The sequence below is a fragment of the Sparus aurata genome, chromosome 24 (genome assembly GCF_900880675.1).
Source record: "Sparus aurata chromosome 24, fSpaAur1.1, whole genome shotgun sequence".
Lineage (NCBI taxonomy): Eukaryota > Metazoa > Chordata > Actinopteri > Spariformes > Sparidae > Sparus > Sparus aurata.
The window spans coordinates 1,324,458-1,429,531 of NC_044210.1; the positions used below are offsets into that span (position 1 = coordinate 1,324,458).

Consider the following 105,074-nt stretch of genomic DNA (forward strand, 5'->3'; position numbering starts at 1 on the left):
GCTGCCTCAGGAGTCCCCCGGGCCAGCCAGGCCCAGTAGGACTCCTTCTTCAGCTTGACAGCAACCCTTACTTCCGGGGTCCACCACCGGGTTCGGGGATTGCTTCCGCGACAGGCACCGGAGACCTTACGGCCACAGCTCCGGACAGCCGCATCAACAATGGAGGTGGAGAACATGGTCCATTCGGACTCAATGTCCCCAGCCTCCCTCGGGATCTGGTCAAAGCTCTCCCGGAGGTGGGAGTTAAAGATCTCCCTGGCAGAGGGTTCTGCCAGACGTTCCCAGCAGACCCTCACGATACGTTTGGGTCTGCCAGGTCTGTCGAGCTTCCTCCCCCGCCAGCGGATCCAACTCACCACCAGGTGGTGATCAGTTGACAGCTCAGCCCCTCTCTTCACCCGAGTGTCCAAGACATACGGCCGGAGGTCAGATGACACGACCACAAAGTCGATCATTGATCTCCTGCCTAGGGTGTCCTGGTGCCACGTGCACATATGGACACCCTTATGCTTGAACATGGTGTTCGTTGTGGACAAACTGTGACTAGCACAGAAGTCCAGTAACAAAACACCACTCGGGTTCAGATCGGGGAGGCCGTTCCTCCCAATCACACCCCTCCAGGTAACACTGCTGAGCTGGGGGGCTATAAGCAAGCCCACACCAGCTCGCCGCCTCTCGCCGCAGGCAACTCCAGAGTAGAAGAGAGTCCAGTCTCTCTCAAGGAGTTGGGTTCCAGAGCCCAGGCTGTGCGTGGAGGTGAGCCCGACTATTTCTAGCCGGTACCGCTCAACCTCCCGCACCAGCTCAGGCTCTTTCCCCCCCAGTGAGGTGACATTCCATGTTCCCATGGCTAGAGTCACCATCCGGGGATTGGGCCGCCGGGGCCCCCGCCCACGACCACCACCCATATCCCTCTGCACCGGCCCCTTCTGAACCCTCCCGCGAGTGGTGAGCCTACGGGAGGGCGGGCCCACGTTGCTCGTTCGGGTTGTGCCCGGCCGGGTCCCATGGGCAGAGACCCGGCCACCAGGCGCTCGCCTGCGAGCCCCAACCCCAGGCCTGGCTCCAGGGTGGGGCCCGGTGACGCCGATCCGGGCGACGTGCACGTCCTTGGTATTCTTGCTTTCATCAGGGGCGAGTGAACCGATCTTAGTCTGACCCGTCACCTAGGACCTGTTTGCCTTGGGAGACCCTACCAGGGGCATTAAGCCCCGGACAACATAGCTCCTAGGATCATTCGGGTGCTCAAACCCCTCCACCACGATAAGGTGCCGGTTCAAGGAGGACCGGCACCTTATCGTGATAGCTCATGACAATAAATATTTAATAGGTTGACATCAAGTTGAAAGTATCCTTGAGCAAGATACTGAACTCCAAAATTGCTCCTGATGTGCAGTTGGCACCTTGTGTGGCGGCTTTTGCCATCAGTAAGGGCCCTGCGATGAGCTGGCGACTCATCCAGGGTGTACCCTGCCTTCGCCTGGGAAGAAACTGGGATTGGCTCCAAAAAACCCCGCGACCCCTTGAAAAAGGGAGATAAAATACAGTAACATCCCCCCGGGACCCTCACAGATAAGCGAAAGAAACTGAGATGAGAGATCATCAAGTGCTATTTGTTTTGTCCTCTTGCTATTTGTAGTGCATCTGTACTGTGTAGTGTAGTTTTTAGTCTGTCTTTATGTTTCTGTGTGGACTATTTTCATTGTTGCCACATTAAGTAATATCTTTTGTTTTATGTGAAATCTACATGAAAATATAATGCAGGTTTGTCTTGTTTAAGTCAAGTCAAGTTGGTTTCCATGACTCCAAATCACAACAAGAGTTACCTCAGACAGTTTTAATATCAAGCAGGTCAGGACTGTATGCTTTATGAAATTATTCACAGAGACCAAACATCCTCCCATGGTCAAGTACTTGGTGACAGTGGTGAGGGAAGACTGCCTTTAGTTTTCAGTCCTTTATAACTCTATATGCTTTTTATTTTTTGCTGCACAGAGAGTCTAGGGTCAGGGTGAGTATGTTGCATAATGTTCTGTATGGAAGCTCTAGCCTATTCCCCTATATATCATTACTGCTCTCAATATTTAAAAACGATTGCAGTGACTCTTTTACTTGTAATCTAATATTCCGGTAATAAAGGGTGTCACATCTAACCATATATTGAGGACTAAAACTGCATACAAACTAAAATTAATAAATAAAAAAATAAATAATGGCTCAATAAATAAATTGATATGCCCCCCAAACTACATATAAAAATAAATGTAGGCATTCTTTAATTTATAAAATGTGGTATGAAAATATATTTTTGTTTTAATTTGACTGTGTATTTATTTACCTTTAAATGGTTTAAAGGTATTTAATTCTGTTTCCTCTCCTTTTCCATTTTTTCGCTATTTATTTCTACAAACGTATTTATTTCTGGCTTTCCCTTCAACATTTCTGTAGCCATGTCTGCTTCATTATTCAAATGAGGAGTCTGTCAATCAAAGGGTGTCATGGGGTCAACTTTTTGCCTTTTGGTTGATCAACAGGGTGCATAGATCGGCTACACATGCCCTGCTCCTATACCGGTAGCCACCGGCCAACTCATTCACTGTCCTCAGCCAAGAAGAAGCCAGATTGGTGGTCTCAATATGGTATGTGTCGATTATTACTTTTTTTTTTTTTTACCCTTACCCCAAAGTATGACAGTTTCAGCAGCTTAGATAATAGGGATACTATATGTAGCATTGAATTTACTGTTATCAAACCACAAATGAGACATGAATTAGGTTGCAAAAACACAGACACTGCAAGACTTTAGTGTCCCGGGGGAAGCGTGTGTTGCGAGACTCAACTCATGTCTGTGCATGAGACCAGAGAGAAAGGAATTTTTGAAAGACTGTGTTTAGCTCTCAGTATATTTTTGTTTAGCTTTTTACTGAACCTTTGTAGTTTTTAGTTAAGTTTCTCTCCAGTGTCCCTGTTATTACTTTCAGATACCTGCTGTATCTTACTGTTTCACTGTGTTTGCTGTCAGCTGTTTTATTGACTGCAGGTGAAAATGCAACATTCCCTGAGTTACTGCTCCATGACAAAAGCTTGAAAACAACTAAATAACACTGATTCTTTTATTGTAAAGAATTCATAGGAAATTAAATGTGTTTGTCACCAAATTAGTAGAGCTCAGTTAATGCCTTTTCTTCGATAATACTCAGAAGAGTAAGACTATATACAGATGCTGACCACAACACAAGACAAGAGCATTATCATTTAAAGACACATCAAAAAGACAAAATAACAAAAAAATGGTTCTGAAATTGTTCTATCCAAATCTATTAGATATAACCTGTAAGCCTACATACAGGACCAATATCAGTTGAAGTTTTACACATGTAGTGTGGCTGGTTACATATGGGGAGGCCTTTTCCACTCAAGGGACTAACTGATCAGCTGTGCATGACTCCCTTGTCTGGCATTTGCAGTACATGAAGATGAGGAAGGCAGCTGGATCATGAAAAAGCTGGAGGGGAATAACGATGTGCAAGCTAGAGTTTCATGGGAAAGCAGAGGATGTTTGGTGACCACCTGTTTTTGAACAGGATACTGCATACTGTCATGTTTAGTTGTGTCATTGCTGAAAGATCTCATCCCAGTTTGTCTTGATAACTTGACAACAAGGTTTGACAGTCAGATTTTTCCTTTATGTTATAGAGAAGTTGTCCCTGTGACCTCATATCCCTTCTCCTGATCGTCCCTGTGGAGCTATCAGTATTAGAGGCCATAATTTAAAATCTAAGGCATGTCTGCTCATTCGGCAAATCTCCTCCATGTTGAGTATCTCCCTCTCGGGCAGTGTCCACTCCCATGGGCATGAGCCAGCAGCTCTGCAGTGTGTGTTATTTTGCAAACTTTGAGCTGTATGAGCGGTTCTGGATCCCTTCGCATTATTCTGTAGAGACAAATCTTTCTACTGATGGAAACAAATGGGCCTGGCTGAATTCGCCGTCCCCAACTTAGGAAACAGAGCTGCACTTTTAACAGGGCTGTAGAGTGCACTGAAACCCAGTTCTTGGTTCAGTGATAGCAGGAGTAAAGGATTGAAGATTTGCTGAAAGGCAGCACTTTTATGGGCAAGAAGCGGTGCTGTTATATTGATGTGTCATTATGCCAATATTGTCCTTTAAATAAAAATTGGACATCCAGTAAGATGTTGTTACATAAGCAATGATTTTCAGATGCAGCACAAACACAGCCAAAGTCCTGGTGTCAGTAAACTCACAGTAGCAGCAGGACAGTATAACCATCGATCCAGTTTGTCAAGGAGACAGATTCAGTCAGTTCCAGTTCTTTCAGTAGAATGATCTAAAGCCTGGACTGTTTGACACCAAGTGTGTTATGTGAAAAAGCAATTCTATTCCAGGAATGTGTCCGAGGATTCGCTAGGCCTCAATGAGCTGCTGACTCACTTGCAGTATCATTAGCCTAAATGATTAAAATGTGGTTGGTGATACTTTTCTACAATGGCAAAATAAATAAATAAATAAATAACCTGGAAGATACACAAAAGTTTGTGATTTTGGGGACAGTTTACACACAATTATATTAAAAAAACTTTAAAACATGAGTTTGTATTCTGTGAGCATCCAATGCCTGATTTTTCTTATTTGTCTTTGCCATAGAGGTCCTTCATTTTCCAGAAACTATTAAAAATACATCAGTGAGCCACACTGTTATGCTGGGTGACATGTTCATTCATTACCATGAACACACACACTGTTGTTTCTTTGAACTTTGTTGAGCTGTATGGTGCAAGGCAGGACCCAAAAGTGGACAGCGAGGCAGCAGTAGACTTCAGACAGGTTTATTGAGTTCAAAACAGTGGAAGCGCCAGGCAGTGTGTGGCGGCTCGGGTCGAGCTCGGGGTGAGGGTGCCGGTTGTAGAGGTGCTGGTAGCCGGCAACGCAGGTAATCGCTGGAGGGAGAACCAAACGATAATTAGACCCAGCATAGAACACAAGAAGATACTGACTAAGAGCTTTGTGAATCGTCTTTGACAGGAGCCATATACCACTATGAGGTAGCGAAATCATCTGGCAGCAAGTAGCATGAAGATCAGGGCTTTTAAGCGGTCGCTGATTGCCATTCTGCCGCCCGTGTGTGTGTGCCACTCCGGTGAAGTGAAACTCCACCCAGCCTCGCACTGCACCTCTGCAAACACCGTAAACAGAACAGAAACCAAAAAACACAAAAGTCCACCCCAGACCTTGACAGGCCGTAACAAACTCAATCCCACATGTACTGTCCCGCTGTTAGAAATACTTACTAGTACACCAAATGTGGATTAATACGCTGCTGAAATAGCAACAAATGCAATTTTTCTCCTGTTTCAACTAGCATTTGTTAAAAACTAGGAATGACCTAAAGCTCTGCAGCGTGTGCTTAGAGCTGCCCAGAACCTCATTGGTACCCATCCACAGAGCATCAGTGATATCAGTGAAGTAGATTCTTTGAGTCCTGTGGGTTGGGAGGTGGGGACCACATGGATTGTACGTGAATGAAGAGCAAACCTACTTAAGCATTGTTGCAGACCAAGTACACCCCATTATGGAAACGGTATTCCCTAATGACAGTGCCCTCTTTCAGCAGGATAGCATGCCCTGCCACACTACAAAAATGGTTCAGCAACACAACAAGGGTTCCAGGGTGGTGTCTTGGCCTCAACATTCCCCAGATCTCAATCCAATTGAGCATTTGTGGGATGTGCTGGACAAACAGGTCCAATTCATAGAGGCCTCTTAAAGGATGTGTGGCTAACATCTTGGTGCCAGATACCACAGCACACCTTTAGAAGTGTTAACCTTAAGAAGTCCATGCCCTGAAGGGTCAAAGCTGTTTTGGTGGCAAAAGTGGGACCTATACAATATTAGGCAGGTAGTGCCTTATATTAATTATGATAATGTTATGGCTTATCAGTGTATATGCCACCATTTTCTCATAGTCTTGTCTGTAATGTAGCAACGCCATTTTGCACTGCCGTGGTGCTGGAGATGAACTAAAAAAATATGAGGAATCTTTGCCTGGTGACTGTGAATATTCCCTGCATGATTCATAGAAGTCTGGGCTGTTGACCTCATGCTCTGGACCACAGTGCTGGGAAACAAGCTTATTCACTGTCCTGGGGCCAAGACCTTAGAGAGACAAGAGCACTGATTTCATTGTTAGCCTTCAAATCCTCTCTTTCTCTACTGAAGGCTCTATTGTTAAGGTTTGATTATACATTGAAACATTGCATTTATCACTTAACTAGGGGGCCAAGCCCGAGGGGCTGAGGAAACGCGTATGCAAGCATACAAGCATCCTATGCAAGCATACATATATCCGCCTGCAGGGGGCGCTATAATGTAGGCCAACACGTTTTTGCCCATAACTCCCAAACCGTATGTCGTACATTCAAAAACCTTGTATCCCCAGATTCCCTAAATGGAGCTGAATCACGATTGGCCACGCCCACTTCCGGTTGAAAGTTTTTTTCGCGAAATCGCAAAAACGGCAAAACCTACTTTTTCGAACTCCTCCTTGGGATTTTGTCCGATCTGCGTGAAACTTGGCACGTACACTCTTCAGCTGGATCTGATCTAAAGTTATCAAAAGTATTTTGCTCGGTCAAAAAATTTGCAAATTATTAACAAACAAATTTTGGTAGCTAGCTATAAAAACGTAAACTCTTTGATATCTCGGTCAAACTAAATGTTATTAACACCAAATTTTAGATCCTTGGTTGCCATAACACTGGGAAGGGATGAGCCGAATTTGGTGAATTTTGGCCACTAAGGGGCGCTAAAAATATGGGAACTTTATATCTCTTGAATGGCTACACCGATTTTTACGAAATTTGGTCGTATGATGTAGGGCCAATCCTGAGGCCATATCTTGAAGGTGGTCATGACTGGTCAATGTTGGCGTGGCTTATTACAACAAATCCAAATCGGCACACATTCAGCCTTTTGCACTTCCAGTGCACTTTCCATTACAGCGAATACCACGGCTCAGATGTTGGCCTCTGTCCTCACTTTTGCCCCGAGCCCGTCACCCTTTAGGGGCCAACTTCCGTGGGCTCTGCGGTGCGCAAGGTCCGAGTCGCGCGGGGGGGCTTGGCCCCCGTTTATAACCGCTTGCAGTTCTAGTGTTACAACTGTTTCTGTGATTTTCATAAAAACCTGGTAAAAAGAATTATGGGTACTTTCTGGCTTAATTGAAACACAGTATAGTACAATGAGAAAACTGCACTGACTTACTGTAATGCCTGGAAAACAATCAGGTTTTTCTTGTCTCTTACATGTTGAAATTATCCTAACGCCATGCAGAGGTGCATTAAGATCCAGTACCACATGAGGGCTACATATTGTCGCCTGCCCCAAATAAAAGAGCCTTTTTCAAAAATCAAAATCAGTGTCCTATTTCCCACAAGACGCTACAGTTTTATCAGCTCATTTTTTTCCTCTTTTCTTGTGGAAATTTGAGATAAGTGGTCAGCCTGAACACAGAACTATGACAGCTTTAGATTCCTTGTCTTACCTAATCTCCACCCAGGCTTCCTGCTCTTTATACCTTTTTGTTGGTAACAGAAATCAAGCTTCAAACAACCTTTAAAGGATGTAGGGTTGACATCGTGCCTTATCCATGTCTTTACAAGACATATCTGTAGTCCCATAGCCCGAAACTTGCATATTTTCACTTTACCCCATGTATCTCAAAACACCTACTTTTCATAAGCAATGAAAAAAGGCTTGTTTGCAGCTTCATTGAAATAATCTAATGGGTATGAATACATTTAATTAGCTCAACAGTTTTTCTCAAACAATAAATAAACAGTTTATTCTTGAGTTTAGTTAAGTTTAGTTAGTTTAGATAATGTGACATAACATAATTGTGGTAAAATAACTCACTGTTGACTTTTGGTTTCAAACTGGAGCAGTGGTCCCCTGGATGAAAGTCCTGTGTTTGTTTAACCCATCAGTCAACCCCAGCACCCTCCTTATGTGGACTTCGTTGCTCTTTATCCTACAACACTTGACTTCCTTCCTTGCTGCCTTAATGACAACAGCCAGAGGTCTCTGCATTAGAGAGAACATAAACCGGTCATAATAATTTCTGTGCATGGTCAACCCATATGGTCGTTTTCTGGTGAGGACGGGCCGGCATCACTTCAGAATAGCACCTCGTCCTCTGTCGCTGCTCCTCTGTTGTCTCTCTCTAGTAATGGTTCAACTAGACTGAGGTGAGGGAGTTACACCTGAGCAGGAAAACTAGGAAACCATGTGTTCACAAAGCATGCTGATGAAAAATTCTGATTGCCAGGTTCCTCATCTGACAAGGGTGTGAGCGGCTGGAACTCGTTCGCAACAGAGCAAGGTCTTTAGGGGGCAAAAGATAAAAGATCGACTATACAGGCTACAGGAGCACAGCCAAAGAGATCCCAAAGTGTGGGAAAAGAAAGGAAAGAGATTCTCTTGTGAATGAAGGCTGTGAAGCTTAAATCAACCTGACCTCTCTGAAGAGACTACACCATGAAAGCAAAGAGAGGTTAAAATTATACTAAACTGGTGACAGCTGCTGAAAAAATAAGGAAATCCATTTATATAAGAGACATGAAGCTGATGATCAAAGACAGGATGTATATACATTCACAATGGACTTAGATCAAAAATCTGAAGCAGCACACCAGACCTGACGCATTCAACCAACTGATCTCAGTCTTCAGAAAGTTGATTGGTCAAACTGTGTGCTCTGGACTGGTTGGAACAAAAACCTGAAGCCACACCGGCTCTTTGTGGAATAGTTTTGACATGCCTGGTTTATAGAATAAAAAGAGACAGAGAAGGGAATCCAGTCCACTTAACCTCCAGTGAACTGATTCACACCTCTAACTCTCCAGCAAGGCCAACTGTGAGACTGTCACCGACATTCCAAGTGACAATTGCAGCCTGCCTTTATCATGCTCCCCTGGGATCAGGAAATGATGAAGTTATGTTCATGCTGGGCTCAGTTTGCCTGGCTCAGTAGAAGCAAAGCAGTCAGGTAAAAATAGGAAAATATTGACTATATAGTGCTCGAAGACACTTTGGCCCTATTTAGACGGTCTGTAGCACATGGTCTACATGCGCATTGTGCCAGTGCATACAGGGCATGTCCAAGTCCATTTAGTTTGTTAAACATTTGATAATCTGGGTGCACAGTGTGGTGCACGGTGAAAAGAGTTGGTATTTAAAAGTTTAATAGCCACGTGTGCCATGGCCTGGCACATATTAAACAGTGGCATTCATCTTCACAGAGGGACAGGGATGTGATCCTTGGCTGCTGGACCCTCTGCCCCGCCATTTCAAAATCATCCGTCCCATCAACAACTCTGTTTGACTGCATATGAAAAAATAAACTGAAATTTAACTGTGGAGGAGGAGAAGGAGCGCTGCCACGTTCCTCTGTGTATGCACGATTCTCCAGTCTCTGGAAAACATCTTGTTTGGGTTTTATTAAGTCCGTTAATCATGTATCTAAAGTGCGGGGCACAAGTAATAGCTGAATTCCAGTATTTATACCTGGGCCCAATATCTACATGCTCTGTTTGTGTGTAAATGATTTATAATAACCAGAATCAGTCCAGTCGATCGCCTCAGCTGGCAGTACAACAACATGGCTGCAATTTGAATTGATGTGATTTAGATTGTTACTTTCAGAAAGTAGTCCCATTGAAAGAGACCTTTGTTAAATTATAACATCAATTTTGTAACCAGAAACACAAGTCTCATTCAAGGAGAAGTCTTGCTGTGACATCTCGCAAGATGTGAGTTGCTGCATGGAGACGACAGTGGAAACGAAACAGACTTGGAGAGTTTGAATGTTCACTTAGAGGAACTACCAGCAAGGTTTGTTTCTCAAAGACATGGCTGAATATTTAGCTGATTGTAACTGTCTACATGAGACAGCAACTGTAACATCTTGCCTCATGAGATTTCAGAGTTGGACCCTGACATCCCCTCAGTGCAGACTCTTTGTCACCCTGAGTCACCCATCCTCCTCCTTTGCTTCTGTAATAATTAGTATGTCCAACAGAGGTCACCACTACAATAAATGTAGATATGCTCAGTGGGAGGCAGATGGGACAGCAGGCCTCCGAGTGTTGGGAGCTGAGCAAATGCGTCTCTGAAACAGAAACACATGGACGTCTTGTGAGCAATGCTACAGAGAAGGCTGGGTGAGCATATGGAGAGGGGATCACAGGGAGCGAAGCCAGACAGACACACAGAGACAGAGAGGAAGAAGGAGATGAGAAACACGCTCCAACACCCCAGCAACACCAGCCTCAGGTAGGAAATTCGACACATACAAAATCATAAATGCATAGGTTCAGAATATAATTCACTAAATGTCGTAATTCATACAAACCAGGACCAGGAGCCAGACATAGAACAAATACATACATACATACATACATACAAAAAAATCTGTGGACCATCCATGAAGACATCATAACCGATAAATCACTGACGAAAATTTTTACTACGTATTTCTGGAAAAATCTGAATAAATACTTAATATACAATTTATCCTCTTTTCCAGGGTGTTCAGTTCTACTCATCTGGATAAAAATGTAATATTTCAGGATTCATTTTCCACTTTGCTTGAATCAAACTGCTCAAACGTTGGTTCCCCTCCTGAATATTTTGAATTAACCAGCCTCAGAGAGGAAGAATACCAGCTCTCAACTGTGCAATGATGTAAATCAGATTCAGTGCAAAACTTTGTTGTATTTGCACATATGTCCTTTATTCTGGCTTTGACTGAATGTTTTCAAACCATTGATCTTTGAATTTAAGTTAATGTTACAACACAGATGATTCCTGTGGATATTCAGCATGTGCTTCTCTTCAAAGATCAATTCAATGTATGTGGTTATCTCCACATAATCAACTCTCTTATCTCTTCTGTCCTCTGTCATGTTGATCAGACATTGGATCATTTGACATTTTGGTTGCACTGATCCTGGTGTCAAGCCCATGTCTCTCTGAATTGTTTGAATAGGAGCAAAACCATCAGAAAATGTTGTAACTATTTTGCACGGTGTCTAAACTTTTAGATTACTTTCCCATTATCTGAAATCCCCTCTGTCTAGTTTAACACACTGTGCCAGCCACATAACTGATGCTCCCAGTCGTTGCCGCTCTGGCTGCCAGTCAGCTGGGATCCACTTTCTAAAGCATGTCCCTTTCCCACACTCACAGTAGCTCCTCAAACCCACACAACGATTCCTGCTCATTTTGTCAGCAGTTATTTTTCACAAATTTCTCATAGCGTAAACCCAGATTTTACCCTCTAATTTGACCTTAATGACTATGAAGTTTCAATGCATTGTATTTGATGCAACAGCATTCAGCATCATTATTATTAACAGGACTACAAGTAAAAACAAATGTCATTGTTGATTAACCTATTGATTACTTTTTTGTTTAACCTATAGTTGTTTGGTCTTTAAAATGTCAGAAAATTGGGAAAAATATCGAGCAGTGTTTTCCAAAGCCCAATATGATATCCCGTCTAATAGAATGAAATTATTCACAGTTAAGAAGCTGGAATCACAGACTTTTAAAAAGCAAATTTAAATCACTAAAAAAGGGATTCACCCATTGTTAGATAAGATAAATAGCAATTGATTTAAAAGCTAACAGCTAATTGATTAATCAATTAATAGTTGCAGCTCTGATTATTCTACTTTTTTTTTATTTTAGCAAGAATCAAATTGCATTGTTACTTTTTTCTCAATTATATTGTAGAATATAGTGTAGTAGGATTTGATGCTACAATCACAAAACACAAATTTCAACATTTTGGGAAATACACTGTATTCAGTTCAGGGGTGGAGAGTTCAAGAGGAGATAAATATCACTCTCATGTCTGTATGGTAAATATGAAGCCACCCGCACAGTTGTCGCATAAAACTTGGTGTAAATAGTCATTGCCAGTTTACAGATTGGGATGCACTGGACTAATTTTATGTATTTTCTTTTATCATCTGAATAGTTGCCATGGCAACAGCACATACTTAGAGAAAAGTGTTATTTTGGTTGCTGATTAAATAATTTAAGACATAACTCAGTCTAGAACTATGAAATTATTAAACATATTTTTTAAACGTAAAAAGTAAAAATGCTTTCCACAGTAACACAGCTACGCTTAATCAGCCTGGACTTGATGGAGTCTGTATGTAGCTGTTCAAAATAAATCAACACTGATACAACATCTCCAGACATGCTTCAAATATTGCACAGAAAGAGACACAAAAGTTATCCTTTATGAGCAAGAACACACACTCACTGGCCACGTCTGGTTATCATCAGTGTATATCAGCATAAATAACTGCCTCCTGCCAGAGGAGCCTGTGCGCCAAAAACAGGAACACGAAGTGACCTGATTTCAGTGATAACACGTTAACAATGTGTTTCAGTTTTAGAAATTCAGTTTTGTAAAGAAGACTCATTAACTGTCATTAACTGATTTATAACGATTCATTGACTTGTGGTGGGCCAACTAAGCTAGAGAAGCAGGGCTTGGTTGTGTTCCTGGCCAGCAGGATGATGAATCTCTCAATCTGTCTGTCTCTCTCTCTATCTCTCTTCTTGCAGCCATCAGTCTGTGTGTAATGTTTGCTTCCTCTGCTGCCAAAGAGATGTCTCCAACAGCGGCGGATCTCACATTGTGCTCGACAGCCATGCGATCACTGAATGTCAGGGCACCAGCGGAACACTTACTGTGTGTCAGGGGGTCACGATGCTAAGTGGGCTTAATGTGCAAACAAGCATGGCTAAGTAGTATCGGGGGGTAGGAGGGGGGAGCTAATATGAAAATCTTTCAATGAAATGAAATCATTCTATAAATAAGAGAGCAGGGAGAGAAATGTCAGGCATACTTTAAAACACATGGGAGGTATTTGGATGATTGAGCTCCTACTGGTGCCTTGAAAATGGGCTTCCTCCAGAGAATTGGTTTTGATGTGAGAGAGCGAGTCGAGAAAAGAGAGACAGCAAGACGAGACTGTGTGAAACAGAGTGTGTGCGTCCTCGTCTCCAGAGGACTCAGGGATGGAGCAGAGAAACGCTCAATCACATCCAGCTGTTGAGCTGTTGTGCTGATGGATGGGAAGCACCAGGCATGTGTGTCGGTTTACTGAGAGAGGAGTTCCAGTGTGACGTGCACACACAGAGACGAGCAGCGCACAAATAAGAGCCGGCTCTCAGCTCTTTTTTAGAATTTGGTAAAGCCCGACCTTGTCAGTGGATATGTCTTCAAAAAAGTTGCTGTGCTCACTCACACACACTCAGTTTTCCTCAGTGCTGATGTTATGTCAAATGTATCTGGTGGTGTTAAGTGATGCTTGCCACGATTTAATGGGAACTAATGGGTCACAGACATTTTAGTTACAGTTCCATCAAGCATTATTGTTGTCATTGTTGTCAAAAAAATGTTTTGCAACTAAGCGGTTTCTATAATGCAGACAGTTTTGGTTGTAAGATGTACACTATGTCTTAAATAGCTTATATCCTAAAACCAGCTGTTACTATACAAAGTATTTTTTTTAAAGAAACCTGAGTGGTATTATGACAAAGGACAGGGCATATACTGTAGAAGCTTTTGTGGTAATTCTTACATATCGAACCTTGGAATGTATATTAACTGCACTAACCTTATATTCCCAGTTATTGATTTATGTTTTGCACGAAAGTCAATTATAATTAGACCTTTAGAATAGGTGCAAGAAGATCTCCGATATCCAAAGTATAACTGATAACATTTTGCCATATGTAGCGAAAAAGTACCAGTGGCTGTAGTGAGGTGCTGATTACTGGATTTGGACTTGAAAGTAATACAAAGTAATAAATAATAATGTCACTGATATGTTGTATAGGCCACACCCTAGGAACACATGTGATAGTGATCAAACAGTCATGCTCCATTGTTAGGCTGGGAACAAATGATCAAAAAGCCTTGAGTGACTTTGAAAGGATTTAGAAACAAATACATACATTTAGTAGTGCAGGGTAACGCTGTTTCATGCCACGTGTAAAGATTCAAATTTCACAAACATTTTGATTAAATATCTTCCAAAATGTAAAAAAAAAACAAAAAACATGATTTCTGGTAGAAGGAAAAATTAAGCATCAGAAAAAAAACAAAAAACTTTTGTCTACATATCCAATAAGAGGAATCCATAACAGAAAACACTTCATAGTCATAATCATAATCTTTGGTGAATCCATGAAATGCCAGTGTTCCTAGATGGTAGATCCAACAGTATTCCCTCTGCTGTCATGTGACTCAAAGCAAGGCAAACATTGGATATATTGTAACATCCATATTTCTGAAATATATTTCATGGCTTACATGTTATGTTTCCATTGCTCATCCATGTCACTTAAATGCCAGAAACAGCTAGCGATGTGATGCTCCAAGCGATAAAATGCAAACCGTTGTCCATGCTCTCCCACATTCTGACTTAATGCACAAGAGTACACTGAAGTCGGAAGAACAGCTTCCGCACTCGGTAGCAGGGTCATATGAATGCAGTATTACAATTCTTTGAGTGAAATGTTTCCAGTAATAGGTAGTAAGAAATATTTCAGTTCACTTCAGTTATGGCTGATGTCTATACTTTTATCTATATCTATTAGAAATCAGAATAATGTTGTTTTTTTACATTTTGAAAGGCATTTAACCAAAACCAAGTGCAAATACTAATCTTTACCTGTAGCAGCAGACATTCTTTGCACTTTCAAGGCCCTCTGATCATTTGTTCCTACCCTCCTGATGGATTGTCTGATGTGTGGCCTATATCAGTGTCATCAAATCAAAAACAAAAATGCATGGGGCCAGAGGGGCCTTTCTATGGAGTAAGATCGCTGTCAAAAGACGTGTGCATGATTCTAACATCTGTTTTTCGTAATGTTAAACTTTTGTGTGCAAATAAAAATGTTGTACACAAAATTCTACTGTCACATACGCAAGTCTGAGAAATTGTTTGGGTTAGGATTGTTTTTATGTAAGTATGAATCTAAAAGCTGTGAGTGCAAAGTCTTGTGAGCACGACTCTAATTTCTACGACTACGAAGTCTTCACTGTGAACACGAATTCAAGTTTTTGGGTACGAGTAGAAAAGTGTTGAAATTACGTCACGTAGGTCACAGGCAGTTCACAGGAAAAGTAATCGAACCTCGATCACTCCAGATGTTGCACTGTAGCTGTCCTCTGTGAGGGGGCCGGGTCAAGAGGCGAGCTGCCGGAATCTGACCGGACCGAGACCCCAAGACCAAGAGAGAGATTTACTGAAAGTGTAGCGGAACCACAAGGTCCAAAAGACTGAAACCATCTGGCACCCAGTGAAGGAAAAGAAGAAAAGAAGAGGAAGACGTGAAGAAGATAGAGGTACAGTAACGTCAATGTGATGAAGAGAAAGGAAATTAATTGTTTAATGATCGTAGTTACCGTTGTTGTTAGCTTGCTAGCTTACTTCGGACGATAGCAGCATTGTTTAATAATCATTAAATAGTTCGAGTCGACGTGTGTTAATGTTACTCCACCTTAAATTCATCAGGGACGTTTGGAAAGTTAACGTTAGGCCTGTTCAGGTGTTATTTTACAGGTGTCTTTCCTGCTTGTATGTCAAGTAAAATGCTAGTAGTTTTCCATCCACTTTGTAATAGTGTAGTTGTAAGCCTATGGTTTATTGTGTCACAGTTTATGTTTACATCAGTGTTAAAGTGTATTACTGTTAATACTCCACATCTTAGCTTTCCCATATCATTCATAGGCGAATTAATCTATATATAGATATGTAGATATAGATGTTTTTTATTAAAATGTAACATGCAGTGGTCACATATACTTCTCTTCTCTTTTCAGATGCAGTTTTAAAATATTTCACCAGCCCAGTGACACAGCATCAGGACTAAAGGCTGACTGGACATCTCTTCTGACTAGTTCACAGAGGACCAGTTCAAATAAAAAACAGTTACACATTTTCCAAAAACAAAGATGGGAGAGTGTCAACATGACTTTTGTAACAGAGTCTTAGTCAATGCTGAAAAAATGAAAAGAGGCTGGCTGATGTAATCAAACAGAAATGATAGCTTGCACTGCTTCTGCTGCTAAATGTTTTCTCCAAAAGAATACAGACTTAATAAGGAAGGACTAAAGGACTGGAACAATGCAAGCCACTTGCTGAAGGTTCATGAGAATAGCCAGGAGTACAATACCCACATGGCAACATGAAAGGAGTCGGAGGTCGTTTTGCAAAGCAGCTGACAATAGATAAGAGAGATGGCACTCTGAGGCTGAGAGATAATATGTTTGTACATATTTATATTGTATTCTTATCACTTGTTTCTTTCTTCGGTTTTTATTTGGTGTGATATTTTTGACTTAAAATAAATAAAATCTTCAATACATACATGCAGTTTCTGTGTGAGTGTATGAACATTGATTGTGAAATTGACGGCTAAGATCTTGCCTAGGGCACCAAATTACTCACGGCTGGCACTGTGGGTGGAGCTGCCAGCTCAGGTGAAGCATCACAGGTAAAGTCAATAACGTACATATTCAATATTTATTTCATAAAATGGTACCATTTCAAATAATATACAGTTCATGGACTTACAGACTTCCTGCTTTAGCTTGCAAGCTAAATTGACATAAATCTGTCCATCATATAAGTCCGGTTTCTGTTCCTCTTTGCTAACCCTCCTCTCGGTCATGTGCATTTGTCTACAAGGAAGCCAGCGGGAAATTAATCAGTGGATCAGTGATTATCATACACACATTATGACGTGTATATTGTGTAGTCATATCTGTCATAAACAAGAGATTACGGGTTACGGGGCGCGTTTGTGTTGCGGTGCTGCAGAGCGAGAGCTGGGACACCGGGTCGGAGGCTCCATTCTCCATGTAACAAGTTACAAGTCGTTAATTTAATCAGCACTATTACTCTGATGCTGTTTAATTAACGCAAAAATGAACCATAATGCAAATGTCCCGCATAGTTCATTTTTAGCCTCTTTCCATCTGTGCTCCTCTGATCAGAGCAGCGTCTATAGCAACTGTCTGTTTTACAGAAATTGACACAATTTATCGATAAAGTCGTATTTTGATCAACATTATGTCTCAAATTAATTTCATATTTTGCAGGTCAGTGCTAATTAACTAGCACAAGCCAACTTCTCATGCTAGTAATAGTAGCACTAATTTCGTGTCACCCACATGTCGTTAGCTTGCAAGCTAAAGCAGTAAGTCTGTACGTCCATGAACTGCATATTATTTTAAATAGTACAATTTTATGAATAAATACCGGACATACACGTTATTGACTTTACCTGTGATGCTTCACCTATGCTGGCATCTCCACTCCACCCGGTCCACTGCTGTTAGCTAAGGCTTTGGCGCATGCACGTTTGGAGTACTCGGAGTTCGATTACTTTTCCTGTGACCTGCCTGTGACCTACGTGACGTAATTTCAACACTTTTCTACTCGTACCCAAAAACTTGAATTCGTGTTCACGGTGAAGACTTCGTAGTCGTAGAAATTAGAGTCGTGCTCATAAGACTTTGCACTCACAGCTTTTAGATTCATACTCACATAAAAACAACCCTAACCCAAACAATTTCTCAGACTTGTGTACATGACAGTAGAATTTTGTGTACAACAATTTTATTTGCACACAAATGTTTAACATTACGAATACGAATGTTAGAATCATGGACACGTCTTTTTGACAGCGATCTTACTCCATACTTTTCTGCTACTACCCCTGAAAAGTTTTCCAGCCAAAAATACATATACTGAGTGCAACTTTTAATATATTAATTATAAAAGATGCTTTCAGGAAACGTTCTGCCAACACTCCACAGAGAGGTCTCCACATTAAGCAGTCTAACAAAGACATAATTGAAAGACACATTGCTGTTGACTTTTTAACTTAGCATCAAAAACTGCTACTAACTCCATTGTATTGAGGTGGAGACAGTCTATATGTAACTTAGAGACATGAAACACTGGCCTGAACTATCTGTATGGAGACATAATGCTAATGATAAGTGACAAAAACTAACATTTAATGAGACATATTTCAGCTTGTGGCCCAAAGTCTTTAGTGGCAGAAGTCCGGGATGTGTTTTCATGCACTGGTAAACTTTGACATTTTCTTTGAGATCTTCTTTCAGCCTGTTGGAGAGAAAACATAGAAAAAACACATTTAGGTGTTTGTGTTAGTTCAGATTGTTATGTAAATTGGTGTATATTCAATAAGAATGACTCATTTGCATATTGAGACAAAAAAATAACGTATGTAAAAGACTGGACAAGTTTCACGGTGAAATGTATTGGCTAAATATGTGACACTATTCACTTGCAGTGTCTCTTCTTCGGTCCCCTGTGGATGGTTGATGGGGAACTTTCAGGTAAGCATCTGTTCGTGGAGATTAAGAGCAAGCATTCATACTTTAAAATAATTCAAGCTTTTAAGATTATTTTGCACAAAATACTGGACTTGCTGAGTTTTAGTTTGTTTGTTATATTCCAGTACTCTGACCCCTGGCTGTGACCACAGCAGGTAGGTACAGTTAACTGCCTCTCAAATCAAAGTGAGCCACACTTAGTTCCAACACCTAATCGCCTCTAATTAATGTACATTCAAGCGGATTCATAAGGAGAAGAGATTTTCCAACTGTTCTCCTAACTGACGTGGTTACGGATATATTTTTGTAAAATGGAGGTCGTGTGGACAGGTTTTTTTCTTTAAAGGAGGGGGAAAATATCTGCTTAGAAAATTTAGGCCTTAAGTCAAGGGATGCTTAAGAGCCTTGAGTTTCCATTATTTCATCTTAACTTTTTCTCAGACTGAATTCCCCCAAATTCTGCTGCATTCTAGGTTTTTGTTTTCTTCACTTGGCTTTAATGATCTTCCATAGAGGACGGCCTGTCTCTGAATGGTCCCTGCAGAGTTCCAGCCTTGATGTACCTCTGCAGGACAGATACAAAGATGAGTATTAGTCCAGGCGGGTGGGCAGCACCCTGCTTGGTGTTGGGTGGTGTGTTCAGGTGTCATCTCTCTCCCAGCAGGGGTGTGGTGCATTCACAACCCATACTGATGACAGGAATCCCAGGTGAGCACTGCTGACATGACCTGAGTGCTGACTTGTCATTAGAGCGATATCACAGGGCATGTTAACGAGCACACCCTATTGTTTGGCTGGGTGGAGCTTCACAGGGCCAGGGACATTACAAGACGGGGTCAGATGATTTACAGTGTATACTGCCCTAAATGTCAGATTATCAGCCAGTCAGTGTTTCTTTTTCTGTGATGAAGCTTCCTTCTGAACAGAGCCAATCAATATGTTCTATCCGATGTCAGAGCAGAGAAATTACTTTAGGACTGTCCGAGCTACAGGAGCTTCATTAGTCTTGTAGCAGATCATGGTTGAAGCGCTGTTTCAGTGGAAGTCAGTAATGGTTGACTCAACAATAAAAGCTATTTGTTCACTAAGACAAAACCACTTTTGCTTTCCTAATGTCTCCCCTGAAATCCAATAAGCACCATTTATCACAGACTAGAAGGCTGGGTGAACCCGCTGGGTCCATCAGACTCATTTTGTTCCACCTAGCATTGTTCAAAACAAGATTTTACATTCTAGTGTAGCCATACAGAAACACAATATGTACGTATATGTGTATATTTGTAAACCAAATATGCAAACGAGTAGAAATTGGAACGGTTTCATATATTGACATATGTCTAACCCATAGAAATATATATGTAAATTACATATTTTGACATATAAAGTACATGTATTTACACATATAACATGTTTGTTGTTCTACAAATAAGTAATATTAAAACATTTCGTCGATGCATAGAATATTCATTTTAGATTCTAACAGAATTGAGTTTCATATAGCAGGAAATCAGATGGTTTGAACTTCTGGATCATGGTGATTATTTCCTTTCAGGTACGCCCTCAATTTAGTTGTATATTACTGTTGACACAGGCAGGATGAACTGTGTGAATGACTAAACTCATGATGCAAACATGTTTTACAACAAAAGTAACAATAATCTATAAGAAAGTATGTTTTTCAATGGGTATTTTATATGCATGTTAACTTGTAAACTTATATGGCCTTAGCATATATAGAAATTAAACATTTTTCATACATATATCTCAATATACGCAGAATATGAATGTATGTAATAATCATTTATCGACGTATAATTCACATATATGGAAGCCTGATATAGGGGCAATTATTTGGTACATTACATTTTCGTATGGGAAGGTCCCAAATGCCCGAGTGAACTGAGACACGTGGATTAAATAATGTTGATGATATACAGTAGTAAATCTAATTTTGATTGAGACTTTTAAACATTGAATTTTCGGCAAGTTTGATCATATACAGTTTCAATAAAGTGTAAAATAAAAGTGATAAAGTTACACAGTGTGGTAAAAACCTCACCTTTGTTTTACATTTCATACAATAGCAGGTCAGTGGATAATTAAACTAGCAAACGTCAATGAGGCAACTGAAGTCATTCTTGTCAGGTGTTCTGTAAGGAGCACATTTCTGTACTTTATGACAAAGAGTATGAGAAAACCAATATCAGTTTTAGAACTTTCTCAGACAGGATGTGGGATCAGTGCTGGGACTAGACACGCGAATTTGACAGGTATTTGATTTATATGAGGAGGATAATGTGGTCATTATGAATTCATTAAAAGCTTATTTCCAATTTAATTGTTGGATGAAATTTGGGCGTCAGCTGATTAATGAAAGCAACATTATGTCATTTTTTTTAACCTTAAAAGATCAGCATACCTTGTAACAGGGTGAATGGTGTCTCTGTCACTTGTTTCTGCTCTATGTAACTTCAGTGAGAGGGTAGGATCACAAGTTTAATTCAACATACACCTTTTCAACACATAACATTGGTATGATGTCATGAGTTTTGTTTGTAGTTAGCACCTACATTACAATTGACAAATTCTAACAGACTGTTGCACTCAGAGACTGTTGTGGCGTGAACTCACACAAAATGCCATTTTTTACATAATATTGATTTAATTTGTCATTTGCTCATGATGCAGTATAATGCAAAAATATCAACTTTACTAAGTCCGATACCCCAACCTCCAATCAACCCAATTACCAGCAGTGTTGGGAATAACGGCGTTAGAATAAACGGCGTTACTAACGGCGTTACTTTTTTTCAGTAACAGGTAATCTAACTAATTACTATTTCCATCGTTACAACGCTATTACCATTACCGACTATTAAATGTGGCGCGTTACAAACTGAAGCTGATCATTGAAGCTGTTGTCATCCGACTCGGCTCTCAGCCACAGAAGCTGCAGAGCTGTTTTTTTTTCCTCCGGTGAGGGAGGAGGGAGGGGCGAGACAACCGCATAAGTGATGATGATTGGCTGTCTAAGGTAGAGTGAGAGTCCGTAAGCCAATCAGAGGCAGTGTTCAGTTTACACACAAGCCACACACACATACAGCATCCTCACACACACAAACTAGCAGAGGTGAACTGCAGCAATGGAGAGTCCGGAGGGAAAGTTAACGTTTTCAAAGTGGAAGTACAGACACTACTTTAATCTCCTTTGTCCATGTCCGTTGTAAGCAACTCTGATCTAATGAAGCATCTCTCAGTGGCACACACCTCTACAAAACTAACACTGGCCAAAAACTCTGTTGCTGACGCTGTTGATGATGATAGCAGGCCAGGTGTGGCTAACGTGAGCTCCGCTAACAACTTCACAAAAACTTGTGACACAGACTGAACTGAATGCAATGATATCAATCAATCAATCAATCAATCAATCAATCAGTTTATTATTTAAAGTGCAAAATCACCATGGTACATGGTCTCAATACACTTTACAATAAAATCAAGTACAATAATAACAGACAGTAGTAAAGAGGAAAATGATAAAACGGTTAAGAATGAGTTTACACCAAAATATTGGGTAAAGAGGTATGTTTTAAGACGGGACTTAAAAATTGCAGTGGATGTAGCTTCTTTGATATCTAGTGGGAGGCCATTCCATAGAAGAGGAGCACGGTAAGAGAAGGCCCTGCCACCAGCTGACTTTTTATTGATTGATGGGATGACAAGGAGGTTCGAACTAAGAGAACGAAGAGAGCGTGTTGGAATGTAGGGAGAAAAGAGTTCAGTTAAGATGGTGCAAGTCCGTTTAAAGCCTTATAAGTTAAAAGAAGAATTTTAAAATCGGCTCTAGCCTGAATGGGTAGCCAATGTAATGATGCCAGGGCAGGAGTTATGTGACAGAATCTGCTTGTTTTTGTTAAAAGTCTAGCGGCTGAATTTTGCACAAGCTGAAGACTCCTAGTAGTACTGATGGGGAGGCCAGAAAAAAGGACATTACAGTAATCTAAACGGAAAGACACAAGGGCATGGATAACCACCTCGGTGCTATGCCGGGATAAAGCAGGGCGGATTTTGGCAATATTACGCAGGTGAAAGAAAGCTGTCTTGGTGATTTCCTTGATGTGAGTCTGGAAAGTCAAGGTTGGATCAAAGATAACACCTAGGTTTCTAATGTGTATGCTTTCAGAAATTGAACATCTATCAATATTAAGACAGAGACCCTCGGAAGAGAACTTATAATTATTAGGCTTAATCACCTGCAAATTGGTCTTAGCAGTATTAAGCATGAGAAAGTTATGACTCATCCAGATCCTGATTCGGTTTACGCATGTTTCCAGATTTTGTATTTGAGAGGGGTCATTAGGCTGTAGTGGAATGTATAGCTGTGTGTCATCAGCATAGAAGTGGAATTTTATACCATATTCTTCAATTATCCTACCCAGAGGGAGCATATAAATACAGAACAACAGAGGGCCCAGGACAGACCCCTGGGGCACACCAGCAGTAACTGTAGAGGATTCAGACAAAGAGTTATTAAAACTAACGTATTGGGTTCTACTAGATAAGTAGGACTGGAACCATGAGAGCGCCAGCCTGTGAACACCAACGTAATGCTCCAGTCGGTGTAGAAGCACACAATGATCTACGGTATCGAAGGCCAAACTTAAGTCAAGAATGATAAAATGACTGCCGAGCTCAAAAGGGGGAAAAAATAAAAGTAACGCAAAAGGCTAGTTACTTTTCCTGGTAACTAGTTACTTTTATAGTGGAGTAATTCTGTTACTAACTCAGTTACTTTTTGGGAGAACTAGTAACTATAACTAATTACTTTTTAAAAGTAACATGCCGAACACTGATTACCTGAACAAATGTTCACAATGTACATTTCTGCAAAGCACAGGTAAGTTCAAACACTACTTTTCTTTTTGGCTCTGCCTTACAGTTCTCTGAGGTTCAGACCCAAAACTTGGTCCAACCTGGCTAGAGTTAGAAAAGATAATGGTTTGGCTTAAAAGGCGTGGCTCCTTAAAAATATCCCAGTTTTGTCATCAGAAACAGGGCTGGGCGTCTGGTCAAAAGTGTCCAGTAATTTCACACATAAATGTTGGGCAGTGAGGGATCCTGAAAGTAAGAGAGAGTTTGCACTAACCTTTGAAATCAAACAGCAATGGAATTCCAAACAAGTGGCGGCTTAAAGTCCAGACATGAAGCGTGGTCCAGGCATTATAAACAATATCTGAGCACTCTTAGAAATATGGGCTCCAACTAAGTTTTTCTTGAAGGGCTGAGGGTCAACCCAGAACCATTTTCCTCCGTAGAACCTTAAGTTCTTCAAGTTTTTTTAAGTCTCAGTATAAAAAGACCCTCAAACTTTAATGGTTAAAATTATAAACCAGCACATGAATGATAATTGTCGACCATGTTAAGAACAGTAAGGAGTCCCCTCCCTCCTCTCTACGTCACCACATTTACACAACTCCTTTCTTCTTTTGAGGCAGCTCTCTGCCTCATTCTTTTCTTGAGGTTTTCATCTCTTGGCCTGTTTGGTAGTAGAAGCCATCACCAGGAGTGCTGGATTGCAATAGCCAGTGTAGGTGCCAGAACAGGAAGATGCTCTCTGCGTGTTCACTGAACAGACAGGACTGCCTCTTTAAGGAGTTTTCTGTCCCAACTGGATGAAGTGGGCAGTGTTATCAAGTTTTCTTGTCTTTTACTGTGTGAGTGAGGGGGAGAGACATGGGTTACTGACCATCCACTCTGTAACAGTGATTATAGAGTGGATAGTCTGGAAGCTGGAACAAAGAGCTATGTAATAGTTATGTTTTTAAGAAATGAAAACTTAGAGCAGCTTTAACTATTTAGTCCAGCAGCAAGGCATGGTGGGAAATGTGGGCCGTCATCGAATAGAGTCAAGATTTAGGTCAAGTCGTCCATTATAAAAAAAGGTGATGACTTTGGGTTCTCTTCAGTTGGAGTACCTACCCTTGCTAACAAGTTTGTTTGGAGCTGTTCACACATCTGTTGTGTGATCACCTACAGTCTTCATCTGTGTAGGAGTTGATAATGCTGAGCTGAACAAAGCCAGTTTTCACAGAGAAAAAGAAGTGAGGTTCATTTGACCCAACAGCCAGACTACCTGTACTGAGCATACAGCAGGCTCAGTTTTATTTGTACCATCTCCTCTCTGTACCTACATTTTCCCTCTGTTCAGTGGTCAAATAAGAGAATTACAGTGCATTACCATGGATTTGGTGATTCTGTGGCTTCTTGCATCAGAGTGTGAGAAGTGAAGATAAATCCATGTTTCAATGCCAAGAATTAAAGTAATCTCTGAGCTTTCCTCCCATCAATAAATGGCTACAGATCAGAGCAGAATCTGTTGTGACTCCAGGTGTTTATTCCTCTAGAATCTCCAGGCTCTGCCCACGGCTGTCTCCTCCAGAGCTCACCAGCTCCTGCAGCTGTCTGCAGGTTAATGCTAACAGGCTCGCTCATTAATCCGAAATACCAGTGTGTGTCCCTCTGCTCCAATCAGTTAGTATTAATTGTCCGATATTTGTATTAAACGTGGCTGAAAGGTGAAGATCAGTGACTGGAATTAGGTCAGCTGAAGTGGCCACACAGTTATCATGCATAACTGCCTTCAAGCTGCAGTCAGGAGTTTGAAGAAAAAAGTGGACTGAGTCAGAATATCTGAATGATACAGCTCCCAGGTCCCTCCTTCTTCCTCTCTGCTGTGCTGCAGCCCTGCCTTCGAAGCCCCTCCTCACAGAGGAGCCTGCTGTGCACGAGCAGGCTTGTAACCATGGTAACAGAGGATGCCAGACAGCGCATTCAAAATAACAACAACAACATAACCCCTGATTGTTCTCTTTCTGACCAATACAAATAAATTGCAATGACAAGTGCCTCATGCAGATCATTGTAGATATTCCGAGATATTCCTAACATTGCTGTAGACGGAGATACCACGTAATTATTTACCAGTGCAATGCAATGCTGCCTTTCTGAAGCATGAGTAGCATACTTTCTCTAAATCAATCCAACCACTTCAGAGCGTACTGAACACTGTGACGGCCCCCTGCTGTTCTATGGCCTGCTTTGTGTGTCCCCTTCCTTCCTGTCTGCAGGTATCTCAGTGGGCGGGGCTTGAAACCAGGAGCACCTGGCCAGTCTCCTGGACGTTTTAAGAGCAGGCCGTCTCAGTCGTTCTCTCTCTCTCTCACCAGAAGGACCTGGTTTTCCTCAGGCACCATTGTATTGTTTTGTTGGCTGCGGCCTGGTTTCTACACTTTACAACACTTTGCACTCATCACTCACATGCACCCATCGGCAGACACACTGATAACCACACGTTCACACCTCATGGCATTATTATGATTTGTGCACTTTATTTAAATAAATATTGTTAATTGCTACACTTATCCCCGTCTCACTATCTTTTGTCATGGCTTCTTGAGCTAGTCATGACAACACAAACTAACGTTATAACTGACGGTCACTTGAAAGATACTTTTGCTAACCAGTTGCCATAAAGACAAAGCTAAACACCAACATTAGCAACAAGCTATGTAGCTCAACTGCAACATCGTACGGCCATATGTGCTATTGTGAGTGTTACTGTAACCTTACTGTATATCCTTACTTGTCCAGCAGAAGATCAGCAAAATCTGTGTTGCTCTTGAGTCCTTACAAATCCCGCAGCACCCTCCACCTCTGAAATGATGCTCCGATATTTATTCTGGTTCGGTCCAATTCTTTCTTTTTATACTGCTTTTCTTCGTCAGTCTTATTATTTCTTCTCTTTGACATGGGCAATGGTGGGGCATTTTTCAGCTCTGTTGTTGTTGTCTGTTGTCTGCCATTGTTTACAGTTTGGGCTTTAAACATGTCTGACCAGGTTAGAGCAGGCAATGCGCCTGCGCGGGGGAGGGGCACTGCCAGCAGCGTATGCACAAGAGTGATTGACACTTCTCAGACACTCCCCTTGGCTCTGATTGGTTGTATTGACCCGAGAGTGGAAGATTCTTGCAAATCAAATTAGGGCCACTGGGTGGACCCATAGACAGTGGATTTTTACACAGCTGACCTGTATCGTATTTTACTGTCAAATCATAATGACAATTTTAGCAAATATAACAAAAAATAGTTAGACTACAGCTTTAATTACATTTTAATGAGTGAGTAATACCGCGTCGTCCTGTTGAACAGGAGCCATGGTAACAATAGGGCTTACATTTAATTGTATTGAATTCAATGAGTGTAGTAGTGTAAATACTGCAGTGTTTTTGTAACTGATACTAGATACTAGGAGTTTTTCTTTCCTCCTGATTGTGACTTTTTCCTGTCAGAAGGCCTTCTGGGAAGTATCACCCTGCACTCCAACAGCCTCTGCCGTCACTCCACCAAACTCAGCTTGAAAGCACCTCATAAGGCATTCATTAGCTGACTACTAGAAGTGTGCAGCTCCAACATCATAGCCATCATCACTTAGAGTGAGGCTAAGAGGGACTCCAGACAAACATGACTCATTTTTCCACTGTAAACATAATGACCCTCCATGAAACACAGTGTTCAGCACATTAACACCAGTCCTTCCTCTGGGTTTCAGAGACTGAGAGAGGAAATTAAAGCTCATAGATTTCACCAGAGTTCATGTAAAAAGCTAAATTAAATTGTGATTAAACTTAAAGAGATACAGATGAAAACTACTGCCGGGAACAGTCACATATGGGAATTGCCATGTCAGGGGCAAAAAAACCACAAACACCTTGTTGCTATCATCAGGTTAATTATAACCCAAAATTCTTAATATTAACCATCTGTGCATGAGGATTAGGGCTGAAAAAAACAAATGCAGGCAAGAGGACAACGTCACACATTGGCTGTCTCACATGGCAGTGAGAGGATATGCAGCTCTCTGGGGGACAGTTGTAATGTTTCTGCTGCTGAGATGCTCAGTCTCTGAGGAATTTGACAATTGGTCATACATGAACAATTCAGGATTAATCACAATTTCCCATTCTACCACATGCAGTCTGTGTCAAAGACATTCCTGAGAAACTTATTCAATAATGAAGTGTCTCGTTAGTCATACTCAGGGAAAAACAAACAGTGACCTCCTGGAACTGTCAATAAGTCAAGACACTGACCAACAAGTTCACTGGAGGGGGAAGGTAGGAGGGAGTCATGCTATACGGTGTTGAGGTGAAGTGAGTCTTGAGTCTTTTGCGGAAGATGGCGAGTGACTCTGCCGTCCTGACATTGGTTGGGAGTTTGTTCCACCACTGAGGCGCCAGAACAGAGAAGAGTTGCGACTTCGCTGAGCAAGCTTTGTTTGCTCTCAATGATGGCGGTACCAGCCGGCCAGCTGATGTAGTGGAGCGAAGTGCTTGCGCTTGGGCGTGTGGTCTGACCAGTGTTTGGAGGCTGCAACAGGAAGCCAGTGGAGGTCACGGAGAAGGGGGGCCAAATGGGAGAATTTGGGTAGATTGAAAATGAGGCATGCTGCAGCGTTCTGGATACCCTGTAACAGTTTAGTCGCAGAGGCTGGGAATCCTGCCAAGAGCGAGTTGCAGTTGTCCAGGCAGGAGATGACTAGCACTTGGACCAGGAGTTGCATTGCTTCCTTTGTGAGGAAAGATCGGCTCTAGCAGACGTTGTAGTGGGCTCTGTAGGATCGGGCCACAGCAGTGATGTTGGGCGTGCAGGATAGTCTGTCGTCGAGGATTACGTCCAGGTTCCTTGCAGTCAATGAAAGGCAGTACTTTGATGTCCTCAATAGTGACTAACAGGTCCATTCGAAAGCAGTCTTTCCCTGGGATGATGAGAAGTTCAGTTTTATGAAGATTGAGCTTGAGGTGATGGGCAGTTGTCCAAGCAGAGATGTCGGCCAGCCATTTCAAGAAGAGCATTTAAACATCAGGGTCGGAGGATGGGGAAAAGAGAGGAACAGTTGGGTGTTGTCTGTATAACAGTGGTAAGAGAATACATGTGATGTAATTGCAGAGCCTAGTGATCTAGTGTATAGTGAAAACATAAGTGGTCCGAGCACTGAGCCTCAAGGGACACCATTTTCCAGAAAGCAGGGTTTGCACAAGGAGTCATTCCTCATATCCTAAATGGTGCAATTTGTCAAATGTGGTGAGGACCAGGTTAGAGTAGAATCAGCGATGTAGAGTTCAGCCAAAGTGGAGAGGAGGATTTGGTGGTTGACTGTGTCAAATGCGGAAGGTCGAGGAGAATGAGGACAGTTGTGCAGGACGAGCTGGCTCTGGCAGATTGGAGATACTCAGTCACTGCGAGGAGGGCCATCTCACTTGAGTGAGTTGTTCTGAACCTGACTGATTGGGGTCAAGGAAGCCGTTTTGTGAAAGATAGGAGAGGACAGTTGGTTGTAGATGTTACAATCCAGTGTTTTAGAGAGGAATGAAAGAAGAGATGCAGGTCAGTAGTGTCGGATGTCAGCTGAGTCTAGGTTCGGTTTCTTTAGGAGTTGCCTTGCTGTAGCTGTCTGATTCAAGTGAATAATTTCCAGTGAAAAACCTGCTGTCTTTACTTAGAGACTTTTCTTACAGAGGAGTATGGAAGACTGATGGAGAGCTTCTTCACATGGTGCAACGACAATTGAATCTTAACACACACCAGTGAGTTTGTGTTGGACTGTTGCTGTACATCTGTTAAGGCCCCTACACACTAGGCTGAGGGTCAGCTGTCAGGCATTGTCAGTGCAGTCTATCCGGGCATCAAGTCAATTGGGTGTTTCTGCACTATCGGCACTGGACAGCCCTTGTCAGATGGCTTTTGACCAATTCAGCATATAGAATGGTCAGCGGCAAGGGAAATCACTCTGATTGGCTGTGTAGGTAAGCGGATCTAGCCTCGGTCTTCTCCATTAGGAGTCGCTATATTAGAGAGAGCGGTATCCAATATGCTGCTTAATCATAACAACAGTTTGTATAGTGGCAGAGAGGTATTTCTTTTAATGTAGGCGCAAAACATACAAGTTACTTGGTCGCCAGCTGTAGTCTTTGCGGTGTGTAAAAGTGCAGTTTTTTGGCTGGGATAAAGGAGACATGAAGTGACGCAACAGTCTGTCTTTGTCGAAGCTAGTTGTATGATGTCAGATTGGTGTGTTGGGCCTTATAATCATATTACTTCTGTGGGTTTTTGTTTGGTCAATAAAATACCATCTGCCCTCCTGTTATCGAGTTGTGGTGTTGAGTAATTGACAGAAAAGTGTTTGACCTTTTGTACCTATTATGTCATCACATAATTTACAACCTATTAGACATTTTTGTGAACTTGTGCCATGATTAGCGTATTAATTATTGAGTTGTCACTGGCACATAGGACACTGGCAGTCAGTAATCACTACAGACTTAGCATCAGAATATTCCTTAACTATACCATAATCACTTAAATATCCCGCACATTGTGGTTATACTGAATGTAACGCTGTTCCAAACTTACCTTGTAGTAAACACGAGCATATAGGTCGACAGTGAAAGCAGCGTATCAGAGCTCATATGAGCCCTGATACGCTGTATGTTTCTTGTTAGGCAGCAGCGACAAAGTCTGTATAAAGAGTAAGTCGAGGGGTCAAGCCCTGAACTTTCACCGGGGAGACTGACGTCATAAAATAACTTATGTATGTAACAAAAGTACATTGTTGCTGCTGTTACATAAGTAATGTAGTTATTTTGAGCCAAACCACTAAAATCTTTTCCTAAATCTAACCAAGCAGGTTTCTCGCCTAAACCTCATAAAACCGTCAGTGTACTGCTAAGGTTTGGTGCGCCTGCTGCTGGTACACCGCAACAGTCATGTTGTTTTGCGAGTCGCTCGCGATCTACCTATTCAGTTGTTTAGGTATGAGTATGTGTTGTATGTGTTTAAAATGAAATGACAATTATCACTATTTTTATGTTAACAATGTATCAAATGAATATATGCAGTGACAAAGGTGTCATTGTTGGTGATTGACCCACAGAAAGGTATCACCATCTCTTCAGTTCCCCTCCGCTCTTTTGAGCTTTTTAACCTCTGGTAGCTTGTGTTATGTCCCACATACTCAGCTCTCTTCAAATTCATTTTAGCAGATAGCTGTTTTCAAAGCACCACTACAGACTGGGCCTCTGATATGAATAGTTTTGTTTTAAATGACTGAGTATTGATTTTTTTTTTTTATCAAATATTATAGTCTTGTAATGTTTGCTGTACAGATAAATCATATCCCAATGTTAGAATTTCAGACCATACCAGTCAGCTTAGTATCAATGGAAATAGAGTTGACAAAGTTTTTATATATCTTATGTGTAGCAGACTAGTCTGTGGAAGAAAGCAGCATGTCGTCTAAACAGATAGAAGACTGTGCTGCGTCCTGTGGTGTACTGTATACTGATGCTCCACTTTGTTGCAGCGACACACAGAGCTGTTTGCAGAGAGAATCAGTACATTTTGTCATGAAAACCTTAGACTGTAGAAGCTTTCAACGTCATTCCATTTCCCAAATGTCAGATTTCCATTTTGTAAATATAAAAGCTTTGACTGAGTTCACAGGCTGCCAGCTGACCTTCAGATCGATGCTTGGCAGCAGCTGCTGAGTGATCAGAGGACAGGAATGAACAGGCAGGACAAGAGAAGAAGAGAAACATGTTTTCTTTCATTTTACTTTTCCAAACATTTCCAAAGAGTCTTCAGTCTTCATACAAACATGAGCCATTGCTTAGAGTTCCATGATTCAGAGTATAAAGGGAGTTACCATATATTAAAAGGCAATGTTATATACCGGGTATAAAATGATGTATGATTGTGCTGACAAAGCAAACATTTTAAAGGCAAAGGTTGGAATCTAAAGCATATTGATGGGTAAAACATAATGGGCTGGGGCTGGAAAAAAAACACCATGCTTTGTACAAAAACTGCTCTAAATGGATGCAAACCTCACTGAGAGCAGTCCAGTTTCCTCTACTCGGCAGAAAAAGCTTTACATACAGTGTGGTATGTGATAGCACAGGCATTTCCAGACAGTGGTAATGTGATATGATATTTTTTTATTATTATCAGCTAAATATAAACAGGAGACACAGGACCTACTACTGTGGGAATACATGTGTTGTGCAGGCCCATATAGTATACTGCACATGTTCACTGTAGAAGGGAGGATATGATGATGACATGATTCACATGTTCATATGAAGTTTGTCTTGTTGATGTTGAATACATAATGTCAAATCGACTAGTGTGTGTTTTAAAAACAATGGCAATGGATTCAATATGAAGCTGCCATTTCATATTTTGTGCAGACATATGAATGTTATCATTTTCCAGTGGTATATCAGCATGGTTATTGATTAATATGATCACAGTAATATCAGTATAAGTGTATAGAGTATATAGTAACACGAAATGTCAGCCAAAGATATGTACGAGGTGGTTTAATGTTCATGATGCATCATTTGACAGTTATAATAGACTAGTTTACAGCTGGGGGCTGTATTCACAAAGTAACTCATCTAAATACTCAGGGTCTTAATATATGACACTAAATGTTCCAGCTCAAAGTTGACGCTTAAAGGTCTCATTTGTTAGAAACTGTCAGAATTTGAAGGTAGCTCCAACAATATAGGGGGCAGCATAACCTCCTCTTGCTGCTCAATATACAGTAGAGTGGTGTAGGGTTGAAATATTTGTGTAAGGTAAAACACTAAGATGTTTAATGTACCTGACAACCTCTGCCATTTCATTTAGTTTGCAACCACTGTTGTCTAAGATGCATAAGGTATATATAATAACATTGTAGGACATTCACTGATGTAATTTATTTCTTTGAACAAACTGTATAAATATCTTCACACTGTGGTAACCACAGACCTTGATTCATACATTTAACTGAAAACCAATTTAAAAAAAACTCAGACTTTGAGATGAGGAAACCGGATGCGTATAGATGCTAACTGATGTCCAGGTTTTAGGACTCATTAGAACACCATCCTATACTCTTCGCTGTAGCCATCTTTGGTTGTAGCGACTAGCTGCAGTTTGCAAGTAGCTTAGTTAGCTGTGAAGCTACGTGGTCTTATTAGCTGACAGGAGTCTACCTGAAGAATGTGTTGAACAAAAGAAGATAATGGAGTTATTCTTATTCAGCTAATTTAGAGAAATGTTTGGCCTCAAGATGATTTGTGAATACAGCCCCTGATTAAAAAACAGCTTATTTTTCTCTCGGCTATAATGTACTTGTGTTGTATTTGTTGTCAATGATACTAATTTTATTGCCAGTTAACTGCATTTATCTACAGTGTAGTTTCAAAGTTCAACTGTAATATGTCCCACTCAGTACATATTTTTGTCAAAATCCTTTAACAGCCACATTTAAAGGATCCTTATTCAAACACACAGACTCTGTATGTACTTCTGCATTAAAAGAAGAATATCAGTCAACCTGTCAGTGATTGACATTGGCTCTGTTCAGACTGATCCTCTCCACATGATGATGCTCAGGAACAGTTGTGATATAATAGCAAAAAAAAATAATAATAATAATCACAGTAAGAAGCTTTTGTCTTTAGTTGATGGTGGTGAGTGTTATGAAAATGTGTGAAAAAGGAAACACAGTGATGAGGATGACAGGTGCCTGTTAAGTATCTTGGCCGAACAACTATCAGCCAGGTTGTTAAGAGAAAACACACAAAAACACTTCAGTGTTTCAAGTGTTTACTCCTCGTGCAACACACAAAAGGTAACACACGCATGTCAGCTGTGTATCAAAACAGGATCGAAACCAGTGAGAGGCTGGCAGATGACAACATGTCCTCAAACAAACACTGAAAAAAACCCCAATGGATTTGTTCAGACCAGCATTAGCACTGTGTGAGAAACACAGTCACAGTAAGGGCTATGACATAGAGCTGACCGGCAGGACAGTTGGCTCAAATTCTGTTTCAGTGTAGTGTGACGCTGTCCAGCAGAGTGCTGTGATGATTAATCAATCATCTGAAGGACTATGCATGTTTTTCCTGGAACATTATAATTAACGTTGCTTCAGGAACATCATTAAAACTGATCAATCATGTTTTTTTTATAATGTCATAGCTTTGCAACTCAAGAAAAAGACCAGAAAAATGAACACATGGGAGAAGGTATCCTTTCTGACACGTGGTTAACTTTGTTAAAGTTTAACACAATCCATGTTATGAAAAAGCTGTAACCTAAACTGTAGCAGAAAACTCAATAAAATGGACAATAATAAGTGAAGTTGGTGTAAAAACAACAGCTTAATTCAGTTGTGGATGATATTCCTTTCTCAATTTAAACTGATGCTCCCTGTACATTATCTATTATCATGTTTTAGGAACAACACCAACATGAGTGGTATGATATGATAAAAGATCAGATGAACCAGGACTAGATACCAGGGGTTCGCTATACCAATTTTTTGGATGGAAGCTGGGATTTGTGACTATAAATCATCTTCCTGTCTCATTTGAAGGCTTTAGCACATAACTACCACTTGAACTTGTGGGAGACCTGTCTGACTATCTGCAAACAATGACCATTTGCACAACATGACACCAAACTATTCAAATTAACCAGTTTTCTGTTGAAACCTAGTGAATTATTAATAAAAGAGGCTTTTTTGCATTATATTTTATAGTACAGTTGCAATGATTATTCGATTAATTGCCAACTATTACTATTTTGATATTCTGATATAGTAATTTTTGGACAATACAAGACATTTGAGGATGTCATCTGGGGCTTTGAGGAACCACCGTTTTCTGACATTTTATAAACCAAACAACAAATTGATTTATCTCGGATGAAAATAATCACTGGTTGCAGCCCTCATTTATGGTCTAACATCCTGTCTACAGAGGCGACGTGATCATTTGCTGCTGACGTGCTACTGTGGTGAAGCCAGTGTAGTTCATCACTGGTACCTGAAACATCACGCCCACGCCTACACACGGTGCCGTTTTTAGTCCAAATGCCAATGAGATATTTTGAGTTGGGTCACGAAGGGTGACGTTCAAAAATCGTTGCTTAGATATGAAAAGCAGACTAAATCATTTATTTTAAAGGCATTGCCCCAAAATACATTACTAAACCTTGACTACAGTAAACTGAAATGTCAATGAATACTAGCGGTCAACTTTAATGTAGCTCTGTAAAGTGACAGGTTAAATATTGACTGCCTCACATCCCAACACCTTTCCCCACACGTGACTTGGCTTTAAAGGCATGACAATAATGAGGACGAGGATGAGGATGAGTATAAAGTCAACCAGAAGTCAGTAGTTCATTTGTGGAACAGCTGTGTGGAAGTCTTGGCTGTCAATGAACCTATTTTTAGAGGTGAAATAGTAAAAAACAACCGCTGGGGGAAAAAGTTGACAAGTAGAAGACATGAGAGAACATTCAACAGTCTGTTCTCTGTAACAGCACCTCACATCAACTTCCATTATTACTAAACGCAGCACTCATGGCTGTGAAAAGCTCTATTTCAAGTGAACTTGATGTATTTGCAAGACATCACATCCGTCATGGTGAGGTAAGGCACCTTTTAACAAGTGCTACTGGTCACGCATTTTCAAATAAAGTGGCTGATTCACGACTACATACAGTATCAGGAGTCTAACACCACACATTAATGACTACTGGCCAGCTGGCAGTTACAGCACCAGTCTAGAGTCACATTAAATATGACCGCATGAACATTTTAAAAAGAGATAAAAAATTAAAACATGATTATATTAAAAAAAGACCTGATTTTTCTTTTTTTAAGCCTAGAAAGTAACAGTCTTTTGGTTTCAAAGGAACCACATCTTTTCTTTTTTTTCCTTTTTTGCATATGAGAAGGTTCAGAGAACAAATTGTGATAAAAAACAATTAAAACAGCAAAAGTTTGACTTTGATGTCAGATAAATAAAAATATAAAAAGCAAATCATCTCTGTGGTATGACACATGTCACAGTATCAATCATTTGGAGTTTGTCTTTGGGGAGGCCATTATTTCAGATACAATGCGACTCTCCCACTTTGATAAATAAGGATTTTCTCCATGAAAGTACCTGTAACAGTAACTCTACATTATGTTGTGTCAATTTTCAAGATATTTCATCAATAAATAAGCCAGGCTGAGTGATCAGAAGTTCTTGAAGATCTCCAAGTCCTTCTGAGGCACAGGAGGGTCTTTCTTCCAGTCTTCCTCTGGATAAACATCAAAGTTAGAGGTGTCCCCCTCATGGGAAACTTTAGGAGCTATGGGAGGCTGTGGAGACAACGGAACATTCAGTGCAAGCTCAAGCTTGTGGATTGCTATCAAAAGAAAATGGCCGAGAGACATCTAACCAAATATTTGATTCCAGAATTACTGTATGTATATTCTCGATCTAGCATATTTGGTCACAATTTCAGAAGACCTATCATAAATTCATTTTATGTTATGTTAGATTGTCACAAAGTAGTGTGTGTTTCACACATTCCATCACAGTAAATTGATGGATGTAAAAATCAGTGGAACTCAAAACTGCCATAAAATACATGTCCTTTACAAGTGGATGTACATTTTTGACCACGACTTTATATCATCATATTATACATTAAATATACCAACATATAGAGAACTATTATGACAACATTTGGTTGCAACAAATTTTCATTTTTGAAAATGATAGATGATAGATTCTAAGTTTGGCAAAAAAAATATTTGTGTTACAAATCTATTTAAATTAATACGTGCTACAAATTTCAAACTCAATCCAGTGAGAAATAAAGAATCAGTGAGGCTGAGAATACACATACACAGAATCACAAAAATTAAAGCAATTTAGCTCTGAAAGCCAACCCTTGAATTTCGAATGCGTTTTTACATGATTCTATTGAAGAAAATCCTCGACATGCACTGGGAAATGTTCTGTACTCCGAGTTCATAAGCAATGACCCACCTTTGAAAACCAAAATAAATACTCAAACTTTTTCAATGGAAAATTGTGTTTGACACAAATTTCAGTGTTAACACAAATCCCACCTACTTACTGTAGTTATTAGAATTAGTTATGTAGAATTAATTATAACTAGGCAGATAAAATTAATACTTTAGAGTAAATCTCTCACCTTCAGCTTCCTCAGAGGAACTGCGTCCCAGTCAATTGGCTTGAACCACCGATGCTTCTTCACGTCGTCAGCTCCATTCTGAAACAGAAAACATAGCTGTTGATAAGTAAGGCAAGGCAAAAGTTTATTTGTATAATACAATTCAGACACAAGACAACTCAAAGTGCTTTACAGGGCCATAACATAACATTAAGACATTAAAAAGTGCATTTCAAATACATAAAAAAGAAAAAGTAGGAAGAAAACATTAAAACAAGTTAAAAAAACAGAAAAATACAACAGCTTTAAAAGAGACAAAACTAAAGAATGACAGTGCACTGAAAGGCAGCGGCAAATAGAAAAGGGCTTCAGTCTTGATTTGAGAGTTGGAGCAGACCTGCAGTTTTCTGAGAGTTTGTTTCAGATTTGTGGTGCATAACAACTGAACACTGCTTCTCCATGTTTAGTTTTGATGGAAAGCAGATCTGTACCTAATGACCTCGGAGGTCTGGATGGTTCATAATGCATGAGGAGATCAGAAATGTATTTTGGCCCTAAACGATTCAGTGCTTTATAAACCAACAGCAGGATCTATAAATAAAGGGATGGGAGGGTAAAGGATATCATCAGAAATTGCAAATTTGCATTTAATATACTCAGGAGAAGTAGTTTGTGGTGAATTTTCATTATTGGATCATTTTTAACTGGGGCATTTGTGAATATCCTCTCATGTGTGACACAAATACTGGAATTACTAGATCTCCTGTTTGTGGATGCACACATTATATTCATCTCTTTACTCATTTGGTTTACAACCACTTTCATTCAGCACTAAGGAGGGACAAAGGAGAAAATCGAATCAAATTCCTTTTAAATGATACATAAATAAATTATATATATTTTTTAAAAATATGGACATCAAAGGAGACAAAACAGTACACCCTTGCTTGTTGCTTGTTAAATGATAAAATAATAGTTCAATTTGAAAACGAACCACCCTAAAACAAAATTAGGTCTGACCCACGGAGCAGCAGCAGCTGCTCTAATAGTCCAACACTCACCTCCCACTGATACGTAACAGCTGGCCAATCAGAGCCGATGCTGCTACTCTGTGGGTTTAACCTAATTTCATTTCATTTAAGTAATCTGAGTGACCCAATACTGTGTGTCGATGAGATATCATCTGTTGTGATGAGAGGTAAAGCCATGGGAGTGAAGTGTAGAGTGTGCAGACTCTAGACAGCCAGCTGTGTGCACATATCAGGCTGATGTCTTGTCAATACAAACAGCAGGAGCAGATGAATGACTGACGATGGCCACTTCCCACCCTGTATGCACTCAAACTGAGAACTGAAATGGATGTACAGTACTTATTTCATGCTTCTGGTAATGACACAAGACTACTGGATAAATTGCAAAAAATTATTATTCTCATGGTCCCCAGAGAATGTATCACTCATCACTTTAATAATCCTCTGACTTTTTCTCTTGTGCCATCATCACATCAAAATTTTACTTAGTCCAGTATTTTTGTTTATGATAGAATAGCTGTAGCTTTAACTGTCATTTTAATGTTGTAAGTTAATTGTTGATAAAAAGATAAATGTTAATTACAGAATGTTAACATGGTAAACATTTCAGCCCCTAAATATCAGCATGTTAGCACTGTCCTTTTGAGTCGTATCATTTAGTAACATTTAGCTCAAATCACTACTAAGCCTAACTAAAGTCACAGAGCTACTAGCATGGCTCTAAACTTCAAAGTGTTCGACAACATAAAATACATCGTTAAATGTCCAATAATTAACCATAAATGTCTTCTGTGTGATAAAAATGGCGGTTGCTGACAAATGTCTAAATGAGACTACAGAGATTGTGGGGGACATTAAACGTCATCACAGTGAACACGGAGACTAATCTACTCACTAGTCTGTCTTAACAGGCCGACTTCAGTTACAAACTATTCTAACTCTAACTTTACGACTGATCAATTTATATATACACAATTAAAAATATATTATTTATGTGTTTATAGTATAATATAGTAGGAAGCTTAGTGGTGGAGATGTTTAAGTCATGTGACCGTGATGTAGTCTAATTATAAGCCTCTAACATTAGCTTTTTACTGTTAGAGATTTAATTTATGCTTCAAAAAAGTGTGGTGTTCATCTGTGGCGATTATCTTGTGTTTGTCACAGAGATAATTTTTGGCGATATTCAAAAATCCCACTTGCTTTTGTTGAGGGAGCCCAGGGAGCTGCCAACCTCAGGGTTAGCCTACAAAAATATGTCATCCCCACACCACTACATTGGAATCGGCACTGGCCCTGAAAAATCAAGAATTTCGTCTGGCTCTGCATCTGTGATAAACCAAATGTACACAACAGTGACATCTCAAACTAACTGTTTTTGGCAAAATCAATGTCATTTTCTTGAGTCCTTGGAAATCCAATCTCAAACCTAACGTGTGAAAATGGTGTTATTAATTAGATAAATTAATGAAAGGTGCACTTTAGATGAAAGATGTACACAAAATACTCTACATATGCTACCTGGAAAGGATAAACATTGTGAGTGGTTCTACAGTGTCAAGTATCAATTACAGACTTGAGATAGTTGATTAATGCATCTTTTAAATGTAACTGTAATTAAACACTGTAGAAGTCATCCATTGTAGTGGCACAGTCCAGCCCCTGCACATGAGAACAGAAAGCCTGTGACTGCACAGCAACATCAGTGTTAATGAGCGATGTGACCGGAATATTGGCAGCCACAAATCAATATCATCTTGCCTGGGATTATATGAGTTAATCACTGGGTTTAGACAAGTATTTGTTTTATTGAGAGCAGCTCTCAGTATGCAGCTCCTTTCACTAATGTTAATTGAAAAGCTCCAGTCCTCCAGTTTGAATGGGAATCTACACAGCAGCCATTGATAAATTATGAAGGGGCAGGCTCCCAGTAAAATGTGAAATGCACACACTGTTTTCCATTCAATAACTTCTCCAAGAGATCACTAGAAAGAAAGGCTCTTAACTTTCTGAGGCTGTACACAGTGAAGTCAGACTAAATACTTTCCTTTCACATTTCTTCTTGGGTGTTAGGGTTCTGAAATGGATCTGTTCAGGAGGTTTAATTGGAGTGAAATCGAGCAGATTTATGAGTTCTTTAATTCCAATCTCATAATCAGGGGATTGACCTCGATATGAAGCTCTCTTAAAATACATTAATTGCAGTAAATCAACTTATTGCTTTGAGGAGGGCAGCTCACTGCACATGAAAAAGCTGGAGCTCTAATGGAAAGGGTCAGTATGGGCTCAAATTGCTGCTGGCAGCCATAGTTGCTACATTATTTCTAAGCTATTTATACAACCTGCCTCAGAACTAGGTAGTCTCAGTTTCTTGTGTAACCCTGTGTCAGGTTGGTAACCGTATAGAAGTTATTCTACAACTAAACTGCTGTAGGAGAGCATCAAGTCAAAATAATGGTTTTATAAGTCTTACATTGCACTGTCTAGGCTTTAGTCGTGTGTATCTCCCACCTTCAAAATACAGCTTACAGCACAGTGAAACTGTTGGGCTGAACATTTTAGACATTATACAACTTCCACTTTCTGTACCACTGTGTAAATGTTTTTTTTATTTAGTAGATATGTGAAAAAAAATCTGGGCCCGTATTCACAAAGAATCTTAAGGCTTAAAGTAGCTCCTAACAAGCGAATTTAGGAGCAACTCCTAAAAATGATGGGCGTGTCAGTCGTAACTTTAGGACTCCTAATTTTTGAAGATAAGAGTTATTCACAAAACATTTTAGGCCTAAAAGTAGCACCTAAGTCTGGGAGACCTTAGAAGTAGTCCAGAGGACTCCTAACTCGCTAAGACCTGGTCACAGCCCGAATGTTTTGGAGACGCTAATGACAGGGAATTATTAAAACGATGTCGGATGGACCGTGAAGGGATTGAAGTTGTGGTTGAGTTGGTGAGGGACGCAATAACGTTCCCAATCAACTGAAACAATCCAATAACGCCAGAGTTAAAATGTTTGGCAACACTCCGGTGTTTGGCTACGGGGAAAATGCAGCTCTTCACACGGGACTAGTATCACCTGGGGACCTCAAGTGATTTAGAAATTATCCCACCACGTCTGTGTTTCGTGCGGCGCATTTGCACAGGATAAGCAGAGTCTGTGTTTTAACTCGAATATACTGACATTACCCCCCGGGTCGATTGCACCGGAGCCCTTTTTGGAGCAGCACAACGGTTAGATATGGATATTTTTAATATAATAACTGGTGAGCCTCTTGAAAGATGGAAAAATGTTCCTTACCGCATGCTGCCATGCATGTAATCCATCTAATCATCTTTCAAGATTTTGCTCTTTTGATGAGCCTCCTGAATTTGCACCCAAAATGCTGTCAAAACTTTCATTTATAATTCCCAACGCAGCCTCCATAATTCTTGACTGGGAAAAGGCAGAACAATGCATGGAAACACACAAAACCTTAAGAAAAACAAAAAACGACCCCAAATCACAGAGATGCCGATTCGCACAGGACTAATATTATCACATGACCTCTGAGTTTGACAAAATATGGTAGGTAATTTGCAGTGGAATTTTTACTTTAGAAATTACGGACATTGCAGATTCGCACGGGATTAAGATCACAGACGACCTCCGCAATTATTACAAATTACTGGAGGTCCCCAGGTTATACTAGTCCCGTGCGAATAGGGCTTTTGTCAATCGGAAAAAGTTGCATTCCATCAATACACAAATTGTCTTTGACGCATGTTACAATAAACTGGACATTGTTGCGAAATGGCGATTTTTACACACGATTCCCGAATTGTAATGGAGAGTGGTTTGACGCAGCTTTTCGAGCAAATGCCGCTTTTATTGGCAATATACGTTTTTCATTGCAATCTTCTAATTTGTAACTTTTATTTGGGGGGGGGGGGGGCCACTTAAATCTCCTCATAAATACATTTCTTTATCCAATATCTTTTCATAGGCTTTGTCATGGCCTTGTAGGCAACTTCCTTATTTTAACTTCATGCATTGCGTAGCCTAAATTACTTTTCAATGGGCTGCCCTGTCACTCAACAACCAATCACCGTTGTCACCGCTTCTAAGTGCGTCCTTATAAAATGACGTCATCCATAGCAACAGAGAGTTACTTCTAGTTTAGGAGTTCAATGTTTTCATAACTAAAAGAAGGTCTCAGCGGCTTTGTGAATTACTTTTAAGAAACGACTCCTACATAAAAACTTTTAGTCCGATTTAGGAGTCCTCCTAACGTTAAGATAATAGTCTTTGTGAATACGGGCCCTGATCATTACGTTAGCACTAGTTATCAAACATTATACATGATTATCATAATAATCTACACAATTGAAGGATAAATAAAAAGGTTGTTATCTTCATCTGGGTTGCACTTAGTAATTAACAAGTGGTCATAACAATAAGATTCACAAGCAGCGGTGTGTAATGTGTGGCTACACACAGGGGGATTTATCCAGGCCTGAAACAGGTACTTGTTTTGCACAGAATCTCCACTTATTAGATTCTTTTGGGCCTTTTAACAACATTTCATGGTCTTTGTGTTTTTAACATTGGGACATCAAATTATGGTTTGATAATTTTCTGAAAGATTTTATTTTCTCTCCAAATGTAAACATGTTGCTTGCCTGTCTGCTTTTACATCTCCACTGTAGACTAAATGAATGACTTAACTCATGTTTCTCCTGTGTTGGTGCTGGAACAAGGGTCTACAAATATGTCTTTGTGTTGTCCAACTGTGCTTTCTACTGTTACGGCTTGACAAGTCATTAAAACACCTCTATAACTGTGTTGCTGAGAGGAGTATGTATGTAAGTATGTTGTTCTGACTGAAAATATTTATATAAGTCAGACCTACAATAGAGGCATCCACAGACACCCATCTTGCTGTAAGTAAAAAAAAAAAAAAACCTTAGAAGTTCAGCAGAGACTTCTGTAAGTGTTCCTTCATTTGTGACTAATTGAGACCATGTGTAGCTTCAGTCACACTGAAGGCCTTTCCTATCCTGTCCTTGTCCTCATACTGCTGATGTCAAACTACCTACCAGAGGTATGAAATATGGTGCCATGTGGTTCAGGGAGACAGGAAGTCTAACCAACTCACCTTCATGTTGCCTAGCCGCCGGGCTCGGTCAATGACCAGAAATTTCTTGATGAGGTCTCTGGGGGGAAAAGAAACAGTGAGTCAATCCAAAGCTGTACAATCTCTCTCCCTCTCATGAGGAAAAACTGTCAGAAGGTCCTCCCAAGCACTGTCGAAATGACAAATTCATCCTCACTAAAGGCAGCCTGACAGCCTTTAAAAAGTGAAGAGGTCAGGCAAAGTGAGTTGTGTTCCTCTGACAATCTTTTAATTGAAGAAAGTGAGCACTTTTTTCGAGACAGGATCTTTGAGACTATAGACATGTAGACAATTCATGAGAGAGGAATGAGGATGATTCACGGGGATCTTAAAATGGCAAAGTGTAGGCTTTAGGATGAAATGTGATAGGTGCTGACGAACAGAGAGCTTTTGATGAAGGTACCGTATCTCACATCCCAACAGCTTGCTGACAGGCTCATAAATACAGTGGCTGGATGTTGGCAAGTCAGCTATTTCTCTGTTTCCGACTAAATCCCTCCTATGTTTAAAGACAGGCCTTTGGAGTGATACGTCACAGAGAAATATTTTAATCAGCTCCAGGGCAAAATATTTGTATTCATGCCTTTTCATGGATTTCACGAAGGAGAATTCATCCAGAAATGATGCGGGACAAAACAAGGAGGAAGGAAGGATGTGAAAAAAAGGCTCCTAGAATTTTTGCGGTTCATTTTCCCAACAGATGTTGGCTTTTCCTTTTTCCAATTGCAATTCTCAATCTCTTTACCCCCTACAGCCGCATTAATCATTACGGATTTGATGCCATAGATTACAAGGTAAGTAAGGTGGTTTGCATCAGCTGTGTTAAGAAAGGCAAGTTTATTTGTATAGCACAATTCAGACACAAGGCAACTCAAAGTGATATACAGGGGCATATAAATTACATTAATTATTAATTACATCCCATAATATCCTATCATATCCCAGCATATTCTATTATATCTCATCATATCCCATGGGGCGGCTATAGCTCAGGACGTAGAGCAGGTCAGTAATCAGAAGGTCACTGGTTCGAATCCCAACTCCCTCCAGCTGCATGTCGAATTGTCCTTGAGCAAGATACTGAACTCCAAATTGCTCCATATGAGCAGTTGGCATCTTGCATGGCAGCCTTCGCCTGTGTATGTGAATGGGTGAATTTGTGTAGAAATGCAACTCCATTTAACATTATATGAAAATAATAATAATAAAAATAATAAATAGGACATCAACCTGAAGTGGTTTCATGATTAGCAGAAGGATATCTTCTGTTTGTAAGGGTCTTAAATGAATACTGAACTTTATCTGTTGATTCACACCATTAAATTTGGGTGTGGGTGCAGATAGAGGGACAGGTCCATGATTTTTTTCTCGCTATCTTACAAGTGAATTTCCCAGAGAATCATATATGGATTGTGATAAAAACAAATCAGACGCAATTATGTGGTTGGTATCTATGAGTGAGTACAATTATTGATCCTAGAGGCAGGGCTCGACAGTGCGACTGTTTTGTTCGCATTTGCGAGTAGATTATTTCCAGTGCGAATAGAAAATTACATTCAGTCGTATCAGTGCGACTCCGACAGAAACTGTAGTACATGCACCGTTTTGCTGTTTACGTGAGCACTGAGCAGTATTTTTTATTTATTTTTTGGCAACCTGAATCGTCTCCTCCAATGCAAGCGCAGCATTGTAGCTACGTAATCAGATCTAACCAATGCATTGCTTCCATAACAGACACGTGACCACACGCGCACACACAGTGAAGACTGCAGCGCGAAAACTAAAATCAAAACACAAAAATGGAGAAGCGAAAGAGTGTCGGCGTCGTGAAAATGAACCCCCTAACGCATTATTTTCAGAAAACAAGAGAGGATGATAAGAAGGAAGACAGAAACGAGAGCAACAAAGAAGAAGAAGAGGACGAAGAAGAGGACGGGGTGTTAAACGAGGTGGTAGTTGGAGAGAAAGGAGAGGGTGACGCAGCAGGCAGCCGGGGCACTGTAGCTGTGAAGCTTTATAAGTACAACCCTCAGTGGGAAAACGTGTTTAAGTGGTTGGTGTTTAAAGAGGGCAAAATGTTCTGTAAATGGTGCCTTGCTCATCCAAAGTTAGCGGGGAAAAACGCACATTTTCATTGTGCTACTAAAAAATGTTGTGTGATACAAAATTTTTCAGCATGGGAGCACAGTGCTACTTGGAAAAAAGCTTAGTGTCAAGCCCTGAGAGGGGAAATTGCTTGCATTACAGCTGCTCCTATTCAAGGTCAAGAATATGCAGAAAAAAAAACTCATCATGAAAAATAAAATAAATAATAATAGTAATAATTATCATTATTATTATTACTATTATTAAAATTTGACGTGGATCCTGGCTCTGGGACAATTAAGAATAGGGATAATGTTAGCCATTTACCCTCTAACACATTCTTGCCAGCCCCCTGGGGAGCCAAACACATCTCAGAAATCACATGCAGACTTCCCAGAACATACTGACAGCAGAGGAAGGTGTCGAGGTGGTGCAGAGGGCATTAGGTCAGGTCAACACAATGTCAACATGTCTATAACAAGTCCTTAACAACCAGCTAATTTTATGACTAATGTCTTACAAGACCTTTACTGCCAGGGCCACCCTGGGACAGTAGTCCAGTCTAATGCTGAGCAGCTGCTGCTGCTGCTGGAGACACAGCAGTCTCTGCAAGGCCTTTCAATGCTTGACGGACGGGAGTGTGTGACGTGGAACTGTGTAAGAGTGATATAAATGGTGGAAATATTAAAATCCTTCTGTCTGCTGGCTGCAAGATAGATGGCTTAACAGTAGGAAGCTGTGGCTTCGCTGAATTATCAGGGGAAGCAGTGTGTGTCTGGTCTCTCCGGGCCCACTGTGTCAGGACTGATTGAGTGAGTGAGTGCGTGCACACACCCACACCCACACAAACCCCCACACACACACAGTCTCACACACACACACAGTCTCTCTCACACACACACACACACACACACACACACACACACACACACACACCTACACACACCCACACACACCCACACACATTTTGCAGAGCCTGTAATCTAGCACATTCCTGAGCCTTCCAGCTGGTTTAATGGGCAGGGTGAGCGGTTGGGGAACCTGTCCAAATCAGCTGGGTGTGTCATTAGTGACTGCAGGTCAACCTGAAGCCCCCCTTTAGCTCCAGGGAGCTCATTGTCCCTGTATTAAAGGGGACTGCAGCACTTAAGAGACCCAATCGACAGCCAATGTGGCTCCACAACCGTTTTAAGTATTATGCTTTAATTGGCATTTAAATGGTGGTGGCGGTGGGGGAATTTTGGTGGAGTGCGTCAGTGACTGTCAATAGGTAGTCTGTCATTTTCTGACTGGCCATAGCTTATGAAGATGTTCACCTGTAGGCCAGGTTTTGGTTTTAGAAGGGCACCAGGGCTGGAGTTAAAGCTAAGGACATTCAGGTCAAGTTCCTGGAGGGGCTTGTATAATCTAGGGAACTTTTTTTGGCCGATTTTAGACTCAGTTTTATTAAATTGATGTGATTAGTATTTTAAAGTCAACAATTCACAACCAGAATATTACAAGGATAGAGGACATCATGCAGATGAAACCACTTAAAGTTCCTGTCCCTCCCTGAAGAGGGCCCCAATCGGCCTGTGACGGGCCGCGGTCAGTGTTGGAGGAGTCCGTGGCTGGAATGTGATCCCCGCGATGATACCGAATCGTAACACCCCTAAGCGCTATGTGTGGGAACCACTTGCAATGGCCCATCTATCCAGCAGGTCTAGCAGTGATGATAAAAGCTGAAGCATTATTTCACTACTGATTCACTACTGATTTCACGGCCTGCCTTTGGGAAATCAGTTGTTCTTACTGTATCACTGGCATACACTATTTGACTCGTGTTTAGAAATCGATGCTATATAACCACAATAACAAACAAAAACTTGTGTTATTAAATCATTAATTATTGAGCCACATTACTTTAATTGTTGATTTAACAACAAGGGGAAAAACTATTATAGTCTAAGACCCGAAAAAGTTGTTTTTTGTTTGTTACAGTTACTTTTGTGAGCATAATCTTATGAACGAAACGATAGATCTTGCAACAAAAACTAAGATATCAGTTGTTATAAAACAGAATTTCTCTTTTAATCAAAACCAGTCTGTCTTAACATACTAACACTGGTACATGTGGTGGTCCTCAATGTGTTTTTGAAATTCAGACTTTACTCTCATAGTCAGCACCAGTCAGTTAAACGTATTACTAGAGATGGTCCGATCAGGTTTTTTGGGACCGATACCGATCACCTAAAGCCTCACCGATCCGATTACCAATCAGAACCGATCGATCATGTGGAACGATATTATTAATATTTATATTATTTTACTGTTTCCCCATTAATTCATCCACTCATGCAAATGCCTTTGTCTTTCATTTATGTTAACCTTGTAATTATTTATTTATACTACTAGATTACCTTTATTTATTGCAAAACAGTAACTTCAATATTCCTTCATAGCAGCAGTGGCACTGTGGAAAACAATATGCCAAAATAGCCTCTAGAAGGCAGTCAAGAAGAGCTGAAGGTTGAAAGTTCAGTCATTTATTGATATTAGCCATTTAAATGGCTGTATTGTTGCATACATAGTATAAAAAAATAAAATATAAATTGAGCCTATATAAGCTGTATAGCCTTCTTGTGATTCCCATGGCCTTCTCACCGCGAGGGTTGTAGGGCTGCGTGCTCTCCAATGTTGTTTGCAGCAGTGCCTGTGGGGTCGGCGTTGTCTTTTTCTTTTCGCTAGTTAGTTGCAGGAAATCGTTATGTTCAGTGCTGTGAAACGACTAAGTGCCGAATTAAATTGGTAGTATTAAAACTACTTGGTTTGTTTCCCCCACGAGGCACTAAACGCTTGCATGCGTTACAGCTGGCGTGTGTGACATCTGTCTCACATATTTCAAAGAACTTCCATATAACTGACATGTTAGCAGTGCATGCAGGCGGTGTGACCACAACACAACACTTCTTCTTTGTTTTGAAGCGGCAGCGGTTTGGCGCACTACCGCCCCCTTTGGATCCGGAATGTAACAAACACAAGCACATGTATAATATATGTATAATGCGATTGGATCGGTGATTTTAACCTTTTATCGGATTTCCCGATCGATCGTTTTTTTACCATATCGGCCCGATCCGATCAGTTACTGATCGATCGGCACCATCTCTACTTATTACTATTATCAAGTGCATATTTAAAGTACATATTGTGTGTAATTTGTACTGAAATTTAATAGTTTCCTGGTCAAATGTTGCTTTATAAAATATGGGCATTAGGTAAACTATTGCCTCTAAGATGTAATACACATAATATGCAAGTAACCTTGTAGATTCAACTGTGTTAAATTTTTACTTTTTGTTTTTTTATATTCAAAATTTAAACTGTGTTCAATAACATAAGTAGTTTGCCTTTTGGTCCAGGTGATCAGGTGACTATTGTAGCCCTACTGGTCTACCAGCAGACTAAGCTAATCACAAAAAAAACAAGCAACAATAAAAACACCAATCATCCTTGAAGCAAGGTGTGGAGGGAGTTTGTGTTCTACACTGTTGATGGAAAATGAACGAAAAAAGAAGAAAGCTTTGTAAAAAAGGAGCTGTCTTATTCTAAAACCACAATGTATCTGTGGACTCACCTGCTATCTGCAAAACAAGTGAAAGCAGAAACAAATGGTGCAACATCAACTGCTTACTTTTCACCCACTCATCCTCGGGAGGCAGAAACTTATATAAAGGCCCTCACCAATAATATGGCAATACTTATATGTGGCATTTTTTCAGTAGACGGTTGTCAAGATAATAAACTAACTAAAACCATTGTATTATATTCACAGTTGCACCGCAACCCAAAGACATATTGTGCAGTTGTATGACACTACATAGACAAATATAAAGACTGTAAGGCCCCACTTAGACAGAATAAGGCCTTATGGCAATCTCCTATCCTCCCATTCATTTAAATTATGATAGTGTGTTTAGGCTGTAGCAGCACGGATGTCTTGCAGAAGGATCAAACATTACCGACTTTGGAGAATTTGTTGCAGAGGTCATCACGTAAGGAACACAGTAGAGATTTCTGTGTATAACGTTATGTTTCACTTGTATTAACTCAATTGGCCTTGTAGAGCAGATTAAACCCAACTGTTATGATAGGCCTCACATCCTAAATGTTTACTTTTGTTTTGTAATCTGTCGATATGGGAAGCAATCACTTGTAACAACGGCATGCTAGCAACAGAACAATATAGCAGTTTCTCTTTTGTTGTTTAATGATGTTGGCGAACTGCTTTGCGGTGCATTACCGCCAACTTCTGGATTGTGCATGCCCCATGTCCACAAAGATAGTGATGTTTTTTTTTTTTTATTTGAAATTAAGACATCATAGCAAGTAGGATGAGGGTGCATAACATGATCCAAAGAATGCAAAAATACAGTGACTATCATCGCCTAGGTCAGAAAGAGTGACAGTGACATCACCAGGGAGACGGGAGAGATTTCCAACTCAAAACACTTTCTCTCGGCGGCCAATTGCCACTGCACACACTCTTGGACACCAGGGTGGGAATTTCACGGCGGCCACGGCGGCCATGGCCTCTTGGCCTCTTGGCACTCTATGGCCTCGATGCCCCATGAAAAAAAAAATCATCGTACGGCCACAGGGGCCTTTGTGCCCCTGGCCCGGTCAGCATAGTGTTCTTGCTTTGAATTACAGCCACCTGAGTGCACAGTAGTCACTCACAGTAACTTCAGTGAGTTTGCGGTTCGCGCAGGTGGAGTCTCATCATCACGATGATCTCACGTGAAAGCCTCTCAAACAGCAGCAGCATTTAAAAACAGAAGAATGACACTTACAGCACAGCAAGTGAGCTCAGCTGGTTTTGATATGATATGTAACTGACTTATGTGGTAGGATTTAGTTCGGTAAAGTTGGAAACAGATTCGAACCTCCCCGATCAATAACTCATAAGCGAAACATTGTTAAAACACAAACGACGACTCTTAACTACCGTAGTAAAGTTGACAACAAGCTACAACCGTATTTTCATCAAAACGAGCGCTCCTCGTTTTGATGCTCCTCCAACACCGAAAAGAGATACTACAAAAAATATTCAAGAACTTCACCATTATTCGGTGTAGTGTCACCAAAATCACTCCACACACCAGTGGTCTCCTGCTGGTTATTCCACAAATCTTTGTTTGGAAGAAATGTGCTTTGGCATAATTTGGGGGAATTATTATTGGGAGAAATATTCAATACCTTCACTAATATTCAGTGTACTGTCACCAAAATGTTTAATTATTTTTAAAAAATCTTTTCTAATGTAACATTAACTTGATATTGGTATTAAAAATGTTTTAATACATAATCCATGTCTTATTATAAATTAGGATGTTATGGTATCAATCTGAAAGGTAAATCATCAAATTTTACTCAATGGCCTTTGTGCCCTGTCATGTGGCCTTGGTGCCCCTAAAAAAAAGAAGAAAAGTGAAGTGATTCTGTCTGAATGAGACAATGTCTTGCAGGGAAATGTGAAAAAAAATAAGGAAAGACTTTTTGAGTGACAACTCAAGTACATTTAGGATTAATAAATCCTAAAAGTACACACACACACACACACACACACACACACACACACACACACACACACACACACACACACACTCCTGTTGTAATTTGATGTCGGCCTGGTCTGAGGAGCTTACTTGACATAGAAATCCAGATGGCGTGGGAATTCCAGTTTTCCAGCCAGGATCTTCTGATAGATTCCAAACGGATTGTCATCAAAGAACGGTGGGTACCTGTAGAGAGAAATAAATGTCATCTCCAGCCTGCTCCTCTTAAGCTGCACACACACTGTCACAGTGAGCAAACCCAATTTGTGCTGTGCGAAAGCAGCATGATGCAACAAACAGGTAAGGTGGGCAAGAGCTTACACACATTCACCTGGATAAGTTTGAACAAAATGGAGGAGAGGTCACCATTTAGAGTCTGGGGGCTATGAAAACTTTGCTGTAGACAAAGCAGCTGTTGTTCACAGCCGTTTTGAAGATTCAGTGTGCGTGTTAGTGTTTCTACCACCCACAGGCCCTCTGCTGCTGCACTGCACTCCACTAAATGCTTCCCCAGCTCTCCTGTTCTTCCCTCTGCTCCAGCCTGGACAAGTCATTACCCACAAATTACATAATGGGACCAGCCTCTAAATCCATTATGCATGGGGCAGACAGGCGCATAATCGCACCAGTTTGTCACACGCCACTTGCCTTCCAAGAGAAAAGCTCCAGAGTCAGGGAACTGGGATGGGGGCGTCTACGAGCGCCACAGACTGCGCTCATGTGTTTTTTGTTTTTCTTCTCCAACACTGGTGCTGTAATAGGTGGAAAATCTGGGTCACTGAGGCAAAATGGGAGGAGGATAACATGATATGACCATTTTGTAACTTAAATGGTTTGTTTAACAGCAGACAATATTAATAATAATAGTAAAGGGGCTGTGGGACTTAAGGTGGAAACTTTTTGCTTCAGAATGATTCCCCTCTGAATGTTTTGTTGAGTGGATGGTAAAGGTATCAACAATATTAATTTATCCTACCACTGACATCCTGTGAAGAAACTGTATCTATCAACCAAAATATCACATTAATTATTACATATCTGTTAGAGAGGGGAACATTACATTAAAGTCTTTTGCCATTAGACATTTAATTTACAAGATGTTAAAGCATGATGAGTGCTGACCACTTTTAGGGTTTGCATTGTTCCAATTAACAGTCTGAATCAAGTTTTTATACTGAATGTTGTTTCAAAATTGAATGCTTTAAACAGATCTTTCCAGTTCAGTGGGGAGCACTGAAAAGCAGGTGACTTTCGTTGAAAGCAAAAATGGTTCGGTCATAAAACTGTCAGCAGAGGGCTTCACTGACATACAGTACCACAACAGACAGTGCACATTTAGATGAACATTGCACACAGATCCATCTAGTGTATGTAGATTTTCTATTCTATTGTAATGTATCTGTTTATTTGAGTATATTCTTATTTTGTATCCAAATTTCTCTTAGTCAACTCCTACCTTGTGCTGCTACTTTTTGTATTGTATCGTTTTGCACACTGATTTTTCCCTTTGCTGCTACGCCAAATTGAATTTCTCCTACGGGTGATCAGTGAAGGTACATGTTACATGTACATGTTATCTTATGTTAACAGATTAGTCACTTAAATAAGACAACACCATCTTTTTCTGTGAAAGAGCTTTCTAAAACCATGGGCTGTATGGCGAAGTTTGTGTGCCACATACCGGTGTGTAATTCTTAATATCAGCAATGTCTTTAATATGTGCTATATTTGTCTAACTTCAGCTTCTGTTTTATTGAATTTGCATGGATGTGACTTTTTTCACCTGAGAGTTGGGGCTCTATAAAACAACAATATCAAAGAGGATGTTTTATAGCTTCTGTACTCAAAACTTAAAGAGGAGCTTTTTAGGTATGATATTTAAACCTATGGGTAAGTGGCCTCCTCATGTATAATAAAATTTACTTTTTTGTTTGTTTTGGATGTGCCAAAGTCAATTTTCTGTATAATAAAGTTCTAATCTTTTCTCTACGATTAGGTAATCTGGTTTGGGTATTAAAGCTGTAGTCTGTAACTATTTTTTTTGTCATATTTGCTAAAATTTTCATCATGATCTGACAGTAGAACAGTAGAATAAGATACAGGTCTGCTGCGTAAAAATCCATTGTCTGTGGGTCCACCCAGTGGCTGTAATTTGACTTGCAAGAATCCACCGCTCCCGTATCAACACAACCAATCATAGCCAAGGAGAGTGTCTGTGAAGTGTCAATCATTCTCAGGGCTGTACAGTGCGAGCATTTTACTAGCATATGCGCCTAAAAATAGATAATTACTATTTCCATCGTTACAACACCGTTACCGACTATTAAATGTGGCGCATTACAAACTGAAGTTGATCATTGAAGCTGTTTTCATCCGACTCGGCTCTCAGCCACCGGAGCTGCAGAGCTGTTTTATTTTCCTCCGGTGAGGGAGGAGGGAGGGGCGGGACAACCGCATAAGTGATGATGATTGGCTCTCTAACGTTGAGTGAGAGTTCTTAAGCCAATCAGTGGCAATGTTCGGTTTACACACAAGCCACACACGCACACAAGCAGCCTCACACACACAAACTAGCAGAGGTGAACTGAAGCAATGAAGAGTCCGGAGGGAAAGTTAACGTTTTCAAAGTGGAAGTACAGACACTACTTTAATCTCCTTTGTCCACGTCCATTGTAAGCAACTCTGATCTAATGAAGCATCTCTCAGTGGCACACGCTTCTACAAAACTAACACTGGCCAAAAACTCTGTTGCTGACGCTGCTGATGATGATAGCAGGCCAGGTGTGGCTAACGTGAGCTCTGCTAACAGCTTCACAAAAACTTGTGAAATTGGAAATTAGCTAAGGCTATAAATACTATGATGCTTTCTGTTGGATTGTTGTACAACCCACATGATCTGTATCTGTCCCTATCAAATAAACCAAAGAAAAAAAGAAAAAAGACTGAACTGAATGCAATGATAGACAGGTATGTTGTTGAGAACTTGCTCCTGTTATCAACAGTTGACTCAGACTCCTTCAGAGCACTCATTGGTAAAATATCGGGGAGAACAGGAGCCGGTCCGCCATGCATAAATACATTTTCTAAATACATATTTAGATGCCGAGTACGCTAAAATGAATGCCGAGCTCAAAAGGGGGAATAAATAAAAGTAACGCAATAGTTACTTTTCCTGGTAACTAATTACTTTTATAGTTGAGTAATTCAGACAACAAAGAACTTCTTTCTTTTTTCTTCACATGCTGGATAAACTCAGCTAAGAGTGCCAGGTGACCTGACTGCAAAAAGATGTGGGACAGGGATGTTCTCTGTGTTTAACTGAGGGTTGCAGTAGGCCTTATGATGGCACTGTGTTTATATGTTTGAGTGCACATGTGTGTTACTGTGTACGTGATTTAAGTGTTAATAATAAAATTGTGTTATTTAAGAAATTTCAAAGTGCTCCTAAATTTTTTCTGTGCTCCTAAATTTTTTCATTTAGGAGCACCTGTGCTACTAGTGAAAAAGCTAAGCGTACAGCCCTGATACTCATGCATACACTGCTGGCAGACCCCCTCTCTCACGCAGCGTGTACTGGGCAGTGCCCCTCTACCGCACAGGCGCAGTGCCTGCTCTTACCTGGTCAGATACTTTCAAGCTCAAACTGTAAATAATGGCGGAAAAGCATCGGAGCTGAACAATGCCCCACCATGTCCCACGTCAAAGAGAAGAAATAAGAAGACTGACAAAGAAAGGAAGTGTAAAAACATAGAACTGGACCGAGCCAGAGAGAAAACTAGGATAAATATTGGAGCGTCATTTCAGAGGTGGAGAGAGCTATGGGATTTCTAAGGACTTTTCTGCTGGGCAAGTAAGGACCCCTGCTTGATATATGTTTAATTCTATGTTTTAACCATAAGGCTATGTTAGCAGCGGTTACAGTAATACTCGCAATAGCGCATATCACTGTATGATGTTGCAGTGAAGCTATGTAGCTTGCTGCTAAATCTAGCTTGTTAGCTTGTATGCTAACTCCGGTGTTTAGCTCTGTCTTTATGGCTACTGGCTAGCAAAAGTGTCTTTCAAGTGACTGGGCAGTTATAATGTTAGTTTGTGTTCAGTACGCTCTGAAGTGGTTGAATTGGCTTAGAGAAATAACGTTACTCATGCTTCAGAAAGGCAGCATGGTAATGATGATTACCTAGTAACTCTACAGCGTTACTACGATCTGACGAATATTGTTTGTTACTCGGGATATCTACAGTGATCTGCATGAGGCACTCTTCATTGTTATTTAGTTCTATTGGTCAGTAAGAGAACAATCGGGGCTTATGTTGTTGTTATTTTGAATGCACCGTCTTGGTTATCTGGCGTCCTCTGTTACCGTGGTTACAAGCCTGCTCGTGTACAGCAGGCTCCTCTGTGGGGAGGGCTGCAGCACAGCAGAGAGGAAGGAGGGACCTGGGAGCTGTATCATTCAAATTTACATTCAAAGTCCACTTTTTTCTCAAAACTCCAGACTGCAGCTTTAATTTGCCCTTAAGGCAGGGCTCCAGACTTTTTCCACTAGTAGCACTGGGGTTCTCTACAGACAATATTAGGTGAACCAACTCAGAATTTAGAAGCAACATCTGTAAGAAAACACATGGCTGTATCGTTACTACGGTGCATGTTTATATACTATGAAAATCTGGTCACGGTCACTTCTTGCCCATGTCCAGGAAACATCTCACATCCTATTCCTCTCTTTAGGGTGGAGGGTGTCAGATTTCGTAAGTACAGTAACAAACCTGGTATGTATTGAGGAAATGGATAATTGTTTTGTTCTTTTGAGATTGTTTTTTTTTTTTTTTTATTGCAGGCAAAACGTCACAAGCGATGACACTGCTCCTAGTGATTCATATGATATACAATAATGATTTTAAAAACTAAATCACAGGAGGACATATTTTCAAGTTCCTCAGTGGTTGCACTGTTTCCATAACTGCATACAAATGCGACTAAATAGTGGCAGCATGGAGCCCTGCCTGAGGATTATCAGGAATCACTGATGGTGACTGATCTCTCAGTCGTGTATTATTGTGGCTCATCGGTGGGTAATTTCACATGAATATGACGATGTAAAAGATTATGTTCCGATTATTATTCTGGTTGTACAAAGCTTCTTAAATCAGGGTTCTCCCCAGACGGTGGAACAGCGGCGCTGCGCCGCTATACCGCTCGGTCAGCGCCGCTATACTCCGCGCGTGACAGTGTCGAGCGTCCGTCCGTCCGTCCGTCCGCCGTCCCCCGGTTGACGGCTAGGAGCTCCCGCCTGACGGCGATGAGCGTCCGTCCGTCCCCCGGCTGACGGAGTTGATGACCGGCTGTCCGTACGTCCGTGTCTCCCCCCCCCGGACTGACGTTGACGGTGCGCCGCTATACTAAGAATTTCTGGGGAGAACCCTGTAAATGTATTTTGTGAGAATAATCTCAGCTGAAGAATCTTCAACAATTTATTTTTCTTATTAAAATAATTTTATTTTCTTTGTTTGAAATTGAGTGGCAAATTTCCGTATGCTTTTCAAAAGTGCTTTCAATATGGAAAAGACGTGTTTAAATTTTTTTTTGGAGCATGCTGAACTTTGATGATATAGCCTGTGTTTTAATGTTACAATGTCAGACTAGTGTTGCGAAAGTGCTACAGAAATAACCAAATCCAGTAGGAATGCTGTTGGGACTTTTCCAAAGAGACCTGAAACAAGAGACTATCATGTGAAAATGCCATCATATTTATGTAAGGGAAAGGTAGACAAAAAGCCACATACAGGCCTGGGACATACTGAGACTATTTATACTCCCTAGGGATGTAACTTTTATTTGAATGTCCCTATGAACTTTCCTTTAGAGACAAACTGAGGGAAAAAAAATACATATTTTACGTGGAAGTTATAAAACTCGAACTTTGCACTTTTGTGTTGTTTCACATGAGTAAAACTATCTTTAGTGTGACTTTTGAAAAGGTATCACAGATATTAGAGGAAGGAGTCCCAGTTCCAGATAGTGTGTTATCAGTCAGAACTACTGCAGACACTTTGACTTTGTGGGTGGCAGTCTGGTGTGACACTTCACTGAAATGAGCTGGGTGAGGAAAGTCCGGGGAGCCAAGGAGAGGTAAGAGATGGGAAAACGGTCAATTTAATTTTTATGTAGCCTATCCAGACAATGGAGCAGGATAATAGACACAATCCAATTAGAATTCCACAGTGGTATTCACGTTCAGATTAAAATATATCTTGATGCAACTGATTTCCAACTTTAGCATGAAGGCAACGCTGAGCAAAACACTCAGGCCACAGGAACTGAGCGAACTAAGCATGTTGTCATGGCTCCTACAAATAGAAGCAGGTCTTTGTCTTGGGGGTAAGTACAAAATACAGGAGGCAGATTTTCATGGTGAGAGGAGTTACACATCAAACACACAGCCACATGTACAACTCCATATACACACATGGTGATTGTTTTCGATTAAGACCAGAAATCTGGCCCTGAAGGCAGGATTATGGAGGAAGACCCAGTCTCTTTTTCCCACTCTCACTTGGCTTCCTCCCTTGGAGGCCCTGACCCATCACTCAATGTTTTTTCAACTTGTGCTTCAACCCAGAGGAGGATGATCTACCACTGCTGAGTTTTTCAGAGGCAGCCGCTACATTCTTGGATCAGGACCCCTGACGAACAGCTAGACAATATGGCAAGATGAAGAGAGCTCTTTGTCAGGGGGGTCTTATAATGGTCCCCCTCCCTGGACATGTCTGCTGATGTGCTAAGGGCCGCAAAACAGCATGCAGTCTCTGCCAGAACTGCAATACTTCAAAGCCTGCACTGATGAATGCTGGAAGAAGGTCACATTCCTGACACAAATTCAAAGCCACCTAGTTTCACCTACACGAAAGCCGGGCTGACACAGAATATATTTCAGTGGGTCTAGAGACAGTGCTCCACATTAGTTAAAGCAGTGGTCAATCACTGGTTTTCTACAGGAATATCCCTATATAAACTAAAGGGACATCTTATCAAATCAAAATCATAATAACCATCCATAACTATTTATCAAATTAACAGCTCACATTTTTAGTTTTATTCATAAGTGTCTCTGCGGTTTCTGCACCCACAACAATACAATGGTGGTGAATAGAACCTGTCTAGAATTTGCTGTAGTGCTTAAAAATACAGTCTGCACAAAGTAGTGGGTCAATGGGGTCATACTTCAGGACTATTCAATATTCTAGATAAACGACAGATCTATCAAAACGATTTTGTGTAATATGAAAGTTGATGCTTTTCCTGAAAAACATCATCCTGATTGTGAATCGATAATTTCAAAATATGTGCAGGGTCCAAAGCAATTGTTTGTAAGAATTCTGACGGTTGGTTTTAGCTTATAACAAGGTTTTTCAGCACGTAGTTGGAATCACATGGTATACAGTCATGAGAAAAAATAAGGACACCCTATGAAAGTCTGTTTTTTTTTTTTTTTTTACATATTTGGACATTAACAATACTGAGAGATTTAAGTAATATAACAAAACAATTAAAACTGAAGAACCGACTTTCTGTAAAATGTCATTTAAAAACAATGCAATTTCTGGTGAGGAATAAATTAGGACATCCCCACATTTATTCACACTTAAAATGACTGAAATCACACACAGGTGTATCACATCAGGTGCACATGTATATTTAGAACACTGTTGATCAGCATTTAAAGCCCCTGTACGGAGTTTTTAACTGGATATAGAGAAGTCTCTGGTTTCTGCTTATGTGTCTCTGTTACCTACAACAGCAAATGAGCCCATCAGTGTGAAGATACGCTTTTTCTAAGTAGTCTAATTCTATACCTCTGAAAGGCATTGGTCGGGTCGGATCACTGACGAAACGATTTACGGCAGTCAGACCGGAACTGACGACATTCAGGATACAGCATAGCTGTTTTGTTGCTACGCTAGCCAGTGCTAACCGAGCTAAAACTTTTGTCATGGCTGATAATGAGACAAAGAAAAGAAAAATAATTCGAACCGAAGACCAACGAAAGGCCAAGAGGGAATCCGATCGAGCTAGGGCTAAAACACGGATAAACATTGGCGATTCCTTCCAGAGATGGAGAGAGTTGCGGGGCTTGAAGGGAGGGTCGGATCCAGAATTCGCCCTATTCCTCCTAGACAGGTTTGTAAATTTTATTTCATTTATGAAATGTAATGCGGGACATAGTTTACAGCAATACATGAATTTATGTTGTTACAACAAAGCTGGCTAACGTTACCACTAGATTAGCTCTAGATACTACACTCGTAAAAACGACAACAAACATCTTAGATCACGCATCCATTTCAGCTGTGTGTATCAGCCCAGCCGACCTGCAACGATGCATCGGTAATATCCTCTGTCATTATAAATGATTCAGTTTCTTACTTAGAACAAAATATCCATCACAATCAGTGTGACTTTGCTGTAACGCTAGCTCTGTAGCACCGTGGGTAATATTTATAGCTGGGAAATTGCAGTGCAACAGCAGCATTACACACAGTGACAATAGTGCAGTCTTTGCATGTTTAGCCTATGTCACAGACATCACGGTAATACAGTTAGCTTACAACGTAAGATATTATGTTGGCAATGCTACTGCAGTTTTTTCCAATTACTTTGTTTCACCGGCGGCATATTATATTAAGTAGAAATACAAATAGACACATTTACCTCGTCCATATGCACGCTGCAGATAGCTGCTAAAATAAAACAAAAAAAGTTTTCAAAGCAAGTCCCGTCTTCTTTCCGACGTTTCCAAAACAAATCTACACGCGCCGGCCAGACAAACGTCTTCACGACAGTGGGCGCTAGAGCTCATGGGAAATGCAGTCTTCATTCCGGCAAAACACTACCGCTTTCGTCCAGCGGGGCCGCCAAAATCAACACTAAATGAAAAGTCTGTACAGGGGCTTTAAAAGGAGGCTTTTCCTATTTAAACCTCAGAAATTCAGTTTGGTGTGCTCCTGACTGTTGAAGTGAAAGTGAATGCCATGGTGAGATCAAAAGAGCTGTCTGAGGCCTTCAGAAAGAATATTGTAGCAGTTTATGAGCTGGTAAGGGATTTAAAAGTATTTCAAAAAAATTTTAAATCCACAATTCCATTGTCTGGAAAATACGAGTGGAGGACATTCAAAACAACTGCCAACGTGCTTCACCCGCAAGATGTTAAAAGTAGTCACCAAAAACAACTTTAAAATGTCATCACGAGACCTAAAGCAGGCTCTAGCTACCGTTGATGTGAAAGTGCATGCCTCTACAATCAGAAAGGATGTGTGCAAGGAGGAAACTTTTGCTGTACATGCAAGAAACCCCCCAAACATCTCACAGCTGACAGATTTCTACATTGAGGAGTGGGGCAACCTTTCCTTAGACCGATGTCAGTGACTGGTAGATGGTAAGAGCGTCTCACTGAAGTTATTTCTGCCAAAGGGAGTAACACTAGCTATTAGGGGGTAAGGTGTCCTAACTTATTCCTCAGTTAGAATATGCATTTTTTGTGATATCTTTTGTTTAATACAAATATATACTGCATGTTTCTATATATATCTATATCTATATCTATATATATATATATATATATATATATATATATATATATATATATATATATTGATACAGCTGTTCAGCAGTTATACATTTATCATCAAAAGCCAGATTTTAAACACATTAAAAAAAAAAAAAAAAAAAAAAGGTTCATTTTTATTGTTCACCTGCAATTAAATCACTTTCTTTTCAAGAAATAAATAAAAACAAGATTAGACATTGATATGTGAACATTTCTTAATAAGGAACTGAATATTTAATGGGGTGTCCTAATTTTTTCACATGACTATGTGTTTTGTCACAAAACAAACGCCTTGGTATTTGCCTTCTACAAGTTCTACAATATGCACCCTGCCCTCACGTTATCTAGCTAGCGTAAATAATTTAACATTTGGTAGCTAGCATTAGCAATGTTTGCAACATTAGCGAGTGCCGAAACCGGAAAATACTTGAGAAATGATTCGAACAACAGCGCTATTGCAACATGAATTCAATGAAAGTGGGGAGGTACAAAGCCACATTTAGCGGATGAATGTTATCAATACCACCTTTATTTTCAAAAGTATGATCAGTCAAATAATACATATATTTACATTAAACTGTCTATGATGGATTTACCTATCATTTGCCTGACTGACTATCACAACCAATTTTTAATTCAATGCTGATTAAAGAAATTCATTTAAAAATGTGCTACTTCAGCTTTGATGCAGAATGTAATCTAGTCACTAAAGTGATCACTAAAGTGAAGCCTTTTAAGTTTAGTGCTCTACATACTGCATTATGGGCAAGCAATTTTGAAGAGGAAACACAATACTTGAAAAGAATCAAATATACAAATGAAAGTTCTTACATGTTGCTAAATGACCAAGGAGTTCAGGCTGGGCCATGTATTTGGTTTATTCCATTAACATCTCAATCATTGAATATCACTTGGTGTGTCCCTTTGTCCAGTCAATGTAAAGTCAGTCTCACCTGCAGACCTGTTCTGTCACAATGCCAATAAGGCACAGACATTATTATTCATTGCTACCGATATAGAACATTAGAATGAAGCAGAGTGCTTTCTAAAGGGGATCAGCGTCGTTGTTCTTCATCTACAACAATGATTCCCATTTACAGATTAATTTGCCGCAGCTCTGCAGTATCCAATAAACACACAAAGAATAGATTTCCCACACTGAGACGATAACAGCAGTATGATTAATTGAATAATTTCTCTGTTGCATGTCCACAGGGTCCTCCACTGCTCTGTACTCTAACTCACGTTCACTTGCAGGGCTGTTGGATTGCATCACTAGTGTACAGGTGTTTATGTTATTGTGTCATTTTGCATTGTTTTGAGAGATGATCATCAGATTTATTCCTGTCACGTGGAGACTTGCTCAAAGCGTTAACTGTCTGGGCTTCACAGAGGGAGATTTTCACCTGTGTGTGTATATTTTGTGTTTGTGTGTATGAAGTCAGAACATGAAATACTCTTTCTGCAGACATTCCTCTGATCTCTCAGAGACTCCAACCACTTCTCGCTCCAAAACACCACATAATTCAAGATAAAATGGCTTTACTTAAAATAGCCTGTAATCTGGTTACTCTATAACAGAGGTGATCATCAGCACTGCTTAACCTCAGTTGCTCTGATGGAGGAGAGCGCCCCCTGGTGTTTAAAATGTATGGAGTGTGGTATATACTGGAGACTTCTGCACTTACCCAGCCAGCATCTCGAAGACGAGGATGCCCAAAGCCCACCAGTCCACTGCTCGGCCGTGACCTTTGCTTTGGATGACTTCAGGAGCCAGGTACTCAGGAGTGCCACACAGAGTCCAGGTCCTGATTGCATATAGAGGCACAAAGGGTTAAATGTTGTACTGTGCTTACTCAATTTCTGAGATGATTCTATTCATCTATTATTTATAAGCCATATGTTTGAGGTTATGCTTAAATGATTTGTCAATTAATCCATTGGTAAACTGAGCATTATCAGCAAGTATTTTAGAACCAATAAATCATTAAGGCAATTCATCTTGATACACTGTTAGAGATTAATGTATGCTCCAATTATTAAAGCTGAGTGAAGTTATTTATCAAGCACATATCAAAAATTCTTTGTTGCTACTACTCTGATGTGACGATTAGACTATTTGCTCGGGTATGTATCATAAACTGAGTATCTTTGGGTTTAGGACTGTTAAAAATGTACATGATTAATGAATTAACCATAAATGACAAATATTACTTATGTATATATGCTCATGTCACTTCATTAAAAGGATTATATTATTAGTGTTAATATACTATTATTATTATATACTTGCACAAGCTGGAACAATAAAAAGCTTCCCATTGTTAAAGATAAAATTACATAAATAGGAGTAATGATTTTGCACTCATGGTTTTGTGTATGCGATTAACACAACAATATTTAAGTACATTCAAAAAGAAAGCAAATATTACATGGCGAAAAAGTGACATAATTGTATTTTCAAGGCAAGGTTGATTTTTCTCACTGTGATTGAAGGCATCAACCAATCTTATTGTAGCATCATGACAATGGTAGACCTGTTGATTGTTTGTCATCATGTTGTATTATACAACAAAGCGCACAAAAGTATTAAGACAATATGACAAAGGTGATTCGGGATGAGTAACCTTTGCTCCCAGCACAGACAGACTGATGTATGTAAGATTTACTGACGAGGAATTTAACTTTACATCCATCTCTGCTCTCTACAAATCCACCAAAAACGGTCAGTTTACCTTGCAGAACACGAGTGTTGCTGGTCTACAGCTGCCTTGATCGGCTACTTGTAATATTTCTCTGTTTCAATACTCATTCTCCGCAGTATTGATACTGATACCAGTGTGTGCTTTCCAACTCTCTCTTCTCTCCAACAGCAAGTTCACACACACTGCTGCACTGCCCATTTAGACTTGCCTCCTCACACCCAATTACCTTAAATACTACTGTACTTATCACACAAAGTTATAAAGTTCAGTGTTGTGGTAACATTTTAGTTGAAACGCACTTAATACTTGTTCATGGACCGCACCCCCTGGCTTGGACCAGAGCTCCGACACAGGCAGCTTAACCAAGTAAATGCGACCTCTCTATTTATCATCAATCAATCAGTGCTGCAGTACTGTGGCGCTTTTGAAGCTCTGCAAGCTGGTGCTGTTTTTCTGTCTGTCATGCTGGGTCTGGAGAATAGGGGTGGGAATCTCTTGGCACCATTCGATTCCGAATTAGACGTCAATGATTCGATTCTAAACCGATTATTGATGCATCATGATGCAATAATTTTTTTGTGTACATTTCCATGCATGATTTAAAATGACAGCCCCTCTCGCACCCTCCGCTCAACCTCTGCTGGACTGCTAACCATCTCCACACCCACGCCTCAGTACCATGGGTGCCCGAGCCTTCAGCTGCTTGGCACCCAGACTATGGAACTCTCTCCCCCCACACATAAGACAGTCAGACTCCATCACAACATTCAAATCCAAACTCAAAACCCACCTGTTCAAACTGGCATAGTCACTCTGATTGATCACTGTGCACTACACGTTTCTTTTCTTTTTCTTTTTATGTCAATGTTTGTTTTAAATATTCTGTGATTTTATGCTTTTATCCTATGTAAGGTGACCTTGGGTGACTTGAAAGGCGCCATCAAACAAATAAAATGTATCATTATTAATATTAACAATAATATCAATAACAATAATCAAATCTGAGTTTGCTAATCACTTCCTACTTTTGTGGTGATCATTAAAGAAAATAATCAACAGATGAATTAACCATCTAATTGATATTTAATTATCATAATATTTTATTAAAGAAAAGGCTTTTCTTTGTCACAAATAGATTTGACTTGAACACAGAATCTTCCTGTTACAGGCAATGAGCATATCCCTAAGGGAAAAACAGTATACTGTAGCCTATATAAAAATTAAAAAGCTTTCAATGCAATAATCAATGCAGCTTGCATTTCAACACATTATGGACCTATATATCAACTTTCATACTAAAACATGACTACTTTTGGTCATTGATATTAAAAAATAAACTGTTTAATTTTTCCTCTCTGTGTGTCATTAGGAAAAAAGCTGATAAGATAAGAATAAGACTTCTCCTATCACAAAAGCCTCCTTTTATGGGTGATAGGGAGCATATCCCAATGCTATGCTACTTTATGCCACTTGCATTTCAACACATTGTGCAACAACTTTTTGCACAACGTGTTGAAATGAAAGCGGTGCGCAACAAAGCAATACTGATCAAATCCTTGGCAATCAAAGCTGAGGTAGAGCCTAATTTGCTTCACTCTTTCCGAGTTGGGTGGAAAATTTGACATCGCTTGCTCAATGGTCCTATAGCTGGAAGCAACTACAACCATGCTTCCACATGCTTGCTGTTAAAGCGAGGCTGCCGGTTGAATGTTGCGCTCAGATTATTATATTACAGAAATAAGTGCAATTAACTTTAAATCATTTGGAAATATGAGCAATTCAAAGATTGTATCAACATTGTAAAAACTAGGTTGCTCACAGTAATGGGTAATGTTCAGAACCTTCCTTCTGCCTATAAACATATATATACGGTCACGCTGTGAGTGTTTTGAGCCACTACTCGCTGACACATGATAAATGATATAGCCTCTGTGCATTACACACTGCACCTGGAAGACAACCCCTGTAGGTAAAGTGAGCCTTCCATGCCACCTGACCAAGCTGTGTCATATTTTATAGTACTATGAGGATATGGGAGCTCTGTGTGGATACAGCAGTAATAGATCTGGAGGTGTCATATATTGGCAAGGTGACCACAGGATGAAAGTGTAATGAGGGCGAGAGTCCAAATACAAACAGGATGATAAGTGAAGGATACCTGTCGAGCATGAACAATAACAGGAAGTCTAAAGCAGATTATTTGCCTCTGGCTGACAGAGCAGCTGACTGACACTTTGTGCATGTGTAACAAACATGCACAGTGTTCTCTGCGAAATCCACTTGTCCTCTGATGAAGAGCACTTGGCCTGCGGCCAGCCTTTCATCGTCTGTCACTGACATCACCTGGGTAATGACCTCTTTTGGCCAGTTGCCACGGCAATGGTAATTTGTATGGAAATGATGTTGGTCCTGGTGGAGGATGGGGAGGCTGCTGACGAAGGGGGAGTAAAGCATGGGGTATGGAGGAGGCGTGTTCGTGATGGAAAGAAGACACGCGTGCTGTTGATCTTCAGGGTGGCATGTGTCATCATAAAGAGCCTCCGGTTGAAATGTGTTGATGAGCTTGTCTGCCAGCAGGGGACACTGTGGCAACATATGGAGCACTGATGCTCCATGATATCCTGAACAGGGAAAAGTACAAGAGAGCTAGTGGCAATGTTGTCTTCCTATCCCAGGCTATTCTGCTGCCCTCCATTTATATAAGTGAGTCACTTGCACATCAGAGAGGTATCTACTCCCCATCTGTTTTGCTCTCCCAGTCCCAGAGAGAATGTAATCTTGCTCCATTATGTTTACATGTCAGCGGGGGTCAACGCAGCGCTGGGTGAAACGCTTGGGAGAAACACTTCAGCAAGTGAGGCTGCAGTGCAGATATAAAGCCATCTCTTCTCCTCTACAGTGCATCTTTTGAATTCTGCTGAGGTTGCCGTAAGGCCTCGCTCACTGGTTATCTAATTCACATTAAATGACATCAGTCGGGGAGATTTGTCCTTCAGTGGCATTGTCTGGAGTTTCTTGGAGTTGTGAGGATACCCTCAAATTCCTAGAAGAAAATATGAGCTTTTCAGACACTGAACACACAAAGGACATGAGCAGACTGGCGTTTCCTCATTCCCTTTATATTTATACACCAAAGTAGATAGATGTCAGCATCAAGTAACAATTTAATCATGTAATAAGGGAATGGGCCAAACTATTTAAACAAAAAAGAGAAAATATTATGTTATGTTAAATATATGTATGTATGTATGTATGGCAAAAAGAAAGAGCTTGAAGGATTCATATGCACCAGAGAAAATACTTCCTGCCTCCCCCTCTCCAACAGCTCAGTGTCTTCTGTGCGTCTTTGAAGTCTTGACACAATGAATCATAGAAATATGTTTTGAGGAGAAGTTTAAACCCTTACTACTTTCTCACATCAGCACATCTAACAGACTGCTGGTGCTGTAAGATTCCCATTTCCCACAACTTCCAATCCCACCATCAGAAACTCCATCAGGAAGGGGTTTCAGGCACTATTAGACAAGCCAAGAAGCACTTCCCTTTAGACATGTTGAGGGCAGGGATTCACTCTGATAAGTGAGTGACGAAATCTATGGGCGCCGCCATCTTGCCTCTGCCGCTATTACTGCGTGGCTGTGGACTGTGACTTGCCGGTGCCCTCTAATGGATTTTCAATGAAAGCATCCTGCTCATGAAAATGTCAGGTGACAGGTAGATAAACAATGGCAAACGAAAGGGAACATTGGGTAGATGACGTCAGGCAGTGGCCAAAACTTACCGATGCAGGTAATTTATTGACAACATACCGTATATTTCCAACTAACAGCCAGGTTTCAATTAACCCCAGGGTCCGCTTTAAACGCCGGATTCAGGTGTATATTTTGATAAATAAGCGCTGGTTCCAAATAAATGTCGGGTCTAATTTATTTATTTTTTTTAATTAAAGGAGACATGACCACTGACACTGCACGTTATTTCTTCTTCGCCTTTTTCACATGTGCTGCTTTCTGTCAGTCAGTATCACACTGATGATCGCCATGGCTTCAGTGCAGCAAAAAAATAAAAAGTACAACTTCAAATTCAAACTTTCTGTCATAAAATATGCAGAGGAAAACTCGGGAGAAGCAGCCGCTAGACGTTTCTCTGTCGACCAGAAGAGAGTGAGAGAAACTGAGCTTCAGCGTCTGTCCGAGGAGGACAGCAGCAGGGCCAGGCTGCCTGCTGGAGGGAGGAAGAAGACTACCGAGGAGCCTGAGATAAACATGCGGGGATGAGTTATCAGCAAACGGGCACGCCACGAGAGAGTGTCCCCCAAAATGATCAGGGCGATGGAGAAACAAATGTCCGCCACCGTAAGTGACAGCAGAGATGAGGAGTTTGCAGCGAGTGCTGGTCGGCTGAATCGTTTCCTCCGCCGCAACAACTTCACTTGCGGAACACAACTATTGCCCAGAAGGATGCCAGAGAATTCACAGAGAAGCTGGAGAAGTTTGTGACATTTTCATCCTGGAATTAATCGCCTGTCCCAAATTGCCGCCTGGTCTCACAACATGTTCTTCCCGGCATTATTGAACAGCATACGCACAAAAAAAAAAGAAATAGAAGAAAATTTCCGCATCTACAGCTAACGTCTTCAACAACCGCTACAGGACCAACACGCTACTTCCTTAGCAGCAAAGCACCGCAGTAATGGCGGTGCGGCTTTACTTCTGTGTTTCGCCGGGTTTGTGTATATTGGACATGGAAGATAACACCAACATTCCGATTTTAGCAATGTCATACTAATTCATAAAAACACACTGAACTACAAAAATCAAACGTAAACAACAATCACACAGGACTAACACAATTATCCAAAGCAAGTAAAACAAAACATGTCTGGGAAACAATCAGCGGCAATTTTATTTTATTTTTTAAAATCTTTTAATCAACCTATTTAGGGCTGTCAGACAGTTAATTTTCTTAATCGCAATTAATCGCATTTTGTCCACAGTTAACTCGCTATTAATCGCAAATTAATCTACATTTTTTTGACACATTTCTTTCTGTTCCAAATGTACCTTAATGTATTTTTTTTCATGTTCTTAATACTTCTAACAACATAAGAAAGGGCAAATATGCTTGCTTTATGAAAATGTTTATTCAACACTTTAAATCATGCAGGATAATAAAAGGCTCAAAAAATATCCCCTCACCCTAAATGGGATCAAAACGTGGTGATGTCTGCTTTTGGCGAGGGGGGCGGTGGGCTCTCTGCATCTGCCGTGTGTTTGGCTTGCAAATGATATTTGAGACTCGACGTACTTCAATGGTAACTCATTTCATGTCGACAGTACGTGCAGATAACTTTTGTCCTATCGACCGAACCATCTGGCAGTGTTTTGAAAGTGAATTTGCCGTTCATAAGTCCTTTCTCCATTTCCTTGCACTTTCGCTTTTCAGTCCACCGTGTTTTTCACGAATGCCATCCCTGCTTCTTCTTCTTCTGATTCCCTTTCTTATTCTTCTGCCACCCTCTGGATCAAGACTACAGATGCCATCGACGGCCGTAAATCAAACAATGCGCATTTCTTTTTTTTTTTAATACCGAGCGTTGATCGCGCATTAAAAAAATTAACAGCGTTAAGAGGATGTTAACGCGTTATTAACACGTTAACTTTGACAGCCCTAAACCTATTATTATAAAAGTCAATCACTATTAAAATATTTTCTAAATGTTTTTCTAAACCTGTTTGACATCTCAAGAGCCCTACCATTCAGCTCGTGGCTAATTAGGAGGACCTTAACCAGTGTTTGAGAGCCAATACTGAATAACCAAATCAGGAAAAAAATTATTCTTAAAAAAACGGTGCAAAAAGCTGTTATGGAGGAACATAATGGATTGTATAATCTCATTCCCAGGTTGTCAAAATACTGATACTGTTGGGTTTTGGTAGGTCACGGCGACCACCAACCCAAACCGTGAGTCTTTGACGACCTGGGAATGAGACTCAACAATTGACTATCTTACTTATTGCACTTTTAATACCACAATATAGTATCAACTCATCACTTGGCTCTTGTTATGACCATCTGATGTAAAATGTTAGGAGCATTTCTAAACTCCTCAACCACTAATTTCCTGTAAATGAAATAACAGGCTCAAGGATAACGTTTCTGTCTCCTAAACTGAAATTGATGCAACCAGTCAGAAATCAATACAAAGTGTGACTGTGCCCTGAGAATGAATTGAGGAACAGTATGACCTCCAGACTACACAAAGTCCCAGATGTGTTTCTTCCAAGTTCAATTCCAAGTTGAATCACGATTTTCCACCCAATCCAGACTGTACAAATAAAAGATAATTCTAAGTGTAGCTTGCTCGGCACAGCCTGTGAGAGAATGTACAGTATGAGCTCAGTTGTACAGTGTGGTTTGACAGCTGCTTTATCATTCACTTTCTGCTAAAAATCAATCAAACATCAAACACTGTGAACTGAGAGTGGAGCACCCCTGACTTTCATTCAGAGCAGCCACACACACACTCCAGAGAGAAATGAGAGAGAAGCCAAAGTTTCTCGATATAAGATGCATCGCGATGCAGATACGAACTGTTGGTAAGGCACTGCAGATGGATAAATGTTTTGTTTTTGTAGTGTTCATGAAAAGATGCAGCTTTTATTCTTTAAACTGCTGTAGTCCGATTATTGGAAAGACTTTATGAATAAAAGGGGAATTTAATCAAATCAAATATTGAGGCCAGTTAAGATCCACACCTCTAATTGAAACACCAGTCACCCATTTGTACATATGCTTCATTACATAACTGTGCAGGTCATTTTCCTTGTTGTTCTAATGTCTGAACAAACGCTAGAGTCACATGGACATAAATGTCAGGACTGCGGCCTGATGAGGTCAAAACTTTGACAAGTTTAAACCAAACTGTCACTTAACGCAAATGCTGCAGTAGCACAAGGTTATATATAGGAGATAATGCAGATTAAATGGACATCTTGTTCCATAAACTTATATTATGAATTATATTAATATTTATTTTCATAATCAATTAATCTGCCTATTAGTTTCATGATCGATCAATTTATTGTTTAGTCTAAAAAATTTCCAAACATTTGTTACATTTAAGAATCTGGAACCAGCAATTGTTGACATTTTGCTCTAAAAGGTACTACACAATTCATCAATTATCAAAATATCAAACTATTATTTTTCTTTTGGTCAACTAATCAATTAATCAGCATCATACAGCTCTGCAAATCATGTAAAATCATGAGTCTGATACTCCAAAAAACTATTTTTAAGGCTTATGCCTTGTAAGACTCAGATTTAGGCCTGCAGCTGAAAATAATTTTGTATCTGTTTATAACCTCTTTGAAAATATTACGTACTTAGATGTTTGTCTCGAAATTGTCAGAAATGAGTGAAAAATACTAATCACAAGTTCCTAGTGCCAAAGACGATTAGCACTGATTAACCTGAATGTGACTGTCTTCGGAATTACCAATGTTATTCGGTCGGTACCCTTAAAAATACTAATTTCATTACCCAACTGCAATTGGCTGGTACCAAGTTTATATTATGAACAAGTTGTTATTAGCGCCTAAAAGGACCCATTTGATTTTTCAGTGTCATTCCATTCCATTTTGTACAAATCGGATCTTTAAAAGTTTAGATTAACAGATTACATCGAGTTTTCCAAATCCACAATACAAACAAATTGAGATTTAAAACTAATGCTGGGCAGCTCTCTTCACTCAGGCCTGTCAGACTTAGAACTGGCTTGTCACCTCTTATATCCATTCTTAAACTCCATGGATGCAGGAAATGTATTATCTGATTTTTGTCAACCCTTCTTTCAATATCTCCCCTTGGTTATACTCCATTCACTGTCAATTTGATTGGTTTCAGATTATTTCAACGTCCATATAAATCACTCTGTATTTACAGTTATCAAAATCAACGTTGATATTATTTCTATCACCTGTCAGAGAGCTTCTTAGCAAAGCCGAAGTCAGTCAGGCGGATGTGTCCTTCACTGTCCAGCAGGATATTCTCAGGCTTCAGGTCGCGGTAGACAATTTCTTTGGAGTGGAGGTACTCAATGGCGCATACAATCTCAGAGGTATAGAAGAGGCCAGTATTGTTGCTGAAGCGCCCACGGCTGCGTAGGTAGCTAAACAGCTCACCACCTGGCACGTAGTCCATCAGCATGTAAAGGAAGCGCTCATCATGGTAGGTCCAAAACCTGAGAAATAATAGGATACAAAGGTAAAAAACATGGAGATGGTTGTATTATAGTCTTTTTAGGAAAACAGAACACTGCATTGCTTTTCAGTCCACAGTTGTCCAATGTGTCCATCTGAGGGTAAAAGTATTAAAGTACTGTCTGACGAGTTGAGGAAATCAGATAAAATGAGAGACTGTATCAGTCTCTGGCTCTTTTATTCCCTAGCGTGGTTTGGAGCAGTGTGCAGCAACTATTTCAGCTGGAAGGGCACTTCAGAGGAATAAAAACAAGAGAGCACTGTCACTGATGAAGATGGAGGAGGCTCCAGGGTTTTCCATAAGTGCTGGCTGGTGGCCACAGAGACGATTACTGACTCTTTCTTAGAATGCTATTTTATCTCCACGCTTCCTTTTGCTTTTCCTGCCTTCTCAAGCTATAGATAACCTCAATCTACAATCAGGTTTATTTCTAAATAATACAGTAATGCTCTTATAACCTTGTGCCCATGTTATGTTGTCAATCAACAATCATCGGATAATTCTTCAAAATCCACACAGATAAGTCTTTTTTATTATGCTTTTTGTTTACTTGAATCCTTATTTACAATAGATAAGTAACCAACTGATAAAAAGGCCAGCTAATACTAGCGCAATGCAGATAAATTCTAGTAAGTACATAGATCTCCAAGATATGTTTGAGGTCAATTGGAAACCGTCCCCATTTCACAGTTTGTCCAACACAGAGCATGAGTACTGAAGGGCATTCTTACACTATAAGATGTGTCGGTCCCGACACATATTGGTCAAAATGATTAAAATCAAATCAAAACAAATCAATTCAATTTATAAAGCCCAAAATGACAATCACATTGCCTCCACTGGCTTTACAAACTGCACTAAAGTTAACAACATCCTCTGTCCTTGTTTCGAGTGAGGAAAAACTAGCCATATTGAGAAAACAAACAGCATGTAATTTCTGCCACCAGGGCTCTCTTAATCCAACAGAACAAAAGTAAGTAGTGTGGGATGGGATGCGTTGTTTCCTTTTATTAAACTGTATCTACATTCCATGGTCAGAAATGTTCACAGACATGGTAATTATTTAAACTTATATTAACATTATGTTAACTTTAGTTTGCTGAATTGGTTCCTCACTCTCTGAGTTTCTGTTGGAAGTTGTAGTGACAGGGAACCAAATGAAACATAGTTAAATTACAGATTTCTCTGGGTTTGAACATTGTTGGAAATGTTTGGGATATGTCAGCTAACAACTCAATCTTATATATTACAAAGGTCTACGTGTTCTTAGACTTTAATTTTACATACTCTATAAGGAATCCTTATCGAAAATGTTGTTTTTCTCAATTGTTAGTATCCGTGTCAATGTGCTTTACAATAAATCTGCATTAATTGTATACACACATTTAATTGTTTTATGATTACAAGGATATTACACCTGTGATGGTTAAAAAAGCCTGAGTTGTTTAATATTGGAATTCTTTTGAGGTTCATGCAATGTTTTTACTGTAACAGCCCTTGCAATGTTCAACAATATACAAGCTGGCAGGGGCATGACACCATTATCTCAATTCTAACAAGTTGATTTAATAGTTGTCAATCAATTACACATCAGAGTCTGTGACCTGGGAGAGAACTTTTCTATATTTGGAAGCTTTCCAAAGCCAAAATGTAAACAAGGAGATAAGATGATAACATTACAGTCCTGAAATAGATGAACATACGGAATCTAGTAGTGAAACTGTTGGCCAGACCACCAACACAACTAACAGCTTTCTACACATTCAAGATTTAGAGTTTTCTCCAGCTTTGATCACAGCTATGATAGCATCACAAAGCTGTGAGGTTTCTGTCATCTGTTAGACTTGAGAGCAGCAACACAAGAAGGAAACAGAGCTTCAAACTGCAGTTATTACTGCTTCGAAAGCTACAACATAACTAAAGCGGCAAATAGTGAACCAGATTATATTTGTTTCATTTCATTTAATTGTTTAATTAATATAACAACTCAAACCAACAAAGCCTCTCATTATACTCCTTATTCACCTTATAAAAGCGAATGTAACCTAACAATACTGTGCTGTTTAGTGCAAGGCTGAGGTGACCTCAACATTTCACCATGCATTTGAAAACATCTGTTCTTTACTGCACTGTACAGACCCAGTTAAACACTCTTTAGAAACTACTGTAATTTTGTGAGGCAACAGAAGAATACATAATAACCACTGTGTTGATGAAAGGAGAAATATGTTGGCTATATTCTCTAGACAGTTACATTTGCTATATAGAAAATGACACTGAAACTACCACAAAGATTAAATGGGAGAAACTTTTGGAAGTTATTTTTACAAGAAATGCAAAAGAAAGTTGCTCAGGGAGTAATTATCACCCAAGTACAGCATATGCTCTAGAGAAACAGTCACGGTATTTTATTACACAAAATTAAGTCCAATATTACTGATCTGTGGACAAAATCATGCTGATTTCTCTTCTCTGCTCTTCAAATTATATTGAATTTATATCAGTGGGGAAATCATCATCATGAGATTAAAAAAAAAACAGTTGCTTTAAATGAAAAGTTCAACATCTAAGGAAGTCTATGTGTTTGATATGGAGCTGTAGCCAAGATGTTGTTGACTGACAGCAAAAGCATGGGGAGCTGTGGTTCCCTAGGCTGTAAATAGACTCTGGGTGTTTATTCCTTCAGAGGCTCTGGGTTCTGCCCACAGCTGTCTCCTCAAGAGCTCCCCAGCTCCAGCAGCTGCCTGCCAGTTAATACTGACAGGGTCTGGTAGTCCAATTAATTGTCGAGCAAGCCATAATATTCATCCAGTTTTGCAAGAATATTCTCCAAAAGGCATCAACATTACAAACACAGCGGAGAGGTGAAGATCAGTATGTGGATATAGCTGAGGTGAAGTCCAGCAGAGAGTTGCTTGCTGCCATTCAAAGCTGCCACGCACTTAGTTAGGAGAGCTTTAACCCTAAACTTTATTCTAGGTCATCGTAAGTGCTATATCAAAGGCAAAGTCCAGTTGCCTATGATATAGCAATTGGAATTTAACCATTAATATATTCTAACGTTTAAATTATATCTAATTTATCTTTATAAAATCACCCCAGTACAGTTGTCAAGAATGGGGAAATTAGCTTAAGAGACCAAAACTATAAACATTTTTTGCTGTAAGGTTGAACATTTTAACATGGAGCTCAATGGGAATTGACTCACTTTTGGAGCCGGCCTCGAGTGACCTTTAAAGGAACAGCAATTTGTGGCACTTCCACACTGGCTTCTTTTTTCAGCCCTGGAGGTTGCTGCTTTGGTGGCTCAAGCCTCAATTTCAGTTCTGTGCTTTTCGATTATCCCTCTAGATTACTGTCTCACCGTGATTTACAATCATTTCAGTTCTCAGATTTATAATGTGTGCATAATGTGCATTAAATGCGCATAATGTGAAATATGAAGAAAATAATAAAATGAACACTGCTAATTAACCATATAAAAGTGATGTTGCGCTAACATAGGTATACACCACTTCTCATGCATATCTATGATCCATACTGTTATATTTGGCTTTGTGTAGATTTTGAATTTGCGACTACTTTGTACTGCAATTACTGCACAATAATTTCTCATGTTATATTGCATCAATTTGATTATCTACACAGTACAGGGTACCGAGCAGTAGATATTCATATTTTTTATTGGAATAAATGTGTCATAATTCAAAAGCAGACACTGAACTTTGACCTTTTTCATTGGTAAATTCACCCAGTAGGCCGTGACCCCTGCCACCCCCCCAGTAGGTTTATGGGTAAGACTGGGGAGCACACTCACAGTCGGATGAGGAATGGGTGGTTGACCTCTGTAAGCACCTCCTTCTCGTTGTGAACATGTTGCTCCTGTTTCAGTCGAATCACGTCGGGGATCTTCATCTGCTTCAGGGCATAGAAGGCCCTGCTCTTCTTGTCCTTGACCAGGAAGACTCGGCCAAAAGTCCCTGTTCCTGAGGTGGGGGAGAGAGGGTGAGGATTAACCAATGTGACAGAAAACCAAAGCACACCAGGGAATTAGACCATGGCAAACAACTTTTTATCTAATGTTCTGCATCTATTGATTATGTTTGGGTGCTGTGCTGTACCACACTAATGTTCAAACCTGTCATGTATAATTAATGTTTGCAAAAGTAAAGATATAGTGCTATCAGTGTCAGCTAAAAAATCCATGCACTCCATTAAAGGTCATTAAATTCATTAATCAAAAAAACGTATCTCGTCTCCAGCTGTTGATGATACGAGTTAAAAAAAGTGACATCTTCAAATCACTGATGAAAAATCCAAAACAGAATGATGAAATTCAGAATGTAAAATGGACAAGCCCACCAAATGTGACAGAATATGATCACTTTGACATCTGAAGTAGTGTAGAGAAAGGATTTGCAGTGAGGTCAACCAGAAAATTAACATGGGTACAGTGGCAGGGTTTGTTTTGCAGGATCTTGGGTAGAAGTTGAATGAGCCATCTGTATCATTCAATTATAAATCACCTAGAACAGTGATTCTCAAAGTGTGGTACGCGTACCACTAGTGGTACGAGGGCTCCGTCTAGTGGTACGCCAAAGAATCACTTGATTAAATATAAAATTAAAAATTAAAAATTAAAACGTGAAATACCATCCAAAATATCAGAATGGATGAAAATATCTTGTCAACCGATGACAATAAAATGAAAGGACATACAAATTAAGTTAATAATTTTAAAAAGTTTGCAAGTTCTTCTGGGTAGCCATACGTAGTGTACGTACACGTTCCCGCCGGTTCCCGCTGACAGACAGTTATCCGCCATTGGTAGCTACAGGCTGTGATGGGAAAAGGTGGAGGTGGCTTGCCTAATAATGACGAGTACGACAAAACTACTGTCGTGGCTTGAATGGCCGCGAATGGAAGCGTGGATCAGGAGAGAGCGAGAACTGAAGAGGATGTGTGTGAGCCGAGCGCAGGTGCTAACAACAGTGGCAAAACTAGCCCCAGAACATATGCTAGCAACAGCAAACGGCAGAAACAAGTGAGGAAATATGACAAAAACTACATTAAACTGGGATTCAATTGGAGCGGAACAGAGGAGCTGCCCAGGCCACAGTGTGTTGTATGTGGCGACGTTCTGAGCAATGAATCCATGAAACCATCGCATCTCAAACGGCATCTTGCAACCAAACACATGGCACTTAAGGACAAACCAGTGGATTTTTTTTTTTAACGAAAACGTGATGAACTGAAGCAGTCCAAGTCCACCATTCTGTACTATGGTACACCCGCCGTAGCCAAAGCACAGGAAGCTTCATATCGTGCCAGCCTCCGGATCGCCAGAGCCGGTAAGCCTCACACAATCGGGGAACAGCTGTGTTTACCTTTAGCCAAAGAGATGACAAGTATCATGTGTGGAGAGAAAGCTGCCAGAGAGTTAAACTTGGTGCCACTTTCCAATGACACCGTGTCAAGGAGAATACACGACATGGCTGACGATGTTAAAAAGACACTGATTGAGCGCATTAAGAACAGTTGATATTTTGCCATACAGCTTGACGAGACTACAGATGTTGCAGATTTGGCCAATTTATTGGTATATGTGAGGTATGAATATGACGGTGTGGCGCAGGAGGACTTTATGTTCTGTAAATCGCTGGAGACCATAACTACAGCAGAACACATATTCCAGTTACTGAACGCGTTTATCCAGGAGCACGGACTGGACTGGAAAAGGTGTGTGGGTGTATGCACTGACGGAGCAAGGGCCATGACCGGCCGGAACAGCGGGGTAGCAGCTCGCATCCGAGAGGTGGCACCTGAGATGCGCTGGACTCACTGCAGCATTCATCGTGAGGCGCTGGCAGTGAAGAGGATGACCTGAAGTCTGTGCTGGACTGTGCTGTAAAAACTGTGAACTTCATCAAGGCCAGACCAATGAATGCTCGCTTATTTCATGTGCTCTGCGAGGAGATGGGCAGTGAGCATGTCCAACTCTTGCTTCATGCTGAAGTAAGGTGGCTTTCAAGAGGAAAGGTGCTTTTGAGGCTTTTCGAATTGCACAGAGAGGTCCAGATGTTCTTGCAGGACACAAATTTCCCCCTGTCAGACATTTTTGAGGATGCTGTGTGGCTCAGTCAGTTGGCATACTTGTCTGACATTTTTTCATGTTTAAACGACCTGAATTTGGGACTACAGGGACTCTCCATCAATGTTTTCGATGTGCAGGACAAAATCAATGCACTGCTGAAAAAGTTGGAGTTATTTGAAATCAAAGTCAAGACAGGTGATGTTTCAGCTTTCCCTGCTTTGGAGAGTTTTTTGTCTGACAATGACCTGATGCTTGATGATGGAGTCAGGGAGAACATTGCTGCACACCTCACATCACTCAAACAACAGTTCTGCAATTATTTCCCAGTGATGCCTAATGATGAAACTAGCAGCTGGATGAGAAACCCTTTCAACATCGACACCCCTCACATGGCCTCCATGGACTTAACTGTTGCTGAGCAGGAGAGGTTAATAGAGCTGTCTTGTGACAAAACACTGAAGGCATCTTTCAGAAAGCACACTCTGTTGGACTTTTGGATAAAGCAGTACAGTGAATACCCTGTGTTTTCTGACAAGGCTGTGCGCTTTCTCCTTCCTTTTGTGACCACCTACCTGTGCGAGAAAGGCTTCTCTTCTCTTGTTGTCATAAAAACAAAGTATAGAAGCAGGGTGCATGCTGAGCCAAACCTCCATTGACCCAGACATTGCAGGACTGTGTTCACAGAGGCATGCACACCCATCACATTAAGCTCATGTAAGTTGTCATCAATACTCTGTTTCTATTTAACTACAGCTGTTACTCTTAATGCTTTTCTTAAATGTTGTTGTATTCTTAATCTTATTGTTCTTCCTCTGTTTGTGTGTGTGTGTGTGTTTCTGTTTCAGAAAGCAGTCACTGAAGTTAAGAAATGGCAAGAACTGCAGCTATGCATAGCCTGTTTTGATTTTTTTCAAGTACATCAAGTACAGTACTTTTTTTTTTACTTAACATTTAAGTACAGTACAGTTTTATTTAACTTTTAAGTACATTTTCATTTGATTTTTAAGAACTGCCTTTTAATATTTATTTTAGTACAATGTTTATTTAACTTTCATGTGCAATTAATTTTATTTGATTCATTATTTAAGTACAGTGTTTTATTTTCCTATATTTAAACACAGTGTTACTGTTCAAACTGTGTGTAATGTTACAGTGGCCAACAATATTAAATATACCGGTACTTGTTAAATAAAACCTCCCCCTTGTTTTTAATGAATACTTAGGCCTACTACGCTACTGTATTTTAATATTGGTCATTATGGTGGTACTTGGAGAGCCAAGTATTTTCTGAGGTGGTACTTGGTGAAAAAAGTTTGAGAACCACTGACCTAGAAAGTTCACATTTTAAATTTGAAAAATGTGAAACAAAAAAACAAAGTTTTTGAAACAGCACACCAAAAACAGCATTTCAGCTGCACAAACACTACATTAACTGCTCTGTAGTCTGGTGCTACAGCAGTGCATACCTCTGTATCTGTTGTCAGATGGCAGCAGGGCAAACAGACTGGGGGTGGGTGTTGTCTTTTAGCATCATTTGGGCTCTGTGCAGACACCTTTCTTCACCAGTATCACTGATGCTCAGTAAATGCTACAATGACGTTTGAACACAGTTATTATCTGCTGTGTTTAGTTTTTAAATGACACATATGGCAGGTTTTTATTGCCAGTCTTAACCATGCATGTAAGAGCAATGTGACTGCTTCCAGGCCCCAAATGAAATATTTGTTCTGGATCTGTCTCTGAATTTTAACACTCACTCTGTAGTTGTCTACATGTCTTTTAACAGGTCAGTGATTTAAATAAGATTACTACCTCGAATCCATACGATCTGTAAACAATAACACCCTCATTGCCACAACACAGTTCCCTTTTCACACTTTTCTTAATCATTTCAATTTTACTTACTGAATTTTTATTAATTGATTAATTTTATTAGTCTTCTAATCAGTTCTACTAAAGGTTGCTTATTAGGTGTTGAGGGCTGACTCTGCAGATATTCTTTAGATAGATTAGAATAATCAATTTCCCTGTGGGAGGGAGTAGACAACAGAAAACTCTGTTGTAGACAGGAGTTATCAGACTGTCAGAGGAACCAGGTCAGGATGGGAGGATGACGAGACAAAGGAGCAGACAGTAACAGTTGGGAATCCTTCAGGAGCAGGCAGGTTCAGGATAGAAAATACAGGCCTCCTGAGGCTGAATGAATACAGACTTTGTGGCATCATATTGCCCTGAGCTCTGTGTTGTTGTTTTCCTCATAAGATTGAGGAGAAGCATTTGGCATTTCATTCCTGCAGTGCTGATGAGCAGTGAGGGAGACAATAAATGGCTGATGACAATATGTGATATAACAGCCACTCTGAGACAGACATGGAACTGCTAGAACTAACTAATAAAATGCTGTCTGTCTCGTTCCTTTACCCACAATGAACCTTTGTCCCAGGCTTATTAGTGTTGCCATAGCAACAAACACTCTGCAATACACCATCTCTGTAAGGTGAATAACTAATTTCTCTTTAATGCCAAACTTTTCAAGCAATAAAAAACATGTTATATTACTACATTTCTTGAAACATCATGTTGATTTTGAACAGGATCCCATAAAACCAGTGAAAGTTAGGTTAGGTGAGGCTGTTTTATAAGAGCAATTATTGGGAAAATTAAATAAATCGTAAAACCTGTATCACTGTATCACACCAATAAACTACTGCAGACCAACTATTACATCAGCCAAGATTATCAGTGATTGTAGTTGAAAGTTTGAAGTGCACCTGGCCAATCACAGAGTTAAGTGGGCATAACTGTTTAGTTACAAAATGCTGGGCGTGGGCCCTCAATGCTGATGACATAGACAATCCAGTAATCACTGCATTTGAAGCCTACTGATGCCTTTAGTTTCACAAAAGTCAAAAGGGGGAGAAAACAGATTCTTCCAATCAGGTTGAAGCTGATAATACTGTATGAAAATGACATCAAATTGGAATTCCACACAGAGGAAACACGAGGAGTATCTCTCTATAAAAGCAAATAACCTCTGTCTGTCTGTGTGCGTGTGTGTGTGTGTTCCTCAAATATCTCTGCGGATCAGGATCAGACTGACCTGAGAGTTTCAACATGGCTGCTGCGTGGTTCGAGGGTGTGCTATTTCGCATTTGTTTGAACTGCAATGACACCGTTAATAAATTATTTCATAAATGCTTTACAAATTCCACGAGCATGTCCACCAAAGCCACTACAGTAGGGCGGGCCATACTTATTTGAAAACTTGAATATAAAGGAAATCCTAACATGAGGGGTATCTAAATTATGTATTTTTTAATGAGGAATTCAAATATGAGTTTATTTTTTTAATTGGATAACTCTAACCTACATCAATTTTGTATTTAAATAACTAATTCTACCCTTTCGAAACCCTTTGTAAGATATAAGAAGATGTTAGGGAAATTAATGGACAAATCCAATTCAAATTTCCATATTTATTAACAGGTTAATGCATGAACATTGTCAGGTTGCACAAGTCCTGCTTTGATTCATTTTTGGACATCAGTCTCCTGCTGGTCTCTTGAGCCCAGATCCCTCCATGTCTCTTTTCCTGTGAGAAGTATTTGGCAGAAGACTCAGTCACCATTTTCACAACCCTCTCAATGCTCTGTGTGTGGCAAGGCCAGTTGGGCACCTTCATGGGGGTGTTGATGAAGTTCTTCACCTCTGAAGTGCTTAGAGAGCAGGTGAGTGGTGGTTCTGATACACCCTCTGACCAGCTGATCAAGTCACCAATGGTGGAAGCATCACAGTTGATGTCCGGTGTCCTCCTGCTCCTGACAGAGGAGTCCCCCAACTGAGTGTCTGGGTCCCCATCTCCCCTGATAGCCAGGATTCTCTCCACCCCCTCAATCCTCTCCTTCTGATCCTCAGAGCACAACAGTGTCTGGATGAGGGCTTCACTGTGGGCATACCAAGCAGATCTTTTCACAGTTGGCATCACAATGTCCAGCACCTCCTTCCTCTGGGATTTGAGGCAGTCCAGCTGAAACATGCCTAGGCCCTTCAATCCAGGAGTGATTGACCTTCACTTTGAACCAACATGGATAGTACACTCCAATGATAAATTCCACAATGAATCGCAGATTCTTCAGGTTCTTTCCTTTAAGTCCGCGCTTTGACACCCAGACCCTGAGAAGTCTGTTTGCTGTGGTGAGCCAACGGCTGTGGTTCACTGGTCCTATCTCCAACAGAGCTATCCTTGCAGGAAGCACTCGATCCCTGACTGCACAGACAATTTTATACCCATAGTATTGATCAGTTGAGAGAACTTGAATGACCTTGTCAGACAGCTTGATCAGTGGTGGGCCAACAGAGATCCGGGGTAAGTTTGGATTGATATGCAATTCTGTAACAGAATCAAGGAGTTTTCCTATTGTCCCAGATAATTTGTTGACTGACAGAGTAGGGCCATCAAGGGCAACAATGAGATGGCGTAGAGGAAGTTCACCAGTGTGCAGGTTGCACACCAACCAGACCAGCTTTCTCCCAATGTGCAGCTCCAGCTTGCGCATGACTCCAGCTTTCACACCAGTGTTGACATTCGTTGCGTCTCCTCCAATGGCCCACAAGGTCTTATCGAAACCCCGCTTTTTCAGCCAGGCAAACAGGACCTTAGCAATCTTCTCTGCATGTGACTCCTCTTTACTTGCTTTCTCTGGGGTGAAGTGGAACAGATAGTTGCTGCCTGGCTCACTAAGGACACTATAGTGTTCTTCCTTGATCTTTGCAGGAAAAGACTGGACACTGCCCTCAGCCTCCATCATCACATTGGTCAGGTCAATCCGCCCATCAAAGAGGATACAGGAGATCCCACCTTCCTCCCTGCACTTTTCCTCAAACTCTTCTCCCAGCTCTCTCATCAACTTCTCCTGTGCTCTCTTGACCTTGTTCTTATCAATCACTTTACTTGTGTCGTCTTCTGTGATGATTCCCACATCAATCAGGGCTGCAGTTGCTATGGCTGCAGTTGGCCTCAGCCCTATGCCATACCTTACACTAGCAAGGGCTATGTTTGGAATCTCATCATAGATTTTCTGTACCTTAACTGAAGCTGCAGGTTCAGGGTGAGTTTCAGGGACAAACTCATCTTCAGCACCACTTCTCTCCACTTCCAGATCCTCATCACCATCTTCTAAAAATCTCTCGATGTCCTTCTTGGCTGCCTTCTCTGCTGCTGCAGAACTTTCCCCCTTGCTCCTTCTCCTTTCCTCTCCCTTCTTCTCCATCCCCTGTCTTTCCAATTTCTTCACCTGTCTCTTGTGCTCTTGCAGATCAGGGCCCCCCATTTGGTGGGGACCTTTACTTCCAACCTTCTCTTTCTGGCCCTTGATGTAGGCAAGCTCCTTAACAGGAATCTTTTTCTCTCTGCTGCAGGAACAGTTAATGTGGGCTTGGTTCACACAGCCCTCACAGCCTTCTTCCTCACAATTGGTTATCTGACACTTGCAAGTCAAAATATCAAATAACTTGTCTAACTTGAGCATGCACCTCTCTTTTGCATCAAGTTTGCCCTTCCCAAGAGAAAACTTCACTGCCTGATTCCAGACGTCCTTGAGCTTGGACATGATGGTCACCTTTTCATTAATAACAGGTGGCTTGAAAAGAGCATTAGCTTTTCTCCACTGACCAATCAGAGCAGGGTAGATGTCACCCACCAGCTGATCCACTGGGTAGTTCCTCCGGTCATCTTCACATTGTTCCCTCAAGTAGATGCCATACCTCAGGATATCCCTCACAGTTGGCAGTTCAGACACCAACAGCTCCTGGCCGTTGCCGACAAGAATACTCAAATGAGAGCTTGATTTTGTCCTTGTCTTAACATGAGCCATTTTACTACTGCATAACTCAACACAATATGAATTTAAACCTGGACCTGTCTGTGCAAAGCTCAATTTTTACGACTGCGCGGACTCTGCGTACTCTGTGTCACGCAATAGACTGCTCGGTGACACCGTACGCTCGACTATGAAACCTCAAACTTCCGCGGACAGTGCATGCGGAGTCCGCGTGGCTCACAGTACACGCACAGTCCGCCCGACTATGTGGGAGCCTTAACTATCAGGTGGCTCTTATGAGGTAGAAGACTTTTTCCCTCCAGAATTTCCTCTAATCATATAAAATGTAATGTTTCACTTGATAAACCTCCTCAAAATATTAATTTTCTTACCATTTCTGAGCTAGATGGTATCACAATTACAATTCAAATCATTCCAGAAGAATAGCAAAATAACCAGAAATTTAAAAATAATCAACTGCAAATTGATGTAGGTAAGGGTTATCAGAATTAAAAATTTAATTCAGATTTGTCTTCTACACACTAAAATAAATGATTTGAAGACCCCTCTTAATTGATTTAAATTTTTTTTTGAGTATGGCCCGCCCTACCACTACAGTCACGTGCGCACCAGAGCCAATAACTGCACACCGTGGCCACGCGCGCACTAGAGCCAATCACTGCAGAGCCCACCGCAACCCCCCACCTTAAGAAATAAGCAGATTTATACCTGCAGCGGCGCGAGCTGGACCGGGATTTTGCCGGCGGTTCGGTCCCGTTCTGTTCTGTGCATCTAAACTGACTGTTGTGGATTATGAGATTAAACGAGTCCGGACCGAGTATGTTCGGGTCTGAGGAGATCCGGAGACGCGCGGACAACAAAGTGGAATCGGAATCTGTGGATGTTCCTGTGTAGCTAGCTGCTAGCTACACGGCCCACCTCCCGAAGCGACGGACCGGAAGCATCGGCATGTCCAAAACCAGACCTAGGGTAAATAATGTCCGCCACGCTTTTTCAGCTCTTCATTCAGCTGGAAGGAGCACAGGCAGACCTGAGCATTGCCTGCATTTAAATGTAAATAGTAACATATAACTTTGTAATTTTTTTAAATGTATGCACACATTTAGATAAACAACTTGCATTATAAGTAAAAAAAAAAAAATGGTTTGTTAAACATATTTGTGGTTTTCACAGTAAAAAAATCTAACTTTTTCTACTCGGATTTCATGTTTTTTTTTTTTTTGTGATTTTAGGTCCATTGTGTTAATACAGTATGTCAAAATAAAAAAAATAACTGAAGAGTCACACATGTGAGGTTGTGCTGAAAAAAATTACACCAAGTAAATAGCTTTTAAGGTGAAATATAATGGCAAAATCAAAAATAGTCAAAAACAGCCAATTATACCCTGGAATATCGGATTTCACAACAAACCTAAATATCCCTGACGTCCCACCTTCAAACACAGCCTCATTTGGCCATCCATGAAAAAGCTCCTTAACCTCCCACTTTTTTATAGGAATACACTTTTCTCACGGGCACTGCACTAGTTGCTTTTAATGATAAGATAGGAGGGGCTGCCAGGTATGTAAGCCTGCTGCTTCTCTGCATAACAATGTGCTAAACCGGAGCACATTTCACCTGCTTAACAACCCCTATATTGTACAAGGCCTACATTGTGTGAGTGTTTGAAAACATACATGATGGAGGGAGGAAGAACAAGATAAGCTATTCTCTCTGCACACTAAGTGGTGTTGTAAATCATATGGCTGCTTCTTTGGAATTTCCTGAGCAAGGATTGCTATCAGAAACCAAACAGGGACAAAGGCAGTGAGACTAGAAATGGCTAGTGCATTGCCGTGGGTAATGTACTGTAACTGATATTTACCCCTCTGGAAACTGGGTCATCCCCAACTCCTCTTCCACCTGCTCTGTCTCTGGGCCTTACAGAAAACAAATGCACTACATGCAACTCTTGAAATTGTTATATTGGCATGATGCAACTTTTATGAGCACCAGATGCATATGAGCCAGTTCAATAAATCCCTAAATACCATGTTGGAGATGGGGATGTTGCTTGTGAATTCATTTGCTCTGACAGGACTGAAGTCGGTGCTGCCTTCAAGTGATATTGTCTGGGTCATATAGGCTACCACAGCATGCGACAGCAATAAATAAATGATTTCAATGACAATTAAACAACAGCAGGCAGATAAAGAGCTCTTGCTTATTTGTTTTAGGCTGCAAATCCCACTTATCAGACAAAATGGCTTGGCAAATTGGATTTTTATGCAGGGCTCATAAGCTTGGAGCTTTCTCCCAACAGCACAGGATGAATGTCATTCCCTGCTGCACACCTCCCTGACAGGCATTAAGCCCAGGCTTTGTTGCCCACATGTAGCTTAATGCATATTATTGAGCTCAATGTCTTCCATAAAGTATGCAGCATGAGATCACAAATCACAATGTACTTTAAATCTGCCTGCAAAATCAAACTATTAACATTAATAAAAAAGGTTTGAGGGATGCTGTGTCATCACTCTGTAGTGTTTGCTATCAATCCTATCACCATCTGGCCTTTTATGATCAGTCTGCATCACTGTTACACTGTCAACCATTAATCACAGCACTGCTGTTGACATAGAAGACGACAGACTGGTTAGATAGGTAAGGGTTTTCACCCATTTCCGTTTGTTGGTCGGTTGGCTGGTGTAGCGGCTTCTTGCTTCCTAGAGCCACTGAGAGGCTGAGACAGGGAGAATTAACTTTTCTATTACTCGCCGTCCAATACAGCAGAAAGACTGTAGTAAGCATTAAATATCACACTGTTTTTGAAAGTGATTTTTGTTCTTTAGATTAAAGGGATAGTTCTGTTTTTTTAAAGTGGGGTCATATATAAAGTATCTATAGTCGTTCTGTTCCCTACTGTAATTGCCGATCAGCGCAGCCTCAGTTTGGAGAAGCAGAGAGCTGCTCCAGCCCAGACACTCAGCTTTGTACTGTAGTGAACGGAGTCCAGATGCAAAGCAAATTTAAACCACCTTAAACAAGGCCCTCCTAAAACAAAATTCATTCAAGTGTATTTTATGTAGAGAAAATTCCCACTGCTTTACATCGCTGTCAGACCGCCCTTTCTTTTGGCACTACATTTTCTTAACTGTAGAACCTCTGTATCCCTACCGCTAAAACTCTGACCCAAACAGGTGATCTGGGAGCGGCGAAATACAGTGCAAGGTCCAGTTGCACTAATGCGTAGGGATATGGACTCCGTTCACTGCAGTACAAAGCTGAGTGGCTGGGCTGGAGTGGCCCTCTGCTTCTACAAACTGAGGCTGTGCTGATCGGCAATGACGGTAGGGGACAGATCGACTATAGATATGTACTTTATATGACCCCACTTTAAAAAACCCGAACTATCCCTTTAAGGCCATTGAAAATAGCTTGTGTGTGAGACTATGACTAATACCTGGGATGAAAAAATGCAGGCATAGTTAGATGACTAACTCTGTGAGTAGCGACTGACAGAGTTATGTGCTCCAGCCCGGACAAACTCCAACACTGAACACTGGTGACTGACACAAAAGGAGCAGCAAACCAGGACAGAGACCAAAGGGGTTGGGTGCACTTCGTAGACCACCGTATCAGAACGCAAGACCCTAACCCAGACATTACTGCTGTTTGAGAAGCCTGGATGTACCATACAGATCTATTTACTGGCATAAAAACAAAAATCAAAGCCTAGAGGTCATACACCTCTCCACACCAGTCAGCTATGGCATTGAAGAAAAAGAAGGACATTAGTAGCAGAAGATTAAAATGTCACAGTTTTACCACATTTGGATATCAAATGTCATAACTTCATAATTTTATCCAATTAGACATTTGGGTAAAAAAATTTTGTAATTATCATATGAATTCTAGAGTTAAGAAGTCCTCCCCATGATCAATAAATTTAACTTCCTGTGTAAAATCAGTGAATTTCTCTTTAAATTACTTAGATACTGTGTAGTGTGTGACTCGAATTTTGGACAAGACAAACAGTGATGACTAACTCCCTGAAGGGCAGGTCCTTGCCTGAACACAGAAAAACGTCAGCATGTCAGCTTCTCGGAATACTTGACTAACCAGCAAGTTTACACACCTCTGACTTACAGAACACGAGTTCAGGCTGTTTCTGAACAGTCATCGTCTTTAAGTGAATTGTTGCTGATAATTGATCTATCAAGTTTTGAGAAAACATCAACCAGTTCACTGCTGCTGTCTACGGTTATTGCTGTTTGGCGTTGTATTGATTTACAGGCTCAAGATCTACACACTGCACAACATAATCAAACAGGCATACTTTGTAGTTTGGATTCACCAAATTTAAACTCCAAATTTTTAAGATTTTATGTTCCATACTATACATATTAGTGATAGACCGATACATCGGCCGGCCGATATTATCAGCCGATTTTTGCGTTTTTTACATGTATCGGCAGCGGCTGATGCGGGCTGCTGCGTACGCCGATCCGGCATTATTTACAGACAGGCGTCCACAGGCAGCTCCGTGTTGCTGGAGACGCTGCAAGAAATGGCAGAGCAGAAAACCAATCCAGTGTGGCAGCATTTCACAGAGCACTGTTCTACCTCACCTGTTTTAAATATTTGTTAAATATTGTTTACTTGTTCTACCTCACCTTTTTTAATTTCAATAAATGACTCGTAACATTTGTTATCACCATTGTGTAATTTTTATGATGTAAATCAAGGAAAGCAAAAGTAGTATCGGCTCAAAATATCAGCTCAAGAAAATCAGCAGTCCGTATCGGTCATCGGCTAAGGCTGATGAAAAAAAAAACGGTATCGGCATCGGCCCTAAAAAATCCATATCGGTCGATCCTTAATACACATATCCTAAATGAAAGCAAAACATTGACTGCCTGTCTTCATCAAACAAAAGGAGTTATGCTCTTTCTAGCCCTTCAAAAAAAATAGTGTTATGAGCCTACATATTTAGACTACCCTTCCCTACATAATAAACATGCCCTGTTAAATGAGCCCAGAAAAGTCATCAGCCTTTATCAATTATCAGACAACTTTCTGTAATCACTAAAATTGTTCACTCAATTTACTGTATGTATATTTTTGATGCAACACATTTGGTCACATTTTCAAAAATCATGAAATCACACAAAATGTACATTTCTACATATAATGTTGCTTTAGGTATGTCCTTCTTTTGTGCTCTGCATTATTCAGATTGTGGTGGCCTAACCTCAGTCTGCAGCAGTGTTTATCCAAACAAAATATATAAAAACGACAAGAAGATAAAGGATTAAGCAGGTCAGCAGGGGCTGGATGACATATTGATAAAGTGCTGTTATCCTGATATGACACCATGAGTTCAGATTGTTCGAGCAGGTCCAGACAATAGGATGTAGAATATGCCACAATGAGCTGTCATATTTATTTCAATGTCAATTCACTAAATGTAAAACTACTTAAAATATACTGAAATAATGTTGTCTGACCCAGGTTATGATTCTGGATTTCTGGGCGAGACTTTGGGCTGATTGGTAGTAGTAGTTGAATGTCTGGTCAAAATGACATTAGTCGTTGAGACTATTGGGATTTGCAATATGTGGTAACTGAAAATCTTAGCACACATTGTTTACTAAAAGCTTCATACTGTCATAATGCTGTACATCGAGTTAATGCCCTACCCTATGTGTTATGCATTTTACAGATCAAATGATTCACAGCGATTGGTGATGTGTCATTTAATCATAAAACACCTGTTCCAGCTACTTATATGTGAAAAGTTGCTGGTTTTCTATATGTTTTATGATAGAAGCCCAAATATCTTTAGGTTTTTAGTTGTTCAGACCAAGAAACTCCAATACTTGAACTTGGACTTAACTATTTTCTGTGAAGTCAGTTTTCTGATTCTCTACAGTGTTAAGGTCCAAGATCCTACTGTATTATCTTGTGCTATGTGGTATTATTGGATGTTCCATCTATTTATCTCTGGTCCTGGAGTTTGGAAACTAACTTACTGTCTGTTACACTACAGCTACTTCTAACAGTCTAGTCCAGGCAATTCATTACTGACATGTACAACTCACCAACTGTAGCCATGGTCTCCAGATCATCAAGGCAGTATATCCTGTTATTTGGTGCTGCTTCTCCAGCTAAACTGCTGGCGTTGCTTTTACTTTCTTTCAGCGAGTTGGTATCACTGTTGACTCCGCTCTTCACTTTGGAGGACGCCATTATTGTTATTCTTTTCGGGATTAGCAGATTATTTAGGTTTTAAAAATATCCAGTGGGACGCATACACACTTCATATCATACATTTCTGGACGCAGGGAGTCAGTCCATCTTCTTTGTCTAGCTTTGGCAGTGCGGGCATAGTGACAGCTTCCACATTGGAGAAAGTGAGAGGGAAAATAGAAGCCCACGTTTATGTTCAAAAGTTCAATCAATTAGCACTCATCGGGAAATGAAGCCACCGACATGAGTGGGACAAAGAAGCTGGTGACAGGTGCACTGCACTGGCACGTAGCGTTAGCGACTTTGGTTAGCAGCTAACAACCCATAGTGAGCTAATGGGAGATGCACCGCTACACTGAAGGTATGAAAGGGAGAAGGTCCGGAATCAGATATAATGTATATAATAAGAGAGTTTCAAAAGCTCACTGACTCGATGAATCGCATGGCTTTCTGAATCAAGTTTACTGATTTTCTTCTCCACTTCTCAACAACAGACCTCACCCCTCAGGTCTTCCCTGTGTCCACATCAACCAGGAAGAGGTATCGCTGACCAAATAATATCCGGGCAGGACTTTCAAAATAAAATGTACTAAGGAGCATCGCGGCGTTTGAACCGTTTTTCATTAGGATGAATGTGCTCTAGGCGAAAATAAATTAATGTTCCTGTTCTAAGAAAGTAGCTGAAGTGGACTTCTGTTTAAGTTCAAAAACTTTGTCTGCCAAACTTTACAACTTCCTCTATTTTCTACCTGTCTCTGTGTACCTTGACAGACAGACGGCAGGGCCCTTTTTTATTATTTAATTCTTATTTATTTAGTGTTATGTCCATCTTACTAGTTCAGTGTATAAAGAAGAGAGAGAGAAGACCGACGTGACAACAGGCAATGGCAGAATAAGTGAATGGAAAAATATAAAGTGGTGACAGACTCAGGCAGACCGATTCTGAGTAAACATTAGTAACTGAAATGCATTAAGGCAGGGGCTGCAGCCAATGAAATCAAAGCCATAACAGGACATTAACCAAATGAGTCTCTGGATTTTAGATATTTGCAGAAATTAAACTCAAACACAAGTTTATGATGCATACACGTTCTGTTCAGAAAGATAACCTCCACAGATGAACACCGCTTTGTGATTTTTAAAGTATATATGACACCGCCAGAAGTAAAAATATAATAATATAAACAAAGTCCATCACAGTCATGTGACTTCAACATCACCACCACTAAGATTCAAGATTCAAGATTCAAAGGTTTTATTTGTCACATACTCATACACAGTGAAATGTTTTTGTGACATGTACTGTACTTCTGTGCTTAACTTAAGTAAAAATAAAAATATAATGCTGTGCAAGTAAAATAAAATACAATAGAATAAATATAATAAATACAGTAAAACACAATACAATAAAAACATTTTTTGTTCAGAGTGTAGAGTTCAGGGCTCTGATTGCCACAGGGAAAAAACTGTTCCTCATCCTCTCTGTGCGTGTTTTATGACAGCGCAGCGTCTGCCTGACCTGAGGGTCACAAACAGTTTGTTGCAGGGGTGATGGGTATCCTTGATAATCCTTCTAGCTCTGTTGGAACAGCGTGTGGTGTATAAGTCATGCAGAAGGGGAAGTGTGGTACCCATGGTCCGCTCAGCAGTCCTCACCACCCTCTGCAGGGCTCGTCGGTCCCCACAGGAGCTGTTACCGTACCAGACAGATATGGCTCCAGTCAATGTACTCTGTACAGCAGAAGAGTAGAAGGGTCTACACATTGTACAGTACACACTTTACAATAAACGAATCAATCTACTAAGTCTTAAATTTAGAGTTTATGTCGGCCCGTAAAGATGGACTAGTGAGTACTACCTATGTAGTCTCATTAAGGTGCTTGCTAGCAAGACAGATAATGCTGTTTATCTCAAACATGCGGTTCACTGACCTGTTTTATGTCGTGGAACAGAATGTGAAAATATCCAAAGTTTTCTAGTAACTGCAGACCTTATTTCAGGCTTTTAACTGAAACCCCCTCCAAAAGAGCTATTGACTTTGTGACAAGGTAATGGAAAGTGCAAAAATATTAATTTATTAGTTTAAGGACTCATTCCTGTGGCAACTTTTAACGTCTGAGGTTGGGTGTGATGATAAAAGCAGGTATGAAAATCAGTTCACTGAACAAAATACTCTGGCCTGTTTAAACATTCATCCATGTAGTCTCATGTGGTGGTTTGGTAGCTTGGTGTGATGAGTTATTGTCAACTTCATCACAAGGACGGCAGCGAAAGAGTTACTGTATAACGGGCACCGTGACGTGACATTGCTGGTAATAGGTGTTTCACATACTTAATGAAGACAATCTTATTGACACCACACATTGCGCCTCTTCTGTGTTCACTGTGTCTTTCTACCAGGTCTCCAGCAACCCTCAGAACACTTGAAGATTGCTGGATTGATCTTCCTCTGCAGACAGCGCCACGTTCCTGATCAGCTTCAGTAAATCCAACAAATCCACTTGAGGAAGAGGAACTTGTGATGAATTAGAGGTGGTGATTCTTGTATTTGTGTTTTGTTTGTGGTTGTTCTTTCTTATATATAGTTTTTATTTTTTTGCATATTCTGGGACTTTGGATGGAAGCAGCTGTAACACAAGCAATTTCCCCTTGGGGATCATTAAAGTATTTCTTATTCTGATTCTGATTGTTTTCTAATCATGTAATCTTGTTAGGTGTATTCCATTACTCCCCAAGCCTCAAAGTAAGCTATAAAAACACATGCTGTAGACTATGTGTCTTCTGATTACCCGCCTGGTCAGTGATCTGCTCTGATATTCAGCATTATTCTCATTACAGGACTCAGTGGGGTGTTTTGTTTGGTGTTTTGTTTTTAATCTAATCAGCAAAAAAATGCATTTATTTCAAGAAGCAATGCTTTGGTTGTGAAGCAGCCTGGAATCTGCAAAGTTACTATTGACTGAAGTTTTAAATTAATGTTGGGAATAAAAAGCATTATCCTCTAAGTTTTTATTCAGTTCAGTTCAGTTCAGTTAAAACCTTTTTTCAGGACTCTGATAATCATTGAGATTCTCAGTAACCATGAGCATGGACAGAGACATCAAGCAATAAAAAAGTAAATCACATCAAAATAGAAATGGAAATATATAAAACAATAGTGTCAATTAAAACAATAAGTAGATGGTGGTGGATGGTTATTTATTAAAGACCGATCAGGTGCAATTGATACAAGAGAATTCAGTTTTAGTTCATGTTGCAAGAGATTCCATGTGACTGCAGCTCTAACACTAAAAGCAGCTCCAAGCTCAGTCCTGGCACAAGCCAGTACCAGGGTTCAGTGTAACTTAGATGTGATATATGATGGTAATCATTCAATCAGGGCCTTAAAAATTTACAGATATACTTGATTATTACGGCTCTCAGACAAAGAAAGCAAACAGACCTAACCGAGGATGCAGTGATAAGTGGTATAGCTGTCACCAGTAATGAATCCCAGGGCTGTGGGAAGTGGAAGACTACAAACGGGATTACGGATATGATATTTAAATGTAAATGAATCATCAAGCCAGATACCAAGATACTTGAATTCTGTTACCCATGCAATAGCCGATCTGTTGACAGTGGACATTTTGAGATTACAGTGATCCATGGTTTCTGATCTTGAGAAAGCCAAAGATTTTGTTTTATTTGCAGTGCTGGTGCTCAGTGAAATGCTTGAGTGTAATAAATGCTTCTGGAAAGAGCACAAAGAATACTGCAGGTTCTCAATGGCCAGCTGTACAGAGTCTGCAAAACAACATACAATGGAATCAATCAGTGGAGTTGAAGTTTAAAGTAGCAGTAATAGAACTACTCAAGTAAAGTACCTCAAAATTGTAGATGTGAGTGGATTGAGTAGATGCCCTCAGTTACACTACATCACTGCACAGCCACATTTGAACCTAGGCCAGAAGAGGACAGCAACAATTAGAGACATCTACTTATTGATTATGGTCGTCTTGTTTGAAGAGAGACAGAAAAATGCCATGGTTTTATCTTAAGATGAATGATTTAACCACGTCTTCTTTTACTGGCAAAACTCATGTTCAATCCTGCCCAGCTTTAAATCCTTTCTTTGCATCTCATAACTTTGCTCTGTAATTGTATCATACAGTTGTTGATTTCTTGTGTTCTTTACAGCTATTTCTTGGTGAGTCCTGAATATATTTCCAGTGATGAGATCTTTTTCACTCTTGAAAAGCGTTGTCTGTCTAATGAGCAACTACTATCTTTAATGCAATTCTTTCCTGGTCTCTGCCTTCAAGGAGCCTGGCTGGCCTTTTCTTGCTCTTTTCCTTGGATTTGTTCCTTGACATGACTTAAGGTATTAAGAGCAGTTTTTGGGTGTTGAATTTGGTAACGTAGCTTGTCTTTCTTGCTGTCTGTAAGTTCTGTTAACTTCTGCTTCAGTTTTTTTAATTTCTACATGGCAAAGCTTTTTTAATTAGGCATAAAGTTTAATATTTCAAGCTTTATTTTGTTTTTATTTAACAGTTTACAGCTCCTGAAAATCAAAAATTCAAAATATTAGAATAAATATAAATATTACTACCAATCAAAAAAAGAATTCATAAAATAGATATGTAGTCCCTCTGAAAAGTATGTTCATTTATGCACTCAATATTTGTTTGGTGTGGCATGGAGGTGATCAGCCTGTGGCACTGCTTTGGTGTTATGGAAGCCCAGGTTGCTTTGATAGCAGCCTTCAGCTCAAATGTACTGTATATTGTATATATAATGTATATATATATATGTGTGTGTGCACCCTGAGTTGTGGTTTGTAAGACTAAGAGAGTAAGCTGAAAGATCCTACAAAATATACTCATTTCCATCCCACACTGTATTTCAAATGCACAAATAGGTGTATGTCTCCTTTAAATATCGTATGGCTGTATAGGCTATGCTTGGACACAGGGTTAAAGTTTTCAGGGGGCAAGAGAGGAATCTCATGGCATGTGTGCCCCTAACATGGACTTAAAATAGTCCATACTGAGTTAGCTGTGCCCAGAACTCAGCTGACTTCTTGGCAGAAGAGAACTGGAGTCCTGCTTGGATGCTGTAACTACTTGACTTGTGATTAATTTAAATATGGCTTTAGGTGTAGTAACTGTGCTTGCTTTGAAGTCCTGTACGCCCTACATATGTGTGTTTCGCACTGACATAATTGTCCTTCAGTATGGCATTAGCTTCCTCTGGACTGAATAAATCAGCACAATTCTGTATGGCAGAATTACAAATATAGAATGTGTAACACAAGCACATACATTTTAATCAAAGATAATTCAGATTTCCTGATTTGCACATTGAGTTATTGAATAGTATAAAAGTTGTGTGACCACATTAGCAATGCAAATCAGAGAGGCGGCTATTGGTATTCACACTGCAGCCTTTTTTTTCAGACTGTCTGCAGCATGATTAGAATAAAGATGCATTTGATTTAGACAGAGGTTGCCGAACATTTGCACTTGCGTCCTCAAGCTGTGAACTATTTGGCATTTCACCATGATAGTCTAAAAGATAAAGTTCTGTGGAGTGCTTTTGATTTACCCCATGTGCTTGAAAGAGTTATCTTGATGAGTGAGATTTTAAGTGATTTTGTTAACAAAAAGTGTCTATCAACTGATGATCTGCTATAGTGGTGGGCGATACCGCAAGATTTGGTATCGATCCGATACCAGTCAGTATCGCTTATAATGATACCGATATCAATATTTATGGCGCTCCTTTCCCGCGGGGGGGGGGGGGGTTAAATGGTTAAATGGTAATGGCTGTACCATTTAACCAAAATGTATAATGTTCAATACATAATAAAACAAAAAGTAAAATAAATGATATGAATTAAATAAATTAAACATGAACAAAATCATGTACTGCTGCTTTCAGTCAAAATATTATTACATTTAAAGCAAATCACATGACAAAATATTGGCCATTTAACCAAAATTTATAATGTGCAATACATAATAAAACAAAAAGTAAAATAAGTAATTTAAATATGAATGAAATCAATTAAACATGAACAAAAACATGTACATTTGCACTTTCCTCACTTATTTAAAAAAAAAAAAAAAAACACGCTGCAGCAAGGACTCAGCCTCTGTTCATGGGTACCCACACTTTACTCAAGTTTTAGATTAGAAAAGTATCATATGAACATTTTCAGCTTTAAGCTGATTTCGCTTCTGGCTGATGGCCTTGGAAAAGAGTCTCTCTGCTGGAACAGAGGTTGCAACAGTTCCAAGGTATCTTTTCGCTACTTTGCTCAGCAGTGGAATGTGCTTTCATTTGTTTTCCACTAAATCAAAGGGTCCTCACTCCTCTGGATCACTTTTTCTTCCATGTATCTTCGTATTTCAATATATGCGTCTGTGTTTGCTGTGCGATTGCTCTGAAAAGCCACAACCCGATTGTCAAACTCCTGCCAAAATCCCTTGGACGTTAAACAATGTGTGTCACTCCTCTCTGTGTTTGCAGCAGGTGGCCCTTGTGTTACTAACAAGGCTGTTCTCATAGAATCAGTTGATGCAGTAGCAGAGGCTTCATGGCTGGTTGCCTGTCTTTCAAAGCAGGCCAGGGCTTGCATCTCAGTGATGATCCGTGATTTGATTGTTTCCACATTTCCAGGATCACAGAAGACAATGTTTTTGAACCTAATGTCCAAAAAGGTGCTGACTGCAAGAGTGTGGTTGTGCTCAATGTTTTGAAAACGTTGCTTGCATTGTGCTGCAAGCTGTGAAGCCAGAGTGTTACTCTGCCCAGCAGATGAGGTTGCATGTTGAAGAAGAGAGACCAGAGATATGGCTTTGGAAATAGTTACGTACTGCTCTGCTGAAACTTCCTTAATGGCCGCTTCAAAAGGCCTGAGGACTTCAGTGGCCTGGCTAATGTGGGACCATTCTCCATCATTTAGGCACATGTTGTTTCTCCCAAGAAGACAAAGTGCTGTTGTGACAGCTTGTTGTTGCTCATACAGTCTGTCAAGCATGTGCAACACTGAGTTCCATCGGGTATCCACTGCTTGGATTAGTCTGTGCTGTGGCAAGTACAACTGGCTTTGTACTTCTTTTAGTTTGTCAGTTGCTCTGGTGCTGTGGTGGAAGAACCGAACAATAGCACTGCATTTCTCCAGGATGGACTCAAGACCTGTGTCTGCCTTAATGGAGTCCTTCACAGTGAGGTTTAGTGTGTGAGAAAAACAAGGAAAATGTTTCCAGCAAGTTTTACGCACAGCAGAGACCATATTGGCTCCATTGTCAGTAGTAACTGCATGAACCTTACTGGTGATGCTCCACTCATCAGTTATTTTTGTGAGGAGTTCAGATATATTGTTTGCTGTGTGCTGCACAGCTACATGGATTGTTGCAAGATTGCAAGACTGCATCTGCCAGTCCTTGTCAATAAAATGTCCTGACAGAGTCAAATAAGCTTCTGTGGTTTTGCAGTCCACATATTGCTTGTTAAAACCAGACTGCTTGCTTATCGTAGAGAGTAGGGCTGCTCGATTATGGCAAAAATCATAATCACTATTATTTTGGTTGATACTGTAATCACGATTATCAAAGACGATTATTCATTGATTTGAGAACAAGCACTTATTGAACTTTGAACTCTTGTATTTCTTACTTTAAGTTTGACCTGAAAAACAAGAAAAATGCAAATAAATTAAGACTATCCCGGTGCGGCTCGACCATAGGTCCATTGTGGTGGCAAAATATAAGGCTGTTAACACTTTTCTTTTTTTTCTCCAAAACTTTATTGAAAGTTGCCAGCACATACAAATGCATATAAACAATACAATTATGCTGGTGTAATCTTGAGAACACAGAAATAGAACAAATCGTGCTGTTGACACTACTCTTGCAACATTTGTCATAAAGGGCAGGCAGTGCATTTTTGAGTTTTCTTGTTCCTTCACTGCTTGGTCATGTATTACTCTGTGTGTGGACTTTAAAGGCGCCATATGTAAGAATGTGGCCAAAAATGGTTACTACACTCAAATTAAAAATACTGCGGCGAGTTGTATCCACCTCCCCTCCACCCCCTCCCCTCCAGACTCGAGGTTGCCAGAGCGGACACACAATTCTGTTCTCTCAGTAAAGATCAAGATGTATTATTATTTATGGTAACGTTAGCTGTTGACTATGGATGGACATATCAGATGGAATAACGTTATGCATGATATTTGACAGAACTGTCCTTCATTTTTGCCTCCCCTTTTATAACGTTATATAGTTTATGGTGATATACATGCAAAGACCTAAAGAGGACTCGAATTTGGCTAAGTATCAAATGTAAGATTTCGTATTGTCCAGCTGCTGCTGGCAAAAGCGCAGACAGCGGCTGGACATCGACTGGACAGCAGCACGCTGGAGACCGGATGCCCGTACCAGGACAGTGCTAATGCTGCTAGCGTTAGCTGTGCTGCTAACGTTTGTTTCTATGATCGAAATGAATAGTGTTATTACTCGACAGTTCAAAGTATTTGAAATGTCCATCCCCGTCAAGCTATGATGCTAACTTAGTTAGCCAAGCTTAACTGTCTAGGAGAAGAGTAGCCAATTCTGCATCCGTTTTCAAATTCCTCTCAGCTTTCAACTGTCTCCACCGTTCAAATGCATCTCCTATATAGACCCCCGTTTTGCCTCAAATTTTATCTTGGCGTTTTTGTGATTCATAACAACGTCTTTCAGATTTCGTTACCTCCGCCATTGTAGCTCAGTCGTAACTGGCAACCTGTGGTTGCTGAGACTCTACTGACTGCAATGATTTGTAGACGGCGGTGGGTGGCGCCACATGCCAAAACATGATTTCAAAACATCAACATGATTTGCGGTCTGCAAAAGATTTTTTTTAATGCAAATATTTTGGCTGTACTGTTGTTGTTGGTGAGTTCAGTATGTTATATGAACATTATTCCTGAGGCTCTGTGACATATTAGGATGATTTTACCCTTGGGGGGGGGGGGGGGGGGGGGGGGGGGGGGGGGCAGAGCGGAGTGCACAGGTGGAGATGGAAGGATTCACTGCATTTACCACACAAGACACGGTGTGCGGCAGAATGATCGTTTTATTACGATTATCTTGTTTTCATGATCGAGGGAAGCCAAAATCGAAATTGAAATTGAAATTCAATTAATCGCCCAGCCCTAGTAGAGAGTTCACTGATTTTTGTGCTTCCTCATACAGTTTTGGAATTTCACCTCATGGATTTCCGACTAGGGATCTGGGCCCGTATTCACAAAGAATTTTAAGGCTAAAAGTAGCTCCTAACAGGCAAATTTAGGAGCAACTCCTAAAAATAGTGGGCGTGTCAGTTGTAACTTTAGGACTCCTAATTTTTGAAGATAAGAGTTATTCACAAAACATTTTAAGCCTAAAAGTAGCACCTTAGTCTGGGAGACCTTAGAAGTAGTCCAGAGGACTCCTAACTCGCTAAGACCTGGTCACAGCCGAATGTTTTGGAGACACTAAATGACAGGGAATTATTAAAACGATGTCGGATGGACTGCGAAGGGCTGAAGTTGTGGTTGAGTTGGTGAGGGATGCAATAACGTTCCCAACCAACCAAAACAATCCAATAACGCCAGAGTTAAAATGTTTGGCAACACTCCGGTATTTGGCTACCGGGAAAATGCAGCTCTTCGCACAGGACTAGTATTACCTGGGGACCTCAAGTGATTTAGAAATTATCCCACCACGTCTGTGTTTCGTGCGGTGCATTCGCACATGATAAGCGAAGTGTGTGTTTTAACTCGAATTTACTGACTTTATCCCCCGGGTCGATTGCACCGGAGCCCTCGTTGGAGCAGCACAACGGTTAGATATGGACATTTTTAATATAACAACTGGTGAGCCTCTTGAAAGATGGAAAAATGTTCCTTACCGCATGCTGCCATGCATGTAATCCATCGAATCATCTTTCGAGATTTCGCTCTTCTGATGAGCCTCCTGAACTTGCACCCAAAATGCTGTAAAACTTTCATTTATAATTCCCAAAGCAGCCTCTATAATTCTCGACCGGGAAAAAGGCAGAAAAAGGCGTGGAAAACACAACAAACCTTAAGAAAAACTAAAAACTACCCCAAATCACAGAGATGCCAATTCGCACGGGACTAATATTATTATATGACCTTGGTGTTTGGCAAAATATGGTAGGTAATTTGTGGTGGAATTTTTACTTTACAAATTACGGACATGGCAGATTCGCACGGGATTAAGATCACAGACGACCTCCACAATTATTACAAATCACTGGAGGTCCCCACGTTATACTAGTCCCGTGCGAATGGGTCTAGTCAATCGGAAAAAGTTGCATTCCATCAATACACAAATTGTCTTTGACGCACGTTACAATATACTGGACATTGTTGCAAAATGGCCCGGATCAACACATGATTCCCGAATTTTCTCCCGAGCAAATGCCGCTTTTATTGGCAATTCACGTTTTTCATCGCAATCTTCTAATTTGTCATTTTTGTCCGAAGCGTTTTTGTTTGGGGGCGGGGGCACTTAATTCTCCTCATAAAAACATTTCTTTATCCAAAAGCTTTTCATAGGCTTTGTCATGGGCTTTGTAGGCAGCTTCCTTATTTTCACTTCATGCATTGCGTAGCCTAAATGACTTTTCAATGGGCTGCCCTGTCACTCAACAACCAATCACCGTTGTCACCGCTTCTAAGTGCATCCTTATAAAATCACGTCATCCATAGCAACAGAGAGTTACTTCTAGTTTAGGAGTTCACTGTTTTCATAACTAAAAGTAGGTCTCAGCGGCTTTGTGAATTACTTTTAAGAAACGACTCCTACATAAAAACTTTTAGTCCGATTTAGGAGTACTCCTAACGTTAAGATAAAAGTCTTTGTGAATACGGGCCCTGGTATTGATATCCACCACCTTCATAAAATGACGGAAACCTTGATCCTCTACCATTGAAATGGGTTGCAAGTCTTTCACAATCATTTGGGCTAGGCTCCTTGTGATCTCTCTGGCTCTTTGAGACTCATCTGAAAAGGATAAAGTTTTCACATCACAGAAGGGAAGATTAAATGTATTTGCTATATAAAATATTAAGGGTTTGATTATATATTAGTATGAATAATCAATAATAATAATATATAAACATAATAAAACAATGATTGTATACCTGGCTTAATCAAGTGTTCAGACTTTTGAAAATATATGCATGTTAAAACATTCATTTTGCACAATTACTTAATCAACAACTGTTTACTGTATATACTGTAAATAATTATCCTCTTCACCTGAAGTGTGTCTTGTTAAAATTAGATTGTGATCATAATATTCAAGGATTCAGGAACAGACAACACAAGCATTGTCTTTATCACTACACTGGCAAAGGTAAAAGTGCTGTATGTACCTGGATACACTTTTTGCAAACGCTCTCGCAGGGTCTTTTGCCGGAGAGCGGGTGGTGCAGGAGACTGGACTTTCTCTGCACCTTGTCTTTTCTCAAGCTCACTGTGGCTCTCAGGATGAGAAGTCTTCAAATGTTTGAATAAGTTAGTTGTGTTGCGGCTGTGTGCAACTTTTTTGTCACACACTTGGCACCTTGCTGTAACTTTGTGTAGCAGAATGGGGCTGCAGTATATTCTGCTCCAGTTCTGTGGTCCCGTATGTTGACTCTGTGATTGACAGCCAATCACTGCAGACAGGCAACCTATAAAGACAGGTAGGGGTCCTATGCTCTCCCTCTCTCTGTCGCCGAAACCGCATGTCATTTCCGGTGCACCAACGTCCGCCACAGCAGGTATGATAGCGGTGATTGTACAGGTTGTGCTGGCAGTGATCGGTGTTAGCATGTCCTAACTAGCCATATATGGTTTTCTAGATGCCTGTCTTGGACCCTCGTCTCCTCAGACCTGCCGATCGCCTCAGTTAATGCTGGTAGGTTGCTTTATGCCGTGCGCCGCAACTTTATGTGCAGTGTTCAAGCTAATTGGCTGTGTTTCATTTTAGGAATTGGCTCACCTGATAAACTAAGCTTCCTAGACACTCGTCTGTTCCCCTCTCCGAGCTAATAGGCACGACCGGATCGGGACTGCGTGTCTGTGCATCTGTGCCACTAGCATTCGGTAGCTAGCGCCCTAACAGCTACACCTGTCTGGCCCATCCGTCCCTACGCTGCTGCTTTGCCTACCCTTGTTTCGCCTATTGTTTTTGTCCACTGTGGCTTTGCCATCTATTTTAGTGTTGGCCATTTTAGTGCCTGGGTGCGATCAGTGACTTAACTCTTCGTTTTTGACTGTCAAATTCCCAGCTGGCTTGCTGCCAGTAGAGTTGATTCTCTTTATTTCTTTAGCCTAATCTGTTTTTTTTGTTAATCTCTTATTCTCTCTTACCCGGCTTGCTGCCATTATTGTTGGAGTTGTTTCTGCTTATATTCTTTATTCTATTTTGTTTTGTTGTTTTCTTATTTACTCAACCTGGCTGCTTAGAATTGAGCAATAATCTGTTTAGTTTGTGCTGTTATATAAATTGTATTCCATTGTCTTGCAGTATTTTGGCTGGCGTGACCCAGTGTTTTGTTTATTTGTCCAAGTGATGTCCCGCTAATTGTTTTTGTCCCCTTTCTATGCAGAAGCTGGGAGCCTAAAGGTGGCGGTGGTTGGTGCCCCTCGGTGGTGGTGTCCCTTCTTGTGTGCTGTGTGTTGACCCCTGGTGTAATCCTCCCCGTGTGTGTTTGTGTGGTGGTGTGTGCGTGGAGGTGTGTGCACGTGTGATTGGGGCGACTCTCCCTTGGATACCTCACTCATGGTGTCCCACCCTCCTACTGGTAAGCCTCAGCTTCGGCTATTCCTCCCCCCTCCATAAGTGCTGTTTCGTTTTTGGCCTTTTATTATTGTGGTGTTTGTGTAAAATAAAAATATGAATTATTGTGAAATGGAACCACGTCTCTAGCCTCATAAGTATCACGAACCTGTGTGTCTTTGAACATGTGTTTAGTCTGAGGTGTATTATTCCTTGGTGACCTCCCAAGGTGGCGTTGTTGGCTCTGTACTTATACCAGTTTCCTGGTCAAAATCTCCTAACCGCCCGCCACATTTGTCAACTGGTGTTTTCTGTCTGCCATAGCCGACGCTTCTCTCTTTGTTCCCCCGAGTCCCGTATTCGTGCTGGCTGACAGCTGTGTGACAAACAGTGTGTGCGTCGGCCGGGTCGGCTGAGTCCAATAATACCCAACTGCAGCCACTGCTATCCTCGAAGCCGCTACAAACCACGGCCATTACAAACCACGCCCCTACAAACTACGCCTATTTGTCGCTACAGTGGCCAGGGAGGACGATTAAACTTACAGCAGCAAATGCAGACAATAGGAAACGGAGACGGCGATTAAAGTCATTACAGCAGCAAATGCAGGCAAGACGAGACGGCAATGCCGGTTCAGGTGAGACGCATCAGTTCAGTGCGCATGCGCCGCGGTGTATGCAGCCTGTTACAGTCACTCCTGCTTACTTTAACTTTCTTTTCAACTTTTCTCCTTTTTTACTTTATCTTACTCTTTCAGTTTTTATGTAGTTATTTATTAAGCTACGACCTCTCTAATCGTGCTTGTGTGGAGAGTTTTTGTTGTCGAGTTTGTGGTGGAAACGCTCTTTTTACTCTGCCACTTGACCGTTGCTCAGCAACACCGCATTGTTTACTCCAGGGATCAGCTGATAGAGCTGAAGCCGGCCGGCTTGGCTACAGTGATGGAGGATATCTCTGCTGAACTTTGGAGGAAGACACATCAGGGATGCAGAGGGAAAGGATTGCTACGACGGAGGAAAGGAGCGAAACACCAGAGACTTTTGGAGAGGAAGACATTCAAGCCATGTCTCCCATCTCTCATCATGGGCAACGTGAGATCACTTGGGAATAAGATGGCAAGTTTGCAGCGCTAACCAGGAGTCATCAGGAATATCGGGAGTGTAGTCTAATGATTTTCTCGGAGTCATGGCTACACACAGATGTTCCTGACCACAATGTTTCCACCGAGGGCTTCCACACTGTCCAGGCTGACAGGGACTGCACTACGAGCGGTAAGCGTAAAGGAGGGGGGCTTGCTATTTACGTGAACAACAGGTGGTGCAATCCTGGTCACATTACCGTCAAAGACCGCATCTGCAGCCCGGATATTGAACTGTTAGCTGTGGGGCTCCGTCCTTACTATTTACCCTGTGAGTTCTCACATGCTATTGTAGTGGCTGCGTATATTCCCCCATCTGCTAACCTGACGTCGGCATGTGACGTCATCCACTCGACTATAGCCGGACTACAGACTGCACACCCGAGTGCGCTCATCATAATCTCGGGTGACTTCAACCATGTCTCCATTAAAAAGACACTCCCGAAATTCACCCAGTATATGACCTGTACAACCAGAGAGGAGAAGACCCTGGACCTGCTGTATGCTAATGTAAAGGACGCATACACCTCCACATCCCTTCCCCCGCTGGGTAGATCAGATCACAACTTGGTGCTTCTCACCCCCTGCTATGTTCCTCTAGAGAAGAGGCTGCCTGTGACCACAAAGACAGTGAGGACATGGTAAGAGGGCTCCTATGAGGCTCTGCAGGGCTGTTTTGAGGGGACTGCCTGGAATGTACTCTGTGAGCCATATGGAGAGGACATTGATGAGCTTACTGAGTGCATAACAGACTACATAAATTTCTGTGTGGACGGCATTGTCCCAGCAAGGACTGTGCGTTGTAACCCAATAAACAAGCCTTGGGTAACTAAAGACATCAAAGCCATTCTCAACCAGAAGAAGAGGGCCGTCAGAGGTGGCAACAGGGAGGAGCTGAGGGAAATGCAGAGGGAGCTAAATAATAAGATTAAAGAGGCTAAGGAAGGCTACAGGAGGAAGCTGGAGAGGAAACTCAGGCAGAACAACGTGAGGGAGGTCTGGAGTGGTATGAGGACCATCACAGGCTTCAGATGTATGGAAGATGTCCTGCCTCGTTCCAGTGCCAAAGACGCTGCAGCCCAGCGGTCTCTCGGACTATTGACCGGTGGCACTGACGTCTCATATCATGAAGACCTTGGAGAGACTCGTCCTGGAGCAGCTCAGGCCTATGGTCAGGCCACACCTGGATCCCCTCCAGTTCGCCTACCAGCCCTGGGTTGGAGTCGAGGATGACATCATCTACCTGCTAAACCGTGTCTACGCCCACCTGGACAAGCCGGGGAGCACTGTGAGGGTCACATTCTTTGACTTCTCCAGTGCTTTCAACACCATCAGGCCTGCTCTAATGGGTGACAAGCTGAAGGAGATGCTGGTGGATCCTACCCTTGTGTCCTGGATTGTGGACTACCTCACTGGCCGACCACAGTACGTGCGTTTGCTTCACTGTGTGTCAGATGCAGTGGTCAGCAACACCGGGGCCCCACAAGGGACTGTCCTCTCTACTTTCCTCTTCACCCTTTACACCACGGACTTCAGCTACGAGACAGGATCTTGCCATCTTCAGAAGTTTTCTGATGACTCTGCTGTAGTTGGATGTATCAGCAAGGATGAGGAGGCTGAGTACTCGGCTGTAGTGGACAACTTCGTCACATGGTGTGAGCTGAACCACCTGCAGCTCAACACACCGAAAACCAAAGAGCTGGTGGTGGATCTGAGGAGAACCAGGACACCAGTGACCCCAGTTTCCATCCTGGGGCATAACATGGACATTGTTGAACATTACAAATATCTGGGGGTGTACATTGACAATAAACTGGACTGGACTAAGAACACTGAAGTCGTCTAAAAGAAGAGACAGAGCCGCCTGTATTTTCTGTGGAGGCTCCGCTCCTTTAACATCTGCCGGACTATGTTGAGGATGTTTTATGAGTCTGTGGTGGCCAGTG

At 40.7% G+C, this 105,074-nt stretch overlaps 1 protein-coding gene across 1 annotated transcript; it reads right to left on the minus strand.

The window, feature by feature from the left end:
• Positions 1-31,121: 31,121 nt before the first annotated feature.
• Positions 31,122-89,726, minus strand: prkx (protein kinase X-linked). The gene is made up of 8 exons (XM_030409948.1): positions 89,036-89,726; positions 74,835-75,003; positions 70,734-70,997; positions 61,736-61,855; positions 50,531-50,626; positions 42,741-42,798; positions 36,598-36,675; positions 31,122-35,752 (listed from the first exon to the last, which is right to left on the minus strand). Exons 1-8 carry the CDS (start codon positions 89,181-89,183, stop codon positions 35,627-35,629), a joined length of 1,059 nt encoding a protein of 352 aa, XP_030265808.1. The 5' UTR covers positions 89,184-89,726; the 3' UTR covers positions 31,122-35,626.
• Between the last annotated feature and the right edge of the window lie 15,348 nt (positions 89,727-105,074).

Coding starts and splice junctions, on each gene's coding strand:
- prkx (XM_030409948.1), bottom strand. CDS start 89,183: ATGGCGTCCTCCAAAGTGAAGAGCGGAGTCAACAGTGATACCAACTCG. Junction 61,856..70,733: donor GCTAAGAAGCTCTCTGACAG/GTGATAGAAATA, acceptor ATATGCAATCAG/GACCTGGACTCTGTGTGGCA. Junction 36,676..42,740: donor GGCGGCTAGGCAACATGAAG/GTGAGTTGGTTA, acceptor TTTCTGTTTCAG/AATGGAGCTGACGACGTGAA.